Raw genomic sequence first — 118,295 nt, 5'->3', positions numbered from 1 at the left:
ACATGCATTACACAACACAAAATTAACCTTGCCACCCCGACCCTTAGTCACATTTTATTCCTTTTCCAAATCATGTTTTTTTGAAATAATTTTATTTTATCCGGAGGTCGTTAAACAACGGTAAATTTTTTTATCTTTTAATCACGACAAAAGAAAGTTTGTGAGAAATTGTCGTATTCTCCTACCTCTAGCCGTTTAGTGACCAAAACTTTAACCGTTAGCAGGAGCTATTATGGGCTCCTGCCGTTGGCTGTAAGAGCCATTTTCCTATTGAGATCCTCCTGGTCAGATCAGTTCTTATTCGAGATTGACAGTCTCAGAGAATTTTGCTCTTAAACGATAGAAATGATCTCTTTTATGCAAATCAAAACATTTGCCGGCTACACAAGAACGATAACATATTCTTCAAATGAACACAAAGGTGTCCATTTTTAGGAAGATGACGGAATTAAGGTGGAGAGCAGGGTGGAAAGAAAGTAGAAGCAGTTGCTATGGTATAAAATGAACTGAAATCAAGAGCCCCTGACCCATTTCAAAAACGAGTACGAGTGGCTCATCAGGGTTTCCAGACACGGGAGGATAGATGAAAGCATGGAGCCGAAGGTCGAGTGCGTTTATCATTTTCGATCGATTTCACCGCGCGCCTCACATACAAAGAAAAACGGAAATATTCGCGACATTTTCACATCTTATTCAAATGCGTGTTAATAATAATCAAATTAAGAAACTAGGTCATTCGAGTTTGATGCTTCATTAAACTCAAAGGGGTTGGTATTGCATGAAAGTCATGGGTAACCCCTCATTCCTGCGTTTCAAACCACATGCACGTGGCAAAATCAACCTCTCTTTGACCAGTTGGATGATTACCCTTGCCAGGAGTAATTAACGAGTTTGAGAAATACCATCATTATCATCATTCCAGGATGGGGCATGAAGCCCTGCGAGGAGCCAAAAAAAAATATTGCAAAACTAGGAAAAAAAATTATCGTAGCATATGAAACAAACCATTCAAGTTTTTTTTTACTCCAATGAACTGGCATTGCTCAAGTGAAGCAAAAGCCCAGCAGGAAAATCATAAATACAAAAAAACAAATATCTGAATTATTCAATGCTTTAATCACTTTTAGATATAACTTTTGTAACTCTTCGTTAATTTTATGCAAACTAATAAATCATAGAAACTATAAATACAAAGGAAGTCTCCAACAGTTACATATTCGCATTTTCATTGTACACTGTCACTCCGTCTAATACTCCTGACTTTGACTGGAGTTACTCGATTTTGAGCCGCCAGACTTGGACGCAGTTTTCTTAGGAAGCAGCACAGCCTGGATATTAGGCAGCACTCCACTATCAGCGAAGGTCACGTTGCTCAAAAGTTGGTTTAGTTCTTCATCGTTTCGTACCGCGAGCAGCAAATGGCGTGGGATGATACGGGATTTCTTGTTGTCGCGGGCGGCATTACCCGCAAGTTCCAACACTTCTGCAGTAAGATATTCCAAAACGGCTGCAAGATAAACCGGCGCTCCTGCTCCAATCCGTTCTGCATAATTTCCTAAACAAAAATTGACAAACCACTGGGTAAAATTTCCGCGCAGCCCCATACCATTGTAAAACAATCTGTTTTCCCGATGACAATGTATTGTTTTTGTCATTGTTTTCTCTATCCAAGAACTGAATGCATAATGTGGTATGGGGCTGTGCGGAAATTTTACCCGAGTGTCTCACACTGTAAAAGAAATCTCAAACAGTTATCATTTCCTCGTAATGTATATTATCTTCACAAACCTTTACGAAGGAACCGATGAATTCTTCCCACAGGAAACTGCAAACCAGCTCGAGCAGACCTTGTTTTGCTTGTACTTTTTCCTGCTTTTGCTCCTTTACCTCGTCCGGACATCTTGCACGAGGGCTCTAGAAAGTTGAAGATAGTGTATGCAAATTCATCATGAGGCGCGTTCTTATATAGCTGTCACGCGCACACGTGCAATCATCGCATGACAGCACTCGATTGACTCAATATGGTAAATGCAGGTCTTATGAGACACGGGACGTGGGACATTTAAATCATCCCAGACTTCCACAACTACTCATTGATTAGGTGAAAGTCAAATTGTTTTCATTTTCCGTTGAGGTGCAATGATTTTCATTCTATTGAGGAGAGGAGAACAGGGGGCGGCTGGGCGGGAGAGGATCTATATGACGGCGGTGAGCGAGAGCAGAAATTGAAAAGAAAATCCTTTGTTGTATATTTTTTTCTCATCATCCAGTCAAAACCCCTTGGCCAGCAAAGTTTTTGACTTGATTTAACGTACACCGAGGCTTAAAAGACAATTTTATGAGCGAGAAAACGTAATTTTGTACTCAGCAGGTGAAATAATATGTTACTAATTATATAAAAGCGCAAATGAAGAATGGAATGAGGAATCACAGCATGAAAATAAAGATTTACGAAAAAGAAAAGTTGGCTTAAATCTCCTTAAAGTAGGTTATCTAACTTTACGCCATGAATTAAATCGCCTTAAAGCTGTATAAAGGTTACATTTACGTAAAGGTAATGTAAAGTAGGCGTAAAGGTATTTGACTAACTTTACGCCATGATTAAATTTTCTTAAAGGTAAGTAAAGGTTGCATATACGCTGCCTTGTGGAAAGGGTATGTAAAGTTGGCATAAAGGAAGTCGAACAAGTCTACGCTGCAGCGTAAAGTTGCATTAAAGTTGTGCTTTAAGCCGTGAAGCAGAATAAGAAGTAAACCTGTCTGAGCTATTTGAACAGATTTATGTTTAATTTTCGAACGAGCTGGTAAATTTGAAAGATTCGTAATTTTTTTAACGCAAATGATGGCTTATTTGCATTTATTTCTATTGAAAATTCCCTAAATATATAATACTGTTGGTACGGTAAACCTCATCCACGCCAACATTTTGAAAACAGCAATTACTATACTGAAAGTGTGTTGGAAATTAAGAAGTTACTTTCGATGGATCGTTGGTTTTGTTGTTCCACATTTCCTCTCCCTGCTTCTATTTTTTAATTACTTTATCTTGTCACCTTCACGTCGAATGAGTTACTGGAAATGTTTTCGTAAGGGTATTTTTTTTGGGGGAAGGATGGTGAGTGGATGTAGGATGGGGTGTGGGGGTAGGATGGGGAGTGGGGGTAGGGTGGGGTGAGAGTGAAAAATTCCTGGTGTTTTTCAACCCCAAACCTTACTGGCAAACTCAATCATGTTAGAGTGAGGAATGCAATCTATGGATCGATACAAATAAAGCCTGATAGGAAAACTGTTTGTAATTATTACATTCCCTGCCAACAACAAAAATCTTGACCCATGTTTTCCATTTTGTTTAAAATTTATCTTTCTAAAAAAAAAAATTTTTTAGTCAGTCAATAGAATAAATTGAATTCAAGATTTTCTCTAATCCTTGACAAAGAAAAGTACAAAAAGGGTTTTTTAAATTTTAAACAGAATTTATTTTCAAGCACAAAAGTTGAAACGATTAACAATAGTGAAATATAGATATCCTCATGCATTCACTGTCACATAATTGGACAATAAAGCTGAATTTGCCTAGCAATTAAAAGAGTCACCAAATCCATATTCAATGATTAAAAACACTATGACTCCTAAGTGCTTCAAAAATGCCAAAACAGCGCTTGCTCCCTCCACTGTTTTCTGTGACAAAAAATTAATGCCAGTGGAACTGAGAAGAGATACATGGACTACATATATATGCTCAGCATTTTCCTACTTAATAAAATAATCTTGGAACTGGGCTTACAATTAATTTTTTGCGTCCATCCATTGTTGCTGAACAGGAAGCATACCTTTGTGTAATTCGCTGCACAGGCATAAAGAGAGCAGGTCCACAGGGATCATAGTCATCAAGCTTCCAGACCTGGATAGGATTGCCAAAGTTCTCTTGATATTCATCAAATTTATGCCACCACACAACAGCAAACACATGCTGATTCAATTCGCCACTAATCTTGACACTATGAACAAGGTAAAAGCTAACTATGCCTCGTCAAGTAGCTCCAGAAGTATAAATTGTGCCATCAGAGGTACTCCAAGAAGCTATTATTTGTGCTGATTGCAGATTACAACAGTCCATCTTTGAACCAAACTTTTCAGTTCCAAGCATGATGTTTGAATACTTGTGGGCAACACTGGATAAAAAGGCTCTGGAAGAAGTTCATCATTTGTGATATCTTGAAGAAGATGGTCCTCTGGTGCGTCATTCCAAACATCAGGATCTTCCTCCCCTGCAAGGCTCTCATTATCACTTATATCATTGCAACTGGATGAAGTGACTTCCGAACTATCAGTGTCCAAACCTTCAGAGCTTTCACTGGTGGTTTTAAAAATGAATAAAATGAATCATGTATCAGTGTATCATACTGAAACTTAAAGATGAAGTTAAATAACTATACAGATATATGTGTATATTTAGTATTTTTAGAGAAGATGACAATATCCTTGTGTTTTGTTTGCAACTTTCTTTCCCCAAAATGCAACTGGTCTAGATACTGGTCTGGGTGGGAAAATCTAGACCATGGTCAACATTGATTTTAGCCAATCAAATTTGTGAATTCGCTAGTTTCCTGTCCTTCTGAGATACAGCATTATAATAATGTAAACTTCAGTTTACCTACCTCATAAGATTTACAACAGTCTTCATCATCATTCATTGCAGACAGGAAATCTGCTTCATCATCCAATAAATTATTAAAACTTCTTGGGAACAACCTATTAGAGGAACAAATACCAGAGGTAAATGTTTAGTGTTCATAACGTATATCTTATTTACCTGAGCACCTAATTTATACCCTCTTCCCAAGTAGGAGGTGGGGAAGGGGAGGCCTCACATGCAAGTGAGACAAAAGTATTGAAAAAGCATTGATGGCAGCTACCATACATGTACAATGTACATGTACCTTTGACTGACTTAGCCTAGGACTTTTACTATGAACAAAATAGGGTGCCTTCCAGTAAAATCTTTCTATGTATGCTACTTCAAAAAAAAAAAAAAACACATAAATACAAGCATCACTGTATAGCTAATATAAATGTAGATTCTGAAAATAACAATACTTTTAGCAAATGTTGCTTTGGTGAACATGCACAAGCCATGAAACAGAAATAAAAACTAGCAGTGTCTGTTTTCCCAAATTACCATCTGTCATGTTACCACAGATGCAAATAAAGTGGACTACATCACTTGAGAGATAATGGGCTAGCAAACAATGAGAGGCTTCTTCAAAATTCTCACTGGTTTTTGAGAAACCACATTGCTAAGTTGGACAGTGGGAAATTTCTCAACTTGAATCATGTGCCAGGACATCAGAAGAAAAATATTGTGAATTTTGTTGAAGACTCACACTCTCTGGTATGTTAATATCTGAGGAACATTCTGGCCAATTATCTTTAAAATCCCATAAATTTATATACCCAAACAATTCCTTTGAAGACAAGTAACTTGCGCAAACACAAACCTCGAGTTTTTGGCCTCCAATGAAATTCACAGTTTTTGCACCTCATTCAGGTGGCTGTCAAATATATTCATGCCTTCAACCAATACACAACACAGGACCTCCTAGTGAGTCTAGTGACACAGAAGCCTATTGAATTTTGTGGAAAAGGACATTTCATGACCTCTCTGAAGAAAAACCATTTCAAATTATGGGGTAAATGAAGCCAAGTTGAGAAAATTCATCAACAAAACAGAGCACACAGGAAAATGAGAAGAGTGGGCAAAAATCAAAGGATACAGATGGAAATGAAACTGGAAATTGACCTGAAACCAGCAGAAGTTTCAGCCATCAAAATAGAAACAGATAAGACTTTTCTTGAAAACACAGTTCATTACTTTTCCATCTATTGCTGTTTCATTATAACTGCAGAAATGCCAAGTGTCCTAGCTTGCAACCACGAATGAGTGATGTAAACAGCATTAATAATATTTTTGCAAATCAACAGTAATTTGAGATCTGGGATGTAGTTTAGTGCTCGAAAAGTGTCGACACTGTTGAAGGCCATCAGATTGTAACACCTTTCACTATTTATTACCAGGTCCCTCAGAAAGCTCTTTTTATTACCACTCATATTTCTTTTAAGATTTTGCATTTTTTTCCATGAAGTTACTTAAATGTTTCCCGAAAAAGTTCGTCAAAAAAAGCGAAATTTAAAAATTTGGGCCAGATTTTGTTGACAGTCACCTTAAGACTGATCATGAATGAGGATGTTTGACTATCTGAGAAAACTGAAGCCTTAAATATCACAGGCACTTAAATAAGCTTGACCTTACTCTCAGTTTGTATGTCCTGGTACGTGTAAAACTTTCCTTTGCATGAAACAATCCTTTTTAAGCAAGATGTGATACATTGTAATACCAGCTCAGAAAACACGAATATAAAGCAATTAAAGAACAAGACTAAAGAGCAAAATGACAACTAAACTTATTCATGTTTAACCGTAATCTTCTATTTTATTGATTCATAACTTCATGACCAAAAGGTATTTTCGAGCCAGGTTGAGGAAGTCGTCCCAAAACTTCTACAGTGTATTGTACGAGTTAACTGTTCCTTCTATACCTTCATTATTTATTGCTTCCCCAAGTGTCTCATCCTCCGAAGAAGGGCATGTAGATGTCCATTCCTCTGCATCGCTAGCAGCATTTATTACGTCTTTGTCCAGATCGCTTGACTGATACCTTGCCTTCTTTGCCACTTTTCCACTGGCGTTATCTTGAGTCATCCACGGTGTTTCCAGAAAGCTGCTCTCGACATTATTCGTTACAGTGGTCACAGATGAATCTGTTCTGTTGTTTCAAGCGCGATCGACCTTTTGAAAACACTTTATAAACATAACATTCGAATCATTAACTTTATAATTCGCACTCTCTCTGAAGATCGTAGAGCCTGCGAGTTTCCGTTCAGCGGTTATCGCGTGTAACTGGCCAATCATAAGCTTGTAAATTGTAACAAGCCAATCACAAGGTGAGAGAAACATTGGCGCCATTTTTTCCGCATCGCTTACATCAAGTTCTTCAGTTAGAGGTGTCATTTAAATCCTTCCTTTGGCGTGTGTAGTAATTCGGTTGGATTAATAGCTGTAAACTTGACTTTTCATACTGTGAATGGGAATGGAGAATAAAGAATGAGGAATGGAGAACGAGGAATGGAGAATGAGGAATGGAGAATGAGGAATGGAGAATGAGGAATGGAGAATGGGAATGGAGAATGAGGAATGAAGAACGGGGAATGGGAAATTGAAAACGAAGAATGAGGAACGAGGAATAGGAAATGGGGAACGAGGAATGGGGAATAGGAAATGGTGAGCGGAGAACGGAGAAAGGGGAATGGGGAATGAAAAAATAAAATTGGAAATTACATTTAAAAAAATAATTTTTTTGTGGAAATTTTTTGTTTATTATACCACCAGTATATTTTCATGAACTAACAGGAGTAATGGGCTCTTGAAACTTACTTTTGCAAATAATTCTTAGAGGAACTGAAACTTGGTCATGACTACATTACCAAAATTCTTCACTGTGGAATTTCAATGGATTTTCTTTCTTTCCAAACCGATTGTGCGTTTTGGGTGCCTCTGGATCCAATGGTGTTATTTCAACTCTTCTTACTTTTAAATGTATTTGCTTACTTGTGATACGAACTGAAAGTAAGATATCGATCCAAAGCAATCTCCATGCAGGTGTTGTGAATCAAACTTAGATGTTTTTTTTTTTTTCACACATCTGGGAGTTAAAAGAGTGGTAACCATAGTTATATGAAATGGACCTCACTGTTCCTTTCGAGGTGCTGTCATTGAGTCACGTTCATTTTTCATATAATTGGATCATATTCTGCCATTAGCTCTAAAGCAGAGGGAGGAGACCTTTTAAAAAAATGATTACCAAATTTTTTTTATTGCAGCCTTAACCCCTTTATCCTAACGTAAGATTTCAATATTCTCCACACCGTTCTCTTTACATTTTTTTAGTGGTACTGACAAGGAGAATTTGGTTGACAATCAAGAGCATCTTTAATTGGCGATCATCTCCTGTATTCTCACGAACTTTATATTTGATTCAAGGATGGTACCGTAAGGAGAAATTAGAAGTCAGTCACTCTTAGGTGTTATATGCGAGGAGAGTGTCGATCAAATCTATATCCAGAAATTCGCCAGAGCGTGCATTAAGATTATAAGCAACATTCAAATCAGTTAAAAACGTGGTCATATAATAAATGTGAGGACGACAGGTAACCGATAATTTGAGGTTAGGTTGTTGACAGAAAGATCGAGGAAGGAGGGATAAAGATCGTCTGTCAACAATTGAAAGGGTGATTCACTTATGCTCAAGAACCGCATGACCAACTCTAAAAGACCAAAACATTATAGAGACCCAATTAATGATAAAATAAGCGAACACAAGAAATAATGCTATTCTTTCATAACAGGAGCCCATCACTCTAGCAACCTCTAGTTTAGTTCGCATGACACTTGTCGCGCCATAGAGGGTTACGCAATAGCGATCCAAGAAGAAGGCTCGGTTACCTATTAGCTCCTTTACCTGAATAGCCAATGTAAATTATTTGTAATTATTCAATGTATTTGTTAAGTGTCTAACGCCAAAAGGCAGAGGAAAGTTACACGAAATCGTAGAAGTTATCACAGTCACGTTTTAAATTTAATCATTTGCTTTTAATCTGTTAAGCTTTGACCCTGTGGAACATGACATAAACCGGAAGGAAATACGTTCGATGGTTTGCAGATTGATTTCCGTTGAGGTTTTTTTTTTTCGGGAAACGGTCACGCATCTCATAAACGCGACTCAAATATTTATATATTTATTGAGATGATTGGTTCCTGCAAGGAAATCTTGGTAAGTGATGAATCTTACAACATGTTACGTTATCTAAACTTAGTGGGAGAGTGTTAGATCGCATCGCCGAATGGATTTTGAATATCGCCAGTGTCCAACACGTTCAGAAGCCTTGTTAAACGTCTTCAATTTTTGATAGTCCAACAACTAAACATCACGTTTCTTTGGATGTTTCAATCGCAGAGTGGAACTACTGGATAATAACTTCTTATCAAAGTAAAATTGCGACGCGCTAGACGTGCATTCAACGTAAAATATTAAATCGACTGCCATCCAATGGCTAACCTGTATTTTAAAATGAACTTATTGTAATAGAAGATATGGTAAAGTTTCCGCACAGCCCCATACTATTGTAAAACAAATCTGTTTTCCCAATGGAAATGTATTGTTTTTGTCATTGTTTTCTCTATTCAAGAACTGAATGCATAATGTAGTATGGGGCTGTGCGGAAATTTTACCAAAATAATCATAAGTAATCGATAATGTCGATAATATGTGACAATCGGGACCCTTTTTGGGAATATGTGTATCAAGGTGTACGCATGAGCTTGTGTGCCATGATGTGTTAGGCCAGGCATGTCACAAATTTGCGGATATGTAGATATTTACAAAGCACAGAACAAAGACATACATACTCTTCATTTTAAGCAGTGTGCTCTTTAAAAAAATTGACTTGCAATATGACATGCAAGCAAAAAGGCATGCATGCCTTATGATATGCATGCAAAAAAACTAGTCTGTGATGTGTCATGCATGCAGTAAGACATAGCTCTCACAACATGCATACTGTGTATGACCAAAATGTACCTGTTTCAAATATATTTACTCATCAAGCAATCATAGTGTGATATCATGAAGTATTGATGTCAAGGTTTGAGTTATCTGCTTTATCAATAAAGGGCAAAATTACTGAGCGCTGATTGGTTGAGAGAGAGGGCATTTTTGTCTTAATCGAGGGCATTTTTAGTAATCAAGAGAGGGCATGATTACCTGTTAATGATTGGCTAATCTGTTGCTAATCTGTGTTTTGTTCAGTTAAAAGCACTTTGTTGTTTTTCTGTTGGCAGAAACGCTCTGTTGAAATGAGCTTTGTTTTCTAGACTTTTGGCAGTGTATCACGACACAGTTTTGGAGAATAAAATTTCATTGAATCGATTGGTCAGTTCAATTTGATTGATGATTTGCCGTAGCGCTAAACAGGCTTCCCAGATAAAAATAGACTGCGCGTGTGATTTTCCTTCGTAAAAATTTTGCCCTTTATTGATAAACAAGTAATCCCATGAGACCTCGTACTATTAAGGATTAATTGCACTTGAGTTTTCAAAATTTTCCAAATTTTGAAAACTCTCGTGCAATTAATCCTTAATAGTACTTGGCCTCATGTGATTACCTATACAAAGCCAAAGGCAGATAACTCAGACACAAGGCTTGATAATTCATGATATCATGGGAAAACCAAATTCAATAATTGTTTTACTATACATTCTAAAACAATCTGCAAAAGAAAACACTGCTCTCCAAGTCTGCAAAAATTTTTGAACAATACATGGATGAGGGCTGGGAAATTAGGCAAAGTTTTAACCTGACATGACAAACCAATATCTGTTGAAGATATTGGTTAATCACATCAAATTTATGGGCTATTGTATATGATGACTTTATGTTCTTGACCAATCAGAGTTTTCATGGTATGTCTAGTGTATAATTATAATATCATATATTGTGCACACCTGAAATGCAATCAGAACCTCTTGCACTGGTTGATTCCCTATGATGATACAAAATTTCCTTTTTATTTAATATTGTTATATATGTTATTACTTGTTTTCAGATGTGCCCAAATACTATGCTCTGGGAAGTTTGATAGGTATACATGTAATTAGTATACCTGTCTGCAGGGCATGGCAGCATCAGTAACCATAGCAAAGAAAGTAAGGGTGGTAGCCATTCATGACTTTGACCCACTGCAAGCTGATGCTATTTTAACACAAGACTGCCTCAAGAATCCACCCAACATACAGGCTCAGTTACCACTATCCAGAGGTCAATGTCTTGAGATTCTGACCAAGAATGTAAAATCTTGGTGGCTCTATGTAAGATGTGTTTTCAGTGAAAAGGAAGGATTCATACCAAGCATTTGTGTTGTTCCTTTGAGGGAGGATGTGGATGATGAGAAGTTAGTACAGTGTACAAAATTTGATGGTATTGTCTTTACATTAGATAACTTTACAAGCCTGTGCTTGCCCAATCCCATCTCCTGATAGGTGGAGTTAAGGTTACAAGAATAAAGAAAATGACCATCAAATTTAGAAGCTCTTGATTATTAAACAAATTCTCCTTGTCAGCACCTTAGAGAGATTGTAGAGAACAGAATAGAGAATATGCAAACTGATGTTAGGTTGTAAATGGTTAAGTGTCTATCTGGGAACCACAGCACAAGTTTAGGTGAATTTTTGGATTGGCTGAGATAAATTTTTTTTAAGTGGGCTTTAGGAACATTTGTAAGAAGCAAACTTTAAGAAACATTATAAGTCTGAACGGTTAAGAATATATAAGTCTGGTTGCCAACACTCAATGTTCAGTTACATGGGTGATTTTAGCTGGTCCAAGCTTGAAGGAAGAAGGTCTTTGATGTTTTTTCTTTGATGATCAAACATAACTTGTGTTTCAGGCCAGCGAAATATTCTGGATTGTAAATAATGTGTTTAACCTTAAATTATGGCAATGTTTTTTTTTTATTGCAGGCTTCATAATCTTGTTAATGGTGGTCAGCTGTCATCCTCTCTGGTCAATAGACAGGTGGAATCAAAGTTCTTTCCAAATATCCTGAATGTTACTAATATATCCAGCAAAAAGATTGAATCAAGGAGGGTGAGTACACTCTTTTTTCATTCGATTTTCCTGTTGTTACTTGCAGTAACTGTGTAAGTGTAACACACAGTAGCCTGATGGTTAGTGTGCTAATGAATGTGGGATGAGAGGTCTGGGTTTGAGACCTGGCCAGGTCAATGTGATGGACCAGCTTCCCATTTTGAGGGGGAGTAATGATACACCTATTCCTTCATGTGAAGAAAACTAGGGATAAACTTCAGCTGGATCAGGGCCACTTTAATTGAATACAGACTGATGACTACATGTATGTACTTTGTTAAACCTAAACAGTAAGGTTTGATTTAGTGAAACTCATTTCAATTTTGTGGTGGGATTTACTGAAAGTCATTGGACACTGACTCACAACAATTAGTTAGGAATTTTTTTTTCAGATTTGTATGGCCCAATTTGTGGTCATCAACAGCCAGATACAAAGTGCCCATAAAGTTATTATTAACCCTTTAACTCCCAAGATCTAATTGTTAATTCTCACTCTAGCTTCTATACATTTCCTTGTAAATTATTTAGGGGAATTTGGTCTTATATCAAGATAACGACTTTTACCAGATAATATTGAGTATTCTCATCACCCATTTGTGAATAATGTATGGATATTATAGGGAGATGTTACATGTAAGTCACCTCTGGGAGTTAAAGGGTTAAAGCATTGACACATAGGTAATGCATATAGGTGCATTAGCATGATTTCCTTTCATTTCTTCATTTGAATGTGTATTCTTCAAGTTTCCAATGTCTCTCAAATATTGTCACTTGAATGTCTAATATATTTGTTACATTGTTAGAGTACATTTTCAAGTTAGTTTGAGTTCCATAAAGCTATTTCTTTTAGAAGCCATGCCCTGAGGAGAAAGCTAATATATTTTCACGCTTGTCATTTTGGTGGCTAAACAGGTAACTTCTCATTCTCCTTGAAATTTTAATTTCCATTATCATGGTTGTAGGTGATTTTCAGCAAAAAGTTTTACTATTGTGGTAAGCTTACTCAGTCAGGTGATTAGACAATAAAACTGTCTAGTGAGATGAAAGTTCAGTTGACATAAAATGTGATAAATTTTGAGTACAGTTTGTTCATGAAAAAATTTTTTATGGAGCTTGTTTTTCATCATAACCATTGCTTATTGATATGAGGCAAAATTAATATTTTTAACTTAGTCTACATCTTATCAACGTTGCACTTCCATTAACATAAAGTGCTGTGAAAACCATTCCCTGAAGGAAGTACATAGTGATAATTCTACATAACATGTTTTTGCAGTCTCATTTTAACTGGCTTTAAAAGAGCACTGCTGGACATTGATTTATGGGCACTGGAGGAGGGAAGTTTGTCTCACAGTATTGTACCAAGACTTCAGAGTGAATGGGAGAAAGAAATAAGGAAGTGTCATGGGTCAGTGAACAATGTTTGTAGGAATAATTTTTATTACTATAATTTTTATTATAAGATTATTATAATTATTTTTACTATTGCCACCATAGAACTACAAACACTGTACTTGATAGTTTAGACAGAAATGGCGTGGAAGCCCAAAGAGACCATGGTGCTTATAAAGTACGGTCTTCCTTAACTGATATCATTTTATTTGCAAAAATGGAGTGATAGTGCAGTCTGCAATCAAACAAAAATTCAGATTATTGCCTCTGTTATCTCAGCAGAAACAGAGCACCACGTTCTAATGACGAGGACTTTGAAAAGAATCATCTTCAGAGTGCCAGTGATGTTGCATTTGTTGGAAAATGCAGAGAGCCCTCTCTAATCAAAGCCATGATACAAGTATTTGCTCCTTACTTTGTGATTGGCGTTTTCTTCAAGTTACTGAATGACATTCTGTTGTTCGTTCAGCCGTACCTTTTAGGGTGGGTGATTACTTTTTGTATTGGAGCAATTTTCAATTGAATGTTGATAGTTATGCAGGATACCATTGGTTTTGCTTTACCTAACTCTGTGTGATTGGTCCAGAAAAAATTGCACCACTCATCTCAACCAATCACATGCAAAGCTTGAAACTAATCACGACTTGGTCGCCCACGTTTTCCCGCGCTTTGGGCATTTCGCTTTTTTTTTTTTGAGTTCTCATTGGCTTGTCAAGGTATTTTCCTTTCCTATGATTGCCTATGTGATTACTTTGCTTTTGCTTCTAAGACATTCAATCGAAAAGCGCCCTAAAAGTGCTGAAGAAAATTGATTGAAAAGGCCTTTGGCTCGATGAATTTTTGAGGACTTTTTTTTTCACAAGAGCTGAGTGCTAAAATGTCACTTAATTTTTAAGTATACATGAGACACATTTTTGAGTATGTTTTGTCTTTTTTCTTTTGGGTTTTGTGTCTCAATTTGAAAAAATAACTGCATAACAGATACTTCAAGTTCTAGAGTGACACATTTGATGTTAGATCTAAAAATAGAAATGAAGTAATGAATAGTTTGGCCAGGCGACAGTATAAACTGAGTGAATGATGCAGGAGCGAAGAGGTCATAATGTCGTCAGCCGTGAACTTTTTTTCGTCAAAATCCTTGGAATTAATATGCTACACTAACAAGATACCTTAAATTACGCTATTTATTGTTCTTGTATAGTCTACGAGCCGGCTTCGACATCACGGCTGCAAGACACGTGTTTATCCGTCCCCGAGAAGGTTTGGGACTAGGTGGGGATAGGTTTGCCGGAGGTCTGTCGGCATTACTCATCAACAGTGCTAGGCCCCTTGCAGACCTCTCACTGACTCGAGTTGCTTGAGGCATGATACTTTCCCGCGGGTGAAGAAACACTCGCGCTGAAGCACTTTTAATTAGGGTTTTCTCGCAAGCTAGATTTAGCTGAGTGCACGTTTGTTGTGTAAGACGAAATAAAAATCTTGCAAATTTCCCAGGCTATTGCAAGTACGTTGCTTAAATTCTTAAAAGATACAGCAACAAGGTAGTTTACTTTCACGAGCTTACTCCCAATTGGTCTCTTTCAGACTCCTAATAGACTATACAGAAGATAAGGGTAACGATGCAGACAGATGGAAAGGCTATGTGTATGTTGTCGTCCTTGTTATTGTGGCAATCCTCCAGCTGACGGCAGTGCAGCATGCACTGCACATTGCATTCAAATCAGCAATGAGAGTTCATACAAGTATTGTTGGTGTTGTTTATGCCAAGGTGAGAGCATTCGTCACCCGTAACTGTCTCTTGTACACCCAAGTATTGGCATGTGTTGTTCAGATCATCAAACGAGTCACGTCTTTCCCACGTAAGACTCAAGATTAGATCGCGCGGGCAAGGGTTATTTTGAACACATTAAACATTGTTATGTGCAAAACTGCACTGAAGTTCTTGCGGTTTTAAAATCTCACTAGATGTACAGTGGAACATTTTATTCCAATTCACGCCTCTGTGGTTTCTCATAGAGTGGTTGCTGATTTCCTTTTTATAGGTAAGCCGTGATATTTTTTGTTCTTCATTCTTTCGTCGCAAAGTGCAAGGATAATGGCCTATAAAGTGGAGGAAGTCGTGAAATATGAGCTTCGTAATTAGGCGGGACAATGTGTTGAATAAAATGAAGAGGATAAACCAGTAACCAATGAGGATAGCTTTGGATAAAGATGATCCACATGGATTTCAAACTGAAAATTCCAGGCAAAATGAGTCGACTCGCAAAAAATCATTACGCAGCATCTCTATGTATTTTTCTTTTTTTTTTATTTTTCTGTTAATTCACCAGGCTTTGACATTAAACAGTAACTCAAGAAGGATAACCACAACCGGTGAAACAGTCAACCTCATGGCTGTGGACGCTCAACGTGTCATGCATCTGGTTGAAACCCTCAATCAACTGTGGTCAGCGCCCTTTCAAATTTGTGTTGCCATCTACTTTTTATATGTCACCATGGGAGTGGCAGTCTTGGCTGGACTAGGCACGCTGCTACTATTAGTGCCGCTGAATCTTCTCATAACGCGTTTAGTCAGAAAGATGCAGGTAACATGAAAGAAGCGACCTTCTGAAAAAACGTGGAGGAAAAAAATATCGGTCGTCATCAAAATCCCTAAGAGGTTGTTTCTCGAAATGAAGGTGTCAATCCCCCCTGAAATTGCGTCTTTAGCGTAGTTTCCGTGTGCTGTAAGAAGCGACGGAATCAGTGGATGTTACATACTATCTCTTTTTATCTCCTAGCACCCTTAATTATGGTCACATGAATATTGTAAGTGGGAAAGTAGAGCTTAATTCGGCTACTTTCCAAAACGTTTTCCTCATTATTCGTGATAACAATTCTGTGTGTTTTCATACCTATCTTTCTCGATTTGAAATTTGAATTGCGACATCACTGAGTCTAAGCACCGGGTTTAATATTTAATATGCGTTTTGTTTCACAGGTGAAGCAGATGGCAAATGCAGACGAACGCATCAGAGTGATGAATGAGGTTCTTAGTGGAATCAAGGTACGATCCGGCTTTGTGTTCTAGATAGGAGAATTGCTAGTAGTTGATTGATTTTTGTAATGTAATCGTAAAGACGGAGTCACTAACCAATGGTGAATTTAGTTTTATCTACTGAGTTGATAATGTCAGGTGGCTATCGTAATTGAGCTGACATTTCGAGTCTTAGCCCTTTCGTCATCGCCCTGACGAAAGACTAACGCTCGAAAAGTCAGCTTTACTGTGGCCAACTCACATTATCAACACAGATGATGAAACCAAATTATCTTGTTATACACCAAACACAGCTTCTTAAGAAAATTACCCCCTTTTACCCATTAGTTTGGTTAGTTTGGCAATGGTTTTTTGTGTTGAATGCTAGCTACAGCGTTGTTTCGGGCAATATTTTAACTGCATCAAGCTTTCATTCATGCATGTGTTTCTACACTCTTCTCCTGTCATATTTGCTTTCATTACTTATTGACTGTTTTTGTTTTAATCCATCTCTACTCATCAGGTTCTGAAGCTGTATGCTTGGGAAGAATCCTTCATGAATAAGATCATTTTTGTCAGAAATAAGGAACTGCATCATCTGACCAACAGCATGTACTTAGGCGCAGCTGTTTCATTCACTTTCATTTGCGCTCCTTTTTTGGTGAGAAAACTCAAACTGCATTATTTCAGAATTTACCCTTTGGGTTGTCGTTGCCTTGGCCTCGAGAGGCTTTTCTTGAATGGCTCGACTTGTCGGGGTCAGATTCCGTTGGAAGAAATCTGATGGTATTCAGGGCAGGGCTGCAGAACGCTTTAAGCCCTAGCATCTGAGAGACAGTGACTCCTTTTGGCTACCAAACGATTAGTCAACCGTATAGATTTTAAATGAAGTTGTACAAGGACAGGGAAAGTTTCTTTGTTCTAATTTCTCTGCTGTGCTCTTTAACAGGTGTCTCTGGCCACATTTGCGGTATACGTGCTTCTTGGTAATGAGCTGACCGCTAAGAAAGCTTTTGTAGCAATTTCTCTGTTCAACATTCTTCGCTTCCCTCTTATGATGTTACCACGAGTAATAGTGAATGTTATTCAGGTGAGTTCTGATTTTGTACTAACAGATCCGTTTTCCTATCACACCTAACTTTGTACGAAAACGATGTGCGAATTCTGTTACGGGTAAAATTGCCTTTAAGTCGTGTAGAACTGTGACAGTTACATGTACGTCTTAGAACTCAACGTTGAAGTCTCGTTGGCGCTTTGTTCTTACAATTGTTTCCATTGTGTTAGGCTCAAGTTTCCTTTCATCGATTGGAGCAATTCCTTGGACTTGAAGAATTACAACACGAAAATGTCCAACGCAATATGCCATCACACTGTAAGTTTGAACGACCGGACGCACTTTCCACGTAACGTTCGTTTTAGATTAAGACACATTTTAGCGCTAAAATGCTGAAACCTTTCACCCCCGTAAAGCGATGGGTGTCATCATTGGTCATCGGGGGCATTATGGGGCATGACCAATCACATCTCAGAATATTGATCTACGTGGTAAAAACTAACCGATTATTTGGCTGAACTGGCATTCAAGATGGCGATTTGATTTTTAACACAATCATATGATTGTTAAATTTTAATCCCTCTAGAAAAAGGAGAAGTACTCCAACTCTCATCTATGCGAGTTAGTATCCAGTGCATACCCATTAAGTAATTTTTTTTTTTGCCCACTTTGATCAAGTCAATCTTTTTCTCCCTGTAGGTTCTAACCTGGCAATTTTTGTGAAAAATGGTTCATTTTGTTGGGACAGAACCGATGATATTCCTGCTTTGAGAAAGTAAGTAAGCTTCAGATTTCCAGTGTCTTGCTTCAATTAAACAGATCCATGCATAGTTTTTGTTTGATCAAAGTTAACGTAGAAATTTAAAGCGATTCTCGTTCATCATATCCTAATATCATGATTAACTGGCGAGATTTTGGTTATCTATTCTGGGCTCTTCTTGGTCTACATGCGTAGAGTAGATCCCGAATCCAAAAGATTCTAATCGCTTCAACCTTCTCGCAATGATACAACATTTTGGAACGCTACCCATCTGTATGAAAGTGTTCCGCACTCCGCCTCTTCACATTTCAAGGAAACGATTACACTTCTCTAGATATCTGTGTCGTTGCTTTACTGGAAGTATTCATCAACGAATTTTTCCTGCAAAATCGCGTAGCTTCGATCACATGCTGTTGGGATTTTCGTCTTTTTCCTCAAGAGGACCATAATGACAATTTACTGACCTTTTTAAATGAAACAGATCTTTCTTGCAAAATCGCGTAGCTTCGATCGCGCGCTGTGGGGATTATCGTCTTTTTTATTGACCTCTCTAAATGAAACGGATTTTTCCTGCAAAATCGCGTAGCTTCGATCACACGCTGTTGGGATAATCGTATTTTTCCTCAAGAGGACCATGATGCCAATTTGACTGTCTTTTTTCCTTTTTTCTTCAAAGCATCAATTTAAGCATTGCCACTGGCTCACTTGTGGCTGTGGTCGGTCAGGTTGGTTGTGGAAAGTCAACTCTGTTGTCAGCTCTCCTCGGAGAAACAAATAAAAGCGATGGAAAAGTTTTTGTGCAGGTTTGTTTCTACACATTTCAAGGTCACCACATTTGTCCACTGTTTGTGACAGGTTGATCACAGGAGCTCATACTGGTAACCCACTTACACGTCTTGTGATGGATAACTTGAAAAGTTGCCCTTTAACTTTGAAAAGCAATTAACTTGGAACCAAACATGCAGTTTCAGTTCATTAAACAACAAACAGGTCTAGAGACTAAACGTATGTTTGTCAACAATTAGGTGTTTTATCGATCCACACCAATTTTCTATTTTTAAGTTTACTAGAAAATGTACGTGACATGGAAAGGAGAATTATAAAAGCTAATAATCCGACCTTGGGAGTTGAAGGGTTACGTAAGTGAAGACTTTACTTAGCACCACGGCTAATGGCCTTTCCTCTGTCCTCCGTCAAAAAATCGGTTTCCTTTTTTCCTTTTTTTGAAATATTAGGGAACGACTGCTTATGTTCCGCAGCAAGCTTGGATCCAGAATGCAACGCTTCAGGAAAATGTGCTGTTTGGTAATCCACGTGACTCTGCACGCTATAAACAAGTGATTAGTGCCTGTGCCTTGGAACCTGATATTCAGGTTTTACCAGCAGGAGACATGACCGAGATTGGTGAAAAGGTACAAAATGACCTCATTAGAAACAACAACAACTACTGATAACAACAAAAACAACAACAATTGACAACAACAAAAACTACAACAGTAACCGCACTTAATTTATTCTTCGTTTAACCTGTCTTGATCCAACCATTCCTTGCAGAATGTTTCCAATGAAACTTAGCCTAGCACACCGATTGCGTATATGAATATAGAGAGCAAATGTCACGCGGGATCGGGAGGTGGTCTTTTCTTAAACTTCCTTGTGACTGGCTAAAGGTTGTGTCCTCTCATGCTTACTCTTGTGGCAACGGTCACTGAAAATGTGTTGCTCTTTGGTTGAATGCAGAAGGTGAAAAGCTCCGTATAGCGCCTTTCCTTCCTCAACGTACTTATCAGCCTTAACCCTTATTTATATTTTTTGACATTTAGCTAGGACCTCCCTGAAAATCATGTTTGTATGAGCGGAGCATCCTCATTAAAGATCCCTTCTCACTCTTAACTTCCAGAAGCGATTAACATGTAACCTCTCCTTCTAATATCCATACATTGTCCATCAAACAAGTAATAAGAATACTAAAACTTGTCTAGGAGAAGTTGTTATCTTGATCTTACACCAAATTCTTGTAACCAAAATACTAGGAAGTGTGTGGCAGCTAGAGGGGATAATTAACAGTTAGATCTTGGGAGTTAAAGGGTTAAATGTGTATTTATTTATTTATTTTTAAAGGGTATAAACCTCAGTGGTGGGCAGAAACAGCGTGTAAGCTTGGCTCGTGCTGTGTATTTCAATACTGATATATACCTGTTGGACGATCCACTCAGTGCTGTGGATTCGCATGTTGGAAAACATATATTTGACGAAGTTATTGGACATCAGGGACTGTTGAAGGAAAAGGTAAAAGCATAACTGTATTAAAATATTTTTCTGTAACGAGAGGGTGTGCTTGTGTTTGGCCAAAAGGACAAGAATACTTCGGGCCAATCTTCAACAGACTGCACGTCGAGTTTTGCGGCAATATTTTTCTACAGGTTTTATGTTTATGTCTTCAAAATGACTGCTATTAAACTGAATAGTTACGTTTTCTGAAGGAAAACGTATGAGGTTCACTGTATCAGTTTTTATTGTATAGTTCTAGTCAAAAGAGCTGAGTCGCTAAAAGAGAATTAAAATTTCAATTTGAATTAGTTATCTCAGAATTTCAGGCAACTCGCACTCAGAGCTCGTGCACGTAGCTTGCGCAGTATCACATTTAAGGGGCCCACAATGTTGCCACCGAAAATTTGCGCATATGTCTTAGACACGTGTGAAACGTGTTAGTGAAATTGACACTTTTATCCCGTAGACACGTGTTCTTGTGACACATGGTATTCAGTTCTTACCATTTGTGGACCAAATAATTGTCCTTCGAGATGGTGAGGTTTGTGAGGTAAGATTTAGGTTTTTTTTTTTCCTTTTGTCCATGTTTTTCCCATTCTTAAACTTCTTGGGGGCTTTGAAACGTCAAGGAATTTAAACGGTAAAAGAGATGTGAGATGCTTCTCAGTATATTCTATTGTCTCTGTAGGGGTGGAACACATATTCGTGTGAAAAGATTTCTTCCCCCATGTTATAACCATGAATTGATACCCAGTCTCAACAGAGTTCACCAGTCGTACCACTGGTACCTAATAACCCTTATGTTTGTGAAAATGACGAGCGTGGTACTTGCCCCTATTGCGCCCCCTTAATGTTTGACTGAAGCTAGAATGTATACTACAGAATTAGAATTCTGCTGAAGGACTGGGATTCATGCCTACAATTTGCATTGCTGTATGAATTATAAACTAACAGTGGGCGGATAAAGCTGGAATTAATCCCTGTCAAAACCAGATTAGTGCTAACTTCAAGCAAATTACGACCTCTACTTTTCCTGAGCGAGGGATGCGCCGGTTTAACTCGCACGTTCTCGTGAGTTTTGTATTGCGGGAACTTTGCGACGTTAATAAATTATTTTCGTTGTAGTTTCACGGTTAATCACGGGATCCTCCTGAAAACCACCTGCGGTGAGTGAGGCAATTCCTCTTTCGAACGCTCGGTTAAGTGAACATACGTCTTTCAAACGCTCGTTTAAATGAACATACGCCTTAAAAACGAAGTGAAAGTAGAAAAATTATGGGTAGAAGATTGGCAACCAAGTAAAACTTCTGTTTGAACCTCTGAAATTCAAAGTGGTGCATGTTTATTAGAGCATATGAGACAGCGATAATTGTAAGAAATGCACAACTATAGCTAGTTGCAACGTTTTCTTAAGTAGTGATTAGGAAATGAAAGTATATTGATTAAAACCTATTTTCACGTTTGTCTCATTAATTTCTCGTTACTCTAAATTATCAACTTTCAACCTTTCACGTGTATGGTGCAATGACTCTCTAACATGCTAAACGAGACCTGCAATGACATACCGAATAGTTGATAATTTTCACAAGTCTTAAGGGAATTGTATCAACAAATTTATCTACTAGTTGGTTAAAAAACACAGACGTAGTATATACCTATGACAAACTGATATATCGATTATTTCTACCCATCTTATTCAGGATGTTTGGAATTCCTTCACATGTGAAAATGTTTGTTGTAGGTTGGTACCTATACAGAGCTTAAATCATCTCAAGGGTGGTTTGCTGAATTTTTGGATATCTACGCAGGAGAGAACAGCGGCGCACAGAGTAAGTTAAGCATAATGTCGATTCGTAATGCTCTAGTATTTTAACTTCTTATGGCGAGGGCGTTGACGATTTATTTTTTAAAGAAAGTTTCGCGAGCTGGCCTCTCCACCCTTACTCAAAGTTGAGATCCAAGGTTGTTTTAAAGTTGACTGGATGACTAATTATGATGACTAACCAGCATCGCTGAACCTCTCAGATCCTTTAATTGCGTATGTGCTTGAACTGATGCATGTGAATCAAATTAGTACATTCTTTATAAGAATAAGGAATTTCCAATAGTTGAACTGGTGTATCCCTCTCTGGTGTATCCTTTATTTGTAAATTATTTTATACTTTACAGTGGGTAAAGAAAACATTGGAGAGGTTTCAAGTCAAGGAAAATCTTTACATAAAGGGAGAAATTCTAGAAATGTGGCCTACAATCGATCTGTCAGCTGTCATCACCTAGGAAACGAGCTTCATCCTCGTCACCAGGCAGCAAAATCGCAGAGTGAAGTTAACTTAGCAAGGCTTATCGTTGACAAACAATCTGGAAACCGATCTCCACTGAAAAAATTGCTAGATCTTGAAAATCGCCACAGCCTTGTTAGTATGCACTCGTTGAACAGTCTGTTATCTGGCTGTGAAGGTTTGGACGCCAATTATGAAGTGGAAGATGAGCCCTTATTTGATACTGCAAATGATGAAGACGAAACAGTGTCGTCTTTAGATGTTCCACGAAATTTCCAACATCAGCGAAGTGTTGTTAGTGGCGCCTCGCTGAATAGTTTATTATCGCTGGTAGAAGAAGAAGAAAGCACTAAAGACCGCGTTGAAAAACCACCAGTGATTTGTATTAACGAACCTGAAGACAGCCCTGGCATGAGAGAAAAGGAAAATGAAAGTTTACTCGCAAACGAAGGAACCGGTGAAAGAGAGATAGTCGTCGAGAAAAGAGAGAAGAAAGAAAAAACAGGCAGGACAACCTCTGATGAAAGGTCGCAGACGGGAAGGGTAGGTTTCTACTGAGTCATTCGGTACCTTAAACGTTCGATTTTGATGTCTACAGGCCTTTTTTCATTCTAGAGTCATTAGCTTCTTGGGTCATATATGGGGAACAGGTACGATACGGTGGTTAAAACATCCACCTTGCACCGCGGTGGTCTGGTTCGATTCTGAAACCAGTTCTCACGCGTTGGTCAATTTTTAACTAGTTCTCATCCTTACTCCACGGGGTTCTTTCTTTGGGTTCTCCAGTTTTCCTGTCTTCAAAAAAGCTGACACCTTGAAATCAACTTGGCAGGATGTAGTGAATAAATAAAGCCGCCTCATAGGTACCATTTGCCAAATCCAATTTGGCGTTTATTAATCCTGTTTATTTTACCTTCCATTCAGGCTTCATCAGATAAGAATTAATCACTTTTTTTTCTCGTTTTTATTAACAGGTGAAGTTCTCCGTCATATGGGCGTATGCAGGCAGTCTAGGCATTCTCTGTTCTTTTCTAATTCTCTTCAGCGGTTTTGGAGCTGAATCAGCGATCATTATGTCACGCATATGGCTCGCCAAATGGAGTTCTACCAATGTCACGACATCACAGCAGCGTGACACATTCCTTGGAGTTTATGGTGCATTGGGGTTTGGGCAAGTCCTTCTTGTTAGTGCAATGTCTCTTGTTCTAACGTACAGTGCAATGAAAGCCGCCAGAAACTTACATCATGGACTACTTGTTAACATTATGCATTTACCGATGCAATTTTTCGAAACTACACCGCTGGGAAGAATTGTAAACCGCTTTTCCAGAGACATAAACTCCGTTGACGATAAAATTCCACGCACCTTGGGGATGTTTCTCAGAACTTTCCTGACCACTCTTGGAACAATTGTCATTATTAGTTATTCTACACCTCTGTTTCTAACTTGTGTTTTACCACTTGGTGCCCTGTACTTATTTATTCAGGTAAGAGGTATTCAACAATAACAACATAAGCTTTGAGATTTCGAGACATTATACAATAAAACAAAAAAAAAACCCAAAAAACAAAAAAACATAAGAAAAAACAGGAAACAAACAAAACAAGAACAATTAAAACTAAGGAAGTGTGTGAACAACTGTTACGAATTTGGAAAGGTGATGTTTCGTAGGTCAATTCCTAGTCGGATCAACTGCTTAGTATATATGTATATTTTTTATTCCATGTCGGTTTGTTTATTTTCTTTCATTTTCCTTTATTTTACAATAGAGAGCGTTCGTAGCAACATCTCGTCAGCTCAGAAGAATAGAATCTGTCAGCCGTTCTCCAATCTATAATCATTTCTTTGAAACCATCAACGGTACAAGCACCATTCGCGCGTATTCTCAGCAACAGAGGTTTATTTCAGAGAGCTATCGTCGAATGGACGAGTCTCAAGTGGCACATTATCCAGCTATTTCAGCAAACAGGTATTTCTACTTATTTGAGTTAATTGGCGAAAGATTTCTATTGGCAGATGATTTTCACCAAAGTTTATAGATTATGAGCTGTTTTCCGTGACAAATTGAGGGCCACGAGTTTATCAGTATTTCATACTGTCAAGTGCCATTCTCGAAAAATAAAGTTGATTATTATTGTTCTTAAATATTTATTTTTTCTTCATAAGGTGGTTGGCACTACGCTTGGAATTCATCGGAGCTGCCATTCTGTTTTTCGCTTCGTTGTTTGCTGTAATAGCCAGAGAGACCATAGCCCCTGGCCTTGTTGGGCTGTCTCTGGCATACGCATTACAGGTAACCAAAGACGAAAGATCGCATCGTTCCGCTCAGTGCGAGAGCTGTAGTGACTTTTAAGACGGATTAATAATGGTGATAGGATCGAGTAGAGTCCAATTCGGTCAGTAATGATACAAGTGATTGACAAAATCGGACGACCCGAGAGCGGGAATCCGATTTGTTAATTACGAGAATGATTACTGACAGAATTGGACAACACAAAGTCTTGCTACCAATAAGTCAAAACTATGACATAATTTGAGAAAGAAACCAGACATCGGTCATACGTTTTCATTTAAAAAACAACATTTAACTCGGCAAAAAGCGAGGCAGCAGCGCGCGCACATGACGCGTTCTGTTCATTTACATGGGCATGGTGTTTTAACTGCCCTATTACACTGTCCAGTTAGAAGCATGACGCGTACACCGTCCAATTTGTGCTTAAATCGGGCTGGTGATAATAAATCACGTGCGAGAAATTTGTTGTAGTGTTGATAATGTCTTTAGTTAAATATTCCTCCATTTTGGAAATTGCCTTGTTTTTCTTTGGATAAGTGGTTGTTGCTATGGTTATTGTGATCAATTCTGTGATTGGTGGATTAAGCTGAGAGGTCTTAGTATGATTGGCTGCCTCAACTGTCCGATTACAGGTGCCTGATTACAGCCAACTGTGCGATTACAACTGTACAGAATGATTCGTGAAAATTGAAGCAGCTGATGCACCAATCACATTTGAGGAAATTGTAATGGTTATGATTAATTATTGTTATACAGCAACTGCTTCTCATAATTGGGCTGGACGTTTAACCCTATTTCCAAAATGGCCTTTTCACGTTACTTCACATTAAACGAGTAGGCCTGCAAAAATAAGAATTTTGGTGATTACATAATGTTTGTGTTGTAATTTAGAAATTTAGGAGAACTAAGGAATAAGATTATCCAGTTAACTGCATGTAAGGCGCCTCGAAATTTTCTGTGTTCCTTTAGAGAATTCTTCATAAAATTTTGAACACTCTGCGTTCTCTACAGATCACAGGTTCACTAAATTGGATGGTGCGCCAGAGTAGCGAATTGGAAACTAACATTGTTGCGGTAGAGCGAATTAAAGAGTATTCAGCAGTTACTAGAGAGGTGAGTTCTCCGTTCTGCTTTATGTAATTCTTGTAAATATAGCGCACTTTCGATTGCGTTTCACAAACCGGCCTAAACCCAAAGTAATGAAAACACTGGTTACCATTCCCGACCAGGGCACTCTTTTGGGTCTGCAGCATAAATTGCATTTAAACACGATCGACCTAGTAGCCATCGATTTTGGTAATGATTGGCCAGTTACTATGAACACTTTAGTGAAAGTTCTTTAATGGCACTCGCTTAAAGGAATGAAAAACTGCATATCGTAACATGGCCCTCTAAATCTTGAAACTCGATTAAATGAGATGTGGTGATTTATGTTTAACAGGCCGATTGGATAATTCCCTCTCACCGTCCTCCTAGTGAGTGGCCTCACCAGGGTAAGGTAGAAATAGAACACTTTGACTTGCGTTACAGAGAACAGTTACCTCTCGTGCTCAAAGACATCAATTGCACCATTGGAGCAAGAGAGAAGGTGAGTTTTCTGTTACAGTATTCCAGATTACCCAGTTGAAAACGTAACGTTTACCTACCCCCAACAACATACCCAACTCTTCTTGCGGAAGAAGTAAATAGATACATAGGCGAGCGACGGCCTTACAGAATTCTTGATTCACGCTCTCGATAGGTTTATTGTGCTATGCTATTGGAGAAAATATTTTCCGGCTCCCACAATTCCTCTCTCCATCCAGGATGGTTTACCAACGTACATAGTAGATGGGTTTATTCTCAAGGGGGTCTTAATAAATGCTGAAGAGTGTTTTCGATTGGTTATCCCATTCAAGAGGAGTATCAAGTCACTACATGTTTAGTATACCGGGTTAAGCTCTGGCAAGATTGAGCCGCCAGTCTGGTAAAAATGAACGTAAGCCTTTTGTATGATTTATCATTATCATAATGTTTTCACAATCCTTCCTTTTTTTCTGGCAAAACAGGTCGGTATTGTGGGTCGCACGGGAGCTGGCAAGTCAACTCTTACCTTAGCCTTGTTTCGTATTCTGGAGAGAGCTGGTGGACGGATTCTTATTGATGGTTTTGATATCGCTGCGATCGGACTGCAAGATCTGCGGTCACGACTCACCATCATTCCACAAGTAAGTGAGACTAATTTGATTGAGAGTAGAAAAAAATACAGGTCTACAAAAGACCTGCAAGAGTCTTGATATCCTGAATATAATATTATCATCGTAATAATTTTTTAATCATTTTAATATTATTTTAGCCATTTTAAATATCATTAACATCATCATATCATTATTTTTATTTGTTTTTTTTTAATTATTATTTTTTTCCCTTTTTACAAGAAAACATTGAACAACCCGATATACCAACTGTATCTTACTTGTTTATTAACGGTCTACGTTTAGAAATCGGTTTTTTTGTTTCCTGTTATCAGCGTGATGTGTGTGCTAAGTGTGTTCTCCAGAAAACGAATGTGATATACACCGCCTAAAAAAAAGTTGTCATATAACTCCCCGGTCTTCCCAAAAGGACCACCCATCTCTCTGCAACGGTCACTTTCCTCTGTCCCTAACGTGGCCTTCATGGAGAGGTCAAAATGATGGAGGTGTATCTGGTCCTTATTTGGTCAAGCTTGGAGAACCTCCATGATCAGTTTAGTACATACAGTTATTTCAATTTTTGTTTTATTTCTTTAACTATTTGCTTATTTTGAATATTCTCTTCGCAGGATCCCATGTTATTTTCAGGAAGTCTCAGGCTAAACTTAGACCCTTTTAATAAATACTCAGATGAAGAGCTGTGGAATGCTCTTGAAGTGGCCCACCTGAAGAGTTTCGTGTCGGGTCTTGATAAAGGACTTGAATTTTTCATTCAAGACGGAGGCGAGAATCTGAGGTAGAATTTTTTTTCCATTTGTTATCAATTGGACTTTAAATGAATGTATGCCTTCGTTCAAGGATCTGTGTTTTAGTTGTAGAATTTAAACCCCTAATGGCAACTCCTAAAAATGGTAAGGCGGGGGTGTTCTATTAGCAGGCCGTGGCAAGCTGTTGCGCTATCTGCTTTGGTTGATATCACGATTCTTTGCGAAAATCCGTTCTCTTTACTTCTTCATAGTGTTGGCCAACGGCAGTTGGTGTGTTTAGGACGTGCACTGCTCCGAAAGAGCAAAATTCTAGTTCTTGACGAGGCTACAGCTGCTGTGGACCTGGAAACTGATGAACTAATTCAAAAGACGATTCGGCGAGAGTTCGCTGACCGGACAGTGTTCACGATCGCGCACAGGCTCAACACCATCATGGACTACGAAAGGTATCACTCTTTTTCCCTAAAAGAAGAAAGCTTTTGCGCTCTATTTGACCTTTTTGATATAAGATCAAACTTAAATAATGATAATACGAGTATTATTAGTATTAATATAATAAGTATTGTGAAAGCAATCTTTTGTTACCCTTTTTTTGAGACATTCCAGGTACCAGTAGTCCTGAAAAGACTCCAATCGATTAAAGGGACCAAATCTCATCTCAGAGGTCTAGCACACTAACCTTTGCGTTTCTCAATAGAGCAGTAGGGGTTGACTCAATCCTGAGTTTGAGCTGAAATGGTCCTTTTCTTTTCTCGTCAGGGTTATGGTCCTAACAGACGGTTCAGTAGCGGAGTTTGACTCGCCCTCAAACTTGCTGTCAAGAAGAGGAATGTTCTACAGCATGGCTCGTGATGCGGGTTTGGCTTGACAAAATTTTCTTATATTTTTGTAAGGGCTGATACGCATTAGCCCAGAGCAGGAAAGAGGTTTGGGGAAAACTCCTGTAGAGCTCAAATTGCCATTACCCACCCCCTTTTCTCCTTTTCAATCAACTCAGATAGGTCTGTCTTGGAATTACGATTGCGTTATAACCAATTCACTACGTCTTTGATTTAAGTTATTCATTGCGCAATTTTTTGACAATGTAACTTTATGGCAATGTATGTTATTAAGACAAAGTTAATATAATTATAAAAAAAAAAGACCAAATTGAAAAACAAATAGGGAAAGGAAACCTTTTTTAAAATCAATAGAGAGAACGTAACTTGTTATCAGTCGTTGATGTTTATAGATTTTATTGCATTCCTAATCTCAAAACTTCATAGGCAAAGCTAGGATACAGACTTATAGGAAGCATACAAATATGAAATCGTGTTTGGGGAACTTGATTCTCTTGGTTAAAAAAAAAGAAGAACAAAATGTAAAAGATTCAAGTTTAATAAAATTTATGTTTTTATACTTTTGTGATGATGGTAACAGATGAATTTAACAACAGCACATCTTGGAACAGAAAAAATCGAGTCATCCACATATTTCAAAACGTTTTCCAGTTTTTTTGTAGAATTTTTGACTTACAGTATGATATAAAAAAAGAAAAAGTCAGAAAGGGCATGGTAAAAGGCCAAACTGAAGTTAATTAATGAACCTTTTATCATTTGTCTGATCATGACTATAGATTTTCATTGTACTGACTGCGGCGTTACGACTGCTCTATTGTTGGTTGTCGTCAGCCGACGTGGTTGAATCTGTACGTGTCGCTCTCTATAGCACCTTGGCTTGCTATTGTTGGTGTTTTTTGAAGTGCTGTCTTTGGTGCATTTCGATCCTTAATACTCATTCCGACGGTTGTTGTGTTGTTCTCTCATAGGCCCCATTTGGCATAACTTGGCTGTGGAGGCTTTTTATTGTAGGCATCCAGGCTTCAGTTTCGATTACGCTGCCTCTATCGACCTCATAAGAATGAGGTCTTCTGTGGATGGCCTTTTTCACCCAAAGAGTGTACCAGTGAGGGTCATGATCAGTAGCTTTAACCTTGTAAAAAACACGTACGTGTCCTGTTCTTTAGTGTGTTCTGAAACAGCTGAGTTCTGAACTCGAGCAAGACGTATGTCTCTTCTCTGAACATTGGCCATCTTTCTTTGATTACGACACTATTAATGACATTTTGGTAAACGTTGAGGGCATGGAGAGTTTCATTCTGAGGGCTTTTATGGTCATCTTGCCACTAGTGATTACTCATGGACTTGAATTGAATCTGTTAAGTCCCTTTTTTTTAATTTCTTCCATGTTGAGTATTTACAAGCTGTTTTGTGACTTCAGATGTAAATTATCCAGAGAATCATGACGAAACTTCTTGCTTTGCCGACAGTATTAATAAATTTTAAAAGTCTGTTACTTTTATCATTTATGGATGGATTACGTATTGATCACTAGACAGCGCGTCGGTGCCGAATAGGATTGGGAACAGTAAGTTGTCTCGGGACCAAACCGGAGGTTTGGTGAGAACAGAGCAGTTGTCTCTCTTTAATCCGAGAGGAGGAAATAAAAGAAATAATTTAATTTTACAGATTTTTAGCGGACAAAAACTTTCCAGAAATCCTCTAGAAATATTGGGCCTTTCCAATCATCGCAATCCCATCTTGTTGTATACAGTCACAGATTCCAATGGTACAGAGCTACTTCAAAAGCAGACTGATCATACAATCTGTTTTGATCACGGCTAAGTCCCCATTTATCAACGTTGTAGAAAACTTTTACTTTTCTCCAACTGGAACAAACTCCCGCCCAAAACGAGCTATCATCAACAAATTGAATCCTCTCAAATGAGCCGCAGGCTTTGGGCTGAGCATCCGTCTCGCCACTTGCATTCTGAATTACAGCTCCATCGTCCTTGTTGTTTACTGCAATGGAATCTAAAGTTGATTAAAAGACATGCATTTTTTTCCTTAGCTCTGTCGTGGCTTTTCGTGAGACACATCTTGTTTGGGTAAGTATTGAGCCTATGAAATGTTGTTTCCACTTAAAAATTATAGTAACCGTCGAAGACCAAGTTTCAAACACGAAGCCAGCCTCCTGAGATTGTTAAGTAAAACAAATTGTTTAGGAGAAAACTGAAACTGCATCAAATTATGTTGTGACTAAAACTTTGTCATCGCTTTAGAATTTTTCAGTTGGATTTTTTCTCGGTAAAACTTTCTGAGAAAGGATTTAATCCTTTTTTTTTCTACCAAGCCTCTTGCACTGACAATTAATAATTCATTACGGCGTTAGACGGTTACACTCACAACAAAGGGGGTAAGTTTCTTAAGAAACAGTGGTGCTGCATCGGTGGGAGAGAATAACAGGGTAATTTATTAGCAACTGGGTTGATAATATCTGCTTTCGCTCTGACGAAGGGCTGACGCTGAAAACGTCGGCTTTGACTCTATTTACGGTAGCCAATTTACGTTGTCAGCTCAGTTTATAATACCAAATTACCTTGTTGTATTGTTACAGTACGCATAATCTTATGCCTGTGTAACTGCTGGTTCGTTTCATCAGTTGAATAAGATAGATGGTATAAAACCTAAAACCTTTTCACTCTCAAAATCTCATCATTAGTCCTTATCACCTTTTCTGCGTATTTCTCATGGCGAAAGTTTTGATAAATTACTGCTCAATCGTGCAATGTCTATATCTTCTTTATCAGCTCACACATTACCCGTCTGTTTTCGTGATACTGTGAGGAGAAATAACCTATTTGTCTCCCATGGGAATGGAAGGCTGTTACTCCTTGCTGTGTGCTGAGTTTTAATTAATGACCTAAACATTTTCACGATTGTTCGAGTAATTTCGAGAAACATCTGCATCTAAAGGTGGTAATATGGTACTTGAAAAAAAAGAAAAAAAGGAATTCCTATACAATACAAGTCAAGACTTGTTTAGTTGTAGTATTCAGAGGTTTACTCTTAACTTTGTTATCATAATTTTAAAATTCCATATCTGAATAAAGCTATTTTGTTTTAGTATTTATGTTAGTTTTCGGTGACGCTCTCTGTTTCAATTGCTAATTGCCAACGGGTTTCCAAAACAAGAAATATTTGAAATTTAACTCTCTCAGAAAAATATTTATCTAATCACCTCTGGTATCAAAACTTTAATAACATAACCTTGTTGGAGATATTTCTGATGTTTGATAATCTTGAAAGAAGCCGACAACTTTTTCTATAATAAAAATATATCCTTTGTACTCAAACACAAAGACGTGATGAATGATTAAACTCATTATGTTATAGTATACTATACAATACATTGTTAGTATTTAATGAATCTTCTCGAAGTTTGTATCCTTGTTTTCTCGAAACTTATAAATTTGTTTTTGATAGGCTATTCACGTCGAGCGTATATTGAACTGTCTTCAATGCAGAAGAATTTCGTTCAATTTTGGGTATATTGTGGAAATTTAATCTGAACTTAATGGCCTGGCAAACTTCATATATCACAGTAATGATTATAATTTCACGAGTGTTTTACATTACTAGCCATGAGTGCGAAACCGATATTTATTCCTTTTATCAAATGATGCTCAAAGGCCACACTTTTGAGTCATTCCCAATTCGACCAGGTTCGCTGGATTGCAGAGAAGCTTGCCTCGCTGACAGCAGATGCCAAAGTTATAACGTAGTGTTCAAAGGCATTTGTGAGTTAAATAACAGAACTAGGGAGGCAAGGCCGGAGAATTTTGTCAGAAACCAGGAAAGATATTATATGAAGAAAAGTTCAAAAAGAGGTATGAAAATCGCCTAATGGCAAAAACATAATTCTAAATCTAATTTTTTTCATTATATTTTTACTTATTAATCTTAGGTGATGAGTCATAATTTTAGGGAAGGTTGCTCACTCAAGAAAGAACGAAAGAAGGAACATACTTTCCTGTTGCTTTAATAGAATAGGCACGCTAGAGTGATATCCTAACCATCTTCATCATTATTTTGGGGGGAGAAAAGTGGGAGCACTAAAGCGACACCGAGCGAAACGAGACCTGTACTTAACACAACTCATGACTTTAAAACAAAATTCTATGGTAAAGATAATCGAACGTTTCATGGCTGGTTTGTCTCATGGTATAGAATCCGGCTTATCCGTATAAGCAACAACCTCTCTCAGTCTAAACTTTCCAAACTTACGTAAACAAATCAGACCCAACACCATTGGGTTCTTGCCGCTCATCGAACTTAAGCTTAAAACTTTTTACAAGTGTTTCTTGAATAAAATCTTGACATAAATGCATACTGCTGTATCTGTGTAGATACCCTTGGTTGGAGTCGCGACCGACCTGCCTATTCTTGTAAACACATCCTGAACTCTGGGAATCATAAAGGAGACGGGGAGTACTGGATCGATCCTGAGAAGAGTGGGACTCCTTTTAAAGCCTACTGTGACATGACAACTAGCGGTGGTGAGTGATGGAAAATATGGTCAGAGGCTCTGGCTTGGCCGTACCTATCAACATTAACTGTTGTTAAGTTACCGTGGAGGATCATTTTCTAAAAAGTTGCCAAGTCTGACTCATAACGAGCAAGATTTGTTCTAATATCTCAAAATTGCCATTTAATTGCCGGTAAGTTTTAAAAGTTGTAGTGTAACAATTAGCGAAAAGTTAAGTTTTAAAAGTTGTAATGTAACAACTGTAGCGTAACAACGTACTATCTGATGATGCCTAGAGGCCACAGGCGTGAGAAATAATATTGACAAGAAAACAAAACAAACAAAACGAAGAAAAAGTGAAATAAACCACATCACAAACACCAACAAATACACAAAATGCCTCCTTATCTTTTCAAAAATGCATCACAAGTGTCCAGGTACTAATTTTGCTTTCATTTTTTTTCTACGCGATGACCAATCATAATTTCAGGAGGTTGGCTCGTTGTTTGCAATGTTGTTTTCAACGGCTCCTCCGATATATCAGCGACGTCATCATACCGCGAAATTCAAAACTATGATGATCACAGTAAGATGTGTCTTGGTAAAGGAGCCATGAAACAATTCCAAACCATCTTGTCGTTCACTCAGCTGAGGTTCTACTGCAGAAAGCAAAATACTGGGCGTACTTTTCACGTGGTCACGGCGGCTAACAGCAGTGGGCAAGCTGTGGTTCGGTACTTCAGCGATCTGACTGATGCGATGCCCAATGCCTGTGGCTCGTTCGTAAGAATGGATGATGACGACTCGTTGCTAGCCGAAAACTGCCACAAATGGGGGGAAGAGAATGGAACTCACAGGGTAGGCAAATGGGGACATAGCAAAGTCAAACAAAGTTTGTATAATCACGCCGCTTTCATTGCAGGCCATTATCACTGGGTGATACAATCGAGTAGATGGGAATGCGATGATTTCCAGGGTAACGTCTCCATCGGTGATTTTTGGAAAATCTTTGTTCGTTAGAAGCTGAACAGCTGATATTTTCTAAATGAGAAGTCCTGATCGACCTTCTAAGAGCAATTCCTAACTGTGCATTAAAATAATAACTCTGTAAGTTTTGTAAATTTTACCAGGTCACTTTCCTCTTTTTCCTTGGTCTGTCAGTACATTGTTCAAACTTGAAGAAATTAGATTTTCTATTGTTTTGCTCGACCGAGCGTACCTATCTCTCGGTTTCCATACTTGCTGGTAGCTGGTGTTACGTTTTATTTACCATATTTATAAGTTTCTCACTCGGCTAACTTCAGTGCAAAGGCAGTGACCTATTTTCATAGTCTTGTAGTAGCAGTCTCTAAGTCCAGTTATGATGAAATTCCCACGTGCCCTCCCGATATTATTGGGGCGGGTATTAGGGTAAACGTCTTAGGTAAATATCGGATCGAGGCGTTAGGAGGCTTTTAATAAGCACCAATACAGCCATGTTTTTTTTTTAACTGAAAGTTACTCTCGCTACCTTTTTCAAGATAAGACTAAAAATTTAAGGATTCATATAAGTCAGTTACAATAATTACTCGCTTTGCTCTTCTGAAAGCGCTTAGAAGGTTTCTGGCATATCTGAACAAATTATCAGTAGGAAAAAACAAGTGGGATAAGAAAATAAAAAGCAGAATGTTAATTGCAAGTGATGTATAGTTAAGCGCTCATGGAACCGTATACAAAATTCATCGACTTCTTAGCATACTAGTAATGTCTAAATTCAAAGTTTATGATTCTCACTCCAACCGTTTCCAATTTGTTTTATTATCATATCACTTACCGGGGAGCAAACTGACTAAATAAGAACAAAATATGAAAAAAAGAAACAAACATGACGCAGTTTCTGACTACGATTAAACATGTATATCTCACTTTCAAAGTCAGTAAATTGTATAATTTTTAGCCTAAAACAGTAGAGTGGTGTTTAAACTAAAAAGTTTCTGTATGTGGTATGTTGTATATCATTCGTACCGAAAACATTCAGTCTGTTATAGGAAAAAATGAAAGTTTAAACGTTTAAACTGATATATGGGGTTTTTCTCATTTTTTTACATGGTCTCATAAATTAGCTGTGATCTTTAGCGTTCATGTTTATTGCAAGCAAAGTAATAAATGCAGCATAAATTATTGATGGGCTTAAAAATCTCTTTTTACAATCACAAAAAATAAATTGCGACCACAAAAGGATAATGTTGTTTATCGTTTTTCAGACCCTTGGTTTCTAATTTTGCGTTTTGGGGGTTGGAGGGTTAAACATTTCCATTACACCTTTCGATATTTAATTGTTGGATCAGATCAAAATCAAAATTTAAAATTATAATCAGCTTTTTTAGTACAGTAAAGGGGAAGTGGAAAAACGTGGTCGAAACACCATAGCCAGTGTTACGACTATATCCTCTACACGGTATGTTACCATTAAATGTCGGAGGTGAGGGGCGGGAAGGAATTAGCTATCGAGCACACCACGCCCGGCGAAAGGCACCAGGATTCTCGAACTGTCTTTCCTGCTTTCTGTTTTTATACGATTCTCCAGTACGCAATTCCTCCCACATCCAAGCTTGTTTCATTATGTGTAACTCTGGTTAATCTCTAAGGCTCTCACACTTTGATTCTCACTGGATAATACTTCTTAAGTTGCGGAATTCTGACTCAACTCTGCTGAACGCTGTCTACGTTCTTTAAGTGTTCCCTTCTCTCTCTTATTTCCACTCTCTTTTTTTTTCTTTCTACTTCTTCTGGGTAAACTCTAAAGAACATACTTATATATTCACTACTCACAGATACGGGTGGGTATGTTAGCTGGCTGACCTTAGGAGATTAAACATTTGTTGTTAGAACGCGAAACCAAACACGAGACCTACGATCTTGACAACAAAGTAGTGAGTCAACTACTGACTGTGTTAGTTAGGCAGAAAATTATTCTGTGCAATTTCAGAAGAATATGAACTTGCGAAAATTGAAAAAAGTCAAAAAATGATGATTCGGTTAGTGTTCGGCGGAATCGTTAATAAAATGATGAGTTGTTTTATTAATTTCTACCCAAGAGGCTCAAAACAGCTCGTGGAATCTTAGATTAATGTAATTCAAGCTCCATGCTGAATCCAATCTGTTTAGTTCTCATTTGTTTTAAAGATTTTCTCAAATAGTTCGGGTGAAGAAACCCCTTATCTTTATTCACTTTGAACCGCTACATAAACTAGTCAAAGATCGAAAAAAGTGAACCTAGATCAAGTCAGAAAAGATAGATTCATGATTATTCACTAGATGCTAACGGAAGAATATTGGCTTTCTGAACCTTAGGGTGCTGACTAAAACTATCTACAAATCTTGTTTCCTCTGACGTTATGGAGAGGCAATGAGGCTAAAATAGGGCAAGTCTTCATCTCCTATAACAAGATAAAACGACTTTCTTTTTCAACAGCGGCACAATTCTATTCCTCCATAGATCGCTACGTTGCTGTCAAACACCCTCTGTGGTACCACACCCTTATCACAAAGGAAACGTTACTGATAGACAAACTTTTGACATGGACATTTGAAACAAAGATTACATTTCTTAAAATTGCGTTGGCATTTAAGTGTGAAAAAAGACGCTCAAACCTGATTGGGTACGGAATAGGGGTCTCTATTTGCATTATTTGCTTCTTAATTCTGACCTACATCGAAATACTGCGCTAGAAGAATCGAATTCAAATCGAACAAGTGCCGCGAGAAGAGATTAAAATAATAAAAACTGACCCAAAAGCTGCAATATTTATAATTTTGATTGCTTTATTACTCGTCTGCGTTCTGGGCCTTTTGTTTTAATTTTGCTTGTCTTAACACCGAGGTCTAACGTTTTGATTCTAGTTGTTTATTTGTGTTCAAATTTTATGATGTTATAAGGTTTTCTTGTTAACCCTATCATTTAATGTTAGCGAAGTAAGTAGCTTCTCACGTATTTCTCGAAATTCAGCATTTCAAAGAGGCCGAGAGCAGCTCACAAAACTGATTTACTAGATTTTTTTTTAGTTGTGAAGAGCTAACGAAATACAAAGTCGTCTTTCTAACCGAGAGTTGCTCCCTTCAGATTGAATGGGTAAGATTGGGGAAATCCAGTTTGTCAGTCATTTTAACTAACTCCTTATCGGTAATCTTTTTCATTCTCTAATAGCTTCTCTGTATCCTACATTAATTAGTACAGTGGCAATAACACAGAAAGTTTGACAATTGCTCTTCAGAACAGCCGCTGCGATCCTATAAGTTTTTAGGTTTCAGGTTTTTTAATGTTTTTTGCTCATTATTTTGCTTGAGTTGAGGTTTATAGAATTCACCTGGAAATTGCAAGTGCTTGCTGGAAATGCCAGAAATTTATAAAAAATGGCCGATTAGTTCCGAGTAGATGGTAAATTTTTGACTCTGATGAGTGCTTCAGCTAGAGTTGTCGAAAATCAGTCGAAATTTATTTTCAGTAACTTATTGATGGAACGATTAAACTTGACGATCATAATTACTCCTGAGGGGTTTAAAGACATCTGCTATAGAGTCGATTTGGTATCATTTTGTTCCAATGTTCTCGAAATGAGCAGTGCTAGACTTCTATCTCACCTTTCTTGAGCTTGTCTTTATCCACTTGCATTGCAAAAGTTGACCACAGATAAGAAAGCTAGAGATCTAATCTGTCTAATTATCTACAATGTATTCTTCGGGACAAGACCATTTTTTTTACCTACTTTTATGTTGATCCTTCTCAATCTCAGGAAGCTGGCTTCGAGTATGCAACCTGGTCTTCGACAGTTACTATAATTTTTCAGCTGAAAAAACATTTTGCGGGCTCGCCACTAACCCAAACAAGATGTTTCTCACGAAAAGTGCCATGACAGAGCTGAAAAAAAAAATGTCCTTTAATCAACTTAGATTCCGCTTCAGTAAGCAACAAGGACGAATGTTCCACGTTTCCACAGTCCCTAAGAGCATCGGTGAAGCTGCAGTCCAGTATTCATGAGGCGAGACGGATGTATAGTCCGAAGCCTGTGGCTCATTTGTGAGGATGGTTGATGAAAACTAGTTTTTGGTGGGAGTTTGTTCCAATTGGGGAAAAGAAAATGGTAATTAAAACGTTGGTAAATGAGGGCAAAGCCATGATCAAAAGAGATTTTACGATTACCCTGCTTTTGAATTCGAAGTAGCCTACCAATGGAATCTGTGGCCGGATACAACAAGATAGGATTGTGATGATTAGAAAGGCCCTATAGCTCTTCGGGATATCTGGAAAGTTTGTCCGCTGAAAATCTGTTGAATTGGATCATTTCTTTTATTTTTTCCTCTCGGACTAAAGAGAAGCAACTACTCTGTTCTCATTAAACCTCCCTCTTGGTCCCGAGACAATTTATCATTCCCAATCCCATTCCGCACCGACGCACTGTCCAGTGATCAATACGTAATTCATCCATAAATGATGGAAGTAATAGACTTATTTTTTCAATCCTTACGCACTGACAATCTACGACCTCCGCACTTTGAACGAAATGTTACACTAAGGCAAGTGCTGTGATTAGGAAAGAAAAGCAACGACAGGAAATCGTAATAGTGACGAAATCAATGAAGTTCTATTCGAATGCAAAGGGGAAGTACTTTTAGCTTATAACGGGTTTTTTCAGCAATAACGATTGTTGAGTCATAATTGGCTGAGACAAAATACATTTCTTTGTAATCTCAAGGGCACCTATGGTGGTAAAGATGGCGTTTGTAGCACACTTGTTATCAGGCACTATCATTTTAACTTTCCTAGTTTCTTGGAGACTTCTAAGAAAAATTGAATCCTTTTTTTCTGCCAATCCTCTGCCAATTGCGCTGATAAGTAATAATTCATTACCAACGGTGTTAGATGGTTACTAAAGAAACTATGGTGCTGCGTCGATGGGAGAGTATAACACGGTAATTTGATATTATCAAATGAGTTGATAATGTAAATTGGCAACCATAAAAAATAATTCAAAGCTGACGTTTTCAGCGTCAGTCTTTCGTCTGAGCAAGAGGAGGAATTGTGGGAGAATAAAAATGGAACTACGCTACTAAGCTATGGGTATATTTTTTTTCTTGAGTTTAGCGGCTTTCCGAACTCGTCATATTTTGGGAAAGGCTGTAAACTTCCATTTGCTGCTCAGAATTAATGGTATGCGGCCCTTAATTTTCCTACATTTAGACAGTTTGGAAATCCGCCGAACTCTAGAACCAAAATCGACACTCTCAATCCCCACGGTATCAACGAACACTTTTCCTTCAACTAATTTTTTCTTGTTTTTCTCGTTACCATGTTTCTACTATGGTGTAGCTCCATTTTCTGCATATAAACACACACACAACCCACAATTCCTCCTTTCGATCTAAGGAAGCGCTGATGTTCAACACGTCAGCTTTGAAACTCTTCCCGTTGGCCAATTTACGTTATCAACTTAATGAATAATACCAAATTACCTTGTTTTATTCTCACAATAGGCATATCTTTCTGCCTGTGTAACTTTTCGTTAGTTTAATCAGCAGTGTAATATTACATGATATAAAACCTAAAGTTTTCCACTCTCAAATTCTTATCGTTAGTCCTCATCAACATTGTCTTCATATTTCTCATGGCGATAGTTTTGATAATTTCCTCCTCTATCGAACAATGTCTGTATTTTCTTTATAAGTTCGCACATTAACCGTCTGCTTCATGATAATGGGAGGAGAAATTATTCATTCGTCTTTCATGGGAATGAAAGGCTGTCACGCCTGGCTGTGTGCTGAGTTTTAATTAATGACCAGAACATTTTCGCGATTGTTCGGGGTACCTTTGAGAGACAATTGCACCGCAAGGTGGTATTATGGTACTTGGGGAAAAAAGAGGCAACTCCTAATATTAAGATGTGTGCTCTCTTAACTTTATTATAATTACTATAAATAGAATAAGAATGGCGGTAAGTTTGTCACCAATGGAAAAAAAGAAGCTTTTTATTCTTGTCAAAACATCTTTAATTTTACTGTTGTTTCGAAGAAACTGAAACTTTTTGGTACTTTATTCATGCAATTAAAGGTCAAGATTGTACAACTTTTTCTAACGACTGACACGTATAGTTCATAGCCAGCCTTAACCGTATATCTCGCTGTGGTGAGGATTTAAAATTCCAGATTTGAATGAAAAATCTTTTGTGTTAGTGTTTGTGCAAGTTTTCAGTGACGCTCTCTATCGCTTTTGTCTTGCCTTGAATGTTTTAATCGCTTATTGCCAACGGGTTTCAAATTTTTTTCTTCCTATTCTGATCCAATATTATTCACAACAACGAATATTTGAAATTAAACTGTCTTGGAAAAATATTCATTTGATCCGGCACCATTGGACTTACAACTATAATAACATAAACTTGTTGGAGATATTTCTGATGTTTGGAACGTTGTATATGAAAGAAGCCGACAACACATTGCATGATAAAAACATCTCTTTTCTAATCAAACACTTTATACATGATGAATGATTAAACACATTATGTTATAGTATATTAGACAATACATTGTTCGTATTTAACATATAACCGAATCTTCTCGAAGTTTTTGTCCTAGTTTTCTTGAAACGCATAAATTTGCTTTTTATAGGCAATTCACGTCGAGCGTATTTTGAGTGGTCTTTAATGCAGAAGAATTTCGTTTAATTTTGGTTTTATTGTGAAAATTTGATCTGAACCCGATGACCTGGCAAACTTCATATATCACAGCCGTGATAATAATTTCACGAGTGTTCTACATTACTAACCATGAGTGCGGAACCGATGTTTATTCCTTTTATCAAATGATGCTCAAAGGCCACACTTTTAAGTCATTCCCAGTTCGACCAGGTTCGCTGGATTGCAGAGAAGCTTGCCGCGCTGACAGTAGATGCCAAAGTTATAACGTAGTGTTCAAAGGCATTTGTGAGTTAAATAACAGTACTAGGGAGGCAAGGCCGGAGAATTTGTCAGGAACCAGGAAAGATATTATATGAAGAAAAGTTCAAACAGAGGTATGACATTCGCCCATGGCAAGAATATCATTCTAAATACAATTTTTTCCAGAATCGTTTTCAATAATCAATCTTAGGCGATAAGTCATACTTTGAGGAAAGGTTTCTCAATGAAGAAAGAACGAGAGAAGGGACATCTAAGGACTAGATCATTGAGATCAGAAAAACCTAATTAATATTTCATTTGACTCCAGTTTCTCTTGGCTCCATTCCCGAGCTTTCAGCTGTTTCATTTTCCAGAGGTAAATATTGGTTGGACCACACAAGGACTGTGACATTAAGGCAAAGGGCTAAATAAAATGCTTCTGGAAAGTTCTGTGCATTGATTTTTTTTTAGTTCTTCAGTGCTTCAATTCTAGTGAAAGACGTGGTAGACGTACTGGCCTAATGGTCAGTGCGATGTCTCACTTTGTCTCGACATAAGAGGGATAGTTTTCGCTCTTTATCTTGAAAGTACCAGACTGCTTTCAGTTTCTGGGGATCGAAAGATCCGAATTTGAGCCTCAGCCGCCTGAATTATTACGATGCGGTCTTGAGCTATACGCTTTCCGCTCGCAATGCCTCTCTCCGCCAATTTGACAAGTAAGTAAAGGGGGTAAGTTTCTAAAGAAACTGTGGAGCTGCGTGGGTGGGAGAGTATAATAGTGTAATTTAGTATTATCAAGTGAGTTGATAACGTAAATTGGCCACCCTAAAGAGTTTAAAATCGTTTAAAATAGTTTTAAGAGCAGACTCGCGAGAGCAGACCTCTACGTCGTTTTAAAGTACATTTAAAGAGGCGTCTGATTGCTCTGTTCCTTGGTCGATCAGTGAAATTACTATTTGCCGCTGGTTTTCCCCTTCCATTTTCTTACTGTTAATTTTCGAAACACCAATGATTCTTTGAAATCTATTATTTACTTAACGATATCGCTTTACCCTTTATGATCAGATGCTGACGAATGCCAAGAAGGTCTTCATGGTTGTCATAGCAATGCTACGTGTTACAACACGGAATGTTCCTACATCTGCATTTGCAAAGTTGGATTTAGTGGGGACGGAAGAAACAGCTGTAAATGTGAGTCATCTTTTGGTTTACAATTTTAGCAATTGGGCTACGAGGATGAGATCTGGTATGGTGGCACACGAATGGGCTACGCAAATCGTGTTTAAAATCTACCTAAATTTAACTTCTGCGGGTGCATTGTAGGGAATGGGAGAATGCCGAGTCTATTTTGTTGGGTATTCAGTGCGATGAAGTCGAACCCCTTATCAAATTCATCTTGGTTACTTTCCTGTTGCTTTAATAGAGTAGGCACGTTAGTGTGATATCACAACCATCTTGATCATTATTTTTGGGGAAAAAGTAGGAGCACTAAGTAGCATAGCTGTCAAGGTGTGGCATGCTTGTGAAAATGTCACGTACTTGCCAAATAGTTATGACAATGTAATTATGTATGGTAATGTCGTGACGATATTTAAGGCGAGGCGTGCACCGAATACGGGGTTTGTGTGTGTAGGTTATATGTCGTAGGTTGTCTTGTAATTTTGTGGATATTAAATTTGCTTGTTTGGATACCACATTTTGGCGACGAGGATGGGATCTTAAATGGCTTGAAATCAACTGCCACCGCCTGTTCCGTTCCCTGCGATTCCTGGCGATCCACCGGTTTCTTCGCATCGCTGCTTCCAAAGTTTTCAAACGTACTTGATAGCATATGGGTTGGACGACAAATCCGTTTCTGACGCTCGTCCACGAGAAATTCTTTCACATTGCATTGGCACTGAGGGTCAGCGCGTATTTTCATATCGTTCGATGCGAACTCTGATTCGCGCGAAGGATCTACAGCCACCCAAAACCGAAATTCCGGGCCCAAACATAGTATAATCATGTCTCGGTATAACTTTCGCCAAAGAAGTCAACAAGCTGGCGAATCGGTGATACAGTTCGTCGCGGCGTTAAGGGAACTCTCAACACTCTGCAATTTTGGAGGCCTATGTGAGGAAATGATACGGGATAAATTGATTGAGAAGACAAGCGTGAACCGGATACGAGAACGTCAGCCTTTGGAGCTGGATTCCCTAACAGTATATCGTGCAATTCAGCTAGCCCTTCAAGTGAAAATGGCTATGATGTTAGCTCGCACATTGCAACCGTCCCAAGTTCAACACGTCTCGCGGAAACCTCTCCGTGCTCACAGAGACTGGAAACACTCTCCCCCTCTGGCAGCTCAGCCATCTTCAGCGCGTAGTGGCCGCTCTTCGGGATCTATTTCTGTTTCCCGATATCATACGCACTGAGCAGAGATGCAGAGAGGCAGTTTGGCGGCCGAAGATGAACACTCACGTGGAGCAGTTGGTCCTCGAGTGTGAAGCCTACGTATGAAGCGGAAAGTCAGTCAAGCCTGTGCAACCTCCCTTGCAGCCCTTTCCATGGCCCGCCCGTCCATGGCAGCATCTTGGAATAGATATCGCAGGAGCATTCGTTGCCGCTCCGCTGTCGCATAGCTGAAGTATATGATTGTTGTCGTGATCTTCATTATAATTGGTCTGTAGTGCCCTGCAATAGCTCCGTCACTTCTGGTACGATTACAAATTGTTCACCAGGTGGGGATTACCAGAAGCTGTCACCACTGACAATGGATCACGATTCACATCTGTTGAGTTCACTGAATTCTTGCGCTGTCAAGGGATTGAACATCGCGTTGCGTCTCTCTACAATCCTCAAAGCAACGGTGGTGTAGAACGGTTCAACAGGACCATGGAGGAGGGAATCCAGGCATCCATGGCAGAAGGAAAATCGTTCGCCGAAGCGGTTCGAACCACACTCTGCAACTATCGTGCTACTCAACATGCACTCATAGGAACATCTCCAGCAGAGTTAATGATTGGCCGAAAGCTTATCTTATCTTTGGATAATTTGAAGCCCCTCAGACTCCTCAACATGCGGCTGCCCCTTCGGAGGTCGAATACGTTGCCACTAAGCAGAAAGCACTGAAATCGTACGCGGATTTTAAACGTAAATCCAAGCTTCCTAAGTTTGATGTTGGTCCTTGGGTTAGAGTGAAAAACCAGTTCCCAGTTACAAGTTGATGCCCTTCCTAACTGAACCATTAGAAATCGTAAAGTGCATTGGTCCCTCAACCTTTCAGCTACGAGATGGTACCAAATGGAATGCTCGTAAGTTGGTTCATGTGTTCAAGGCTCCGGCCCCGAGTCCCGACACCAGTAGTTTCATCCATGACGCTCCAATTAAATTAAAATCGAGCCTGATCAGAATCTGAATCAACCTCAGACGAACCATGATTTTACTCGTCTGTCCCTGCCTGATCTGGAGCTGAAAAATTCATGTGCTGCTGTTACGCGTCCCCAGCGTGACTGACGTCATCCTGTTAAACTTAGGGATTATGAAATCAATTTCTAAGTACTTAATGTAGGAGCTTACCTTTTCTCGTGAGGAGGGAAAATGTAGTATAGCTGTCAAAGTGTGGCATTCTGGTGTAAATGTCATGTACTTGTCAAATAGTTCAATTTAATTACGTATGTTTATGTCGATACGATATTTAAGACGAGGCTTGTATCGAATACGGGACTTGTGAGTGTAGGTTATATGTCTTAGGGTTGTCTTGTAATTTTGTTGTTATTAAATTTGCTTGTTTGGATACCACACGCTACAGCAGCACCGAGCGAAACGAGACCTTAATACGTACTTAACAGAACTCATTGTCATAACTTTAAAACAAGATTTTGTTATATAGATAATCAAAAGTCTCAGCGCTGGTTTGTCTTATGGTATAGAATCCGGCTTCACTTATCCGTATAACCACGATGAACAACAGCAACCTCTCTCATTTTACATTTTCCAGACTTAAACAAATCAGACCAACATCAATGGGTTCGTGTTGCTTATCGAACTTTTAAGTTGTAAAAGACTTTTTACAGGTGTATCTTGAATAACTGAAAATTTTGACATGAATGCATACTTCTGCATCTGTTTAGATACACTTGGTTGGAGTCCCGACCGACCCGCCAATTCTTGTAAACACATCCTGGACTCTGGGGATCACAAAGGAGATGGGGAGTACTGGATCAATTCTGTCAAGAGTGGGAATCCTCTTAAAGTCTATTGTGACATGACAACTGATGGTGGTGAGTGATGGAAAATAAGGTCAAAGTTTATTAAAAGGGGCTCTAGTCTGGCCATACCTATCAACGTTAACTGTTGTTATGTCATCGCGGAAGATCATTTTTCTGAAAAAGTTGCAAAGTCTGACTCGTAACGAGCAAGATTTGTTCTAATATCTAAAAATTGCCGTCAGTGAAAAGTTAAGATTTAAAAGTTGTAGCGTAACAACTGTAGCGTACCAACGCGCTACCTGAAGATGCCTAGAGGCCAGATGGCATGAGAAATAACACTGATAAAAAAAAAAAACAAAACAAAAGTGACAAAATTAAGGTGAAACAAACTAAGTGACAAACTCTAGTATCCAGCTACTACTTTTCCAGCTTACTGTAAGTTTTTCTTCTGTCCGATGAACCTTGTTCCAATTATAATTTCAGGAGGTTGGCTCGTTGTCTGCAATGTTGTTTTCGACGGCTTCTTCAATATATCAGCGACGTCATCATACCGCGGAATTCAAAACTATGTCGATCACAGTAAGATGTGTTTTAACAAAGAAGCCATGAAAAAATTCCAAACTATCTTGTCATTTACTCAGTTAAGGTTCTACTGTAAAAAGCAAAATCCTGGGCGAACGTTTCACGTGGTCACGGCCGCTAACAGTATTGGTCAAGCTGTGATTCAGTACTTCATCGATCTAACGGATGCGCTGCCCAGCCTGTGGCTCGTTCGTAAGAATGGATGATGACGACTCCTGGCTAGCTGAAAAGTGCCACGAATGGGGGGCAGAGGAAAATGATATTAAGGTCGGCAAGTGGGGACTTAGTGGCGTCACAGAGAGACTGTATAATCACGCGGCTTTTATTTGGAGCCATTATCACTGGATGATACTACCCGATAGGTGGGAATGCGATGACTTCCACGGTAACGTCACAATTGGTGATTTTTGGAAAATCTTTGTTCGCTAGAAGCTGAGAAGCTTATATCTTTTTCAATGAGAAGCCCTGATCGACCTTTTAAGAGCAATTCTTAACTGCGCATTGAAAGAAAAACTCTGTGAGTTTTGTAAATTTTACCAGGTCACTTTCCTGTCTTTACCAGGTCACTTACATTGTTCAAAATTCAAGAAATTAGATTTTCTTTTGTTTTGCTTGACCGAGCGTACCTATCTCTCGGTTTCCATACTTACTAGTAGCTAATGTTACGTTTTACTTACCATATTTAGATAAAAGTACTTCACTCAGATAACTTCAATGTAATAGCAGTGACCAATTTTCAAAGTTTTGTTGTAACAGTCTCACAGTCCCGCACTCCATTTATGGTGAAATTTCCACGTGCCCTCTTGATTTTTATTGGGGCAGGTATTAGGTTGCACCTTGACAATAGTTCTTGGGTAAATATCGCATCTAGGCGTTTGGATGCTTTTAATAAGCACCTTTGGAGCCACTTTTTATTTTTTTAAATTGAAAGTGATATTTGTTACTCTCGTTACCTTTTCATAGATAAGAATAAAACATCAAAGGATTCATAGAAGTTAGTTTTAATAATTACTCGGTTTGCTCTTCTGAACGTTCATAGAAGGTTTCTGGCATATATAGACTACGATAAAGAACTGATTTACAATTATAGACAAATTATCGGTGGGAAAAAACAGATGGGATAAGAAAATAGTGACAGGCATCTGTTTGAAAAAACAATTTTGATTGCAAGTGATATATAACTCAACGCTCATAGACTCGTAAAAAATTCATTGACTTCTTAGCATGTTGGCAATGTTTAAATTCAAAGTTTATGATTCTCAATTCAACTGTTTACGACGTTTGTTTCATTATCATATCACTTACTGAGGAGCAGACTGACAAAATAAGAACAAAATATTAAAAAAATAAATAGATAAATAAACATGACGCAGCTTCTGCTTACGATTAAACTTGTATATACCCACGTTTAGTCAGTAAACTGTTAGCTAAATTAGAGTTGTGTTTAAACTAAAAAGTTTCTGTATGTGGTATGTTGTATATAATTCGTGCCGAAAACATTCATTCATTCTGTTATAGGCAAAAATGAGAAAACCTTCAAACTGATATAGGGAATTTTTCTCCTTTTTTGTTACATGGTATCTTAAACTAGCTGTGATCTTAAGCGTTCATGCTCATTGCAAGCAAAGTAACAAATGCAGCATAAATTATTGATGGGCTTAAAAATCTCTTTTAAATCACCCTTTACAATCACGAAAAATAAATTGTGACCACAAAAGGATGGTGTCGTTTATTTTTTTTTTCAGACCCTTGGTTCCTAATTTTGTGTTTTGGGAAGTAGGTGGGTTTGATATTTCCATGATATCTTTCGACGTGTAATTATTTTCAGTCTCTCTGATCAGATCAGAATCAAAATTTTAGAATTAAAATCAACTATTTTATTATCAAAAGAGAGGTGGATAAAAGTGGTCGAAACACCAAAGCCAGTGTTACGACTACATCAATAGTATGTTACTGTTAAATGTCGGAAGGGGAGGGGGGGGACAAGTTATCAAGCACACCACGTCCGGCGTAAGGCACCAAGACTGTCGAACTGTCTTTTTCTGGTTTCTTTAATTATACGGTTCTCCAGTATGCAATTCTACTTAAATCCAAGCTTTTTTTATTCTGTGTAACTCTGGTTAACCACATAGGCTCTCACGCTCTCATTGGATACTTCTTCTTCAACTGCGGAATTCTGACTCTACTCTGCTGCACACTATCTACATTGTTCTCGTCTTCTCTCCTCTCCCTTCTCTCTCCTCTCTTTTCTCCCTTCTCTCCACTCTATCTTCTGAGAAAATTCTAAAGAACATGCCTATATATTCACTACTGACAAATACGGGTGGGTAGCCAGCTGGCTCACCTTAGGAGATCAAACGTTTGTTGTTAGATCGCTAAACCAAACAATTTCACAGGACTTTCGATCTTAACAACAAAGTACTTAATCATAATGCTTCCAATCCACTTAGTCAATTACTGACTGCGTTAGTCAAAATAAGACCTTTCGCGTGGGTCCAAAGCAAGGTCAGTAAACAAGCTAAGCACGTCCACCTGCAGGAAGTTAGAAAAGGCTGTCACATTTCGGAAACTCATCTTAAGAAACCTCAATAACTTTGGAATTCGAATTCATTTATTAAATACTTTCTAAATATAAACGAAAAATTAAATAGTAATGAACTTACTAACTAACTAACTTGCTATTTGTAACCTTACTTAATGCTATATAACACCAGTACAGTAACGAGCACGTTTGTGTAAATTTTTTTTTTAACTCTTTACGGTGAAAAAACAATAAACTTAGGAGAAAAATTTCTAGTAGAGACAACGTCTAAAGTAAAAAAAATTCTAAATATAAACGAAAAATTAAATAGTAATGAACTTACTAACTAACTAACTTGCTATTTGTAACCTTACTTAATGCCACATAACACCAGTACAGTAACGAGCACGTTTGTGTAAATTTTTTTTTAACTCTTTGCGGTGAAAAAACAATAAACTTAGGAGAAAAATTTCTAGTAGAGACAACGTCTAAAGTAAAAAATTCCTCCATTTTGGAAATTCCCCCTTTTTTTCAGGATAGTGGTTGTTGCTATGGCTATTGCGATCAATTCTGTGGTTGGTGTATTTAGCTTAATGGAATAAGTATGAGTGGCTCCTTCAACTGTCTGACCTCAGGTGTCCGATTACAGCCTATTGTAAACTGTCATCTGCACGACTTCCGCCGTACAGATTGATTAGTGAAAAATAAAGTAGCCAATGCACCAATCACAGTTGAGGAAAATTGTAAGGATTAATATTAATTGCATTGTCGGCAGCAAAACCACTCCAATGTTCCGTATAAAGAAAGCAATACAACATTATTACGCAGTTCGCAAAACCGCATAAGCATAAGACTCGAAAGCGAAAATTCAACCATTTATTTACAGGTATTCCAATGAAAATTCCACGAATGTTCAAGTAATCAAGCCGAGCAAATCTCCAGTTAGGCAATAAGGCAGGTTTTCTACGAACAGAAATTACACCTGCAGCGAGCGAAATCACAATGCACACAAAATGCGATAGAACTTACCAACTGTTTCGAGTTTAGAGTGACCATGACTCAACAATTTTGGTCAGCAAAATATGCCAGTGCAAACACGGCGACTAGTTCTTTTGCGACAAAGCACATGGCCGATGTTCCGGATGTTGACGTCAAAATGCAAGCACGCAATGGGAACTACAAACATGGAAGTAATATACTCGAACGAACAAAAGGATTAATGAAAAAGCAAATGAGAAAATGAGCAGATAGATAAATTGATAAGCTTTCTACTTTTAACCTCGCGCAGCCTTTCCTTTGCTACGTTTCACAAAAAACCACATGCATGCTCTCTTTTGACATACATGTATCCTCAATTTTCTTTTCAAGTTTCCTGTCAACAGTTACAGAGGGTAGCCTGCATGCTATGAAATCATTATAAATAACATCTACTTTTTAGTTGTTTTTGAGGGGGCTTTTCAACATTTGTCTTTCTTTTTCCATTGTTTGGTTTTTTTTTGTTCTTCTGTTTCTTTTTGTTTTGATTTTGACTGATTGTTTGTCTGTTTTCTCAAGTTCTCGAGACTTGAGGGTGAACGAGACAGCCAATGGACCGTACAAATTTTTATTATATTTTGGTGTTGTGTTGTACGTCTCCCATGATCTGTGAGGTTATCAGCCAACGGTGTGAAGCCGACGTTTACTCCATCTATCAAATGATGCTTAAAGGACACACCTTTAATAGTTTAAAATTCACCCAGGCTCGTTAGATTGCAGACAAGCCCGCCTCAGTCAAAGAAATCTAAGGTCAAAGCTATGACGCGATCATATCCAAAAGCATTTGTTAGCTGAATAACAGAACTAAGGAGGCCAAACCAGAAGACTTTATTAAAGACAAGGGCAGATGTTGTATGCAGAAAGGTTCAGGAAAAGGTAAAACAATGAAAGATCGACAATATTTAACTCTTCTGATTTAGAAGCTTCTTTTTTTCCGTGTATGAGATGCTAATCAACTTTTAATGTGTCTCATGGCTTAACAGCATCACCAGTGATTCTAGTTCCTGTCGGCTCTATGCCGGAGCTGCCTACTGATTCGTGTAAAGAGATAAAGGCGAGTGAAGGAAGACAAGCAGTCAGCGGTAATAATTGATTGGATCCAACCAGATCTGGAAACCCTATGATAGCTCGTTGCAACATGACTACAGAAAGGAAGAACAAAAGCTATTTTCGTACGTCAGCATTTTAACTAACAGGACTGTTTAACATTTCATATTTTACCACAGTTGCCGAATTTTGCAAAAAGACATCGTTGTAAAATCAATTCAACGTGTGTGAACAATGAAGTGAACTACACATGTGGATGTAATTCATCCGAATAGTCCGGGAGCTATTGTGGAAAAGGTAAAAGACAAAAGTGATGAATTTTGCAAATGCTATTTGTGATTCCCGCGGCAACTATCAGTGATATAAAAAGTCTGATAAATAGCCAAACTTGAAATTTCGTTTCATGTTGCCGTTGTCAGTTCATTATCGTTTCGGCCACTTAGCTAAAAGAGGAAATTAGCACACATAGACCGGTCTCATATAACGGACATAATTACTATTCTGGCCTTGCTTCACATCTAAAAATTTATGTTTTAAACATGTTTTCAAGACCAGAAAGCTAATTTACATGAATATAATAAGGTCCACCAGAGGTCTCTGGATCGCACACAATTTGCATGTAAGAAAAACTTCCTAGTTTTCGTGACATGAAAGGGCCAATAGTATGCTTCTGCTCTCTTTAGTAGATTTAATTTATTGTTGGGCTGGTCCTCGGGTCGGCCTGGTCATTCTTATAAGCACATTCAGGAATTTGGAGACGCCGACCATCAAAGGAACGGAAACTGTGTATTGTGTCATGACAACTCAGCTGAACGGATGGGTCATGACCTTGCTTCCCTCCTTCCTCCAACATCCCGTAAAGCTTCGAAACAGAAGTACTTATAAACAACCAAAACAGACTCAAATGTACGTTGAACATGGAGCGTTTTAGTTAGTATATATGGTATTTGGTGAGGACGGAATGTTTACCCCTTCATTCTGTTGTTACTGTTTCTGTCACAAAGAAGACACTTATTCCAGTCTCGAAGAATTAGGAGATTCGGTACCTTCGAGGGTACACTATTTTCGGAAGTTCTTAGCTCAAGTTCTACTAAATTCACTATAAAAGGTTATCGCGCCAAACCTATTCGAGGGTACCTTGTTTTCGGGAGTTCCTAGCTCATGTTCTACTAAATGCAGTATATAGGTTATCGTAAGAAACCTATGTAAGGGTTGACCGGTACAAATCTTAATTTTTAAAGTCGTTCGCACTACTGGCTTTAAATTTTCCTGGTGTAGGGACAAAAAGTCACGGTTATTAGTTCAGTACCACCGAAATTAGTCATCAGTCGGAAGTAATACCCAGCCGAGAGTTCCGAACACAGATTCAAGAAACAAAATGTTGTCGACCAAGTAATTAGACTGAATTTGGCAAAGCTGCTCCTATTGAAAACCGAGGTGTCCTCCCCTATAAGCCTGGTGGCTTCTTGGAGGTCTACTTTTCCTACCATGCTGTTGAATTTCACAGATATTTCTTCTGAAGTGCCTAGTAAATGATGATGATGATGATGATGACGAATCACGTGCTAAAAAAAACATATACGCAGCAAAACGACTCATATCACAGACTAGTGATAATTATTCTTCTAAAAATCAGCCCAACAAAAAAGAGATTTTTCTACCAAGGTTTCGACGTTTTCATTAACCTCTCCCATCATCAAGAGAGTTTAAAAAAAATGTACAATACCTGAACTTCCATACCATCGCTTGTAACCGTCTGATTTGGGACCATGACAGCAATAGCCATGCTAAGGTTTACTCGCGGACACTCAGCACTGGACCCCAAAAGTGCCACTCCCACGTAGTGTTTACTTCTAGTGTGCCCAGTCCTCTAGACGACAAGCGACAGAGCATTGCAGTAACTCTCTTACCCCAAGACATTTGGACAAGACGTTTTACCAAATTTTACTTGCACAATCGATAAAGGCCTACTAGCAAGTGTCGTCAAGTTACAGCAGGCGCGGTAGCAAAGCCGCAAATTTTCAAACATCAAATATGTGGCCGAACGAAGGATTCTGAGAAAGTAAATTTGCCCGATTTAAGCTGGAAAAATTTAAACTTTAATCTATGTGCTGCATAAAAACCTGGTCACTTTTGTTACAAAAATCTTGTACACTGTCATTTTCGGTGGTTTTAGAGAGTAATTTCAATCTACGGTGTAACAGAGCGTAGCTTAAACTCATATACAAAGCTCTATGATATAAGCCTCTCATAGAGAGCTTAAGCCTCGTGTGCTTGGATCTCAGTAACTTTAATTTCTATGACTCCCTCTTACATGCAGCTTTTTCTTTATTTACAGTTTTGCACATCACTAAATTAAGAGTATGTAATATCATTTAGCAAATAAATACAGAAGAAATTTGGTTGAGTAAACCAGAAGTAGGTGATTTGACGATGGCAATGGAATCTTACTAATCACGGAATTTTTAGTAGTTTCAAGTAAATAGGTCCAGTTTGATGAGGTGGGCATGGCGTGTTCAGAGTTACTTGAACCAGATATAGGAAGTCGACGCACAGATGTGTTCCCTCCATGGGTTAAGTAGCCCAAAATTCGTTTTTACTCCTACTTTTATACTTTGTAGCCAAATAGTGGTGTAGTTTTTTGTGAAAAGATATTTCAGTTTTCGAGAAACTATGTTTTTTTCGTTCGACCACTCAATATGCAAATTTCCATCGTAAATATTACTCGCGTTGTGTGACCTCATGTAACGAATTTACTTGACCTCCGGTATTTCTGTCAACATAACTCTTTGTTTTATCACCTAAACTTAATCCCCTGTCATTATTGAAGCTGGAAAAGTAATATTTATTTTTTGGTGAATATTTTTGTCCGACATACTTTTCCTGTGTTGAAAAGTAGCATCAAAACAAAGACAGTTTTTTCTACAATCTAAGATCAAAAAACACTCCTAAAATTTGTGTTGAAAACCAGTTCGATTTCTTCTTCCATCTGTGCCCTTTTCATCTTTATTATTATTATACTTATTTGGGCCGGGTCGCATTACAGACCAATTTTTATTTTGGCTTGAAAAAGTCGGCTGGAAAATCAAATTAATTAGTTGCCAGTAATCGGATCCTTCTGCTAGCGCAAAGGGCTCTGGGATCGCTACGGGGTAAACAACGCAAATTGTTGCATAGAAATGTATGACTTGGCTTCCAAGAAAACGATTTTTTAAGAGAATTCAGCGCTGTTTTGTAGCTGTGTTATCAGAAAAGGATTAAAGCAATGTTGATACGTGGGAAGTGTAAGTTTTTATTCAAATAACAATGAAATATGTGCTAAAATCTACCGATAAAATTCTCTCATTGCGAAAGGTTTTTTGTGAAATCGATATCTCGAAATTAAGTAGTAATCGCGAGTTTATAACCCATTCTAGCTTTTTCAGTGGTAAATAAGTGTGTGCAGTATACTTCTGGCTCATTTATAAGCTCGTTAACCCAAATATTATCGGAAATATGCCTCGCGGCGATCACTGTGCTGTGTGGGGTTGTAACAACGATCGTAGGTACCTAGGAAAGCAAAATATTGTTCCTCACGTTGGAATTGAAATTGTACTCCCCCAATAGTAAGAAAGATCAAGTCGTGTGGCATCACTAAGAACTCATGTTGAAAGAAACATTTTGAAATTGAAGCAATTTAGAATTCTTTCAGGAATTATTCTTCTTTTGTTAAAATCAATGTTGCATAGAATTACTTTAGTTTATGCTGCTTCAACTAATTTATGTCGATCAAGCATTAAGTAAGGAGCACACTGCAGGTACAAAAACTTTTATTTACTGAATTTGTTGATCTTCTTCGTCGGGATAGGTTTATGTGTAGGTGTTGGCTAGGGGTCCCAATATGCAGACATGGAGGTAATATACTTTCTTTGATTTGAATTAAGAAAGTCATCAAGTTCGAATAAAAATTCACCTAAATGTCTGCATCCTTGATCAGCTCCACCCTGGCACCTACAGAATGCAGAATACACAAACCCAGTAAAGTCCACAATAAACCAGAGCCTGTAAAGTTTATCGTCCTCTTGAGTTTTTTCTTTCTGGGTTGGTATAACTCCAGCTACAAACAGAAAAAAAATACTGCCATCAAGGCCCTTTGTACCATTTACTCCAAGGCTCTGAACATGGCCATTCATACATATATCATACTCTTTAAATGAGCGCCAGAAGGATAACGTGCTTTTATCATTATCAGTCTTGCCATTATTAGATGATTGAAAATGTCCATCATTTCAATTGGAGGGAGCTGGGAGAAGTCATTGGACAATAATGCCATTTGAAAGGGAACAAAATTTTTTGTCCGGTTGGAAGCACGAGGCCTCTTAAGAAACATTTATCTACAGAATTTTGAAGGTGGTTGCATGGTAGTGGCATATGCAGTTTTGTCTTTGGATGTTTGGGAACTGGTTATGGTAGAATAAGATGGTTGTTGGACAGCAGAAGGTTTAGTACCTGCAGCCGGATGTAGCTGTTTCACAGAAGAGGTTTATTTGGCACTGGTAGCTTCTGGAAATTGAGTTGGCTTTTTCACAGTTGTTCTAGAGTACTTTGTATTTGCTTGGATTCTGTAGTTTCAATCGAAGGTGGTTTGAAGGAAGGATGAGTTTGTGAGGTTTGTTTCACAGCTTTGGCATATGAATTACCACTGTTTCCTAAATCTTATGAAACAGAGGATGCTGTATTCTCTGGCAGAGGAGCACTACAACAGCTACCTCTAGTCAGAAGGAGATTAAAATGATTTAATTGCTTACTTTACATTTAAGTGATTGGACACCTGCACTTCTCTTAGTGATCGATGAAAACGAATCAGTGTTCATAATCGGCTCAAAGGTATACCATTTTTTCTGCGACGATGAGAAGGTGCAAATAGGTCGCTTGAGGAACGATGCCCCGTTAAAGATGTCCACAGTTTCGACCCAGGTTCCCGTTATCTTGCTGTTCTTGACATGATCCTCCACGAAGTTCGAAGAGAAAAGTAGCGGCTCAAACACCTTTGGATTTCTCTCTGTCAAACTAGAACTTAATGTGCGGATTTCTTCATGTTTTTCATTGCTTATTTCATCATTCCAGAGAGCAATTTCCATCTCCTCTGACATCTCCTCTTTCCTTCGAGGAGGTAAATTTCCGGAAGCCATAATTTATGTATAAAAGACGTTAGCTGGTGTTAAAATGGCTGTACGCACGTAAGTTTAACTGATAATACTTTAAAGGTAATTTCCTTTGACTTCTACGTAACTTTGTGACGTTTCGAGATCATCATCAACGATGTTGATTTCACAATAAACCTTACGCAAGGAGAGAACTTTATCGGTAGATTTTAAAATATATTTTCACATATGGGAAATTTGAGCGGTGAAATTGTATTCAGTCACGACACTTGCTATGCGGCCGAACAAGGTAACAGTAACTGTCAGGTTTTCTTTGTTCGGCGCTCGCAACAGGCCAAATTGGGGGTGTGTTGCTCAGGTCCTGAAGGAAGGAATACTGCTCACTTCTTGGCACTTGATGACCGTATTAAGGAAAGGGAAAATCTCGCCTGTCCATGCTGTAGCTTCGAACTGCACGCAATGAAGACATCCTTGTGAATGATGGAAATTCACTCTTTTTCACGTGCGTGACTTTGCCGTCTAAATTGGGAGCAATTATTTTCAATCGTTGTCAGCTTTGGCGGCGGGCTCCTTTCGTTCTTCGAGATTTGGAGACATTGGACAGCCCACCCAAGCACATCGGCGTCTTCGATGTTTTTTCCCGACTTTGAAAGTTTGAAAAATCACAAATGAGGGGTCGTATCAGAAAACAGTCGTGTTGACAGATTTTGGTCCCTAGAGTAGACAATTTTCTGCCAAATCGTCTGTTAGACGACCCGGCCCTTTGTCACTTTTCTTATTTTTATGGGGGAGGGGGAGGGGGGGATAGCTAACGGTTTCATTAATGCTTTGAATCCTTGAGCGACATCGCCGCGAGGGTCTTAAAACTAAAAATCTATTTCCTTATAGGGGATCGTATTTCCAGGAATGGCGCTACACATGAAAGGATGAGGCAAGCCTAAAGGCGAAATTTTCTTTCACCACAACGAATTCAACTCCTCTTTCTTCGAATAAGGTAGGATTTTGAATGGAGTTATTTTTGGCGATTAAGGGACAACATTGTGCAAGTTTCCCGTGCAATTGTTAATTCGAGACGACCGCATATTCATCGATAACACGTTCAGGGAACATGCAAATAATGAACCAGTCGTTCCAAAGAAAACACTTCAAAGTAACAATTTCATTTTTGATGACTGAAACACTCATTGGTACGATGTTATTCAATCATAAAGAAATCTTGAATTGGGCCTCCTACAAGGCATCTCGGATTTCATTACAGTTGTTATTAATTTACGCAACACACGATATTGTCTTAATATTGTCTAATTGCCATATTTCCTTTCGCATCACTTCTCTGTTGGCAGGAGCAACAAATTTGCCTTCACTTTTAGAACATAGAACGCAGCAACTGACGTCTCTGAAGTTTGGAATTCTCTGTGAAAATTTGTCTTGTTCTGAGACGCTCACTTAGAAGCATTACTTGTCTTATCAATAAAAATGGAAGTTTCTCAGGTGTTCGTCGGCTGATCAGCACGTTCTCTTAGAATGATTTTTTTTCTTTATTAACATTCGCTAAAAGTTAGCTTCCTTACCTAATTAAATCTGAGTATGGAATTAATAGTGCAATACGAGGAATACAGTGCAATATGGTTAATTCATTCGGTATACTGTTAATTCAAAATAACCTATTTTGTGATTCTCCGGAATGTTCGGCTATGATAATTTGACTTTTCCAGATCTGTTGAGAGTAATCATGCAATTTGTTATCTATGGCTATGACTGATATAGTAAGGTCACAGTTAACAAGATGTCTCAGGTTTTAAGACTTGAACGACTCTATACCAATTTAAAACAGAATAGAAAACTACAAAGCAGAAACGCTGCTGACTGTTAATCAATAGAGGCTGCGTATTATGAAAGTTACACAAAAAATATTATAATGTTTGGATATTAACAGCGACAACTGCAAACAGGCATCAGAACTGAATGGCTTGATTGAATGTTCACAGCCGTTTACGGACTAATTAGGCAGAGAGTTCGGGTAGATGCCAATGTTTCATTAACCTTTGTAATTGAGCATACAATTAATGTGCAAGTTTTGTTGTTACTATTTCTCTCTTAGTGTACCGTAGAAAATCGCTCTTTTACGCGTTGTTATTCACAAATATACAAATTCCTCTGGAAAATAACGTGAACAACATCATTCGCATCGGGACGAGAAAACATCCACCATCCTATAAATTTTCCAATTGAAAGACCTTTAGTAGCTTACCATAATACCTCCCAATTACTCCATGAGAGTTGCTCTCACTCTGCGAGAACTCATTGGAAACACGTATGATAGGAAGATGTAAGTAACTAAAGATGTGGATATGAAAGAGGCTTGAGAGAAACGAAAAACAGTCTTTCAGACGGTGAAACATTATAGTTTGGCAATTGAATACCTTTGAAGGAATGGAATAAATTTTGTTCAGGGTCTATATGTGGAAAGTGTGTTAATTATATTTTTTCAAGTGCGCTGCTGGTAAATTATTTAAGCAGGCTTCATAGGGTTTTAGCTCAATGTTGGCGCGCGCGCCAGCGTGATGTTTTCTACAAAATGTTTATGTTTTCGCTTTTCAAGGTCACTAAAAGCAATCAAAAGGCAATGAGCAAGGTTCGGACCATTGGTTGCTGTAGTAAATAATGTATAGATCTAGCCAAGCCTCAAAGTGGAGCTCTTGTTAGTTTATTTTCCAGCCTTCCATTAAAATTAAAACTGTTAAAAAAACACTGCCTGTAGAAGATTCCCAACATCAATCAAGTTTTCTGTTTAGTTTAAAAGTTGAGTTGATGTTGTTATTGGCTATTATAATAATAAACAGGTCTAAAAGTTCTAGATAGTATTCTCTGATGTTTGCAAATAATTAAATTTACTGGAAGGTAGAGTGGTTACAACATGTTAACATGAAACACAAATATAAAATTAATGTTGTTGATGTGTAACTGAAAAGTTTTCATTTGACAATATACCAGTAAGTCTGTATCATATTTTAACCCCACCATTTTCCACAACTTGTAAACACTATTGCAAAATAATTGGTAGGAAATGGAAAATTTGTAGCATATACACCATGTTTGAAATGCCATATCTATGATAAGCTAACAGAATTTAGGAGAGTGTGTGTGGAATAGGCTCTCTTGCCTGTATCATTAATTTGCTGAATGCTCCTGTTGCTAATGTTTTGATGAGGTTGGATTGTCACGGCAAAGGAACTGAGGATTCTAGTAGGCAGTGACTTTTTAAAATCTGGAAACTATCATTGTGAAAAGCCATAATTGTGTCCGGTAACTCATTCTTGTCCCTTTCGCTGGCAAACATACGAATTCATATGCTTTGACCCTATCAATATTACAAATCTCAGGGGACCCCCAGATAGTATTGTTTTGAGTTCGTAAAGATTATTATGCTTTTGCAAGTCACGTTTCTCTATTCGTGGCCGTATTTCTCGCTGTTTTCATCTAACTTTTTAAAATTTTTTTTATAAATAAGTTTTATGCGAAAAAATTTTGCACACGCAATTCTATCCGTTTAAAAGTGACGTTTACATGGATCCCAGTCGAGGAGGCACGGCGGATTGTGTTAGAGGACGATCCTAACGAGGCTTTATCGCGTTTTTCTGATGAAAGTGAACAGGAGATTTTAGACCACCACGGGAGCGAATCGAATAGTAAAGAACTCGTGGAAGAGGATAGCCTTCAGTGCAGGCGTCTTATTAGTGCGCGCTAACGTTGTAAGCTTGCGATCATTTATCCGACCGGCTGTGTTTTATTTGCAGGAAGAATGGACGGTGGGGGTAGGGGGTGGGGAAGGGCGAAAAGTAATCTTCACCCATCCTCTCCCACCCCTAACTCTCTTCATTTTTGAACGTCGACCGCCTCCTTGGTGCCATTAAAATCAAAGATGGCGGCCATAATTTTCGCTATGAAAATACTGAGCACTCGCTCGCCAAAATTACGCCTGCTCTGCAGGCTAGGAAGAGGATGGCATTTCTTCAGACTCTTAAGATTCTTTGGGTTGCTATAGATTGTAATTTTTTATAAAAACAGAACCATTTTTGCCATATTGTCTATTTATGATTCTTTGTGTCATCTGTGGTTACTTTTTTGTGATTACAAGTGAAGCTAGCTAGTTGCTACTCAAGTATAGTTCCGCAATATCATACATCCTCGAATTTTTGAAAATAACCAAGCCGCACCTTGACGAACAATAAAAGACATAACTTTGGTTGCAGTGAAGATAAATGGACAGAATAAAATGTGTTTGGTTCATTAAATAATCTTTTTTTGCTTACTACAAAAGTTATGCCCACAAGTATGTAAGTATGTTTAACCCTTTAATTCCCAAGATCTGATTGTTAACTCTTCCCTCCAGCTGCGACGCATTTCCTTGTAAATAAGTGACCAGAGGTTGGTGTTAGATCAAGATAACAACTTCTACCTGATACATTTGAGAATTCTCGTTACCTTTTTGCCCCGATAGTCATGGATTATGTAGGGAGAAGTAGCATGTGAATCACTCCAGGGAGTTAATTTTATTTTAAGTGAATTTCAAACTGAAGAGAATGCTTGAAAATAGAAATTTGCTCATGCATAGAAGAACTATCTGTGGTAAGAGGACATACTTTTCTTCGTTCATTTAAAAATTCATCTTTCCTCAAGCTCAGAGGACAGTGAGAGTGAATGAAAATGATAGTGACTGTGTTGAGTAAATATACAGAGAAGGATTAAAATTTAGATATGGTCTGCCCAACTCTCTTATTTTGATTTTCTAACCGATAAAGCTAAGGTATTTATGCTCTTGCTTTGTGCATTATGCAGTCACATATCTTGTGACCAGTTCCTTATATCAACGTTTATTTTGGGTACGAGAATTCGTAGGAAACACCATGCACTATTGAAAGCTTGAGAGAGATTATTTAATGCGATCTAAATAATAATATTACATGTTTCAATGTGGTTACCTACACAGAAAAATCATATAATCACACAATTCCAAACAAAGGAAGTCGGTTATAGACTCACCTGCTTCAACTTTTGAGGGCTTAAGGTACAGAGAAACAGATACGGTAAACAGTTAAATTTAATACAAAGTTAAAAGTTTGAAGCTGAAAAATACACATAAAAATCATCAAACCTTATGCATCCTGGCAAAAATAGGGTCAATTATCACCATAACTCCCCCCAACAATTCATGCTTACAGGAAATCATTAAAAATTGTCATTAGGTGGTTTTGTATTCACAATAGTTCTACCAAATGGACACAAATACATTTTTTTAAAGTTATCTCACAGTATATGACTGTACAGGTCATGTGGAAGGTTCCTGCATGGGGACTGACATTTTAATTACCTTAATTAGCAAACTGTAATTATCCAAATTGCAGGCCAAGGTGTATTTACCGAGAGCTCAGTTTCCAAATTAGTCCCTAATTGTTACAATCAAGTTCACTCCTTTTTGAGGCTTCAGCTTTATCATCCTGTCTCATGTGAAAACATCAAATGTTACTCACATAATTAAATAATTACTTAAATCAAAAGTTTTAATTTCTTTAAAAACCTGCCTCCTTTAATTGTGCTCCAGATACAGTAGAAAATGTAGAGAAATGAAGAAAGTTCTTGAAACATTCTATGTTAAATGAAAATTTGTTATGCATGTTAATTGCGTAAGCAATGAAAACATCTGTGAAGCTACAATAAGATTTACCTTTCCATGTAAACAAACCATAATGATGCATGATATGAAAAAATTTAATCTCACCCAGTTTAAATGTAGAATTCAAAATCTTAATAAGATGCTGAAAAACTAGGCAAACCCTACAACTGATTCAATTTTATTTGATCAAAAACATGAAGGGAAGTAGAGGAAATTAGTTGGTACAATTCAAATTTCCCTTCTTAAGTATTCTGTGATCTTTTTTCTATCACAAGGCAAAGTTTACAGTTTCCCTCGTTTCACTGTCTTCTGTTCATTTGTTTGTTTACTTTCCTAAACATCTTAACTATTTTTGCCAACAAATGCGAGGAGCATATAAAATGTGTACAGTTATTAAAGACTTCATGTAATCAGTTTTATAAATATAGAGTATTGCTTGAACATAAGATTGCGTTAAGTGCAAGTGCCTAGTAAACATCATTCTATGGTCTTCCAGTCTTCCACCTTGGAGGGTGCCCTGTGTACATAAAAATTGAAGTTCAGAGTCTTTAGTAGCTTTTTTGGCTACAAAGATCAACAAAGAATAACAGCCATACCAAAAAATATTCTTAAAGACTCCTCTTCATCTCTTTATTGATAGGTATACACAACTGACATGCACGAGTGAAGCGTGTCAAGCGTTAAGGTATAATTGTTAATTTGCTTTTCATTAGTTGCAAACAGCTTATTTCTAGCAGCTTTGAAAACTTCCATATCTCCCTTAAAAAAAATCATTTCCCACAAAAATTTAAACATTAAACATGTATTAAGCTGCCAGCAATAGGTTTTTCCATTGTAAGTGTTTCCTAAGACCAGATTCTCATCACAATTTTTTTTTACATTTGAAAGCATTAGTACATTTAATCATTGTAATACAAAGGAATCTCCTATCTTAAGACACATATGGTAGTCCTATGTACGAGAAAGACAGCAGATATAAAATTTTACTCCAGTAAAGTGTTCTTATGTACAGTGAAGTTTAAAATTCATTGAAATTAACATGACTTCATGATTCAGATTTTAGGTAAAGAAATGGGTAATGCCTCCTTATAAGGATGAAAAGGGAATGCCATTTATAAATTTTAAAATAATAAATGCAAAAAAATTAAAGATGGGATTTTAAAAAAACTACTAAGATATGGCATATCTATTCACTGAGATTTTAATCATAAGCTGGAACACAGAGATGTAAAAGAGGCTTTGTGAAAAAAACCAGAGCAATAAAATTAAAGATTCAGGAGAAGCACGTGACATTTACTAGTTTACTTTTCTTCTCACCCGAGTTCAATCTGGAAAGAGAACTCTGCAACATTTCTGTTTAAGGTGGAAATAAGAGAGATAGTAAGTTTTGAGCTTGGTAAAGAAATAAAGAAAGATTTTTTCGTCTTTCTTTATTTCTGTTTTATCTTCTCAAATATGAATTGAAACATAAAATTTAATTATTTGCAGGCAGGTTAATAATGGTAATAATATTAAGTGGAGTTCAATTCGGTCGGTAATCATACGAGTGATTAACAAAATCGGACGACTGCGAAGCGGGAGACCGATTTGTTAATCACGAATTGACAAAGACAGAATTGGGCGACACAAAGTCCTGTTACCAATTAATCACAACCATTACAACTTCCGAAAAAAAATTAGGACAAACATCTTCAGTAGAGACAATGTCTAGAGCAAGAATTTTGGAAATTTCCCAGTTTTTTTTAGGGCAAGTGATTGTTGCTATGGTTATTGTGATCAATTCTGTGATTGGTGGATTTAGGTGAATGGACTAAGTATGATTGGGTGTCTTATTACAGCCAATTGTCCGATTTAACACTGTCCGATTACAACTGTACAGAGTGATTAGTGAAATACAGAGCAGGTGATGCACCAATCATATTTGAAGAAATTGTAATGGTCATGACTAGGGAGGAAATTAAAGGAATGGATATATGTTACATAAAAAGAAACCGTTAAATAAAATAAAGCAGCATTTATAAATGAAGAGTAAATGCGCTTCACTTGCGCTACATAATATGAAATAGGGATTTATCGTTCTTAATTACTAATGAAATTCGGAGGGTGTCACTCACTTAATTCGACAGTGTGATCAAATGACTTCTTTTTCTTTTGAAAAGTCATGTGATGATTGGTTAATTTTACTGGCGACTCGCAGTGGAAAGGGGAGAAAATTGCGAGAACGGGCAGACTTGGCGAATGCCTGCGAATTTAATCGCTGATATCTGACATTCCAGATATATGCGATTTTACACGCCGATCGCGGCGATCGGCGAAAATTGCAATCGCTGCACCGGGCACACCAGGCGATTTTCGCGCATCGCCGCGATCTGTGTATAAAATCGCTAAGTGGGTTACCAGCTTAACGCGGCTTCACATCTACTAGCCCATTTGCAGCCCTCGTGCACACGGTAAGGTGCACCAAAATTCGGCACTCGAGTATGCGCACTTCATAGTCATCTGCTGGTGTCTCTGGCGCAGAGCTGGTGCACACTAATGGTGTCCAATTACGCACGCAATCACGCCTGCGCATTACCTTCTCCTTCGCCCTTCCATCACATAATGGCCAAGAAAATGCCCGCAATGTAGTTGGCTGCGCATTCTTAAAGTGGCACCTTGTACGGTTGGTCGTGCGGTCGTAAGCCCAAATTTTTCCGGCTTGATGGGTTACTCTTATTTCCTGTAATAATGGGGCAACGCTGCACGTGCTGTGAGCTCCGCGATTATCAAAATGATTTTCGTTATTAAGCTAAGGCTTCACGAAGGGAGGTACTCGTCAGCGATAATTTGGCTTTGCCTTTGACTTTCTTTAATTTCGTTCGGTGAAATCTCTCAAAATTTTCATTTCAAGGAAACGCGATAAATCTTACTCGGAAGATCCCTATTTTCTTCGTCGCAAAACATTTCGCAATGGAATAGAACTTCGCCAAGGTCTATATCTGAGCATGCGTAAACTTTTGAATCGGTCGCGATCTGTCACCTTTTGGCAATTTTTCCCACAGTGTTTTCTTTTCGTTTGCCCTTTTTTCAGGCGTAGAAGGCCTATGAATATTACGGGTGCAGTCGCTGGAAACCCCAGATTCCATCACATAAAAATTGCATTGTGTTGAACTCTTTTAAGCACACCTTTTCAGGCAACAATCGCACGATCGTATCGAGCTGTCATGTTTGTTTTGCATATTGACACTTTCAAAGCTCGCGCTATTTTCGCACCCAGATCTCCCGCGGTTAAAAACTCTGTGTAGCTTCTTTAAGTCAATTTACTATGACAAAGCTTAATATTTGATTCAAAATGTTTTTCCTTGGTTTCAGCGTTCAACTTATCACCGTAAATCCGCGTTAATCTTCTAAGCGGAAAAAAGGATCCAACTATAGCTTAAGCAGTAAGAGCAACATGGCGGCTGCCGCACCAACAGGTGCATCATATGAAGTCCTTCATACAACTCACAAGAAAGCAAACTTCCAGCAGATTGCGAGACTATTAGTGGCTGGAGGCACAGCCCTAATGCGAGAAATATTTGATCAGTATTTCAACACACCGCTTCAGTTTCATCTCAAGCTAAACGTTCCTTTCGTTAAGAACAAGATTAAGAGGGCAAAACTTACCAAGCCACAAATGGACTGCCTTTATCCAAAAACTGGAACATGTAGTAAAAATTCGAAAGACTTCGACATCAGCCTCCTTCACAAACTATTTAAAACAATTTGTAACCTTAATCCACCAGCATCTGGGTGGGATGCCTTTCCACCACCAACAGACCACTCTAAAGCTGCCGATTTGACAAGAATTAAACAATACCGCAACAAAATTTTCCATGACTACTCTGACATGGAAATGGATGACACCGAGTTTAATTCGCTATGGAACGACATTCGGGAGGCCCTTTTGAGACTAGCACGCTCGATTAGTCCTTCAACTAGAAGTGCATGGGAAAGAGCGATTGAAAAATTATATACAGCTCCGCTAACGCCTGAGGATGAGAGTAAAGTTAGAGAGTTGAAAAAAATGTACGAAAATGAAGTAAGAAGCAAAGAGGAAATAAAGAATATTGAAAATGCTCTTCAAGTGGGACTTGATAGTGTACACCAGGCCATTAAAAGGACTGGTGATGATGTTCACCAGGCGATGCAAAAAGGTTTCAGCGGTTTACATCAGGCCATCAAAGAGACCATGATGAAAAACTTTCATCCCATCGTCGAAAAGAAGAATGATTCAGGGACATCGCCGCAGTTAACAGAGAGCGCTCACGTCGGAAGAGCGCAAAATGGTAACTCCCCAGCTAATAGAAGGGCACCTGCACTATGTAAGCCATCTACATTAGGCACTGATCCACATTTACCCGAAGCAGGACTATCGACTCCACCAGAAAGAATGTTAACGGCGACATTAACCCCAAGTGAATTCATAAAGGCCAATTGTCCTTAAAACACATGTATTACACGTTTGATTTTCGAATTCTCAAATTAACTGAGTCGATACAGGGTACCCCTCTTGCAAACATTTTTCATTTATGTAACATTTTCTGTGTTAAGATTGCCGAGAAATTGCAAAATTCAAGCAATTTCTGCTCAAAGAAGTCAAAGATGCACCATCCATTTTACGGTTAAATTTAGACTGGCTAGAGGGTTTTTCCTGCACAATTGATAGCAGGAACTTCAGATTTTGTAATTTTGGCAGTTGGCGCTTTTCTTGGTAATCTTTAAGATCCGCTCTACATGTAGAGATCCCTGAAACACACTAATATTTTACAAAGCACGAATATTGCTTTTACTTTTACTTTACACGCCCCCAAATTAAAACATTATAAGAATACAAAGTAAAAAGATGGTGCTTCTTAGAGAAGGTTTCACAATCATAAACTATTGATAAAAATAATATATATGTCTAGTATCATTCTCTGTTTTCTTTTTCATCTTAAAGCTACTGGTTCAGGATCACGACAGTTACCAGCAGTAGACAAAGTACGGGACTTAGGAGAGCTTTGCAAGATTGCAGCTGCTGTTGGTATGAAAACAGAAAATTTCGAAACAATAAAAGAAATACAGGAAAAACTTCATAAACACATCAAAGAAAAACGTCAGGAATCGAGGAAGGCAAGTTAAGTCGAGTGATATGTGGGACTGTCCATGTATGATGACCTTCCATCACAAAATGACGGCATTAAATGAAGATAAAAAAGGATGTCTCATCTTCTTTGTTTCAAACCTTCGCGTTGTATCTGAACGACATAACAGTCATTATGTATCAAAGACATTTAAGTTGTAACAGGGAATTGACAGCTACGAGAACAGAGTGTTCGACGCTGGCTTTTTCCTATTGTTTTCTTCTTTCCACACGTATTTCCTACATGTATCTACTGACAGTCTATGTTTAACAATTGGTTCATACGTCAGCGTGCGTTCATCGAGATGTGAAGCACGCGGGAAGTTTGGAGAGCACCAAGCTTCTACCTTCTTGAGTGCTCTCCAAACTTCCCAAGTGCTTCATATCTCGATGAACGCACAGCTGACGTATGAACCAATTGTTTTATAACATTTTCAACCCGATGGAAAATTTTTTCTCTCAAAGATTTGATTGCTTACGTCATGAGCGTGCACAATAGTAATATGAAGCACGCTCGTGCAATTGAATTTGATTAGACAAATTTACTAGCTATGTCATAATCATATATGATTTATTAAGAGAAGACTTACGAATGCATGAAGTTATTTTCTCGGTTGCATTTTAAAGTAAATTTTACCAAATTTAAGCATTTTTTATCGTCAATATTATTTATAATTTATTTTCTCATTTATTATACTTATATTCTACTTAGGAGAAGGCGTGGGAATTAAGTTGTTTTGTAGTTGGAATTTAATCTAAATACTTATTATTATCAATATCATTAATATTTGTTTATTAATTTATCACAATTAGTATCTAGATGAAAAGAAAAAATGCAAAACGTATGGAAATATACCTTAAAATGTGTTATTTCGTTGTCTTTTACATCGAGACGTTTTGATTTCAATTTTTCCTTTTAGACGTTTGAAGTGATCTCCGAAGCTGGTAAAGCTGATGAACACAAACGAAGTGAGCTTCTACGTCTTTACATTGACACGAGAGAAATACTAAACCAGCTCGATGATGAATTCATGAATCCTCTTGAAACAAGTTTGGGAGATATCAAAACGGCTCTAGAAGAAAACATCAGAAGTCTTGCGCCAAGGGATCAGTATGTGGTGCTTGTTGCAGGTAGGAATTTAGAGGACTGAGGGATTTCATGGATATATTTGTAAAGGCAAATATTAGAATAACAAGTCTTTTCTCTAAGCATTTCATGTTTCCACGGAATTTTTAATCTTCAGGTGAGACTAGTGCTGGCAAGAGTAGTGTTATCAACCTAATACTTGGCGAAGAGATTTTACCAAGTGCCGTTTTGGGTACAACATCGACAATGTTCGAGCTCAAGTATGATAAAACCCCCAAGGTTGTCATACATTTTAACGATTCTCGTGAAACTATGTATTACAAATTAGTTGGTCCTAAAGAGTCCTTCCAGGAGCAGATAAAAAGTCTTGTGAGTGAAAAGAATGAACGTGGGAGAGTATCTCCTTACAAGAAGATCGAGCTGTTTTGGCCGCATCCGTTGTTCCAGGTTTGTTATTTTTGAGTACGCCCTAAATTTGCAAATCTTATTTTCTTCTTTCTGAATTTTTGTGATTCATGGTCAATCAATATGACAGCTTCTTCTTTTTGATCAGTGTTGGAGAGAAGGTGACAGGGTTGATTCTTTTTCTTTAAAATCTATTGCATTATTTTATTTGCAAAGTTACCTTTGAATAAATTTGTCTCTCGAACAAGTTATTTCTAAAATCATACTTGGCAAAAATCAACCGCTTATCCGTCTCTAGAACGAAGTTTTTTCTTCAACTTAACAAAAGATTATGAAAAAGAACCCGTGTTATTGAGGGCTGTAATTACGGCACCGTCGTCCTCGTCTGTTTGTTCAGTTGTTTGCGTAAATGGCATGTGTAAATCTTGTATTTCTTCTAACGAAAAATGTAGTCAAATGAAGGACTTTTTTGCTCATCAAATTCCTTCGGTTTCCATGGTGCAACTTTAAGTAGAAAAGACTTAATTCAAGAGAATTGCAAAGACGTAGTGAAAGTGTATATGTGTGGCAGAATTCAAAACTATACTCAGCGTTTTACAACGAACATAATTTTCTTTATCATGATGTATGTTTTCCTCTTCAGGGTGAAAAAATGCGCTTTTGTTTTCAACTGAAAACTTTTTCTGTCTGAGTCCACAAGTGTGTGTCACTTGTTGCAATATGTATATCTTTTAGCCTCTCGTGAAAAGGCTGAAAAGTGCAAATTGCAAAACTTGGAGTATCCCGTACCCGATGTCCAGATGAGAAAATCCAGACCGCTGAAGTGTGCGGAATTAGCCAATCAAAAAATTAAACTTACTTTATCTTCTACCACCCAGTTGTCTGTGCCAGGTCTCCCAAAATGAAGAAATTTCTCGTACCATCCTTGCTACCATACATCTTACTACACTTACACTCTCCAGGCCCTTTAATTAAACGATACTATAGCATGAATAGAAAGAATATGTTAATTGATGCATCGAAATGGATACCGCGATGTGCTGTATCTAGGAGTGATTTTTAATTAATTAAGACGGCTTTACCTGTGTTTATTAGGAGCGTGTCATCATTGTTGATAGCCCTGGAGTGGGAGATAATAATGCCATGAATGAAGCTGTCCTTAACTACCTTCCGAATGCCTTCTGCTTTATTTATGTCATCAACAGCACCAATGCTGGAGGAGTTCAGGAAGACAGAGTAAGTGGCTATTTTAAAAATCATTTAATGCAGCTCTTTAATCTTCCTTGGTTACTGTAACCAAATGATTAGTATCAGTTCCAGTTCGAATGACATATACAAAGAAAAGAGTAATATACCACAGTTTTCCAATGAAACAGTTTGTTGACTGAGATTAGGGTCCAGTCATTAATTTTTTCTTGGGGGAGAGGGGTATCGGAGAATTTTGGAGGCATCGGAGGGTTTTAAGGGGGAGCGGAGGGGTAACCAGTCGTCGCTAAAAGAGTATAAAGGCGGGATTACTGAAAATTGCAACCAATGATGGTGGAACATCAGATCCATAGACCACAAGAGGGGGATCAGGTTAATTTTATTGTGACACCAATAAAATCCTCCTCCCCCTCCCCTTACATGACCCGTCTCCAGGTGCTGTTTTTGCAAATCGCTTTTCTCTTTGGTAGAGTACATTTATGCTGATAAGAATTAGATTACGTAGGTAATCGTAAAACAAAAAGGGGTGAATGCTACCCCCTTTTTTTTTACATTTTATGAGAAGATTTTATCTAGGCAACTGTCCACTTCAGTGCACGTCAGAGGGTTCATAAAATCAGTTAAGGAGCAAGTCTTCTCCCTTCGATTTATGCTTAAACGTTAGTCAATAGATCACGCCCGTAAGTCTCTACAATTTTGATTAAAAAGGTATTTAAAGGCTACGAAGACTGACTTACATTTCTCCTCCTTAATCAGTCCTGATTATATTCTATAACTTGAAAGGCATCTGCTCGTCTATTTTTTTTTCTTGAATAGCTGGGAAAGTTACTATCCAATGCTGCGAGCTGCAAGAGAGAAGCGAAGATGGACTTAAAGCTGTTTGCTGGTTGTGCCTTGTTCGTTTGCAACAAATGGGACGAGATTAAACCCCATGAAGTAGAGGAGGTGAAATTGGAACAAATCAAAAGGCTCACCAAAAAGTTGGGCGGACTCGACCCGCACTTACAAGTTGTTTACCTGTCGTGCAAAGATGCTCAATTGGCACAGGAATACGGTGTTATAAGAAGCGACTTTGATGACCTGATCAGAGGGATAAGCAATTTATTAGTGTCTTCCATGCAGAATAACTTGGACATCTACACGAGGTAAATAAAGACGGCTTAATTGGAATTGAGGACATGCTCTTAAGGGGTAGGTTTTGAAACAATAGAGGATACCTCCCAAAAACAAATCAAGGAAGCTATCTACGGTGGCCAATTAAAATGGTTAGCTCAGTTAATAAGATCACATGCAATACCATTCAAATTTGGTTCGACTCAACCCATGAATATATGAGAGGAACCAATTCAACTTCCTTGTCTTGCACGCCGCAATAACAAGCGCGCCGTGTTAAATTTTCCTAAAAGAGTTCTTGAAGGAAACTCACGCACTACGATTGGAAAGAAATCATACAGGCCTCCTATCGCTCACAGCAAATTCGAAACGATTGTTACTTTTCATTGAATATTTAATTTTTTTCTTTTGACAACTTGTCTTTTCGGATTACAGATGGCTCGATGATCTTCTATCTCGTGTCTCTCGTCAAGTTACGCTATCAATCAGATCAACAACTTTGTCACGGCTGGAAAAAGATCGGAAAATGAGGGAGATCAAGAAACGAATGGAAGAATTAAAAAGATCCCAAAATGAAACCATAAAAGAACTCGGTAAATACCAAACGCAATTAATCTGGGAGATTACGGGAAGGTTGGCTTTTTATTTTAAAGCGACGGGCACATCAACCCGATTTTGCGAGTGGTCTCCTGCCGAGGTCCCAGATTCAGAAGCAACATGGGCAGAAACGGATGATGAAATCTTAAGGAGCATCTCGAAACGGATTCATCAGTTCGTTCAAGAGTGGGAGGATGAAGAGCACGAGTTCGCTAAAGCCCAAGACACAGTTATTAAAAATCTTTGTGAGAAGTATAACATCATGGAGGAAGAGATCCGCAGAGTAGAAGACGAAGTTCTCTTTGAAAACGGAACGGCAGAGGTTTTCCAGCAAGAAATATGCACTGCTAACCCCCTAAGCATCCCTGAAGAGGGATTTCAAAACGGTCCCATTGCGAGTAAAACTCCTGTGTGGCTCCGGCAAGGATTAGCATCTGTTGTAATTCGCTCTCCGTTGAGTAAACTTGTGTCAAAATTGAAGGAGAGGCTGGATTTCTCCAGAAAGCTTAGTAAGTACCAGACCGACCCATGCACCCACATGTCTGAGAGATGTACAGCTTCTCTTGAAATTCTCTCGGACCAAGACCGTCTCCTTCCGTTTATAACAGAACAACTTGAAGATTCGGTGCAGGTTTTAAATCAGATAAAAGAGAAAATTCCTAAATTAATAGAAGGTGACGAGCAACTGTACCGACAGCTTCTGTCGGACACGAGAAGTAAGGCTGACATCCAGAATTCCTATGAGCCTATAGGTGAGAAACTAGAGTCACTGAAGGGAGAAGTGATCGTCTATGCTTTGAAAGAAATAAGGCGATCCGACTTTTCTGACGGAGATTTGAAATGGACAGAAGATGACAGGTCCATCGTCGGTAGAGGTAGCTTGTCCACAGTTTACTCTGGTGTACTTTCCCCTAAGGAAGAAAAGGAAATAAAGGTCGCTTTGAGAGTTCACACAGATCTTCTTTCAAAGGAAAACGTGGGGCAATTTTGGAATGAAGATATGACTATGAGGTTTGTCAGACTAAAGCACTTCCATGATGTATGCGTTGAATAAGCCTCTTATATTAAATCCTCTTTTTTGCCTTAACTCAAACTTGTGTTACTGGGCCCAACTAGTCTTAAACGAAATCGAAAAAATTGTTGTTTTTGAGGCCACATCCTCCCATCCCATTTAATCTTGAAGTCAACAGAACAGGTAATGCTCAAAATTCTCGCAGCAGCGTTAATATTCTTCCTCCAACACTCTGAATACTACTGAGCCGTTCGTTTAAGCAGTTTGTTCTTTTTTTCAAATTTGAAATTACTTATTAAGTTGTAGCATAGAAAAATTAATCAATTTCTCTGATATTCGCTACTGGTGACCACACCCCCTCACCAAAAGGAGCTGCAATCATAAATAAAATGAGTTATTTTATATCTCTTCTTTCTGATTCAGGGAGATACGCGGACATCCAAGTATTGTGGAGTTTTATGGGACACATCTTCTCAGAGGACCAGAGGGTACCAAAGTTGTGATGGTATCGGAGCTCTGTAAGGATTCCATCGAGAAATACATTTTGTCTAATCGTGACCAGGCCCCTTTCTGTACGAGGAATAAAGTGTTACATTGGGCTGTGCAAATCGTTGACGCTTTGTGCTTTATCCATAGTAAAGAACTTTCCCATCAGAATTTGAAATTGAAAAATGTGTTGGTAAGCAAGTATTTCTCATTAGCATCTTATCTTAACTAACTCTTATGTAATGTGAATGCGAAGTTCGCCCCTGCTAAGTTGCGGTTGAACTGCATAAGATAGGAATATCATCAATATATTGGCGAGATAGTAAAGAGGGTATTGCTATTATTGCTAATGTTGCAGAAGTAAAAAGTCGTAAACTCTTACTTTAAAGAATCCTTGCGTGTCTCGCATCGAGTAGGAAAGCCTCTTCTTGACTGGAATCAGCGGAATTTCCTCGTAATCGAATGCCATGCAAATGGATTACGAACCCTTTTGAGCATGAAGAAAGCAAAATCTACTGTAGTCTACCTGACAGTTCTCCTTTGTCGAAATTTAAATCAGCAATCATCCAGCTTGCGTACGACAACTTTACAAGTACACCAGTGCTAAAATCGCACACACAATTCCAATTATAGCCACAACCAATAATTTAAAGATGGAAAAACCTTACTCATTACATCTAAAATTTCAGCTTACCCAAGACGAAAACGTGAAGCTCAAAGGCATCGGCAGCGGTTCATTTAGAGTGAATAAAGATATCATAGAAGATAACACCCGTTATCTAGCACCTGAAGTGTTGGAAAGTAAGTGTCGAAACTACGACAGTAAGTCTGATATGTTTAGCTTCAGTATTTTGCTTTGGGAATTGTGGTTCTGTGAGAAAGCTTTTCAAAGCTCGATCACCAGTCATTCACAGCACTTACAAAGGCTAAAGAGGGGACTCCGCCCAACACATTTAGAGGGTAAAGACCGTCCATGGCAAGTTTGGACAAAAGTCATGGAAACATGCTGGGAAGGTGAACCAAGTGCCCGATTAACTGCTGAGGAAAGCTGGAACAGATTACGTAGGTTGGAGTCTGCTTAAAGGAAAACACAACCAGTGCGATAGACACCACCACCGAAACCATCTTGAAAGTAAAAAAACAAAGCTAGCACTATAATCATCTTGAGACTCATCCGTTGCTGTTTCACTATATTTTAGTTGAGGCTTGCCGTCTATAACGATGAGAAGAATAAACAGCACGTGTTTATGCTAATGTTTTCTATAAAAACGAAGATATTGATAATGGTAAGAAGAAGACAACATGAGGGCCAAGAGCAGTCTTAAAACCTGCTTGAGCAGTCAATTTTCGCTAAGCATATGTTCTGCATTTTTGTCCTCTTTGGAGTCAAATTTTCAGAGGCAGGACTGATAAAGCTTAACAATATGGTAGGTCGCAAAGCGCGGGTTCATATGGTAAGAAATCTTTGTAGCGGTCGAAAGACCGAAGTTAGTCGCATGAGGACTTAAAGTTACAGCAACAGGAGAATTTCACGTTCGAGCCCAGTTTTCTTTAGGAAAACAAAGGAAGATTCCTTCCATAAACTTGTTTATCATAGAATTAGTCTATTGCAAATCAGTTTGGTTTACTACGCCATGTGGTGTCCCCAAATGCCAAGGCGTGCTTGTCATTTTTTCATGCCCAAAGTTCCTTCGGGCATTGGCATGGTAGGTAGCATAGTGCAGGTTCATATGGTGAGAAATCTTTGTAGCGGTCGAAAGACCGAAGTTAGTTGCATGAAGACCTAAAAGTTACAGCAACAGGAGAATTTCAAGTTCGTGCCCAATTTTCTTTAGGAAAACAAAGGAAAATTCCTTCCATAAACTCGTTTATCATAGAATTAGTCTACTGCAAATCAGTGCTTGTCATTTTTCCATGCCCAAAGTTCGTTAGGTTTCGCCCAATGGAAGTTTCATTGTCCGGTTCCTTTACGCAACAAAATTTGTGTTCCTCGTTATCTAACACTCGAAATTCGGAAGGAACAAGATAACTTGTTAGATAGGCAATATACCACCTAGTAAAGCTGACAATGGACGGTTTCAGAGCTCTGCTGAGCCAAAATCTAGAAAAATTAGAATATAAAAAGTGTGTCGTAGTTTTAGACCGTCTCTTGAGGTGAAATGAAATCGGTGAAAGTTATTGCTAATTAGTATGCGATGCTGCCGCCATCACATTGAAATATGGCCACCGATTGCCGACAGCTTGAATAAAAATATGGTTCTGATCAGTTTCTTATTCCTTATCAAAACAAGAAACCGTATAGGAAAAAATGCCCGTGATACTAACTGGTAGTCTTAGTTTATGTAGCTTAAATTTGAAAAGTTGAATAGCAAAATCAAATCAAACGTCGGATCTCTACTTTTTTTTTAAAGACGTAATATCTTAAGTTACGCAGAGAACAAGTATTAATGAAAGACGAGGATAATTTGTAACAAATCCTCATCCTAGGGATGTTGTATACATCAAAATGTGTAGCTAAATGCAGACATAAATATTCATTGTAGTTTAATTCATTACTCAGTCACCTTACTAGTACTCCACATACATTCACTTAGCTCTTAGAAAGTATGTCATTATTCCCAGTATGGAAAACAAATGAGTTATGTTCTATAAATTTTACAGCGAGGTTTAAGAGGTTAGGTTAAATAGCTCAATCAGCTCAGTGAGCGTAATTGTGCCTCGACTTGGTATGAAAAGATATTTTGAGTAATAAATATACAGCGAGTGTTGCAACGTTGGTTCAAGTGATTTTACCCAGTATGTGATGATGCCTTATAAATTGCAGATCAAAATCGCCTGACAAAATTTCGCGTGGAAAAACTCCATAGTGTTTAGAAGCAATGCCCTCTCCATGAAAATGAAAGATTTGAAAGAATCTCCGACGTTGAATTCAAACTTGTCAAAGTAGAACACGATTTTAAAATTTTCATCACAAAGTTTTATCAAATACGATGGATATCTCAAAAATATGCATCAAACCTGGCTGTAAATTGGAATTCATAATTGCTTTTTCCTAGCAAAGAAAGTCTCTAATCCTGTCCAGGTGCTCGAGAAAGACCTTCCCTTTATCTGCTCGATTGTTTTCAAGCCCATTCGAAATGTTTAAATTCCTCGTGATGTCGAATCAAAGCCGCGTCTTTTGCCTGACGGATTTTATTATTACAAGAAATCATTGTTTGATTTCAATCAGAAAAAACTCCTGCAATATCCTGTTGAAGCAGCCCACGTGATAAACAACTGAAAATGCGTTATGTAACGGAACTACTTACTCCAAAAATAAACACTCTTTCACCCTGTGCGTCAATGGAGCATTGCTGACCGTTATCATTCCCTTTGATGAAAAGCAAAAGCCCGAAACGACAGTTTACAGTAAAGTGTTTTAACGTGCCGTTCGAGATACCTGCAAAAATGTTATTGCAGATCAGTGTAATGCCTTCAAGAGGGAAATGGTATCTCCCTTAAACTAAGAGGAACAATATTCGTCTCCTGGGGAGATTTCGAGCTCTAGTGTGAAACTGACGAAGATCCCTGTTAAAAAAAGATTCGTGAAAGCTAAGAAGACAAAGGATTAGGATTAGCCAGTATTTCATTTGATCCAGACAAAAACTTTATTACGTAAAACCGTTAGTGTCTCATTATGAATCATTTACTTGAGAGCATAATCTGAGTTGTTTATCACGAAGCATGACAACGGGAAATTCTGCTATTCTCTTTCCTCCATCCATATCTCCTGAACTTCTTTAAAGCACTTAATATTTCCTACCCTCTTCTCTAGTCCTCTGTGGGTTGGTGATAGAGCGTCCGAGCCGTGCGAAATCGCAACGTCTTTTGGGTTTGAGTCCTTTTAGGTGACTTCGATGTGAGCGTTAAAAAATCGTATCACCCCACCTTTATATGTTCCACGCCTGAGCTCAGAAATTATATTCTTTCTTACTATTACTCTCTGTGCTGAAAAAAAAATTAGTGATCGCGCAAAGGATGAAGGGATTTTGCAGGAGGTTTTGCTTATAGTAGTTGATCTTCTAAAATTAACCGCAACCTAGTTGCAAGGTTAGGGCAAAGGCAAGGGTAACAATCACAAACTCGAGAAGCTTCAACTTTTTTTTAAAGTTTCCTTCTTGGCCAAAAATTTATCAGCATTAGTTTCTTCCTGTCTTGATTTCATAGCATCAGACTGCAAGCTGAAAATCGCCTTTTATCGTTCAAAAACGAAAAACAGTTGAAGGTATATTGTTTAAAGGTGTTGGAAGTAAACCTTTGAATTGATCAGGCCTTGATTTAACCCCAACGGGCTCGGCCTAAGGCTCAGGGTGATTTCAATGTGGAAACCTCCAATTCCAAGTTCCTTCTACATATCACTATCCTATTATTCTCCTGTCTGATCCTCAGACCCTCGACTGAACTGTATCTGATCAACTAAAGCAAATTTCAGCTGTTGCCAATCTTTTATAATTGAACGACATTTGCGCACTGAACTTGCTCAGGTCTGCATTTGGATATCGTACGCGTGCTTTGAAATCATTCCCGGCTTTTGTCCATGCTTAATCTGCAATTTTCCTCGCTTCATCTGATCTTAGTCACGCAAGTCCCAAGGGATAGAAACTCGAAGAGTTAAACAATTTTTATTGCTTTTTTCACCAAAATGATTTTATTGATAATTTTGGCAAATTCGAATGATCACGGTTCGCTCCGAACTTCTCGGTTAATCAAACTATTCAGAATTTTGACTCTTTATCTCTATAACTCATGGTATAATTTGAAACCAAAGAGAGATATATCGATCTTCGACAGACAAAGCAATGCAAGTGTTGAAACAATTCTTTCAAGCAAATACACTCTTGAGAGCCCTGTGAAAGCCCACAGGAAAATAACAGGTGAAGGCAGAGGATTTAAAGTCACAATGAATCATTTAATGGCAGGAATGGTAATCCTTAATCCCTACAAAAAGAATTTTAAACTTGATAGAGATATTTATTTTCTCCTCGGGATTGATCAGCGTTTGCAAGAGAGAAATCTCACTGGTCGATTTACTTCTCTCAACACTAACCTTTTCTACTGTGATCTTTTGGACAAGGATGAAAACCTATTTAATGGGGAACCCACCGTATCCTATGTTACGAAAAATATCACGAAGGAAGGATATCACATCCATACGAATTTCGTATCTCGTCAGAATAAGGAGATCATTAATTTCAATGGTATGCCAGTGAGGTTTGATTTAGAGATACCATTTCTAAAATGTCTGCTGAAAATATTTTGCTAAGCCCTTCGGGGCAAGAGCAGATTGGGACGCTTCGCGACCCTTAGCATGAGGTTCTTGGGAACGAAGTGCCTCATGGCCCAAGCCTTGAGCCAAGCGCTCCAAAACTTTATCCAACAATACCGGAGGATAATATTACAATTCGGGAAGATTATAGAAAAAAAAAATCGAATTGAAGCATCAGAAAACAATTTCAATCGGTGGGGCAAAACACCTTGCGATCAGTAGTTTGTCTTCAAATGCAGTGTAAGATGGATGAATCTCTGATGTTGAGTTGGACTTGATTTTGCGTGAGATCGAACAGTATTATTCATTCAAAAACCAGCTTAGGAGAAAAGAAAACGAAGTTGATGTTGACACCATTAAGAAGCAGATTAAAGAAGGATTTAAAAAAAAAGATTAGAATCACTCATAAGTCACTAGAGACACATTATGATTATAGTTCACCTGTGAAAAACTCAAGTTGCCTTGAAATCAATGTTGTTTTCAAAATGTGCAAAAACTGTTTTTTATAATCAAAGTTGATTTGAAGGTTGACATATAATCAATGTTAAAATTCATGAGTTGCCTTGAAATCAAGGTTGTTTTTAAAATGTGCCAGAATCGCCCTTTTCTAACTACTCGGGCAGATAGTTTCCACGATGAAGGTCTGAGCTGTGGAGTACGAACCATTACAAGTAAAACGAGTCGTTGCGTTTACATTCGTTGTTGGTTAAGCATATCTTGACGAAAAGCTATTTCAAATCACTCCCCGAAAGCAAAATGGCCTTTTTAACCATAGAAGTTCAAAAGAATGCTTACCTGACCTGCGGCCCACTTTGGCTTAGTTTGAGACTGGTTTAATGCAGTGATAACCTGAGTTTTCAACTCTTCTAACGGTTTTAACCCTTTCGATGAAATATTAAGGGCCTTCATGATTTTAAACATTCCATACAGATCATTGATTTCATAGATAGTTTTCGTTGAGCCACAAGCCATAGTATCGAGTTTTCACTAGCTGGGAACACATCGAAGAGGCGAAAAAGACTTGAAGAGCTTCAGTTGATCGTGGGGAGTATTTCATAAACGGATGCTTATGTTATTGTTAATCGTTTATGCATGAGTACAGTTTATTGCCAAGTGTAAACAAAGCACGAGGTCTCACTTCTGAGAAAGTTAAGGTTTTTTTTAGTGGTTAATATATCTTTATCTTTAGATTCGTTTATTCATCTCTTTATTTCTTTTTGCTTGTAGAAGTTTTATTCTTCCCAGAGCAGAAAAAAGTAAATTTGGAGATGTATTTCTCATCCAGTTCCAGACGTTATATGATTAGTGTGACAAACGTGCCTGACAGCGAGCAACTTATCTGAACTCTCTCGCACTCTTGCTACCAAATCAATGGCAACAAATTCAAAATAAATCAATTCAGTAAAACAAATCGTACTCAAAACCTTAGCACGAAAATTTTAAAGCTAAGTTTATAAATGCTAGAGTCTTGAATTTGGCTTGGACTTTTATATTCCGTGTATGTAGGTGAGGTTAATCCTGTTAACATTTTGGACTAGGACGCGACGCAATTCCGGGAAATGAGGCGCGACGTGGAGTTGTAGCTTTGTTATTAGTGTTGAAATTAAGAGGAATCATTTTAAACCAATGTTTACTGGTTGTATTTACAAACCAGGGAACCAAAACTTAGATTAATTTATAACTGAGATGGATGAAGGTTGCTCAAACTGTAACCTCGAACGCTAGAAACTGATTTTACTAGGAAAATTTAGCGTTGATTGTAACACCACAAACAACAACACGCAAACTTCAGGAATACATCTAGATACGATCTCAGCCAAATAGTTTCTAAGCCTGTTCGTGTCACTGGGAATTCAAAGACTACAAAGGACTTAATTTTTGTGAATCATAACCATCTCATTATTTAGTCTGAAGTTATTCTTTAATCTCTTAGTGACCACAACTGGATTCTTTGGGTTTTCCAAGCAGGTGTTCGTAAATTTCCAGCTAAAGTGAACCAAATATTTAGTTACCCGTTAAACGCACAAGGAAGATGGATGTTTACTAATTCTTTACCACGGGTACACATTTTTCCCCGATTTCTCAAAGAAAAGTTTGAATATGCTCCTGGTTTTTTTTCCAAGGTAGCCGTTCATCCATATATTCCATATATATTTGTCAGAGATGGGTGGAGAATAGCTGCTCTGGTGGAGAGGCATAACGTCATCCAAGGAATATTGCAAGATTCTATCATTTTCTTTTTTTATGGAAATTCAAAAGGGTAGGTCTCTATCTATCTATTACTTCACCTCGGATATGGCTTCTTTTGCATAAAGTTCTTTAGCTTTAATTACTGCAAGCGACATAGCAGGTCGGTTGAGAGGAGGGTTTAAGCAAACAGGAAGAAATGTAAGTTTACATGATTACTTTCGTCTATAGCAGTTATTTTTGTTGGAAAGAGAGAAATCTTGATAACAGGTCATGACTGAACGAGGTGTTTTTTGCCCAGACAGTTGTAGCTTCGTGATTAACATACATTCAGAAATGATCTAAATAACCGCCAATGTTGTTCAAGTCTTGTTCCCATGCTTTTTGAAACCAAACAGCCAATCTACTTTGTAAGTGAGGCAAATTCTGAATTCATGACTCCATGTTTCTCGGCCGCAAGAGCTTCAGAAGTTGAAAGGCGGATAATTTGAGAATTTATGTCGACATCTGGCAAACACAGACTCAACTCGTTGATTATGTTTGCCATGACCGCATTTCCCTCTTGGGTTGGTAGTGTGTCCCACTTGCTGCAAAAGGGCAAAGTGCAGTTTTGTCAGAATTCCATTTGCTGTTCAGTCGTGAGTTTCCCCGTTTTATGCAGAAATTGAACAAGCTAACAAATGAGGAAACAAACTATATAAAACGATTCTATTAAAAAATAGGGCTTCAATGATAGCTTTTTGGGCTCCCTGAGCTATCTACAAAAATTGTTGTTTAATAAATTGATCGAGCACTGATTAGGAGTTGAAAATATTTGCAAGTAGTCATTTCAGAAGGTATCAATTATTACTCACCCAACTCCGAACTCTGAACTCCGCCGGCATTGCTGCTTTTGATGACATAGATGAAAGCAAAGGCATTTGGTAAGTAGTTCACAACAATGTCGTCCATAATATCTGACTCCCCGACTTCAGGGCTGTCAAAGATCACAAAACCATCCTAGTGTGGAAACAGAGTAAGTAAGTTTATTTTCTCCATGTAATTCTCCTTACAACTCGGCGTTAAAACCCCCAAAGGGTTCGTGAAATTAAGTTGCCACCTTGCATCATATTTATAAAAGCATGGTTTGAGGCATGATCGTCGGAGTATCTAACCTGTAATAATCTGTTAGACCAAGTTAGTTTGATGTCTTTTCTCTTAAACTTGCTGACTTGACATGAACAAATTCTGATATTTGATCTAAGTAAGGCGAGGATTCTTTGAGATACTATATCTCGGGAGCCTTTCCTTCTTCGTTATAGTGTATCTTTACCCTTTCCTCTCTTCCATATTTCAATTCACACATTGTAGATGCTGTACTCAGAACTGTGGAATGGCAAAAGCTCTTCACCAAGAATTAGGGTCAATATGCTGCTTTTGCCTGCACTGGTCTCTCCTAGGCGTAAGTAAAATGCAAAATGATCATTGCTCAAATCTTAAATCTCAAGTTCTTCCTTAAACAATCAATATAAGTTTGAAATTTTACCATAAGAGAAATACAATTGCCATGCATAAAGTATTCTTCCCATAAACTCGAGTTCAAGTGATTCAACGTAATTTTTTTCGGTTTTAAAGGTCAAATCCTCACTACATAGGGTAAACTCTAAGGCTTAAGAATTCAATAGATCGTAGCTGACAGTTTTGTTAAGACAAAATGAAATTAATTGGGAAACATCCTAGCCAAGTAGGTTTTTGACACTCCTCTTTGTCACCGGGTTTCTTTGTGCTTAGCATGATCATGACTGATCAAAGCACTCCAGTGGTTTGGGCAAGGTATTATATTCAACATATTCACCTGCTATTAAAACAACATAATCTCTGTCGTCTATTCTTTTCATTCTTGTCTTGACTTTTGAAAGGACGTCGCCCTCGCTTGTGTTCAGCAAATCAAGGAAGGTAGCGTCAAGAAAATAGGTGGCTTTGATGAAAGCTGTATTTCCCTCTCCACCTCAGCGTAATAATCAAGACGGGCTAACGACTTTTTCTTGTCCATTGATTGTGCCTCTAATCAATCACCTAAAAGGCCTGAAACATGCGTAAATATTGAATGGATTAAAGAAGTAAATGAGTTTATTTAGACTAATTGTAACATTTAGGCTAGAAGAGAAAAAAGCTGATATTACCGCTGGGCAATTTACACTTAATTCAAGAAAGTTGATTTTTTGCTTGTTAAAAATGCAGCGCCGAGTTTAAGTTGGTAAAGTATCAGTTACGTTCTATATTCCTATTCACAACTGAAAAACGACAAATGTATGAGTGTGCAGGTCGAACTGAGTGTTTACTGCCGTCCGTGTCATTGCAGAAATAAAAGCTCAAGTAAGTAGCTTTATATAACAAGGGCGATCGAAACTTAGTTACAACACTAAGACAAGGCAAACGAGCACCCGCCTGTTACGAAAAACCCAAAAAAGCCACAGGGAAAATAAGAACGTATTTCCGGACCAAATGCAGCTACGCCGACCCTCGGTTAGAGATCGAGTACAGTTCACCACATATACTAACTATGCATGCATAATTTAGAGTATAAAAACGTTAAAGAGATGCTTGAACGTCCATTAAGCAAGAACTCACCTGTTGTTAAGTGGCTGAGATGCATAAATTATTACTGTCAGACCTCATATACACTACAACTAAAGAGTTTGTTTGTGCCAGGAGGAAATTATTTTCATTTTCTCTCACTGCCACCTACAGCTTAGTTCCACCGAATGACATGACATTTCATCAAAGCCACCTATTTTCTTTATCTGGATATATCGTTAATATAGTTTTCAAGTAGAAAGGAAAAAAAAAAGTCATAAGGTTTCATTATTGTTAGTTTAATTCTCAAGTAACCTTGCAAGAAACAAATGGCAGACACCGTGAGCCAGATGAATTACAATTAAATTTTGAGGTCGAAAGGACTGAAGTAATTACTTCATTTTGTGTTCGAGACCTTACTGTCTGCCTGCTGTTGTGAATTCACCGATCAGAACAAAATAGAAAGCTGAGCCTAACTAATTTCAATTTCCTTCGGTGAACTGTCTGCCAAATGACTATGAGGTCTTTTGCCACATGATTCTGTCATGATATTGCCATAGTTAATCATATTTTTCGTATGGCAAGCTTGATAGTACTGTCTACGACCGATAACTGACCAAGAAAGAGTACAAATGCTCGATTACTCGTGACAGTGAGTTTAAAAGCTTCAAGCAATTTCTTAAAAGCAGAAGCCCAACTACTTTGGCAGCAAGGCCATTGTAGCAATGGCAAGCGGCCGAACCATTGAGCCATGACACAGAATAAAAACAATATAGAGAATAATGGTCTTTAGGTGTTTCTAAGTAAAAAGTTCGGAGCCAGTTTGAGAAAATAACTTAATAACGCTAAGAATTAACAAATTTACAAGCGAGCGATCTGCAGCTGTTCTGCTGTATTATGTTGGGTCGATTGATGCATTGATCAGTACCCGAACAGACCTGAAATTATAGAGCTGAATTTAAGGATCAAGTTGCGTTTCTATGTTTCCTTGAAATCTTTGCAGTAGTTTTAATCGCGTAATAATAATAAAAATCTGTTACTGCAAGACATCTTAGATAGTAACGATATATGATACATGAAAGCCTCATAGATTCTGAGCCATTTGTTTTACGATGCCACGTCGATAAGCTACAGCGATGTGATGACAAGTTTAGTCTAAAAATTCATCGACTCGCTATCGAAAGGCACAACTGAAAGGAATAGCATTAAAGGATACTTACTGCCAAGTAAAAGTTTGTAAAATTAAATTATTTCCCTGGTAGTCTTACCTCATTGCAGGCCGAGCGGTTATCTTTCGAGAGCTTAGATGAGCGAGCATCCTTTTCTTCTTTCTTCGATGTTTTGGCATCCGGTAGTTGGAATGCTCAAATTCTGCACTATATTGATAACCTCGGCTATGTCATCTGCCTCATTCAATCTTTGTCTGATGGCTTCCATTTTTTCTTCCAAAAGAAACTGTGGGAAATTGAATATACGGCGCCCAGTAGAGAATGAATTTTTTAATTTTTGGGATTGTTTGGAAGGCTTACTTTCCTAGAATTATCATGTGATGACTCACGGTAATCAAAGTGTCATGTCATGTTTACATTTAATACAAAGCGACCTTTAATTTGAAGCAGTGAAGTCGCTCTTGAACCTGATATAATAGAAATCTTCGGCGAAAATACTAGCGTTATCAACCGCTTTGCTCTTCTAAACTACCAATCCCCGGCTAATTTCAAGAATAATCAAAGTCTAATATTGACGTTGAATCAGTCGGCCTCTAACAGAACTATACCTCAACAAAAACAGATGCTCTTTCTTTATTTATAGAAGTCAAACATTCCAAAGCTATTTAGCGTGAGTCAACCATGAATCCCTTGTTGAAAACCGCTCACGTCCGAAAGTTTTTTAGAATTCTCTTATAAACATGGACGGAAAAGCCAAGATAGATAACATTTTTGCGATGATTTTGTTTTCTAGGAAATCGCTTCTGATTGCTATAAGTGTCGCACATTTTATCATTTCATTGGCTGGCAGCTCGTGGTGATGACAGGCATGTCTTTCAACCGTGACATACAAACAATCTTTACTCGTCGTAAACGCGAGAACTATCTGATTTTGGCTCTTACATTACAGATTGAAGTGGGATCACATCGCGCCAATCAATTTATCAGCGTTTTGAAATACTGATACATATTGGAATAGAACTATTTGCAAAGAAACCACAAATGAGAGAGATTAAATAGAGACTTACAAAGCAGTTTACCTGTCTGTGACAAATGTGTAATGACAGGGACTTTCCCTTATTCCCAGAAAAACCATCGCAATTTTCTCAGAATTAGTTAAACCTGAAATGTCTTATTTTGTATTTCTTTGGGCAAGGAACAATGATCTTTGCATTTAAACCTTTTCCATTACCCCCAGAAGCAAAATAAGGTGAGATACAGCTTAGTCGAGTTAACTGTTTAATATGTGGAAATGATACTTACGAGACGGCTGTAGTCTGATGAATCATGCTAACAATTGATTCTTTTAAACGACCGTGACGCGGTACGTGTATTTCGTTCTTTGCAAACTGAATTGTTTTGCCTGTTGAACTTATTTCATAAATACTTCGTACAGGCACTTTCTAAGCGTTTTATGTGATGCTTAATATGGATTCACCATTGAATTTCAGAGAGCCAACCGTCTGAGAAGAGTATTATGGTCTGTTAAGAGATCAAGTGATCGTGCACAGGAGAAAATCCTGTCTTGTTTTTTACCTTCCGAGTTTTGTGGCGCATGAATAGGATTTGTCTGTGGCACAGCGACTTTGAATCAACCGTTGAGCATCTCTATAGGCTGGTAAATGGATAACTAGGATTTGAGGAATGCAACATTACGAGTGCTTTTAAAAGAAGCAACCTTGCATTGGGTATTATTTGACGCCATTTGAAAAAATACTCTACTGTTGACGTGACTTCTCGAGAATTTTGTCAAAAACGCATGATGTCTACGGGGCTGGAGAAAGTGGATACCATGGACGATATACAAGAAGCTTGCGAATTAGTTAAATCTTTTGGTCTTTCAACAAAAGGCTTAGATTCGTTAAATGAGGTGAAGAACAAACTTCGTGAGCATTTAAAAGGGTTGGAGGAGACTTCGTCGCGAAAGATTGGAGAGGTATGCAATCACAGTAACACTTTTTCAGTTCAGATATCCCTGATATTTATGCGGAATATGATAAATTATCCGACTATATGTAAATCTAAGCTGTCGGAGTACACATTGTTTCGCTTGTTTTGCTGCTTTAAAGCAAATTTATCCATTGTTATTCTTGCATAATATTTAGAATGGTTGAAATGCGTGATCAAGAATGAGGCAACGCAGGAATGTATCAATACCGCTATACCCAGTACATGTTTCGTTTGGTTCTCCAGACTATAGATCGATGGCTTCATTTTCATTTTTATTCAAAAATTAGGACCTATTGGCTTGCAGTAATAGTGACGATTTCAGTCCTTTTTTGAAGCTCTGAAGTCTCCGTATCCTTCGAAAGAATATTCATACAAATGCACAATTTGCTAATCGAAAATGGCATCCCCTCTCCCCATAAGGGTTTTGTCCCTAAATATTAATTTTTTTCAAACTTGTCAGTGTGGTCGAAGTAATATTTTCGACACGGAATTTTGACAGTCTGTACAATATTTAGAGGAATCGCTTGCGGATCAAGGGGGATTGGTGCTCACTCGCAGAATGGTAGCCCGGCTAGTTTCAATATATAAAAAGAGTGACTACTGTTTAAAGCTTTAAACAACAGCTAAGTATATCCAATGGGTTCCTCGAAAAAAAAAACTCGTCAAAAATGCAATATTCATCGCTGATTTACAAGATTGAAGATCTGGAGGTGTTCAAAATCAGCGCTGCTACCAGTCGTGAACCGGAAAGGCCTCTAATAGGGGAAAAAACGTTTAGCAACGCTACCTGTGTTCACTTGGATCAAATGTATTTAGTGCTAACTACCTTCAACAATTTTGATTGAGATCTTTTTACTTGCAGACACACGAAGTTATCTCCAACGCTGGGAAATCGGACGCTGACAAACGCAGAAAGTTGCTCGATCTTTATAAAAGAACTGAGCAGTTTATGGGTCAGTTTGAGGCGGAATTTTTGGAAACACTTGAAAAGAGCTTCGAAGACCTAAATAAATCTTTGCAAGAGAGAAAACAGAATGTTGAACCAAGTGATCAGTACGTTGTTCTTGTTGCAGGTGTGTTTTGCTGTCATCAGTAAAAGAGTTTCATGTTCGCTTAGACTTGGGATGCAGTCACAATCGTTATGGACGAGGTATCATTTCGAGAAGCAACAAAAACGCCATCAGCATCTTATATTAATTAACATTCCTTTGCATTACCGTAACTGTTAACAGACAATATTATTTAGCCTAAATTGTTATATATAAAAGAGGGCAATATCCACAAACTTCTAAGGTGGTTGGGCCTCTGTTTGTTTTTGGTATCATGCTCTCGCACTTAGTCACTAATTTTATAAGCCAGTTCAAGATGAATTAAATCTTGCTAACAGGTAGTGTTTTTTGATCTTGCTTTAACGCTTTCCAAGCTTCGATTATGCTTGGTCATTGCCTTTTATTTTATGATTCCTCTCTTGACTAGGTGAGACTAGCGCTGGAAAAAGCAGTGTAATTAATCTCATCTTGGGAGAAGACCTTCTTCCCTCTAGAACACTAAGCACCACGTCCACAATTTGCGAGCTGAAATATGGAGAAAAGCCGATGGTCGGTGTACACTACAAGCCTAATGGAACAAAAACTCCTGAACCAGCATTCCACGAATTGAATGATGGAAGTAAAACCTACAAAGAACAAATCGAGAAGTTTGTGTACGTCAAAGAAGATCGAGAGAAAACACCTTACGAGAAAATTGAACTGTTCTTTCCACACCCTTTGTTTAAGGTACTCACGAAGTTGATAGATGAAGCGAAAAAGTTGCGACCAAATTTCGGAATAAAAAAATTCAGGATCAACAGTAAACCTCTGCACGTAGCTCTATGGAATAAATTATAGAGTTAGACTATAAAGATTAAAACAGCTTATTTCTGAAAAACTTTAGCGGTGTGTGAGGCGAAGATAATTTCAGTGAAAGGAATAATAAATGCTTGTTCCAAATTCCATGGTTTCTTTGGTTACAGTGCATTAAAATGAAGGTGCGAGAGTTAATGGCTAACCATGAAGAATGGTTTAAAAAAATTTTTGAGAAATGCTGGTCATGGTAAATAATATTTCAATGAACTCATCTATAAAAATAACCCACGGAACTTGTAAAAAGTAATAGGACTGCGAATCTCATTACGGATTCATGTTTCAATTTCAGGAGAATGTAATGATCGTTGACAGCCCTGGTGTAGGAGAAAGCGATGTCATGAGTAGTTTTGTTCTCAACTACCTGCCGCGGGCCTTTTGTTTCATGTACGTTCTCTGTACATCCAATGCTGGAGGAATTCAGCCCGACAGGGTAAGGAAAAGGAACACTAGGTATTACAAATCTAATCAAAACTATAATAGCATTCTCGAACGTGATTAGTTATCACCCGATTTGAGCACTAATAGGACAGTGTACGCGTCACGCTTGTAATTGGACAGTGTAATGGGACTACTTCAAAAGAATTTACTACATGCCATATAGGTACAGGCAGGTGTTTGTAAAAAAAGTTTACTTAGCTTTTTCATTAGTACACATTTCTTTTTCTAGGAACCTTGTTTATCCAGCCTGTGCTGAATTCTAATTTTTCAACCAAATTTTATTAATTTTTTTAATATTATTAGATCTCCTAGTATCAGTTAATATTCTTGTATTGAAAATAATTACATCAAATCTTGCAGATGTATGACAGACTATTTTTGGTCTGAACCTCCTAACATTTTACCACTTGAAGGGACTGGTATTGGCTATAAGAGTATAGTCAAATTAAAGGTTTTTGCACAACCTATGCATCGAGTTTTTGTTATAAAATATTGTATCCTTCTCAAAACTAGTTTATTAGAATAAGAATGAGTTACCGGGAACAAGTATGGCTTTCATGATGATAGTTTCCAGATTTGTCAAAAAGTCACTGCCTACTAAAATCCTCAGTTCCTTTGCCTTGCTAGCCCAACCTCATCAAAACATTGCCAACAGGAGTGATTAGCAAATTATTGATACAGACAAGAGGGCCTATTCCCACATACATCCTCCTCAATCCTGTTAGCTTACTATGGTCATGGCATTTCAAACATGGTGTATATGCCGCAAGTTTTCCATTTCCCTGACTAATTACTTTGTAAAAGTGTTTATATGTTGAGGAAATGGTTGGGTTGAAATATAATACAAAGACTTGCCAGTAGATAGTGTTATTACAGATACTTGCCAGTAGATAGTTTTATTACGGTTTTTATTCAGTGTAACGTAGGGCTGGAAAATAAACTAATAAGAGCTCCGCTTTTAGGCTTGGCTAAATCTATATATTACTCGTGATTAACATCTCATTCGTGATTAACATCTTATTCGTGATTAAGAAACAAAGCTTCGGTCCTATTAACATTAATAATCAGTATAATCAATAAGAAGAGGTTCAGTAAAAGTGGGCTTCTCATCCACAGGAGAATGATACCTAAGGATTATGCCATAGGACTGTTTTCATCATTGCTTCAGTGATTCCTTAGAAATAAAAGTTGCCCTAAGTCTCAGTTTTAGCTTAGAGCTCTGTTTTAAAATGTCAAAGAGAAGCAGAAATGGTCGTTACTATGCTCATATGAGCGGCGAGACGCTTCTTTCCCACTTGATTATACTAATGCAGACCCAAAGCAGGACCAACACATTACAAATGTTCTATATTTTATTAACACTTTAATATCATACTTAGTCAACGTCAATTCAAACTGATTAGTCTTTTTTTTTTCCGGAGGAATATGACATCCTAACCGCTCATATTTTCAAGATAGATTTTAGACAAGCATGTGTCGCTAGACACTGTGCGGCTCCTCGGTTCGCTCACTTTATATAGCATCAAAACTAGCAACACAATTTGGTGATTGTTTTCTGATGCTTTGCAAATACACATTTTTCACAAAAATCACCAAATACTACTTAGGAGGAAAGGGAAGGGTCACCATACAAAACACGATGTACTTGGGAATAGTCGCTATTATGATTCATCAAATATCTTGCCTTGCGCCCGATTGGTCTAAACACACCACGTGATCGATTAATCTCCAACTAAAACATCCAAGCAATATCCCCCAATTTTCAAACTTACTTCGCTACGGTAAGTCTTCGTTTCATATTAAATTGGAGACGAGAGAGGGTTTTGTGGTTGTCAGAGAAGAAAGAACTTTTTTTTGTTCATTAAGTCGTACTAGAGAACACTCAAAAGAAAACGTCCCACACTTCATACAGTAAGCTGTTCATAAAATTTTTTCCACGCTCTTTGCAAAATATTGAAGGATAATAAACACAGTAGCCTCTATTATGCGCCAAAATATGCACTTTTGTTTCTCCTTGGACATTATCTGTTCCTCGAAGTTTACAATTTTCCTCGAATTTCGCTCTCGGAAAACTGTTCGTCCGCGGACAAATATCCGCGCATATTTTTGCACCGAATAGAGGCTACTGTTTCTATAGCGTAAACAAAGATATTTTCCGAAATATCCTATCAGCAATTGGCTCTATATTTGGGAGCGCAGGATAGTTGAAACATTTCTTGTCAGACCATATTTGCCACGCATAGGTGTACGAAGTATCTTACTAAAAGTTCAATATAGAGTTTGTCATGCTGTGTCAATTTTCTTAGGTCTTATTTGATTTTCCTTTTGTCTTAAAAGTTAGGAAAGCTACTCACGTGCGCTCAAGATCTGAGGAAAAGTGCCAACTTGGATTTGTCACTATCAGCTGCCTGTACGTTGTTTGTCTGCAACAAATGGGATTTGGTTGAGGACAACGAACGCGAAGAGGTGAAAAGGGATACGGTCAAAAAGCTTACAAGAATACTTGGTAACTTCAATCCGAAATCGCAGATTGTCTATTTGTCATGCAAAACCGCGCAGTTAGCTCAGACCTATGGGGTAGTGACAGAGGATTTCAGCAACCTAATAACAGGGATTAGTAATCTCGTAGTTTCGTCCATGAAGAATAATCTGCAGATGAATACTAGGTAGGTGAACTTCTGAATAATTCTAAGTGAAGCCTTGAATATATATTGTATCAAATACACAACAAAGACAAAACCTTGAGATGGAAATTAAAGTTCGATTACGAAGTAGAATTGGAATAAAGATGTCACTAAGGAGTCATCAAGTAAGGTAGGATGCAGATGATTACATGAAAGTACCTAAATCAGCTCCAATGATTATTCATTTAATGGCATTGTGCTATAATATAACAGTAGAGTTTATGTTCGCGGGCATAAGTGTTTTAAGCCCGACTCGTACTCATTTCAACCCGAGCCGTTAGGCGCGTTGAAATTGTGACCAGTACGATTCACGTGGCCGAACGCAATAGCCAACAACAAAAAGAAAGGTTAAGTCCACTGAAATCTGTAAGACTTTAAAACATAGTATCTCAGCTCAATGAAATCTGTAAAACATCAAAACATGGTAAATCAGCTTCCAAATGTATGTAAAATATAGCCGAATGGCAGCCAAACAGATACGCAAAAATCAACTCACAAGAATTAAAATCGCTTATGTGGTGCAACATAATATCATATCGAATTTTTTAAAATAAATATTTATTAGTATATTTGAAAAATCAGTACATTGTTACACTACATACATAACTGAAAGGTTAATTACTAACATTAATACTAGATAACTTACATTTTTTTGACTACGTATATTACTGCGTAATACAAACACAAATCATTACAATTTACTAATCAATAAAATAAAATAACAATAGATTACAATGAAAAAGATAAGAAAAAAAATTATTTTATCAACCATGTAGAATAACAATAAAGATTAAAATTATTTAAATTCTATTAAGGTTTTTCAGACAAGGAATTTTTTGAAGCACACACAACAAAGAAAAATTTTAAGATATCAAGCTATTAAAAAAATCACTTCCCCAAACATTTTCTATTTTTCGCTAAACAAATTAATCTTTTTAGAATTAAAAGCGATGTATTTTTCTGTTTCGTATTCTTTTTCAAAATTATTTTAAAGTGTCTTAGGTCTGGCTTAATGATTTTTTGTTTTACAGGTCCAAAGGTAGATTTGTCCTAAATCTATTATATAGTTGTCAAGATGCATTACCTCCTTCAAAATTCCGATAATCACATCACGTAACGAGAGACACCGGCAGCTACTAAGTTTATTCAATATGTTAGTAAGAACCTCATTCCAGAAGGACTTTGAATAAAAACACTCAAACAAGATATGGTTTATTGTTTCGCGAGTCTCTTGACAAAGGGAAGAATTTGGATTTGAAACAACCTATTTTATACAAAAGTTCATTTGAAAATAGGATAGAGTTTAACACTTTGTGTTGGAACGAGCGTACATACGGTTCGCTAGCAACTCTAAACGGTAGGAGGTATACTTCTAAGGATTGATATTCCCTTAATTAAAACTCCTCAGTTAGCTTAGACCATTTCCTTGGCTTTTCATATTCATTTTTCACCGCTTCGAAAATTGTTTTTTATATATCGTAAGTCCAACGGCAAAACTTTTCTCAAGCCTGTCTCTACTAAAAAATTGTCTTTACTAAATCTTTTCTTTTCACAGTGTTAAATGACTTGATATTTTAATGCGCCAGATATCGTGAACATCCAGTTCTGATTGTATTTCTTCAATAGCGGCAATTACAGATCTTCTCGGAGAAATATTTCCACTTCTTTTGTCAACAGCGGGGTTTAAAGGACAATTAAAATCACCTCCGAAAATGATGTTTTCAATTGAGTCAAAATCTATTTCAATAATAGTTTGCAAAACCGCATGATAAAAAGAAACTAAGTCATTATCACGATTTTAAAAAAGGTGGTTTTACCCCGGAGCTCAGCAGAAACACAAACCCACTTTACGAGGCTCATTACCATTCCTTCATAATAATACCCTCCGTGATAATATCATATCGATTGGTTGGGACTGTTTTCATCGTCAAGTTTGAGACTTTGAAGCCCTTTTTTTTTCCCACCTGAGTACTCTTCTTTGTCTGCTGAGGTGCATTTCCATAAAAGGATGGAGGGAAAGCATGGAAAACCACCCTGATAATTTTAATTAAATTTTAGATGTACGGCCCGATGAAAGATGTTATTTTGAATTCTGTTGATAACTCCATTTACTCATGCAAACATTTCAGCCTTTGTCCCACACCTTAGATGTATGAAAAAAGATATAGTGAAACTGCACGATTATGCGGACAAAATCTTTTAGAAGGAGTAGGGAATTGCCCAAAAGTTACATGGCTTTGTTTCCTGCGATGAAAATACACCATCGAGTGAAGTTGACGAGGAAAATGCAAATTTTTTCTTGCTTATGCTAGAAGCTCCTTTTGAAATAAACGGACGACTTTGAATGTCCTAACAAGCACTTTTCGATACGGCTTAGGAATCCGACCTGCAGGATGTCAAGCTGTGTTCGTTTTTATGCTTAAACAATGCTGCAAGAAGATTGCGCAAACGTAGCAATGGGTTTTTGATCGTAAATGGCTGTTGTCATCGTACGATTTTTTGTTTCTGGCTTTTTAGTGATTTATTTCAGCAGGCAGAAAACTCATTTAATAACCCGAAAAATTCTCCATTTGTGCCACAATGCCAAACAAACTGATAATTTGTGGGTCCAAGCGTATAAGCGTTCTGCTTATGGTAGGGACCATAAATTCTGAAATAGAAAAATGCAGAAGACATTTTTGATTTTGAAAAAATACACTTTTCACTTTTTTGTCACTGACTAAGAAATCAGTTAAAGGAGACAGTTTGCATCACACTTGTCGTGAGGTAAAATTGATACCCAGAAAACTCTTGATTTTCTATTAAGGATTCTAAGAAATGAAAAGTTATGCATTGGTATTGCCGTTTTAATTGTTTAGCAGTTTTAAACATAACATCAAACAATTTCTTATATGATTATTCTTCAGATGGTTGGAGGATCTCCTCGATCGCATGTCTCGTCAAGTCCGCATAAGACTGAAGTCAGCAAAAATGTCTCATCAGGAAACAGAAGAAAAAATCAAGAGACTGTTAAGCCGCATGGAAGAGCTACAGAATTCTCAGAAACGTATATTTGATGAACTTAGTGAGCATCAGTCGAAAATATTTGAAGACATCCTCGAGAAGCTAGCTTTGCACTTTAAATCGGAGGGAACTATCTCGAGTTTCTGCGACTGGTCTGAAGAAGAGGTCCCCAAACCCCTTGGGACATGGCGGGAAACAAAGAACGAGGTGTTAAAGTGCGTCTCAGAGAGAACACACCAATTTGTTCAGCACTGGGAAAACGAAGAGAACGAATTCGACAGAGCTCGAGTGTCATTGATCCAACATTGTTGCAAAAAGTATGATATAATGGAGGAAGAAATGCGCGAAGTAGCAGAAGATTTTTTTATCGTCGACGAGGTGGAGGGCGATCTTCCACAGGATGAAGGTGGACAAAATTTGAAACGATCTAGAGTAAGAAGAAGATTACAAACAAGTACTGCTCCGCCATGGCTTCGGCAAGGATTGGCATCAGTGGTGGTAGGGTCTCCACTTAGTATCCTCGGAACCAAACTTAAAAGGAAGCTCCACTACAAAACCAAACTGGACACGTTCCGCGATGATCCATGTGCCTACATGTCAAAGCGATCACAGAAATGCCTCAAAGTTATTTCTACTCGAGACCGCTTGCTTCCGTTCATCAACGAACAACTAGAAGACGCCGTACTGTACCTAAGGCGGATCAAGGAGAAGATTCCTAAGCTGAGAGAAGGTGACGAGCTCATCTATCAACGGCTACTTGAAGACGAGAGAGGCAGTACTGAGATTCGGAAGATCTACGAGCCTTTAAACAACGAGCTGGAATCTCTGAGACGCGAAATAACCGTGTACACTCTGCGAGAGATCAAGCAGTCTGATTTCGCAAGAGAAGAGTTAGAGTGCGATTTTGGAAATTTTGATTCTGTCATTGGACGAGGCAGCTTCTCAACAGTGTTTAGAGGCGTTCTTCATCGCAAAGGATCGCCAGAGATCATGGTGGCTATCAAGATGTACAGTGACTTGCTTACCACTAACAATGTGTGGCATTTTGTTGACGAGGAACGTGCTTTAAGGTATGGATATCAAAAGACCATTTTCTTTCATACAGTTGTGTTCATTTGACAGATCGACTGTAATTCGTGGTGTCCTGCATCAGATTTTGCATGCTGCCTAGAGTCGGAAATACTATAGTTTGCTACACATGCGATTGAAATGAGCCTCTTATCTTTGTCTTAGAAAACTGCGCCATCCAAACATTGTGGGTTTTTACGGAACCAATTTGCACCACGGCCCCAACGGCACCAAAGTGATGATCGTCCTCGAGCTTTGCAGTTGTTCCCTCAGATATCGAGTACATACCCATCTCGAGGATTCACCCGCTCGATCGTCGAACGACACAGTCAAGAAGAAAGTGTTATCATGGGCACAACATATCCTGGAGGCTTTGCATTATATCCACTCAGAAGGATTCGTTCACCGAGATTTAAAACTGGAAAATCTACTGGTAAATGTGTATTGAAGTTGAAATTTGATTTCTTAAGTTCTCTGTTCAGTCGTCAGTTACTTTTTTCAAACGACATGTATAGGGCGATTTTCCATCCTCAGGGAAGCGTAGCCTTTTGCACCCTCCCCCGCTCATTTTTTCAAAAATATTCCAGCCTTCAGACGTACTACCTGCCGTACTCTTTACTTGTTTAAGAGTGGATTTGGGGGGGGGGGGGGGAATGAGGGAGGGGAGGAGGGGCTTTAGGTTTCTTGTGGCTGCACATTATGTCTTGGTGATGAAAATTGTATGCTTTATATAATGGAAATCAACCACCCGTTTCCATGGTATTTTGCGTGAGATCTCAAGCAGAAGATTGCATCTCATGCAGAAAAAATTCTGCAGCTTTATTTTAAATCAATGGCAGACATTTTTGGTTGACAATGATTAACAAGGAGTGTTTACCTTTGTCGCGGTACCCGGTGTTCATTACGATGAAACGCGATCTTGCAATCAACCAAAAAAGCACCAACATGACATTAGCCATTTACAGTTTCTCTTGTTCACTACGATTCTTTGTGAACGAGTTTCAATTTTTTCATTATAGCTGACACAAGGCGAGAAAGTGAAACTTGCAGATGTAGGAGTAGCTAAACATGAAAAAGAAATAACAGGTACGATGGTCGGCACCTCTCTGTACCTGGCCCCTGAAGTGTTTGAGGGTCGAATCTACAACAGCAAAGCTGACATGTATAGTTTTGGCTTTGTACTTTGGGAAATATGGTATGGTGAGCAAGCCTTTCAAACAGCGATGACAACCTGCGGAGTGTATCAGCTCGAAAAGATGAGACAGGGCTGTCGACCTGCTCACATCGAAGGCACCAATCATCCATGGGAAATATGGAAGCATGTCATGACTAATTGCTGGAATGAAGATCCACGTGTCAGGCTGACAGCAAAAAAAGCACTGGAAAGTTTTAAGGAGTTGCAGGAGGCTGAGATTCGACCCAAACGGAAACCAGTACCGCTACCGAGATCACGTTCGAGGCCACTTTCACAAAGCAAAACGCCTCCTTCAACAAAACCTAAGCCAGCTAGAAGACCAAATAAGCAAGGTGGAGTGTCTGTTTCTTACTACAAAAAAGTAGAGGCGGAGAGTGTTCACTTTGAATTAAAAGAAAAGAAGTAACGTAGAGGAGACTGAAAAGAACAATCGCTTTATATCTTAGTATTCGTTCGACTGCATTTAATTTAGGAGGAGGAGGTCTCTGAAATCAGGGATGTAACCAAACTTTACTCAAAGCTTCTAACGAGCTCCAGTGTACACTAATCGTGTTTTTTAATGGTAGTTCGTAAACGGCGTGGATTACAGATAGTTCCCAAAGGTAAATTTATTTCTTACTCGGCAACCGTTTCTCGAATTGATTGAAGAGAAGCTACACAATTTTTTTTTTATTTCACTATGACACCATGTTGCCTTTTTAGGGCATCGGGACGGTCAAAATATGCCAAAGAATAACTCAATAGATCAGGCCAAAAATACGGCCGGAGAGCGGGGCAATAAAATGGCTTCTGTGAACGATCAAACTTTGATATTTTTTCTCCGTTTTTTTAAGCTCGTCTTCTTAGGAAAATAACTTTTCAGTGCAGCAGATGATATTTGACTGTGAATACATGAAACTCATAAATGAAATGCAAACTATGTGAACTATATAAACTGTGTAATGCGAAGATCGCTTTCATATCTACAGATGTTATCGTTGTTCATGGTTTCGTTTGTGTTGTTTCCGTCTTTCACTCATGCCTTTGGGGCTCGGAAAAAGTACAGCGCAACTCGCAAAATATCCGCACCTATTATATTTTAATGATAAAATAAGGTGTATTATCCCTAAGTAAATCAAGTGAGTCTAACTTGCCGTCATCGATCGGTGCAACGTCTTTGACTGTACAAAGAATGAATCATAAACGTGTTATATCTAAGAAATAGTCCGTATACTGCAATACGACTGAAATTAACTCATGATAGGGCGAAAGGGCATCAGAGCCAATGCAGCAAGGAACCCCTGTAGCTAGACTTCGTAGGGAGTCCTGGAATAAAGTTCATAATTCACTGCAATGTATCTACTAAAATATCGGTCTTAAATTTTTAGTCATTCTGCTTGGAACAAGAGTATTGAAGGACGATCCTATTTTAAATAAGTTTTTTGGTTTGAAGCAGGATTAACTAGTGTTATTGAGTGACATTCACGCTCCAGCTATATCATTACATTAAGCGGCTATAGCGAGCAATGAGTTGCTGAAATCCATTAATAAAACGTTAAAACCAACAATGATGATTTATGTTCATCCCGAACAGAAAATCTCTCTCCCCTCCTGCATCCTGCATTGTCAATGATTTCCTATTACCCATGAAGTGATTCAATTTCTACGTTTAACTGTTTTAATACCTGCAATATCTTTTGTTTCTGCGGGAACCAAGGCTCGATTATTGAAGATGCGGGTCCTCAAGTTTTCCTTGCACTTTTTCAGCACCATTACTAGTCTTTCTTCGCCATCTTTTTAGAGGAGAGATGTACCGTAGAACTTCACAATGTGAGGATGGTCCAACCTCCTGAGAAAGAAATCAACTACACACAGACAAGCATTACTAAGTCAGATTTTTGTCTCAGTATAAACGCAGTACAGGAATGATCGAATAAAACAATGAAGTTTAATCATTATTATACCTATCATTATTATTATTATTATTATTATTATTAAATAGTAATAGAAAGATGATTTTAAAGTCAAGAACAAAAAAATCGCTCTCAAAGTCCAAGGAGACACATGGGTGAAAAAGATGTGGAAAGTCGCATATATTTTACCAAAGAATAGTAATAGTACAACATTCGGGTAAAAGTACGGTTCTAGTAGGTTTTTCCTCAGAACAAAATTGAACTATATTTCTTTTCACAAGAAACACTACCAAATCCTTTTTAATGTTAATTTTTTGCTGTTGTGACAAAGAAAATCTTCCTTTTTCTGATAGCCCACCACCGACCTTGTAAATTGGGTGTATTCCTGGCCACGCAAAATTAATTCACTGTTAGAATTTACATATAATTTTAAAACTCGTTTTGGGCATGTTTTTAGCAGTTCCAAGGAGTGGCTGGTATGACTCCTGTATCTCTTTGTATGACCGCGTCTCATGCCTGAGTTGATTATACAACATCTTGTCAGCATGTATTAGCTTTGGAATACGAGCCTCAATATGCTTCAGACACAATTTTGCCTCGCTTAGTTGACTCTTTACGAACACCTTGAGAATGGACTCATTTGTGACATTGTTTAGGTAGTCTACTGACCTCTCAGCCATGAGAGAGCATCTGTCTTTTTCGTACCTCCTAAGTCTCCTTGAATCTTCAACTTTGTTTTTGATCGACATTATGCCGACTATAGGGCTGCCAATCACCAAAGCAAAGCAAAGGAGAGGGCCGCGAGAGAGTGGAACCCAGATTGGGCTGGTAAAACCGGTAGCAAACTTTGCTGCCATAGAAAAGCTTTCAGCAGAGGGATCAGCTTCTGAAACACTGATTGGGTCATCAGTCGTAACACTTTCTTGCAGATTCCGGATTTGCCCCTCAACAAAATCGTACTGCTCCTGAAAATAATGCAAGAGGGAATCTCGAGCGTCGGTAAACACTCGTTCATCTTCCTCCCAATGTTCTATGATTTCCCGCAACCTTGTTTGCAATGCCTTATTGATATTGTTTTCTGTGACCTGCCACGAGACCTCTATTTCAGGAACCTCATCCAATTTCCATGAGGTGAAACGTGTTCTGACCTCATCTGACTTGAGAAATATGGAGAGCTTCTGAACTGCCTCGTCGATTTTAGCTTTCAGATGTTTTCGGAGGTCTTCTACCACTTTACTTTGTTCGCTTTCAATGGCTGACAGACGGTTATTGATTCTCTCCATTTTCTTAGCGACCTTGTCACGATCTCTTTCGGCATTCATAACAAAGGCCTTTGCTTGATAAACTACCCGTGAAAGGAGGTAATCAAGCCATCTAAAATATGAATAGATATATTCAATAACTGACATGGTTTTTACCTCAAAAATCATTACCGTTTCACGATTCTTGGCTCACTCTTACCACTCACTCTTATGGCACGGAACTAGGGATAAAGATTGGACGTTTGCTTGCTTTCTTCAGAACGGACAAGGACAAAAGGGATCCTTCTTCCGTAGAATGAAGTATCAAAGCATCCAAGCTTTAAAGTATACTTAATGCATTTCCTATTATTGAGTCTCTAATGTTATCTCCGAAAATCGTTTCTAAAAAGATAACAGTAAAGGGAGAGAAAGAAAGAGAGAGGGGGAAAGATCTAGCAAACAAATTAACTCAAACAACGGAGCGCTCTAAGATTCAGAGGACAAGAAAGTGGTTAATTTGCGCTGTAGAATTTGATGGGAGCTCCTGCAATAAATTTGAGCGTAGCTCATAATTTCTTGTCAATTTAATTTAGCACTCAGTTTCTTGAATTTTTTGGTCATGTCTACTCTGCAGAATTTATGAAAGTGTCTCATGTTTTAAATTAAGGTTAAAAAACCCCCATATACAAATTGTTCAACCTGTTGACTGGTATAGAATTTAAACTACTTTTAATCATTTAACTGTAAAAGCCAGAAAGGCACTCGATGAATTATCTATTAGACAAGTCTCGCTCCAAATTTAGATAGGCTTTTTTGTCCTCATTTTTACTTTACATCCTATTAGCAACCATTGCAGATGTTTTGTTGTTCTAACCACAATTTATTTAGAAGTAAGCCAAGAGAAAAGCTCAGTGGGAAAATGTATAAATAATTGTTTATATCTAATGACCCGTGCATCCCATACCAAGACCAGATTTCAAAACGCCTCTCCTTCAACGCGGTACAAAACGCTCTTCGATGAAAATTCTCCCTTTTCATTAGGTGTCACTTTTCTCACTTCTTTGAGCAACTTTTCGAGCTATAAAATAAATAAGAGTTTAATCTTAATCAGTATCAATGTAATGGTTTGAAAGCTTCTAAAGGACAATGGGTCAAACTCTGACTTATCAAAGCCCTTTCAACGGGGCTCCTCACGGTTTACTAAATTGTTGCCATTTGGGAATGGTGGTTATTCTTAACATTGACCCTGTCTTTCTGGACTCCTCCGGCGTTGTCAGTTTTTATGACATAAACAAATGCGAAAGCTTCAGGTAAATACTTCACGACCTCTTCATCCATGAGTTCGGATTCTCTAATTCCAGGACTGTCGACAATAACAACGCCATTCTGAAAGGACAAATCAAATGAAGGTTTTATCATTATTGTAATTTTTATTATTTGACTCTTTGACCACTATGGCGTTCTGACAACTTTAAGGCTGTGATCCTTAATCTGGTTATAAGAAGTACAACCCTGTCTTTAAAAAAGAGTAGCTTCGATAACGTATAATTTCTAAGAAAGTTAATGCTCTTTTCATATGAATTTGAGTATCCTCAGTTTAACCATCGACTAACCTTATTCGAGGTATATAACACAAAATCTGGTTCTTAGTTTTGATTAATGGAAAATTCTATAATTCAATCCTTAGGAAAAGGATTTTCATTGTTCTCTTCCCTTGGGTTAAACCAGTCGATGAGCAAGGACACATGCTTTTAAAAATTTAGCACTGAATTTATCTATTGTGAGCTATGAGCCATGCTCTAAGCATTTGCTGTGCGATTATTTGTCCACTATGCATAACAAATGATTTTAGTCCCACACCATTTTAGATACTAAAATTCTGTTTGCCGTTTTGATTGACCTTCTGATCCTAATCTTATCCATCTAAACTAAAAAAATAGGTATTGAAAATAATTATTCTATTTCTTAGTTAATTGGAAAAGTCGAAATAAACACTGTGTAGCTACCTGCAAGATTTGATGAGTTCTTCAAGTTCTGGTTAAGTCAGTCGATGGGCAAGGACTTAGCATTGTTTTCGTCTATTTTGAAGCATAAGCGAAGCATTTTTTGCGATATTATTTGTCCATCAAGCATAACAAATTATTTTAGTCTAAAATTCTGTTTGTCCTTTGATTGACCTTCTGATCTTAATCTTGTCCATCTAAACTAAAAAAAGGAATTGAAAATATTTATCCCATCTCTTAGTCAATTTGCAAAGTTTGAATGAACACTGTGTAACTACCTGCAGGAGTCGATGAGGCCAGAAGAGTTCGATCTTTTTATAAACGGAACCTTTTTCTCGATCTGTATCCTTCATGTGGACAAATGGAGAGAGCTGCTGGAGATAACTTTCATCAGAAGCTTCTGTTGGTTGCTCCAGGAAATATTCCCAAGTTTCATGCCCTGTTTTAGGATCCTTGTCTTTGAAATGGGCCACTATTTTACGCTTCTCCCCATATCGCAATTCACAAATTGTGGAAGTTGTACTGAGTACTGAGTACGGAAGAAGTTCTTCTCCCAGAATTAGATTTATTAAGCTGCTCTTCCCAGAGCCAGTCTCGCCTGGAATGCAATGATATCAAAAATAATTATTACGTTGTACTATCTTCCAACTAACCGAGCGTAGGTGCTCTACTGAAAAACATTGGCCCTCGATTTTGGCAAACGAACCGAGCGCTGCTGGTTTGTATAAAAACAACAAAGGGCCAACATTCCTCAGCAAGCCTCAAACAGTAAATGGTAAATAGTACGAATTATGGCACGCGAGTCATGTTTGTTTACTTTTCTTTTTTTAAGACACTTCCGATAAATTGAATCCAATGAGATTCTGTCGTAACGTGTGTTTGTGGTTTCTTTGCAAAGAATGCGGGTATTTAAATGTAATTAATGTTGTTTTTGTTTTTTCTTTCTCTCTTTCTTTCTTATATTTTTTTGGCAGTTTCAGGCGCAAAGTTTAATCCCAACCAAGTAAGAACCATTCAGAACCCCCGAATTTTCAAATTGTCTGATCGGGTGTTCACCAGCCGATCCAAAATAATAAAGAAGGAAAATATGTCATTATATAGTAGTATCACCATATGACGGTCATTTACTTGCTACTAGAAGGATATATTCTTTCCTCTTTATATCTATTTGATGTTTACGTATCAGCTCATCAAGGTTGCCTATTTGGCGCATTCAGCATAAAGACCATATAAGATTTTCTTCTTTCTTATGTCGTGATCTTTTGCTTCTGACAGAATAGAGAATGCCTAGAGAGGAAAAAAGTTATGTTTAAAAATAGCACTGGATTAAGCTGAAAATTGATGATTATTTTACAGATGATAAATTAAGTTTTAAGAAAATGTCAAAAATCAATCCATATCGAAATCTTAAGATCTTATATACAGAATTTTGATCATGTATACACATGCGCTTTCTCCTTACTTTTAAATCATTAGGCTGAAAGTTGCTTTGTCGCAAGTCAATAGTAATAATATACTGCAAGCAGATCGAATTGAGCGGACAGTGATGAGAGCAAGACAGCAAATCTATAGTTAACAGGAGGATTGAAAAAGGTTACATTCTCCAAGAAGAAACCTTGCATTATCGGAGTGGAAAGCTAGAGCTGTATGATTGGAAATTCCTTTAGAAGCTATAGATATTGTATTTGAGCGGTCATTCGATAGATGTACGAATTCTAACCGACTAGTAACTTCATGGTTTTTAAAGGAGAACCCCTTGCTTGCCCTGCCAATAGAGCACTTTACTCTTTACAATTGATCATTAACCAGGTTAGAGGCGTCACACATGCATTTTCTGCCACTTATTATTGAATTTAAACGCTACACATTTGGCATAACAAATAAAGGCACGGATATCATCATGATTGAATTCCGCGTTACCGCTAATGTCTTATACTGGTAGACAGTTTCCTCGATAAAGGTCTCAGTTGTTGTCGGCTGGGCGGTAAGGATAATTCCCTCCCCACCTGTATAAGAAGAAATGGTTTCTATATTCAGAGAAGACCGTCTTGAACGCAGGGCTTGGCACCAAAATGGGCGTAAATCTGTCTGGCGAGTATTACGGTCAAAATATTCAAGCATCCTGAGTCACTCCCCGAAAGCAAAATTGCGCTTTTAACCAGAGAAACGAATTCTTACCTGACCTGCAGCCTAGTTCGGCTTAGTTTGCGACTGGCTTAATGTAGTGATAACCTGAGTTTTCAACTCGTCTCATGTTTTAAACCCTTTCGACGAAATATCAAGGGCCTCCATGATTTTAACCATTTCATACAGATCATCGATTTCATCGATAGTTTTCGCTGAGCTACAAGCCATAGTGTCGAGTTTTCAGTGGCTGGGAACTCTAAGAACACATCAAAGCGGCGAAAAAGACTTGAAGAGCTTCAGTTGATCGTGAGGAGCATTTCATAAATAGATGCTTATTATTTATTGCCAAGTGTAAACAAAGCATGACGTTGCACCTCTGAGAAAGTTTAACTCTATCAGTGGTTAATGTATCTTTCTATTTTGATTTGTTTATACATCTCTCTATTTCTTTTCTATGAATTAGTATGATTCTTCTCAGGGCAAAATAGATGAAAATTTGGAGATGTATTTTTCATTCAGTTCCAGACGTTAAACGATTAGTATAGCAAACGCACCTAACAGGGAGCGACTTCTCCTAAACTCTCTTGCACTCCTGTTGCCAAATCGATGGCAACAAATTCAAAAGAAATCAATTCAGTAAAATAAACCGTGCTCAAAACCTTAGCAAGCAGATTTTGAAGATAAATTTATAAATGCTAGAATCTTTAATTGGGCTTCGATATTTCTGTTTCGTGTATGTCAATAAGGTCACTCCTGGTTACGCTGTGGACTAAGACGCGACGCAATTCCGGGAAATGAAGTGCGACCTGGAGTTGTAACTTTGTAGGGAAGAGAGAGTCAATTTTGTTCTATCTCTGTCTAAGAAGATATTATGAATTGATTTTCTTTTACATGCACGAAAAGATATTCTCATGTAACAGCGAAATTATCAAGATAATTGTTGTGTTGGTGCCCGGCTTCTTGTTACTTATTTGACGTACAAAACTAGACAGTGGGGAGGGACAGGGAGCGGGAATCCGGGAGGAGAGGACGGGAAGCGGGAGTCCGGGAGGAGAGAGCGGGAAGCGGGAGCAGAAATTAACAAGGCGTTCGTTTGTTGATTATTATTGCTCATCGTTAGTTAAAAACCAGTACCCAGCAAACAATCCGGGCAATAGACAGTTTTGTCTATGACATGACGTCACGAACGTGACGTATAATTTCGGTTTGGGAAAATGAGCCAAAATTGAGGGAAACGACGGTAAACTACTTTGCGTTGAGACATCATTGGTCGATTGAAGTGTGTACACGTGAGCACGGTCAGTCAGTAAAGCAATACGCCAGAATCGTATGGGCTTCTCTTACCTCCTCTCTTGAAGTTGCCAGCTATGACTGCTTTCCCTATCGTTTTTCCGTAACGTTTCAACCTCCTCTGTTTAGCGTAAAAAATTAAAAGAAAAGTAGTTTTCGACTCATGTTTTTTAAAACTTTTTCGTTTTTGGCTATTCATGTTTCAAGATTCTCCTCTGGCTGGAAATACACGACGTCTTTTTCTGATTTTTCTGTTATTTAATTCGGTAACCTCTGCTGTAACTGCATGTAATGTGGATGTCTTCAAGAAAACTTGAGATAATACCTGGATTTCATTTCCACATCATAGATATCAATTCCAAACATCAATCAAGTTTTCTCTTTAGGCTTAATTTGAGTTGATGTTATTAGCGGCTATATTAAATAGGTTGAAAAGTTTTAGATGGTATTTTCTCATGTTTGCCTTTAATTGGTCAGGGAAATGGAAAATTTGTGGCATATACACCACGTTTGAAATGCCAAGTTCATAATAAGCTGACAGGATTTAGGAGGGTGTATGTGGGAATAGGCTCTCTTGTCTGTATCTTTGATGTGCTAATTGCTCCTGTTGCCAATGTTTTGATGAGGTTGGGCTGTTAGGGAAAAGTAACTGAAGATTTTAGTAAGCAGTGACTTTTTTCAAACCTGGAAACTGTTATCTTGAAAGCCATATTTGTGCCTAGTAATTCATTCTTATTCTGATGAACTATTTTTAAGAAGGATACAATATTTTATCAAATAAATTTGATGCATACAGGCTGTGCACAAAACTTTAATTTTACTTTGATGTTATAGAGAATACCAATCCCTACACATAAAAAAAATGTTAGAAGGATCAGAGGAAAAAATAATGTGCCATACATCTGGAAGATTTCATGTAATTATTTTAATTACATGAAACTTAACTGATACTAGGAGATCTAAGAATATTCAAAAGAAAAGAAAAATAAGAATTCAGCATAGACCGGATAAACAAGGTTTTTAGAAGAAAAAATGTTTACTAATGAAAAAGCTGAGCAAACTTTTTTACAACACCTGATTGTACCCGTATGGCACCTAGTGAAGTCATTCGAAGTAGTCATAATCCAGGTTTTATATGTTGAAAACACATGCACAGGCAGATTTCTGTTAAACTTGTAGCTCAAGCCTGTGATGACTTCAAAATTTTGACACATACCTCTAAAGGAGAACAAATAAATTTCAAGTTTCTATTTATTCAGTTTACATGTTGGTTAGTCAGATAAAATTGAGTCAGACACTTACATTGTATACAATGATAGGTTCAAGAAATTTTTACGACTAATTTTTAAGGTTAACCTACCTGGAACAATGACCTACATGAAATAATTAGACTAGGTTTATACTGATGATGCGAGGAGAGGGCAGGCTTTTCTTTCTTCATTTAAAGATATATACCGAAGTTATGGTCTTTCCACAAGCTCAGTGGAAAGTGAGAGTGAATGAGACTGATGTTATTTTGATAATCATCCAAAGGAGGACAAAATGTAAGATATGGTCTGCACAACTCTCTTATTTTAATTTTTTAATCTTTAAGGCTAAGGCATTTATATTCTTGCTTTATGCATAATGTAGACACCAATTAATTTAACTTTCACGTGTCAAAATACAAACAATGTTCTCTTCATCTATGTGCCCTAAACATTACAGGGGAGGAGGCAGGTCAGAGTAAAAACATGAATTGAAACAATTGCGAACTGAGTACCCAGTTTTCTGGGAATTCCTAGTGATTCTCAAAAATTCCCAAAAGGACTCTTGGATTCCATGATCAAAAAAAATTTTTATTGTGATGCAAATTAATGTCTCATGTTCACTGATGTGCCAAAATCATCAAACATTCATTAGCTGTTCCATGGTACACAACTTCCACAATAATTAACAATAATTACATTGTTATCTACACTTAAAGAACTTTGTTAGTTATGAACATAAGTTACTTCCCTAACCTACATTACTGGTTGCCTTTGTTAGAAAACCTTGGAACAGTCAAGCTCAGTTGCCTCAAACACTGTCAGAGACTTTTTGTTGACAATATTTTTAGTAGAAATTTCATGCCTTAGACAAACAAATTCAACACCTAACTAATCTTTCTTTTTTCATGATTGTTGTTGCTGTTTTTTTTCAGTTTTTTGCTCTGTTTTCGTGACTAATTGCTGTAATTTTTTTTGCTGTTTTTATTCTTACAAAACATTTTTGTAAGAGTTCCAATACTTGTGGATCATCCACACACTTTGCAAACATTTGGTATGCAGACAAGACAGAGGTAGTCAATGTTCCTTTTGAGAAAAAACACCTTTTAAATGACGTCTTCAATTTACTTTATTTGAAACTCTGACCTGAAAATATTTGTCAACAAGACTTGTTAGTAGTGAGAAGTACCAACCAAGTTTCCTTTCATAACTTAATTTCTTAAATGTCCCAATCACTGGATCTCCCAAAAAATATTACATCTTTTTATTTTTGGTGCAAAATACAAGTCCTTCCTTATATAAAAATGAAAAGTGCAAGTCACACTTCAATAATAACAGCTCTAAAGTTTACTTGTTGTTCTTCTCTGTCTGTCAGCTATCAACAAAATTGTTTTATACTTCGGATTGTGCATAATTATTTGTGGACCAGAGTTCCAACGCACCTCTGTAATCGCATATAGTTACTTCTGTCTCTTGTACAAATGTTTCTCCTTTGTAAGACGCACTCTACTCTGTTGTCAATACTGCTTTAAGTTCAGTGAAAACGACTGACTGAGGAATCGAGATGGCGGTGTTGGAACGTGTTGCTGAACGCTTGCTACGGTTAAGCCTTGTAGATTTAGGTACTGATACACTGGGATCATCTATGTATCTCTTATACTTCCTAATGTGGTATCCTTCTTTTATAAGTATGAGGGTAAAAGACGATTTGTAGTCGCATTCAAACTGTGATTGGCTTGTGTTATTTCTCACCTTTGCCATGAACACAACTCAAGTGAGTTTCGAGTCTTTGCTTCCTCGACAACTTTCGGCCACAAATCGTGCATTTGTGATACGATAGATTCTTGTCGATTATTTCTACATAGAGTGAGCTCACATCATTATTTATGTCAGCAAGGTATCCATCGTCTAGAGGCAGAGAACCGGTCGGAGAAGTCAGAATAAAGTTGTGCGTTTCTCTTAACACTGCAATCGGCAAGCCAGCGGATTCACTTTGCTAGCCAATGACAAGTCCTAAAAGATCCACGTGATCATACCCGTGATCGGAAACAAAGAAAACTCCATTTGGCGCTCATCTTTGAATGTACTTTTCATCGGTTGATTGTTTTTCTCAAGAAACACGGACTTTTGTATTCCTCACAATACCACTTTCATAAAGGGCATTCAACCCAACACGCAATATTAGACATGATTGTTAATGATATATACAGACAAACGTGAAGCAATGATTGCTATCTTGTGGAGTATTCATTGATCTTAAAAAAGCATTTAACCCAAAATGTCATTCATCACGACATTTGCTTGATAAGCTCAATCACTATGGCTTTATGGATTAATAAATGATTGGTTTGCCTCATATCTCAAAAATCGCACAAAAACAATGCAAGTAGGCCATCCTACATTAGATAACACTGTTGTTGGATGTGGTGTTCCTCAAGGACCAATTCTTGGACCATTGCTTTTCTTGCAGTATATGTCAATGATATCCACAGATGCTCGCGTAAATTTAGTTTTTTCTTAGCAGATGACGCTAATATTTTGTATGCAGACAAAATTTGAAAGACCTTGAGACAATGGTCAACAATGAACCACAAAACCTTTATAACTGGTTGACAGCCAACAAACTAACTATTAACATTAAAAAATTCAACTTTGTAATTTTTCATCCTTGCCAAAGTAAAGTAAAGTAAAGCCTTTGGACAGGCCCAAGTGGCCTGAGGGGTCAGCGCTTAAGTCTGGTTTCTTAGCATGAAGCGGCTAGGAGTATTGTTACTCCCCCCTAAATGGGATGCTAGTTCATCACAAGGTTACGCCTAGCATATTTTATGGTACCCATTTGTACACCTGGGTGAAGAGAAGCACTGTGAGAGTGAAGTGTCTTGCCAAAGGACACAACACAATGACCCCTGCCAGGGCTTGAACCCAGACCACTCGATCTGGAGTCAAGCGCACTAACCATGAGGCCACTGCGCCTCCACAAAAGAAACTTGCTAATACCAACCAAAACTTTGCATGTTTGATAATGAGAAGAATAAATATGTTTGTCTATAGTCTAAAGTTTACCTAAAATACCTGGGCATTCATATTGATCAGAATCTCTTTTAGAAAACCACATTGATTCTATTGTTACAAAAATTTGTAAAAATGTAATGGGCTTAAACTTGCAAAGCTATGCCACTCTGTACCTTAACCAATATTACTGAATGTCTACAAGTCACTAATTCACTAATTCATTCTCATTCAACCTATGGTCTTGCTGCCTGGGGTCAGAGCGTTTAATTACACGATCACAGCTCGGACGCTTCTTGCAAAATGTAGTGACTATCAATTTTAGAGACTGACTCTTCAGTTTCTAGCATTAGGAAAAATAATTGTACCGCAAGCATGTTCATCATAACCTGAGCAGTAAGTACGCCTCGAGATGCTGGGCGAAGAGAAAGTGGCTTCATGTTTTGTGAGACCCACCATTTCCAGAAGTTCGAACGAATCGAGTAGAAAGCGTGAAAACATAGCGCTGATAAGTACCATGACCAAACAATGAAATTCACGCCTCCTGCAGTTGGACTGACACCATTTTACCCGTGACTTTGTTTGCACTACACATTTGCGGTCGGCAATTAAAATTATCACATGCTTGACGGGTCACATGACAATATTGTCCAGATCAAATTACCGCGTCGGACTTAATGTCAACATGAACATCGCTGACTCAATCTCATTTTATTAAATTTTGAGAAAGGCCGTGACACCGATCTTAAGGTAAAACAACACATCTTTGACAAAGCGAAATTTTTTTAAATGAACAATGTAAACCTTGCGATGGTTCACTGAGGAGAGAATGATGGAAACTTTCTCAAGCCGTTCGCTATCATTTGATAACTTCCTAGGCGAAACATAATCTGCAAAATAACTTCTTTTTTAATGCAAAAGTCTTTGTTTTACCGAAACGTGATTTAAAACTCAACACAAGCTAAATGTAGTATAAAACGACGATTGGTGAAAAGAGGTTTGAATTTTCTGGGCCTTAGTGTAAGAGAAAACCCCCATACGACATGACTTATCTCCTCTTCCTTCTCGAATCCTTTGTAGTTCGCTTCTCTTTGCTAATGACCTCTTTTCAGTCTGTTTTCTGGAGCTGTTTGTATTTCCTTCTCACGTTGCTCTCCACTATATATTCGCCTTTTTACTAATGCTTTTCCTTGTTCTATTTCGCGTTCCTCTCGTCGTGTTCTGCTTATTTTAGCGCGCTTTCTAACTTTCCTGCGCGTTTTTCTCGACTCGCTGTACGGCTTATACTTCTTGCTTTCTTTGGTCGCTCTGTCTCTTTCTCTCCATACTACATTGTGCTGAACTGATTTTAGCACACCTATTCAAGCAAAAATCGCGCGATCGTATCGAGCTGCCATTTTTGTTTTGCATATTGACACTTTCAAAGCTCGCACCCATATCTCCCGCAGTCAAAACCCAATGTAGCTTCCTTAAGTCAATTTACTGTGACAAAACTAAATATTTGATTCAATTTTTCCCCCTGGATTTAGTGTTCAACTTATCAATGTGAATCTGCGTTAATCTTCCAAGCGGAAATATAGCTAACACAATAAGAGCGGCATGGCCGCTGCCCCACCAACGGGTGCATCACATAAAGTCCTTCTCTCAACTCACGAGAAAGAAAACTTCCAGCGGATTGCGAGACTATTGGTGGCTGGAGGCACAGCCATAATGCGAGAAATGTTTGATCAGTTTTTCAGCCCTCATCAATTTGTCGTGAGAATAAACAATCCTGCCGTTAAGCGTAAGATTAAGAAGGCAAAACTTTCCAAGCCACAAATGGAATGCCTTTATCCAAAACCGGGAACATGCAATAGAACTTCGAAAGACTTCGACATTAGCCTCCTTACAAACACTATTTAAAACAGTTTGTAACCTTACTCCACCAGCATCTGGGTGGGATACCTTTCCACCACCAACAGACCATTCTACAGCTGCTGATCTGACAAGAATTAAAGAATACCGCAACAAAATTTGCCACGGCTACCCTGAAATGGAAATGGGTGAAACTGAATTTAATTCGTTATGGAACGACATTCAAAAGGGTCATGTGACACTAGCAGGCTCGATAAGTCATTCAGCTCAAAGTGCATGGGAAAGATTGATTGAAAAGTTCTTAACTGATCCGCTAACGTCTGAGGATGAGAGAAATGTTAGAGAATTGAAAGAATGGTACGAAAATGAAGTAGGAACCAAAGAGGAAATAAAGAAAGTTGCAAAGTCTATTCAAGAGGGACTTCAGGGTGTACACCGAGCCATAAAAAGGACTGGTGATGATGTACACCAGGCCATAAAAAGGACTGGTGGTGATGTACTTATTGACGATGTACAACGGGCAATCAAAGACACCGGCGAAACAATAATGAAAAAATTTCATCCCATTGTCGGAAAAAAGAATGATCCAAGGACATCAGCGCAGTTAACAAAGAGTGCTCTCGTTGGAAGAGCGCAAAATAATGACTTCCAAGATGAGAGAAGGTCACATTTACAATGTGGATCATCAACTCCACCAGAAAAAATGTTAACGGCGACATCAACCCAAAGTGAGTTCATTAAGGCCAATTTTCCTCAAAACACGTGCATTACACGTTTGATTTTCGAATGTTCAAGCTAACTGAGTTGCTACAGGGTACCCCTCTTTCAAAAAATTTTCCCGATTACCACTAAATGATATGTTTATTTTCTGTGTTAAGATTGCCAAGAAATTGCAAAAGTCGATCAACTTTTGCTCAATGAACGCGTCAAAGATGTACCATCAATTTTACGGTTTAATTTAGACTGGCTTGAGGGTTTGTCCTGTACAATAAATCGCGGGAACTTCAGATATTTTTAATTTGGCAGTAGATTAGCGATACCTCTGGTCACACTTTTCTTGGTTATTTTCAGATTCGTTCCATGTGCAGAGATTCGTGCAACACACGAATCTTGTACAAAATCACTCCTGAAGGATAAGGAGTAAGACTATGGCATGGATTACCTTTATATTATTGCCTATCTTGGGGATCCAGTTTTTTGGTTTTATTTACCCTCCCTTGTTCACATTGATTTGCATTTTACTTTACAGGCCCCCAAATTAGGACGTCATGAGGATAAAAAACACACATAATGGCACATAAAGAAGGTTTCACAATTATAAACTATTGATAATTACAATTTATAAGCCTGCTTTGTTTTTTATAATCTTCTTTTCTCATTCTAAAGCAACTGGTTCAGGATCACGACAGTTACCAGCAGGAGACAACGTAGGAGAATGCGAAGAGCTTTGCGAGATTGCACGAGCTTTTGGAATGAAACCAGAAAATTTCGGGCAACATAAAGAAATGCGGGAAAAGCTTCATGAATACATCAAAGAAAGACGTCAGGAATCGAGGAAGGCAAGTTTAGCACAATATAGAGGGATACGTGGGACTGTCCATATATGATGCTTTCTTCCATCTCGAAGATGATGGTACTTAATAACGATAAAAAGATGTTTCGTTATCGTTCATTCAAACCTTCACGCTGTATCTTAACGGCAAAGCAAGGGCAAGACCTTGCCCTATACAAACACTGATTTCAAGATTCTGCTTTTCTCAGTCATTAGTTATCAAAGACATTTAAAAATGGGTTCTTATTATTTACGATTATACTTCGAGTAGTAATAGGTATACAAATGTTTTGTAACTTTTTCAAAATGTTTCTAGGGAAAAGTTCCCTAATTACAGAGGGATAAATTTTTTTAGTTGTGTGTCATGGAAACGCAAAGATTTGATCTCTGAGAAATGCAAAGGTTTGTATTTGTTTTGTAAAACGTAGTTCTTTCGTTCACATAAGTAAAATGGTAACTGTAGGTACATCGCGTTTAATGATAAGCAATAGACGCTTGAATTTATTGAGAACAGGCTATAAGATACATTTATTTCCATGATTTAAATCTTCCGTTAATAAACTGGTACAATACTAGAGATATGAATACATTATATGTGATGATGACTGCAGCTATTTTCAGTCAACTCAGACGGTATTACACACATTACAACTTTTTTTTCTGATTGTGAAACTGCGGTACAAACCGTGCGATGACAGAAAAAAAAGGAAAAAAAATTAAAAGAAAAAGAATAAGAAAAACTGCTCTTGCCTTTTTCGATGCAAAAATGATAAATAATCATGACGGTCTTCAAGCACAGATTTATCTTCATCCAGAAAAGTTTTTTTTCTTTAGCTTTTATGGGAAATCATTTTCTTTTCCCTTTACAAATGGGTTCTTACCTGGCATCAGTCTACCGCGCACTGTACTCCATCATAATGCATGTTTCCTTGCATTTCACTCTTTTCTATCTACTATAGCAATCAGAACGAGTTTGTAATCAGACCGCCAATTGCTGTTGTTGGTCTGTGATTCCAGCTTTAAATATGAAATACGTTAAGATGATTACTTCATGATCAGTGTTCACAAAGGAGGTTCGTAAACTTCCTGGGAGAGCACAGTCAATAGCTTGTGACACTCTGCCGCATCAGGTCGAATGTGGGGTTTTCCATCCCAACAACGCTGCATTAGATCCTGCCAGCCAGTTGGAGGCTTGATCGCGTCTTGTACATATGAAGGTCTTGCACCCTTAGCCTCTTGGTCCGACACATGTCCCTCTTCTTCAAGGAGAGCTCTCTTACCATACCACATCTCCCAAAGCATTATACCAAAACTGTATATGTCAGCCTTGTTATCGTATTCTTTGTAACGGATCACTTCCGGGGCAAGGTAGGCATCAGTTCCCGTTATCTTGTCTGCAATGATCTTAGCCTCTTCAGAAAGGCGAAAACCAGAGACCTTAACGACATTTCTGTGCGAAAGCTATAAAAAGAGGTGAAAAATATGAGCACAGTTGCTATAACAAGGCCTCTTCTGCAAAATTGAGTGGAAGCACTCGCAGTTCGTCACTTGACACTATGAACGATTGATTAAAGAGTACTTAAGCGGATTTTAACAACTATTACATTTAATTTGTAAGTCTTAATTTTCTGGCTAATTTATTAGATAATTAATGGTGAACTGACCCTAAAAAACACACTGAAATCGAAGCAACTGTAGAAATTAAATTCTTAAAAAATTCTGAAACTCACCAAAATTTTCTCCAGCTTGAGTCCGCGGTGAACAATACCCTGGTTGTGTACGAACTCTATGGCAGCAGCTATGTCCTTTGCCCAGCACAGTACATTTTTCTTGGCAGAGGTTATTCCGGAAAATCCAGGAATATTTTTAGGATTCTGAAAAATGTGATTCATCAAGTTTTCCTCGCAAAATTCCAAAACGTCGATCACCCGCAATCGATCGACTTCCTTCAGCAATGCTCTCCCAAAGAACTTGACAATGAAGGGAAAGTCAAGCTTCCTACAAAAGATATAATTGCATCGACCTTTATTCAATTTTGTTTGGATGTCAAAGTACCCGAATGTGCCGGCGTTTTTCAACTATTATGTTATCATACCAATCTAGCTAAATCAACTTAATTTCTATTGCTGTCAAATCACATTAAATTCTTCTTTAGACAGCCCTCCTTTATGTATTAACTGCAACTAGATTTATTAATTTTTATTTCATGCACGGTACTTTTCCCTAAATGCATTCCAGTGTAAAATGCCCAGAGTCACTAACCTTAATGTTTCTGCCTTACAAAAGAAGCCAATTGCGGTGGATTCGTTTAGTTCTCTAATCCACAATTTCACAGCTACCTGTGTTGGTTCGCTCTGTCCTGGTAACCTGAATGTTCCTCGATAAACTGAGGCGAATGCTCCATTCCCAAGAAGTGAAGTTGGATCGTCACGATCCCACTTTAAGTCATTACGACTTATTTCCGTTCTCTGTAATTCTTTGATAGAAAAGAGTGCCATCTTTTCCTTTATTCTAGTACTCATCTCTTCTAAGGGGCCATAGGATTCTTTAATTTCCTTCCCAGAGCGAGTCTCATCTCTGAGCTGCTGACATAGTATTTTTTCGGCGGCTGTGAGCTCACGCAAACAAGATGAAACTTTCGTAAGGTAAACCTGAACATCTTTGAGCTCCTTCTCCACGAACAACCAAAGCTGTTGCTCTTGAGCCACATTGCGAAGGTATTCACGGGAGGCTTGCACGATAAAGCTCTGTTTGTCTCTTTCGTATTCCCTCGAACGTTTAAAATTTGTTGCTTTCTCTTTAAGTTTCATGACACCCATGAGTGGGAAGCTGCCAACTAAAACTGCTAGGCCGACTGGAACCGAAATTGGACTTGTCAGCCCGATCATAACTTTTTGGGCTGCGCTGAAGTCATTTGAAGACTGGCAAGTTTGTGATCCACTAGCACCAGCATCCGTGATGACGGGTTTCTCTAGGTATCGAAATGGAAGTAGACTCTCCCCTTTATCAAATCGCTGGTGGGACAATTGGACCAGAGAGCTGCGGGTGTAGGATAAAATTCGGTTTTTTTCTTCCCAAGCGGCAATCGTGTTCTGCAGTCGCTTCTGAAATGCATCTTTGATAAGATGTTCGGTCACCTCCCAACTTTCTCCAGCGTGTGGAATATCGTCAAGCGTCCAAGAGGTAAATTTTTCCATAACTTCGCAAGACTGGAGGTGGTTGGACAGTACCCTTACGGCGTCTTCTGCCAGTTTTCTGAAATGCTCTTGCAACTCGTATTCAACTGAGCACAGCCACATCTCAATGTCACGAAGGCGTTCAGCATGTAAATCAGAGACGATTTTACGATCGGTGGACGGACAAAGGAGATCCATGACCATTTTCAGGTGGTAAGCCATACGTGAAATGGCCGAGTCAAGCCACCTGGGAGATTTTGCAAATTTCAAGTTTATTTCTCACCAAAATGTTCATTGAATTTATACTCTGTCATTCCATGTGGCGTTTGGAAATATGGCTTTTACTAAACTTTTTCTATAAATTACTTTTCAATAACCATCCAGAGAGATAAAGCCCTATAATTTTTCTATGCCTCTGCGTATGTGTAAAATTATAATTTTCACTGTGCACATGAATGAATCTCATTAGATCAAGACATGAGGGCAACATAACTTGTTCTTCTTAAAAGGAGTCGAGAAAAAGGTAAGAATGGGATGAAAAAGATTGCATCACTTAATCAAGAAAACTGCTAACTCCAGCTAGATTAAAATGTAAATTAGGACCATAATATCTTCACGCAGCTTTTTGAGACCCTCTATACTCATGACAGAACCTACCTCCACTGCATTTGCAGTGTTGCTTTATTGTTTTGCAAGGCGTTGGATTTTATAGCATCCATCAGCGACACAAACTCCGCAACAGCTGTTCCATAGTTTGTGGTGTAAGGCGATGATATGTGGATGATTTGAGAATCAGGGTCTACTTCAGGCCAGTATTCTCTGAATTGTCTGACGACGTGATTTTTCATGGAATCAGCCTCCTTTTGAGATAACTGATGCCAATTGGCACATAGAAACAGAGGACAAATTGACGCGGTTTCCAGATGGTCAAGACATAATCTTCTGCATTGTTTGATTGTTTCTTTCATCTATAAGGACAAACGTACACATGGAGTTAAAAATTCTTTCGAGAGTAATAATAATGATAATAATAACAATAATATTAACATATTTAAACGGGAAAAACCCTTTAGCAAAAGCTGTTATAAATGGTTTCTCTGGGCATTAAAATGATAGTAATAAAGATAATGATTACAGCCATGGTAATATTAATAATGATTCAAGTAATTGGTGATAATTATGATCAGTATAAGAATGATAATAACACTGATGATGATGATAAAGTTAACTGTAACATTATTGATTATTTTAAAAATAATATGATAATAGCTTACCATTCCTATTTTGGATTCTTTCTGCCGAATTTTTCTTATCAATTTAGTCAAATACGTCTATATAAGGGCGGCTAAGACATTGTCTGCCGCGGAATAATTGTATTAGTCGGTTTATGATTTGAAAAATTTTGCTGCAAAAATTAAACAGATGAAAGCCCTGCTATGGAAAAAGCTGCGGGTGCTTTAACTTCACCTGTCCATGCAGCTTACCCTTTGTTGCTGAGTTAAACTGTCAATTACGCAGATAACTGCGAAGGCCTCAGAAAGGTACGCCTTTACTTTCACGTCTACGATCGGTGATTTTCCAAATTCTGGACTGTCAACTACAACGATTCCTTCCTAGAGGAGAGAAGGATGAGAGGTAAGTGAATCTTAAAACGGGTCAAATGACTCTTTTTCTAATAAATATTTTTGTAATTGTTTTTTTTAACATCTCTGACTTTTTATCTGATCAAGAAATCAAGCTACAACTGTTCTCCTGAAGGATTAGATTGCGAACGAAAACGATGTATGTTAGGTGTCAAAGATAATCCGTCAATCAACAATATATTGAAAGACCTAAGTTTGCCAAGAATAATGCTTGATGGTAGCTTTAGCAACCCTCAAGTCACAATTTACAATATATGCTCTCCGCTAGCTAATTACCAACCTTAAGCAGGTTGTTTGGCCAAAAGATCTCAATTTTATCAAAAACTGAACCTTGCAGAACTTCATTTTGAAAAAACCAGGAGATTTTTTGAAGAAAGATATGTTGAGAGTTTCCAGCCATCTCGCCAGGTTGGATAGTCTTTGAAAGAAGGCCTGTTTGAGGATCTGCGTCTTTATAGTGCGCTACCAGCTTGTGGGTTTTTCCATATCTTAATTCGCAGACAACGGAAGAGGTGCCAAAAAAGGAGTCAGGGAGAGGTTGTTCCCCAAGAATTAGACTCAGCAACGCGCTCTTTTTCGGATCTCTTTCACCTGTGGAAATAATCATTAGTTTTGAGAAAACTATGAAATTGGTTGTGTTTAAATTTCCAGATCGTTCTCTTTAATGAGTCCTGATTAGGTTCTTATGAAAAATATACATCGTTTTTACGACCATGAATGACAAGAATCTTGACTTATACGGGAAACTGCCTAGAGCCTTGTTCGTATAAAGACAAAGGAGGCGTTATTAGGAAAAACATTAAAAAAGATATTTTACTGAAGCGAAAGGTGTGGAGAAATCAACCTGACAAAAGCACGAGGTATTCCTCTCTCTCTAATCTCTGTATGTGGTAGGCTAATTGGTTCCTGAGATTTTTCACTCCCAGCTCCAGAAGAGCGTAATCCTTGTCACTCATCATATTTAGAAGGGCCTCTGTGCTCACGTTAAGTTCTAGGAAGAGCGTTTGCCTTCTCTTGACTTCTTTCCTGGCCTCTGTCAACGCTGAAAAGGACTAATAAGTGGAGCATGGATTGATTAAATTTCTGTGCAAAATATCAATAACATCAATAACACTTAGACTTAGCTATACTATTTATCTATGTCGGTCACTCACTATTAGACAAAAATTACTTTAGTATGGTGGTTTCTTTGACTGATCAAGCAAGCGTAGTCACGAACACTTTTCCTTACATGCACATTTAGCGGCCACCCACCAGGAATGGTGGGGTGACCGTTAAATACAGGCTGACCAGAAAATGACTTGCGAGATGTTCTTGCGAAATATTTTTGCTAGCAGTCCAAAGAAGAAAGAAAATTTAAAATTACCGTGTTTAAGGGGAATTTACAACCGCTTAATAAAGGGTGACCGCTAGACTTTTTACCTTCTCCATCACAGAGGACTTTATGTCGTAAAAAGAACTAGATTCAGTGGTTGAGACACCAAGAACTTTCCCTGAATA

The 118,295-nt window shown here is 38.0% G+C and overlaps 6 protein-coding genes, 2 long non-coding RNA genes and 3 pseudogenes across 13 annotated transcripts in view; 5 read left to right on the top strand and 6 right to left on the bottom strand.

Annotated features, from left to right (window-relative positions):
* Positions 1 to 1,097: 1,097 nt before the first annotated feature.
* LOC131775047 (late histone H2A.2.2) lies at positions 1,098 to 1,919 on the bottom strand. The gene is made up of 2 exons (XM_059091146.2): positions 1,789 to 1,919; positions 1,098 to 1,555 (listed from the first exon to the last, which is right to left on the bottom strand). The coding sequence occupies exons 1-2, from the start codon at positions 1,898 to 1,900 to the stop codon at positions 1,248 to 1,250; spliced, it is 420 nt and encodes a 139-aa protein (XP_058947129.1). The 5' UTR covers positions 1,901 to 1,919; the 3' UTR covers positions 1,098 to 1,247.
* A 1,600-nt stretch (positions 1,920 to 3,519) lies between these two features.
* LOC136281718 (uncharacterized) lies at positions 3,520 to 6,901 on the bottom strand. Its single transcript, XR_010717928.1, has 3 exons — positions 6,597 to 6,901; positions 4,659 to 4,752; positions 3,520 to 4,354 (listed from the first exon to the last, which is right to left on the bottom strand). It is a non-coding gene; the product is annotated as an uncharacterized lncRNA (long non-coding RNA).
* Positions 6,902 to 8,609: 1,708 nt separating this feature from the next.
* Positions 8,610 to 29,170, top strand: LOC131775048 (multidrug resistance-associated protein 1). Of its 2 annotated transcripts, none has more exons than XM_059091148.2 (28): positions 8,610 to 8,887; positions 10,719 to 11,063; positions 11,632 to 11,758; positions 12,609 to 12,670; positions 13,035 to 13,166; positions 13,433 to 13,633; positions 14,735 to 14,918; positions 15,481 to 15,735; positions 16,131 to 16,196; positions 16,690 to 16,827; positions 17,116 to 17,256; positions 17,451 to 17,538; positions 17,920 to 17,995; positions 18,657 to 18,783; positions 19,216 to 19,392; positions 20,102 to 20,269; positions 20,718 to 20,801; positions 21,993 to 22,080; positions 22,421 to 23,073; positions 23,505 to 24,017; positions 24,301 to 24,500; positions 24,698 to 24,824; positions 25,836 to 25,937; positions 26,266 to 26,412; positions 26,873 to 27,031; positions 27,628 to 27,794; positions 28,017 to 28,211; positions 28,525 to 29,170. In XM_059091148.2, exons 2-28 carry the CDS (start codon positions 10,789 to 10,791, stop codon positions 28,631 to 28,633), a joined length of 4,761 nt encoding a protein of 1,586 aa, XP_058947131.2. In that variant the 5' UTR covers positions 8,610 to 8,887; positions 10,719 to 10,788; the 3' UTR covers positions 28,634 to 29,170. The 2 variants fall into 2 exon arrangements, with proteins under 2 accessions (XP_058947131.2, XP_058947130.2); XM_059091147.2 differs by having other exon boundaries at positions 8,611 to 8,887; positions 13,430 to 13,633.
* A 2,935-nt stretch (positions 29,171 to 32,105) lies between these two features.
* Positions 32,106 to 35,187, top strand: LOC131775039 (uncharacterized). Its single transcript, XM_059091142.2, has 3 exons — positions 32,106 to 32,473; positions 32,993 to 33,142; positions 33,602 to 35,187. Exons 1-3 carry the CDS (start codon positions 32,161 to 32,163, stop codon positions 34,129 to 34,131), a joined length of 993 nt encoding a protein of 330 aa, XP_058947125.2. The 5' UTR covers positions 32,106 to 32,160; the 3' UTR covers positions 34,132 to 35,187.
* Positions 35,188 to 40,828: 5,641 nt separating this feature from the next.
* LOC131775040 (uncharacterized) lies at positions 40,829 to 46,222 on the top strand (annotated as a pseudogene).
* Positions 46,223 to 54,238: 8,016 nt separating this feature from the next.
* Positions 54,239 to 56,286, bottom strand: LOC131793265 (uncharacterized; annotated as a pseudogene).
* Positions 55,920 to 75,020, top strand: LOC131783602 (uncharacterized). 2 transcript variants are annotated; one of them, XM_066168687.1, is made up of 11 exons: positions 55,920 to 56,042; positions 56,429 to 56,534; positions 64,566 to 65,521; positions 66,175 to 66,347; positions 67,278 to 67,488; positions 67,602 to 67,891; positions 68,945 to 69,085; positions 69,872 to 70,200; positions 70,604 to 71,776; positions 72,201 to 72,456; positions 72,953 to 75,020. In XM_066168687.1, the coding sequence occupies exons 3-11, from the start codon at positions 64,648 to 64,650 to the stop codon at positions 73,343 to 73,345; spliced, it is 3,840 nt and encodes a 1,279-aa protein (XP_066024784.1). In that variant the 5' UTR covers positions 55,920 to 56,042; positions 56,429 to 56,534; positions 64,566 to 64,647; the 3' UTR covers positions 73,346 to 75,020. The 2 variants fall into 2 exon arrangements, with proteins under 2 accessions (XP_066024784.1, XP_066024783.1); XM_066168686.1 differs by having other exon boundaries at positions 64,566 to 65,557.
* Positions 75,021 to 79,510: 4,490 nt separating this feature from the next.
* LOC131771831 (uncharacterized) lies at positions 79,511 to 84,991 on the bottom strand. Of its 3 annotated transcripts, XR_010717873.1 has the most exons (6): positions 84,783 to 84,991; positions 83,580 to 83,766; positions 81,590 to 81,819; positions 80,910 to 81,190; positions 80,610 to 80,754; positions 79,511 to 80,428 (listed from the first exon to the last, which is right to left on the bottom strand). It is a non-coding gene; the product is annotated as an uncharacterized lncRNA (long non-coding RNA). The 3 variants fall into 3 exon arrangements; XR_010717872.1 differs by lacking the exon at positions 84,783 to 84,991 and having other exon boundaries at positions 83,580 to 83,839; XR_010717874.1 differs by lacking the exon at positions 84,783 to 84,991 and having other exon boundaries at positions 79,511 to 80,342; positions 83,580 to 83,839.
* LOC131775125 (uncharacterized) lies at positions 84,600 to 97,284 on the top strand. Of its 2 annotated transcripts, none has more exons than XM_059091213.2 (9): positions 84,600 to 84,729; positions 84,971 to 85,455; positions 86,332 to 86,542; positions 86,946 to 87,244; positions 87,663 to 87,803; positions 90,149 to 90,477; positions 93,402 to 94,568; positions 94,732 to 94,999; positions 95,586 to 97,284. In XM_059091213.2, exons 2-9 carry the CDS (start codon positions 85,279 to 85,281, stop codon positions 96,165 to 96,167), a joined length of 3,174 nt encoding a protein of 1,057 aa, XP_058947196.2. In that variant the 5' UTR covers positions 84,600 to 84,729; positions 84,971 to 85,278; the 3' UTR covers positions 96,168 to 97,284. The 2 variants fall into 2 exon arrangements, with proteins under 2 accessions (XP_058947196.2, XP_058947197.2); XM_059091214.2 differs by having other exon boundaries at positions 84,710 to 84,843.
* A 112-nt stretch (positions 97,285 to 97,396) lies between these two features.
* Positions 97,397 to 102,110, bottom strand: LOC131783597 (uncharacterized; annotated as a pseudogene).
* Positions 102,111 to 112,863: 10,753 nt separating this feature from the next.
* The window catches only part of LOC131774928 (uncharacterized), a 6,632-nt gene continuing 1,200 nt past the window's right edge, over positions 112,864 to 118,295 (bottom strand). The window contains exons 2-9 of the mRNA XM_059091023.2: positions 118,218 to 118,295; positions 117,640 to 117,847; positions 117,076 to 117,386; positions 116,637 to 116,765; positions 115,810 to 116,120; positions 114,239 to 115,399; positions 113,707 to 113,974; positions 112,864 to 113,437 (exon numbers count right to left, since the gene is read on the bottom strand). The exon at positions 118,218 to 118,295 is cut by the window's right edge and continues 75 nt beyond it. Of these exons, the coding sequence (XP_058947006.2) occupies positions 113,039 to 113,437; positions 113,707 to 113,974; positions 114,239 to 115,399; positions 115,810 to 116,120; positions 116,637 to 116,765; positions 117,076 to 117,386; positions 117,640 to 117,847; positions 118,218 to 118,295 (2,865 nt within the window). The 3' untranslated portion in view covers positions 112,864 to 113,038. The remainder of the gene's footprint in view (positions 113,438 to 113,706; positions 113,975 to 114,238; positions 115,400 to 115,809; positions 116,121 to 116,636; positions 116,766 to 117,075; positions 117,387 to 117,639; positions 117,848 to 118,217) is intronic.

Source organism: Pocillopora verrucosa, chromosome 6, assembly GCF_036669915.1.
Source record: "Pocillopora verrucosa isolate sample1 chromosome 6, ASM3666991v2, whole genome shotgun sequence".
NCBI lineage: Eukaryota > Metazoa > Cnidaria > Anthozoa > Scleractinia > Pocilloporidae > Pocillopora > Pocillopora verrucosa.
The sequence above is the reverse complement of the archived record's forward strand: the minus strand, read 5'-3'. Positions and strand labels throughout refer to the sequence as shown.

Coding starts and splice junctions, on each gene's coding strand:
- LOC131775047 (XM_059091146.2), bottom strand. CDS start 1,900: ATGTCCGGACGAGGTAAAGGAGCAAAAGCAGGAAAAAGTACAAGCAAA. Junction 1,556..1,788: donor TCATCGGTTCCTTCGTAAAG/GTTTGTGAAGAT, acceptor ATTTTTGTTTAG/GAAATTATGCAGAACGGATT.
- LOC131775048 (XM_059091147.2), top strand. CDS start 10,789: ATGGCAGCATCAGTAACCATAGCAAAGAAAGTAAGGGTGGTAGCCATT. Junction 12,671..13,034: donor TCATTTTGGTGGCTAAACAG/GTAACTTCTCAT, acceptor ATGTTTTTGCAG/TCTCATTTTAACTGGCTTTA. Junction 17,257..17,450: donor TAATAGTGAATGTTATTCAG/GTGAGTTCTGAT, acceptor CCATTGTGTTAG/GCTCAAGTTTCCTTTCATCG.
- LOC131775039 (XM_059091142.2), top strand. CDS start 32,161: ATGGCCTGGCAAACTTCATATATCACAGTAATGATTATAATTTCACGA. Junction 32,474..32,992: donor GAAGAAAAGTTCAAAAAGAG/GTATGAAAATCG, acceptor GTATCTGTGTAG/ATACCCTTGGTTGGAGTCGC. Junction 33,143..33,601: donor TGACATGACAACTAGCGGTG/GTGAGTGATGGA, acceptor TCATAATTTCAG/GAGGTTGGCTCGTTGTTTGC.
- LOC131783602 (XM_066168686.1), top strand. CDS start 64,648: ATGGCGGCTGCCGCACCAACAGGTGCATCATATGAAGTCCTTCATACA. Junction 66,348..67,277: donor AACGTCAGGAATCGAGGAAG/GCAAGTTAAGTC, acceptor TTTTCCTTTTAG/ACGTTTGAAGTGATCTCCGA. Junction 69,086..69,871: donor GAGGAGTTCAGGAAGACAGA/GTAAGTGGCTAT, acceptor TTTCTTGAATAG/CTGGGAAAGTTACTATCCAA.
- LOC131775125 (XM_059091213.2), top strand. CDS start 85,279: ATGATGTCTACGGGGCTGGAGAAAGTGGATACCATGGACGATATACAA. Junction 85,456..86,331: donor CGTCGCGAAAGATTGGAGAG/GTATGCAATCAC, acceptor TTTTACTTGCAG/ACACACGAAGTTATCTCCAA. Junction 87,804..90,148: donor GAGGAATTCAGCCCGACAGG/GTAAGGAAAAGG, acceptor TTGTCTTAAAAG/TTAGGAAAGCTACTCACGTG.